We start from the raw sequence: 144,179 nt of genomic DNA on the forward strand, positions 1-144,179 counted from the left end.
CCACTGCTTGGTGACGACTCTGCTCAGGAGGTGGAGGAGTCCGTGCCACCTGGCCCCAGTGGTAGGCCTGTGCAGCAGCAGCCATCGGCCCAAGCCGATTTGGCCAGGTTGGCCCAGATGCTTGGGGACATAAACCAGCAGGGAGAGTTGGCATCAGAATGGATGTATAGGACCGAGGAGATCATGGCGAGCTTGGTCAGCACCCAGCAGGCCATCGCTGGGAGCCTGCAGGCCATGGCTGAGGCGCATCAGGCCATGGCTGCAAGTGCTCAGGTGCTGGCCGAGCAAGCCACCCGCCAAAATGATCTCCTCCTCCACCATAATGAGCTTATGGTGGAGCTAGTTACCAGCAACAGGGTCCTAATGTCATCCGTTTCTGGTGCATTACCACCAGCAACACTCCCTGCTGGCAGGAGGGGTAGACCAGCCAACCCCTCACCAGCATCTGCTCCACCTGCCCCAGCATCTGGCCGTGCCCGAAGAGCTGCTGCACAGGCCAAGGAGCCTACCAAGGCCAAACGTGGTCGAAAATGAACTTGTGGCTGCATTAATCTCCACCGTTATCTCATCCCAAATCTTCCATTGTACTGTGTGTGTCAGCTTCTTGTGTCCAATCACGTGCTGAGGGTAACCAGATGAGCCCTTGCTTCAAATGTCCTTTTTGGTTCCCCTGTTGCCCTCTTTTGCCTGCCATTACTGTCAGCTGCACTTGATGTGATGTTGCTAAGTCCCTGGTTGTGTTCAAAATGATTCTGCTGATGGTGCATATGAGCCAGCTGCAGGTTGGCCTGCTGCAGAAGGGCCAGGTGTAGGTTGCCCTGCTGTAGAATGGTCAGGTGCAGGTTGCCCTGCTGTAGAAGGGCCAGCAGCCTCCTCATTTCCCACTGGCTGCATGTGCAGTGGCACATAGGAGGTGCTGGAGTCCATCTGTGTGCAATTATATTTGTTTTGTATTATAATTTATTTTTGTACATTCCTGCCATGGTTTTTTTTTTTTGGTATTTATATTTTTTTGTCATTGCATCACAGTGGCATTGACTGTGAAATGTCTATAAATAAATTTCTTTACTTTACAACAATTGTGTGGTTTAATTAGTACATGTCGCATACACATGTGTATTGATAGTATTAATATTCAGTCATGTCCATTGTTAGCAGGTTTAAAGTGTGTCCGAAGTACAGCATATGTGGGTGATTAGTAAGGTTTCCTTGAAGCAGCAATGGTTTCAATTAAAGCACTGACAAGCGTCCTATTAGTGAGTAATGAGTAAAGGAGACGATTTTATTGGGTTCAGGTGTTAATGCTTGTAGTCATTAGGCGGTCCGTTCGCCTCCCGCAGGAACGAGTGGTGTCCGCAAAGCAATAGTGGCCTTTTGGACACCGCACATTTCTTCCCTTTTTGTTCGCGTGCATTCGGAGTGGTATCCGAATGCACGCCCCCCAACATAAGTGTACTCCCCCGTGTCCGCCCATGTTTCCGCCCCGTTTTGCCCACTTTGAAACTACGCCCATGTGTCATTCCGCATGACGCCCATAATACGCCCATATTTCCCGAATGATTGCGGTGACCAGTTTTGTACGGGATTTGGCCGAACAGGTACGGAGTCAAGGCGTGGCACATGCGCGTAGCGTTCTCCACGCATGCGCAGACGCCGTAAAGACGCGATCCGAAAGTATGCGGTAAAGTACGCGTCAATCAGAATAAGGGCCATGGATCTGATTTGCTATATTCAGCCCTATTTTGAACCAATTTACCTTTGGCGATTGCCTTCAATCATTACTGACCACTTGGGACCGTTATTGCAAGATTACAGCTCATATGAGACTGTTTCTTTATGACAATATATGCACAAATCTGTTCTGTAACAAACGGCTTCCTTCGTCCCTGATTAAGTCATTCTGGTGATGAAACGCGTTGGACCCGCTACACTCTCTGGAAGTCTAAACTACTGAAAATTCTATATTATCAAATGTATTGATTGTTTGTTATTAAATACCATTATTTTATCAATCCTGTGTATTTGCTGTTAGCGCACTCTGAAACTCTTTTTCTTTCATTATATATATATATATATATATATATATATATATATATAAAGGCTAACTACTCCTCACCTATGAGGTGCAGTACCGCCAGTGACCACTAGAGGCCATTCAATGGACTTATTTTCTCCTTTATGTGCTCAAAGATGTTGGAGTGTAATGGCGCCCGAGTTCAGTGGCTGTGCTGGAAGCTGGATGAACTATGACTCTTTTTAACAGGACAATCTCAAGGGGAATGGTTTTACCTTGTAAGTGATTGCCCCATTAAAAAAACCATCCGTTTACTGACGCCATCCTGCACGACCGCCGAACTCGGGCGTCATGCCGCTCAGGGAGAGAGAAGGTGTCAGGAAGAGGGGAGATAGTGTCAGGTTGACAAACAACAGGTGCTAGGGGAAAAGATATAAAAAAGGAAAGAGAGGAAAGAGATACAGGAAAGGTAGGGAGGAGAGAGATTCGGAGAAAGAGACTATGGGCAGAGAGATGGAGGGGGAGTGAGAGAGAGGATTGAGAGAAAGAGGGGGAGCAAGTGAAAAAAGAGTGCAGAAGACTGAGAAAAAAAGAGAAGAGGTAAAGATACAGGGGAGAGAGGTGGGAAGAGAGAGAGATTGGGGGAGAGAGAGGGAGTGAGGGGAGAGAGGGGGGGGGGGCAATGGGAGACAGAGAGAGGGAAAGGAGCAAGGGGTTTGTAAGGGTTGTGACAGTGGAAACAATTGTATTCTCAGAATCCCATATCCCTGTCCTAGTAGAAGTGGCACTCATACCTCTGCTCCCTCCCCCCCCCCCTTTCTACTTGCCCATTATTTCAGATACCTCCAATGCCGGGTCTCCTGGTCACATCGCAGGGTCTCCCAACCAGCTGACTCAGGGCCGGGTCTCTCGCTGACTCAGGGCAGGGACTCCCGCAACGGAGGGTCTCCCTTGGATGTAGCTGTGGGTCTTTGACATACACAGTGCTGGGTCTCCTCATTAAAGTGATGTCAGCAGGTAAGGGTATGTTTTGTTTTGCACGCCGGGGCTGGTCAATAGATCATGATGTAAGTCAGTGGGACTATTGGTGTCGTACCTCACTCACCAAGCTATGGATAATGGCAAATACGTAGCGTTTTCTTTACAGTTTTTTCTCCTATTCTGATACCGTTTGTGCTCTGGAATAAGGTATAGGCGTACCTCACTCACTATTTTGTGTAGAGGTCTTCCACATATATCAGTTTATTTTGAACCCCAGTGTGGTTTGAGGAGGACCCTTTTCTCTTATTGTCCAGATATACAAATTTTCACATAAAAGTAAAAAAAAAGTATTGGGTATAAAACAAAACAGCAGCAGGGTAATTAAAAATTTCAATAGTACTGTATCACAGTACAGCACCCCCCACCCCCCCCCCCCCCCAAAAGAAAAAAAAGAAACAACAACAATTTTTTTAAAACAAAACCAAAAGGTTAAAATACATACATCAAGTCCAATGAGCAAGTGGCTTTTCACCCTCCTCAAATGATCTTCAATGCGTTTCGGTCTGTGGACCTTTCTCAAGATGTGTTTGAGGAGAGTGAGGAGCCGGTATTTATATAGTGAAAAACCAATGCAATAATCCAGGAAATGACATAAATACAGGAAGTGACATTTGGGATAAACTACAGTATACATGATTTCTATACATTAATTTTACAATCTTCTATAAGGTAGTATAGTTCAGTATGATGTCATAAACAGAACTGTTCGGATGTCTCTAAAATTCAACATATATAGATATACAGTATTTCCATTGCCAATGCAACTAGAATCAACATCTGATCCCGGGAAAATTATAGTTTTAATCTGAGGCATTGTATGAAGGAACAGTCTTCCCAGGGCTGTATTTTAGTAGCGGGTCCTCTGCGGGCATTAAAGTACATAAATGCCGATAGCTAACTCTAAAGAATCAGACGATTTAGCCCAGGTGGAGCGCATATAGCGGTGGAACGCACCACTTCCACTATTACCTCCAGGTTGCCGGACCCGGAGTTAAGACATTCGTCCACGGATGGATTGCTGTAGGGCGCGGAAGTAGTGTAGTGCGTTCCACTGATGCGTCTCAGATGAAAGTCCGGGATTCTTGATTAGATCCATTGGAACGCGGAAGTCTTCTCTGCGTTCCACTTGTAATAGGGACCGGAGGTTGGTTCAGATATTGCATCTGGTTGCCATGACAAAGGATTTAATCCTATAGTGCAGGGGTTCCCAATCTTTTTTGAATCACGGCACCCTAGAGTATCCGATTTTTTTCACGGCACCCCTAGGCCCCCCAAAAATTAATTAGATTGCATTTATATGTGATTTTTAGGGTCAGTTATGTGGTAACGGGCAGGATTTGCTTCTGTTTGTACATATTTTATGATTGGCAGCTGCCAGCACTGGTCTTGCTCATAAATAATTAACCATAAATAATTTGAGTTGGTCCTTAACCACCAACCCAGGGCACCCCTGCAAGTGTCCCGAGGCACCCCAGGGAGCCACGGCACACAGTTTGGGAACCACTGCTATAGTGGTTTAATCATAGGAAGTAAATATCCAAAACATGTGGAAAACAAGGGAAGGAGGAGCATGACTAGATCAAATTACGACACTACACATTGCTGTCTTCTATTTAATTTTTCATATCACTGGAGCACACCCCCAAGGAATAACTTCAAGATAACCAGAACTTGAAGAAACACCACATCACTGGGAGGAAAAAGAAACCGTTACAGGTTTGAAAATAGGTCACTTTAGAGTGAGTCGGGTACGCCCACCACCTTATGGTACTTTAAGCTTATATTATAACTTTCCATACATTCACCTTATCACCTGTTTATCCTCTCCCATTCTATGTGCATCATTGGGGACATAACCATCGGGAACCACCATAACACGGAACATCTGCTTTATTGAAAGAAAGGACACGATATACACAAGAATCACACAATAATTTCTTTATTTTCTTTATTATAATCACTTTGCATTGAAATTGTTCACTGATATTGATTTCATTATTAACCCATGCGCCTCCTGAAGTTCCTCTTCCAAACCCTTTTTTGGAAGAGTTTATGGCCAAAAACAGGCTCTCGAGAGACATAAGCAGGTATTTATAGATGGCGACATAGAACAGGAAATATGGATAATGAATGGTAGGAGAGGTTGGAGGTCAACCAAAAAAAGGACAGCGTAATGAAAACTGAATGAGTGGAGGGTTTGAAAGAGCACAAAGGTATTAGGTTTGAATCCTAAATGTCTGTGTCTAATAAGTGTGTTCTTCACATACAAAAGACATTCTGGAAGGTTTACTGGTGACCTGCTTCCATGGGGGGGGGGGGGGGGGGGGGAATCAAAATGTTGTTGTCCAGGGCCTCCCAGACCTTAATCCGGCACTGACTAGGGGACACTAGCACTGTACGCATGCATGCACATGTCTCAGGGGAAACGGCATGTTGCCAATTTTCCCTGTGATTTTCCCACTGTGCATTCACGAAATACCAGGAAAATGTATACCACTCATGTTCCCAGTGATTTGTGCAGCCGCTGACTTGGGACTAAGCAACCATGTCTTACAGATGGGGCCATTCTCTCCCTTGCCATCAGTGCACCAGATTTCAGTATCTGGCGGCTGCTGGTGGAGGGAGGGCCAGTGCATGTGTCCGTGCGAGCGTCACAAGCGCTCGTGCATCCATTCCTTGAAAATGGGGGATCTGAGCGTCTCCAATGCACACTCACCACGTCCACCGACTAGGTGCATGGTGTGCAGTTTGGCCTTACCACCAAGAGTATAACTACCATAGGTGCAGGGAGTGCAGCTGCTATGGGGCCCACAGCTGAATAGGGTCCACCTTAATTGTAAACTTAACGTGTTATATAGAATTTTCCCCATTGGGTGGTACATAGGGGCCTACACATATCTAGTAAGGCCACTGCTTCCGACCACACACCTTGCCCCGATTAAAATATGCCATTGCTGGGCACACATTCAGAAAAAATATTAGGATGTAGGGAGAAGAGAATTACAATGGCACGCTGTGATAATTCTGGTCACATTTCTTCTTTCTATTGCAGCCAATAATAATCAAGTGGATGTACTGTACAATAGCGCATCTCAGGAATGCTCCCACCATTCTCTGTACTATAGCTATAGAACTGGAGGCTATTGGGTTAAAAGCTTCTATATCATTCCCATCATAACTATTTGCTTGGTTTTTCTTACTGTCAGTAGATTATTCCCGTCCTTGGGAGGGAAGTGATTTTCATTATTAAGTTCATTACCAGCAGCATGGGGAAGCTGTGATCACACATTTTATGTTCTGACTTATTTCCGTTTCTCGTATATGAATGACTGAAGACTATGCAGCTTAACCAATGTGCATTACAGCTGTAAGTGTTTCGCAGCTCGTCTCTAAAAGTTGGCGCTTGCTGGCTGGTTTCTTTACATTCCATACACATTGAATGACAACATTTTTTAGTGGTTATTATTTATTCTGCAAATCTTTGGTGAACTACTGTAGGATTGATTTGTACATGAGTTACCCAGCAGTGAATGTCTGAAATCATTTGTCTATATTCTACATATGACATTGTGACAACACACCACAAAATAGAATAAATAAATAAAAGGGGACAAGGATGTTTTGTAAACATAAAGGCGCCCATACACTAGGATGACTTCTCAGAATGGAGAAGTTGCCCACGGCCCCCCTTGTACCACCTGGGAACCACCTGGGCAGCAGGACTGTATACAATAACAATGGGCACCGCCATCTTGCATCTGCCCACATGCTCCTTCCAAACCAATCCCCAGTCATCCATCTCTGATGTCATCCCACTGTAGCCTATCACCGGCATGCTCTGCCTATATAGGGACAGAAGCTGGGCTCAGAAGTCAGTCAGTGCAATGTCGTCCTTAGAGAAGCAGCATTCCTAGTTCCTGAGTACTATGCTATTTACTGCACCTGCGGCTTTACCACCTTGTTCGGGCGCCTGAACACATAAATGCCTGAGCACGCCCAAGCCCCGCCCCCACCCGAGCCGCCCAGAACCTCCCCGAGTGGCTGCAAACAGCTGAACCTGCCCTGGTAGGTTTGTCCTGCCCCAGCAAAACCCACCACTCCAGGGGTTAATAAGCGCCTGAGTATTTTTGTTCTAGTTTTTATGACTTTTTGTTTTTGACATTACCATGTTGACATCTGACTGTGGCGACCTTTTCTACTTGATGACTTTTTCACCTCTCTACCTTTTCCATGTTGACTTCATGACCCTGTGCCAGTATGAAACTGCCCCTCTGGCACTACGTTCTGACATATTTAATGCAACAGATTAGGAAATGTTCACAAACTGAACAGTCACAATTTGGAAATTGCTCACTTCCATTTCTGATGAACTAAAATCCATCAAAGGATATTCTTTTAGGCAAAGCGCAGCGAGAGCATCTGCAGATATTTGAAAGTATTAAATTAATGCAGCATCATTTTTGTACTTATGGTACTTTGTAAGACAATCACGTAAATTGTAGCTGGAAAAAAAAATGCCTTTCACGTTTATTAAATAATACGGGTGAGTGCACTTTTCTATGAATTGGTTGTTATACCGTTCACTGTAGACTTTCTTGCACGTATTTTCCATACACAACAACTGGAATGTCTATGGAGATCTGGTTATGTGACTGGAATATAGTTGTGTGCAGTATTGGTCCTCCTCTATGGCTCAGGGTGTATATTAATGTTACCAGTAAATATGGATGTCTTTATACAGTGGCATAGACAGCTTGAGGGCTAGAAAACATGGGTTACACAAGCCAAGGTGTTATAGATGTTCTCATTATGAGGCCCATTGCAACCCCCAACCCCACCCGATAAGATCCTCCATCGTTATATCCTGTTAACCCCCCCCCACAGTGTGCGTACAATATTGTGCCACTCTATCTTTATATTCTGTATTGTGCTTGCCCCCTGCCTGTTTGATCTGTGTTATGTTCTTATAGCCTTGCTGGTACTTGTGTATTTTGGCGGCGCCCACGATGTCCATCGTACGATGAACGTATTGCATCGCATCGCATGCCATGTACCCGATGGCATGCGATGCGATGCAACGCGATTTTGACCCCCTATACGATAAAAAATCGTATAAGCACCCTAAAGGGTGCTTTTGAGCACCCTAATGGGTGCTTACAATGTTAAATGCACCCCCACGCCACCCCCCCCACCATAAACGTGAACCCGAAGCGTGGTGAGCGCAGCGAGCCCGCGAGGGGCGGCGGTACGCGTCCTACGACCTTTTCATACCCCCACTATCCACGTCGGCGTGGAGTTGAGAATAGAATAGTGTGGCGAGCGCAGCGAGCCACCGAGCCCGAAGCCTGGCGAGCGCAGCGAGCCCCGCGAGGGGACGCGGATACCTTCACAGGTAAACGCGTCCCTTCGCGGGCTTCACAGGTATCCGCGTCCCCTCGCGGGGCTCGCTGCGCTCGCCACGCTTCAGGTTCACGTTTATAGTGGGGGGGTGGCGTGGGGGTGCATTTAACATTGTAAGCACCCATTAGGGTGCTTAACATTGTATAAGCACCCATTAGGGTGCTTATACAATGTTTAATCGCATCGCATCGCATCGTATGGCATTGTATGCCATGTACAATGGCATACAATTTGGAAATTGTATGCCATCGTGCACTATCGTACGATATCGCGTCGCATCGCATACCATCGTATGCGTTATAGTATGCGATGCAATGGGCGCCGCCAAAATACACAAGTACCACCTTGCTCTTCATTTCTGCAATCTTGCTGCTCGTGCTTGTTTGTCGTACCATCTCTATGTCATACCTTCCAACCTTCCTGATTTTAGCTGATGGGCTGTTCTGCTGCCCATCGTTAGACCACAGTGTTCCGTGGGCATTCAGGAGGTTGAGGTCCTTAAGCAATGGCGCTGGCAGTGATGGTTGTATGTGCACAGGTTCATTTATTGCAGAGCGGAGGCTGGAGGCTGCTGCCAGAGTGCTGGGATTACCCCCAGCATGACACGAAACAGGTGGGAGTCAGACAAGCATGCCACCAAAATATTATCACTTGGGGTGTGGCATGCAGAGGTTAAAGCCGCAACCCCTTGGGGTCATGACTCTGCAATGAAAAATGTTGGGGGGTATGTAATGTCATCGTACACTCGATAATATTGTTTGTCCCGTATTGTGCCTTTCCTCTCCCATTGTCATTCAGACAAATTGATTAAACCCATTTCATTTCATTTATCCAAGCAACCGTTTTTATCCATTTGACACCATTTAGTAGCAAATGGTTGACACCAGACAGATTGGACAGATAAATCTTTCTGTGTGTGTACCCAGCGTAACCCTTTGAGTGCCAGGTTAATTTTTCAAAACAGGTGTGAAAATAGCCAAGCAAACATTTTTATTCATCATAATGATCTGTAATGTTTACCTTATATTGGAAATTGTAACTTTTATTACACAACATTTTTTAATTTGAATTTATATAACAAATGTGAGCGACGCCAGCAATTTTTAACGGATATTTGAAACATCTCTCACAGAGACGATGGCACTCAAAGGGTTAATTGTCCACTGGGCAGACGCCACTCAACAGCTTTCACCGCCAACACCCATGGTGGTCCCTAAATCAAAATATTGGGAGCACATGTAGGACCCACATAGCATCATTTGAACTCTTGAGCCTATCGCTGTAGGATAGCAAACACAATGCTAACCATTGTGCATCCATGCTGACCCCACCCTAAGCACGGTCTACTTTCTGGATCATTTAAACAAAGTCACATAATTCCCACATGAAGATGTAGTTCTTGAAACCGTAAGAAACCTCCTCCCTATTTCTCTCCGTCATTTTTTGCTTACTCATAATAAAAAATGCCTTTCACGTTTATTAAATAATTCGGGTGAGTGCACTTTTCTATGAATTGGTTGTTATACCGTTCACTGTAGACCTTCTTGCACGTATTTTCCATACACAGAACAACTGGAATGTCTATGGAGATCTGGTTATGTGACTGGAATATAGTTGTGTGCAGTATTGGTCCTCCTCTATGGCTCAGGGTGTATATTAATGTTACCAGTAAATATGGCTGTTATACAATGGTATAGACAGCTTGAGGGCTAGAAAACATGGGTTACACAAGCCAAGGTGTTATACATGTTCTCATTATAAGGCCCTTTGCAACCCCCAACCCCACCCAATAAGATCCTCCATCGTTATGTCCTGTTTACCCCCCCACAGTGTGCGTACAATATTGTGCCACTCTATCTTTTTATTCTGTATTGTGCTTGCCCCCCCTGCCTGTTTGATCTGTGTTATGTTCTAATAGCCTTGCTCTTCATTTCTGCAATCTTGCTGCTCGTGCTTGTTTGTCGTACCGTCTCTATGTCATACCTTCCAACCTTCCTGATTTTAGCTGGTGGGCTGTTCTGCTGCCCATCGTCAGACCACAGTGTTCCGTGGGCATTCAGGAGGTTGAGGTCCTTAAGCAATGGCGCTGGCAGTGATGGTTGTATGTGCACAGGTCCATTTATTGCAGAGCGGAGGCTGGGGGCTGCTGCCAGAGTGCTGGGCTTACCCCCAGCATGACACGAAACAGGTGGGAGTCAGACAAGCATGCCACCAAAATATTATCACTTGGGGTGTGGCATGCAGAGGTTAAAGCCGCAACCCCTTGGGGTCATGACTCTGCAATGAAAAATGTTGGGGGGTATGTAATGTCATCGTACACCCGATAATATTGTTTGTCCCGTATTGTGCCTTTCCTCTCCCATTGTCATTCAGACAAATTGATTAAACCCATTTCATTACATTTATCCAAGCAACCGTTTTTATCCATTTGACAACATTTAGTAGCAAATGGTCGACACCAGACAGATTGGACAGATAAATCTTTCTGTGTGTGTACCCAGCTTAACCCTTTTGAAAGCCTGGTAAATTTTTCAAAATAGGCATGAAAATAGCCAAGCAAACATTTTTATTCATCATAATGATCTGTAATGTTTACCTTATATTGGAAATTGTAACTTTTATTACACAACATTTTTTTATTTGAATTTATATAACAAATGTGAGCGACGCCGGCATTTTTTAACGGATATTTAAAAACATCTCTCACAGAGACGATGGCACTCAAAGGGTTAATTGTCCACTGGGCAGATGCCACTCAACAGCTTTCACCGCCAACACCCATGGTGGTCCCTAAACCAAAATATTGGGAGAACATGTAGGACCCACATAGCATCATTTGAACTCATGAGCCCATCGCTGTAGGATAGCAAATGCAATGCTAACCATTGTGCATCCATGCTGACCCCACCCAAGGCACTGTCTAGCTTCTGGATCATTTCCAATCCTTCTTAGATGGACAAAACCATGTGCACTGCAGGGGGGCAGATGTAAAATGTGCAGAGAGAATTAGATTTGGGTGAGTTATTTTGTTTCTGTGCAGGGTAAATACTGGCTGCTTTATTTTAACACTGCAATATAGATCTCACTTTAAAGTAAAACCCCACCCAAATCTACTTCTCTCTGTACAAGTTACATCTGCCCCCCTGCAGTGCACATGGTTTTGTCCATCTAAGAAGGATTTTGTCAGAAAGAGTGAACTAGAATAAGGCCCATAATTCCCACATGAAGATGTAGTTCTGTGACCAACCGTAAGAAACCTCCGCCCTCTTTATCTCCGTAATTTTTTGCTTACTCATAATTTTTAATCATGGAATTTGTTAAATATGCTAATTTAACCTGCAGTAAATGCCGGCTCACATTATATTATCACTGGTGTCTTCCAGTGATACAGTAGCGAGGATCAACACGTGGCTGGCATAGAGAAAGAGAGGGAAAGATAAAATGAAGGCACAGTGCATAATTATAATGTCTGTACAATGTGGTTATACATAGCGAACATTCCCCTTAATTACCTGCGCGTTAAGCTTTTGAATAACACCTTTCATTATGGATTCTATTTATTCCGTAATTGCTACAATATGTAAATTGGATTCCAAAGCACGTCAGGTAATTTCATGCTGCTACATTTGCAAACGGTTAATTATACATTTGATCTTACATTTCCTGTTGCAAAATGATCAAAATATATACCCCCAGATATAACAACATAAAACTTGCTGCATTCATAATTCCAGCTCCGCCGAGAGGACTGAATTTACATTTCTGCAAAACGCCATTGTAATTTAGGCAAGGTCATTACATATAGACACAATGGAAACAGGACCTTTTAGCATAATCCATAACAGCCTGCAATTTTCTTTTAATCACGACAGTCATTTATTCTTCTTAATTTGCCATAATTTTAGGGAAGGCCGCTACATGATAACAGATTTCAGCTGCATGTTTGAAGGAAATCTTTTAAATAGCAAAATTGAGAACCACCTCATAAACTGTCTTTCAGCAAAGGTTAGAAATGTGGCCGCTAGTTACACAGAGGTCTGTACAATATGATTACTGTGGGCATGAAATTATTTTAGTGGTTAGCTGTTTTTTTTCCTGTTATGCTTTATTTGGTATAATAGAATAAATAGAATGAAAGTACATTAAAGTACAACTCCAAAAAAAAAGAAACCTATAGCACAAAACAACTTTATTGGTAGTAATTATATAGTGTGTACCTAGTAAAGTCGTTCAGTAGTTAACATTTGGGCATTGAAAGGGAACAAGGGGCCAACCGTGTGGTTTGGACAGTGTCGGTTCAAGGCCAAGTTTTATGGTAAGTGAATATATACTTCAGTGCCCGAGCACATTTTCAAGCATGTGTATTGAAAAAATTAAGGTGGCGTGGTCCATTTGTAGTGCCCCTTACACATTATGCCCTCCATAGCAGTGCCCCTTACATATTCTGACACAGAAACCTTACATTATGCCCGCAATTATAGTGCCCCTTATACATTATCCCATAGTTGTAGTGCCCCGTACACATTATGCCCACCACAGTAGTGCCCCTTACATATTCTGACCACAGTTGTAGTGCTCCTTACACTATGCCCACAGTTGTACTGTCTCTTACATATTATGCCCACAGTTTCAGTGCCTCATACACGTTATGCCCAATGTTGTAGTGCCCATTACATGATATTCCCATTGTTGCCATGCCCCTTACACATTCATTTATGTATTACTTAATTTGCCCCCCCTGCTCACAGACTCCCAGAGAAGGCAGTGGTGGTGAGGCTGCCATGCTGTGTCCGGAACCACTGCACACACCTAAATAAGCTATCGCTCCCAGAAGCCCTTGCCAAACAGCAAGGGCTTCTGAGAGCGGTAGGTTTTTTTTGCATGTACAGTAATGTGAAAAATGTGACATAAACTACAGCCTATATTAGCCCTTATTAGCCCATGTCTGGCAGGAAAGGCTGCTGGGAATGGTACAGTAGTACCAGTAGTATTTTATGTTTCTTTGCAGTTCTGTAATGCGGTGTGGTTATACATCCAAACATGTCCCATTCCCAGTGGGACAAAATGTTCTGTTCCTGGATGCCATTGCCAGTGGTGGATGCAGAGGGGGGGCTGCAGCGCTGTCCAAAATTAAAATAGGGGAGACACACCAACTACCCCCTCAAACACTGCCAAACATCACCAGCCAGGACTCACTGGCAGTTGGTGTGGCTCCCCTATTTGAATTTTGGACTGTGCTGCTACTAGCAAGGAAGTTCAGGAACAGAGCATTTTGTCCCTCCTGGAATGGGTCATGTTGGGATGTATGGGTGTGGTGTAGTCCCAACACCACTGCCTGCTCTACAATATCTGATTGGGCTAGTTGTAGGCATGTCACTTGTGCAGCTGAGCAAGGGTGTTCTCTTTTATCCAACGCCCTACCCAGTGGTGTACCCAGCATTTGTGTTAAACCAGACCTTGCTGTGGGCCAAAGATAATTTTTCTTTATGCCGCTATTCAACTTTTTATTGAATAAGACTGGGTACACACTTGGCTATCCGGAGGTCTGATTAGGTAAGCTATATACATGTACCAAATGGTATACAGACATTACAACTGGCCATGTAATTAAATTTGCCAGTCTAGTTGTAATGCCATGGTCGACGTTTCCTGTGTACCGATATATCTGCACAATGTATGGGCATCGGCTGTGCTGCAGGGCTGATCTGATATGTATGTGATCAACTGTACACACCTGCTGATGCACTAGCGCTATATCATGCTGTATGATGACTGCACAAACCAATTACCACACAGTGAGGTTTGAATGGGTTCTGCGATGTTGGAGTCAGTGATTGACACTCTGCTGCCTTCTGTGGGGTAGGGAGGGAGCAATGATGCCTTAGTTTCCCAGAATGAAGTCATGTCATCGCTGTTTATGTGGAGGGAAGAGGTCAGGGATCTCCTCGGGGATTTCTTGGCCTCTACAACGGGTGGCCTTTCATGGCACTATGGGCCTTATTCTGGTTTGTTCGGATGGCTCCGAATGCGTACGGACGGCCGATGGTTGGTGTTTGCGCATGTGCAGAGGTGTATCTGCGCATGTGTGAACGCCGCGCACATCCGAATATGGCGTGAATTCTGTACAATCTGAACAGGGGGTGGAGAGGGGCGTGAAGGGCTGTTTGGGCTCATTACCATATGCGTACTCCCCGCGTTTCATGGGCGTTCCCATGAAAATGCTGGGCGTACGTATGGTAATGCGGCCGTGACGCACGTGTTGGGGCGGACATATGACATAGCCGGATGCCAGCTGCCCGCCCATATCCCTGCTTTTGCACAGAGGAATGCCCGAGTGGTCTGGAGCACTCGGTGCTGCCTGACCACTCGGTCCAGCATTCGATGGTCGGCGACCATCGAATGAGGGGGAGGGTCCCACAGATGGAGGAGGTGTTCACATGAAAAATCCACTTGCGGTCCGTTTGGTCGGCGTCTTACCGCATTCGGACGGTGTGAGCGATCCGTACGGAAGGCGGGGCTAAGAATGCTCGGTTCCAGTCCGCAAATACGCATCCGTCCGAACCAACCAGAATAAGGCCCTATGGGTGTTGAAAGTTTCATGGTAAGTCAGTTATAAACAGCTGTTTCCAAAGGCCCGATCAGATCACTACTGAAATAGGAGGTGTGAAGGCGGGGGGTGTCGGTCGGCGGCGAGGGGCTGCTCCCATAGGAATGCCCAGTGTTTCATGGGCATCCCCATGAACATGCTGGGCATTCCCATGTAAAAGGGGCAGCTCCTTGGCCGCTTTCCGGTCAAGGTAGCCACAAATATAAGACACCAGAGAGTGTTGGTGACCATCAAATGATTTTATCCCCGCACGCAAGCTGCGAACGGATGTTTACGCTAAATCACTGGAATCCACTTCAGCTCCACCGTTTTTGAGAATTTGCTTATTGTTGACAAAAAGAGCGACAAGGATATTTTTGAATGCTATATAAAATGGTCCATCCTTTCTAGTATTTCTTGGGGTACTGGCTCAGGTACAAAGCAGAAGGCCTTAGGGTTTGTGATAAATGTCCCAGTTCTGTGAAGAATACATCTATATTGTGACCAATTTGTCTGTCAATTTTAAATATTTTTAATCAAATGCAAAGATATGCTGCATTTAGCCATTTATAAATTATTCATACATTATTCATCTTTATTAGCAAATGTCCTTTCAAAATGTTACCCTTTCCTTCATTTCACACTGGTTCTCCGACATAACTGTCCTCCCCGCTGTCAATCACCCACCATGGAATTTAACCTTCCTTCCTGGAACTCCCCAAGTAGTACATCCGCGCTGAATACTTATTCCCTTATTTTGCCTTTTGAAGAATATCTATCTATCTATCTATCTATCTATCTATCTATCTATCTATCTATCTATCTATCTATCTGATGCTTACAGACTTTATTCATTAAAAGGGCAAAAAGATAACTTTAACTTACTGTAAGCTGGGGGGACTTCACCTGATATGAATGATAAGTATGACGCATTATTAAATCAAATATAATACATGGAAATGATACCTAGGCTAAAACCACTCTGTCAAAATGGCTGTAGAGTGTAGAAGCAGATTAGATTAGACATCGATGGAGATTTTGTGATTTTTAAATCCAGGAGGTCTAATCTAATTTAATCTTTTTCAATCCAATTTTTTTAATGCGGCCTAGACATAAAAAAGTAATCTTTTGCTTTACATTTATAGGTTAAATTGTATTTGTGTAACCTATTCACGCTCAGACTCTTTGTCGAAACGCTTTTGAGTAACAACCATTTCCAATAACTGTTCTTATGAATAATAACTTGTATGAAAAAGTAAATATTCAATTAAATAATGCAATTTGACATATTTAGTTGTAAGTTGTTTTACAATCATGATTGCAGGCAATGTTCTAGGACTTCACTGGGTGAGCAATTAAAGTGCATTATACTAAGAGAGTACACCAATTTACTCTGTGTCAGGTTGGTGAGTTTTAATATGATCTTTCGACTACTAATGAACCATTGTATTCCACTTCCTCATATTCACACATGCTGATTTAAAAAAATAAAATAAAATTGATTGTATTGCCTTTCATAAAAAAAAAACCCCGGATTTGTCCTTGGGGTTTGAGAGGCAAACCTCAACCTGGATTTTCAATCTAAGGTTCGACACATAGACAAAAATGGAAGGCACCCGAGAGACCGATGGTTGGGATGCCGGCAGGTAGACACAATATTAATTTGGGTTACTTGATCCTGCAGATAAAAACTTTGCAATTTCTAACTATGGGCCTTATTCTGATCGGTGCGGCCCGATCAGAATATGCGGCCGCGACCGTGCAGGCGAATCCCCGCCTTCCATACGGATCGCCACCTGCCGTCCGTACGCGGATATGTGGCGATCCGCATGAAATTGGATGGGGATACGCCTCCTCCGTCTTGGGAGCAGCCCCTGCATTCGATGGTCGTCGAACATCGATTCAGGGCCGCACGCTCCACCAGTTCCCGCAACACAAGACCACACGGACACTTGTCCGTGTGAAATCATGTATGGGGGCGGGCAGCTGACATCCGGCGATGTCAGATGCCCGCCCCGTACCCACGCGTCACGGCCTCATTACCATGCATACGCCCCACGTTTGCATGGGAACGCCCATGAAACGCGGGGCGTATGCATAGGGTAATGAGGCTAAGTAGCCTCTCACGCCCCTCTACGCCCCCTGTGCGGCGTATAAAGAATCCGTGCGGCGAAATCGCCTGCACATGCGCAGAGTGACCTCTGCACATGCGCAGACGATCAACATCGGCGGTCCGTCCGCATGCGGAAATATCCGCACCGATCAGAATAAGGGCCTATATGAAGCTACTTGGACATTGTAAAAAAAATATCAGCAATTCAACTGAGCAGATCTATGTAGTGTGCAGCTACACACCAAATCCACTGCAGCCACACACTACATAGATCTGCTCTGCTGCAATTCTGATCATTTTTTTTGAAGTACAAGGTGAGCTTAAATATTATTTAGCTTTCTATGCAGGGTAAGAGAATTCATGAATAGAGGGTCTGCCTGCAATGACACAGGCGATGGGTTCAAATCCCAGGTATCTCAGCATCTTTAAGTGTAATACTGTAAATAGGGATGGGGGAAGGAGACAGAGACAGGCTTTTAAGAGGTGGGAAGCTACAGGTGAAATTGATTAAAACAGATAATGAATAAGTGCCATCAACAGTATTCCTTACCATACAGCGCTTTCTGCAGTGGCACACTCCGCAGCACTCTAGTTACAGCCCCGGTTGGGCGGTGATTGACTGGAGCACCATTTGTCAATGATTTCTATAATTTATAATAAGTTTTAGCACTCGTTGATAAATGGGCCCCTAATTTTCCGTTGCAGTTCCTTTTGTACATAATCTTTGTTATACTTATCATAACCCTAATGTACCTCTATTTATTCACAGGTTCTTATACTGTATGTAGCAGCAAATTCCACTGCGCTTTACAATTGAAGACAGTAATAGAACAAACTGGGTAAAAACAGACAGATGCGGAGGTAGGAGGGCCCTGCTGCAAGCTTACAATCTATTGGGGAACTTTGAAATGTTTACCAAATTTTTGCCTTAAAAATATGATTGTAAGTGTACAGCGATTTTACTAAATGTGATAAAAAAATAGTTGCCATTAAATAAAAGCATGTTATTCTTTATTTTCCATTTATTATGTTGCACACACTGAGTATTGATTTAAATGTCAGTTTTAAGAGTTCTCTCTTACATCACTGTGTGTATGGGAACTGGGACTGTGTTAGATTGTATCTGGTGTGATCTTGTCAGCCTCATTCATGCAAAAATACCTTGAATTATTAATCATCTAATCAATGAAAGTGCCTAACACCTTCGTAAAATTTTACAACAGAAGTAACATAGTTTCAAGTAGCAGTCATTTTGTATTTAATTGGAAAGCTGTTTTCATAAACTAGTCAGCCAAAATGAATCAATCGTCTGTTGTACTTTTTTCGTATAAGCAGCTTTCCCGAAACACTTAGAAAACTATAATCACAATTTTAGGTTTCCGTTGGCTAAGGAATCAGATCATTTACAATAGGAAAACTAGCCCAACATTTCCTTTTTATTATTATTATTAAACATATTATTATTATTAATATTACTTTTTAGTTTTATAGTACTGATCTATAGCATACGCTGTACAATGGATGAATGTAAACTCAATTTGTATGCAGTTGAGCAATTTTCGTCCAAATACTCATGTGTCTAAAGGTCCATACACACTGGGCGACTATGCCCAACATGTATGGACATTGATTATCGCTATCATCACTGGGGGGGAAAGCCGCTCAGTGCATACACACTGAGCGACTTTCCTCCTGCCCAGCCAAAGCCATCCTCAAAGCCGCTCATCTGCTGGTAATACCAGCAGATGAACGGCTTTCCCGGCGATGATGCGGGAGCGCACAGCAGTGCTCAGCGCTCATCACTGGGGCATCGCTTTGAGCTGAAAGCCACTCAAACCTGCTGTTTTAAGCGACTTTCAGCTCAAAGTTGCCCAGTGTGTATGGGCCTAAGGATGCACTGCATGGTAGTCTTGCATTCGCAGTCTCATGTAAGATTTTTCCATAAAGTGTTTAAGAGGGACCATTTAGGGACTGTATCAGTACACTTTACTGTAAACTTTTTAAAACTTTAATTATTACCTTTTACCTACAGTACTCACACAATGCATATTACTAAACTGTGATGCCTTAGGGCAGTTGGCATGTGCTAGCCTGGGGGGTCCTATACTCTGGACTTGAAACTTAAGGTGGCCATACACTATTGTGAGAAGTCACGAAGTGTATGCCCTGCCAATTCCCGCTTGAGCGATATATCGGTCTTTCTGCTTGTAATCCCGTTCCTCGCCGCCAGAGGGGAGAGCTGAACAGGAGGTTGGACGCGTAGAAGGTCCGACCACCTCCAATCCAATGTGCACGGGACCGTGCATCAGATTGGTTGTCAAACAAATCTGATTTGGCCACTTTGCACCCGATTTCTTAGCCCAATCTGTTTAAATTGGGTAAAAAGTGGCCAATCAGACTAGTTTATGTCCCACCAGATAAGGTCACCTGGTCTCCGTTGGTGGGCCCACATTTTTGGCCAAAATTTGGCTGAGCTCTCAAACATACTATATCTGATATAGCAGAGTTTATTCTAATTATTCTAATTAACAGTTTAAAGTTTGCACCTTCATTTTCTCTTTTTATTTTTGTAGAACTACAGTATAAGTTTCAGCACCTCTTTTTATGGGTGTGCAGTCCAAGGTCCCCGACCATAGACACTTTACAAAGGCCATGGTCTTCAAAGAGATGTGCAGGAGATACAGTATGTACTGTAGCAATTCCTCTGTATCATACACTCAATTATATGCACTGCAAGTGGTGTATGGGTCATAGGGTCAACAGCCATTAGAACGACCACTATAGGTGCAACAGGCACTAGGTCAACATGTGAAATAGGTCGGCATAAGCATTAGGTTGGCATGCACAAGGTTGCAATGGGTTTGTATAATTTTTTATTTCTATGTCGACATACGTCAACATGGACACCCTATAAGTGTACTCGCCTTGCTTCTGCACGGTGCCTTGCTACACCTGACTCTATTATATTCTCACTATATACCCACTTGGATAGTAATGACCATGTCCTGGTGACCGTCCCCCCCCCTGCAGCTGTGCGGGGTGCACCATAGCTATGTTTACAATGAGGACTCTGTAGACGTGGGTGGCCAAGCCTGCAACATTCTGAACCAGTTAAAGTCTTGGTGGCTCTGCCCAAATGAGGAGTCAGTCTCCTAGGTGTGGGGAACACTGTATAGGCCTGATACAGACCTGTTCGCTAGGCTGTGTATGTTCGCAGCCTAGTGAACAGGTATATGGTGGCCGCCACCGCCGTCGCCCACCCGCTGGCCGAACAAAATCCCAACCCCCTGCCACCCGAATCCCTTCGCTAGCATGCGAGTTAATGTGTACGCGAACACATGCCCAGACTAAAAATCATTGAATGATTTTTCCTCCTTTTCTACATAAAAGTAGGTCTATATATACTTTTATCCTGGATGGAGTTGGCCAAAATTGGAGCGGGCGCTGACGTAATGTGACATCAGCCACCTGCTCCACGCAGACAGTGACACACTTGCATTCCCAGAGTAATGCCAACTGTTTTTTTATGGGGACGAGTGTGAACAGGGGGTTTGCACATGCGCGTATTCGCACAATGCTATCGCACATGGATTTGCATGGTACTATAATGTCCAACACAAGACATTGGGCCAGATGCACTAAGCTTCAAAATGATAAAAGGAAGAGTAATAAACCACCAGCCAATCAGCAGGAGCTGATTGGCTGGCTGTTTATCACTCTCCATTTAATCACTATGAATCTCAGTGCAGCTGGTCCCATTATCTTTTGATGAACAGTCCAGACTATGATTATGGGGATGAGTCTCATTACTGTATATGATTGCCAACATTGTGTTTCATTTGTGCAGATCGCACATAGGGCCTTATTCTAGTTCACTCTTTCTGACAAAATCCACGTCTGGAAGGGGGAGTTAAGCCCGCCCTAACTCCGGTACAGCCAGGTGTTAGGTACGGACAAGGAGCCGGGGACCCCCCAGGGTACAGTGAACAGGACAAACTAACTAAGGAACCTAACTGAAGTTTAACCAAACGGCAACTTGACGGACCCTGGCTAACGCCACTAAGCGCCAGCGACCTAGTCGCTACGACTCGCGACACCTGTCGCAGACACCATAAAACCAAACAACAAAAACAATACACAATAAAGGAGAACCAAGGAATGGGATGCCCCGTGGGAACGGGAGGCAGGAAGAAAATGCCTGCTAGGCCCCACAATAAACAGAGAATAGCCTGACCGGCTGTAAATGAATAAACAAGGCAGGAAATGAATAAAGGAACAAAATATAACCCCCTGCTGGGGCAACTCACGGAAGCAGGAAAACCGAGGGAACAGCGTTTCACTGGGAAGAACCACAGGGAGCACAGGAATGAGCTCAGGCAGGTGGATAGAGTCAGCAGAAGCTATCACCGGCAGGGGATACTGGGCTGGCTCCCTTAAAAGGAATGCTGTGGCCAATCCCTCAGACTGCATCTGTGTCCAGTTTTCTTGTCACTTTTGGCCCCCGAACAGGGACAGGGGTATTACTTTGCCAATCATTCCTTAGTGCGATCGCAAGTCACTTGCTACAAGTGCACAGTAAGAAAACATTGACCAATGTGTGTACGATAGCCCCTTAATGAGCCTCCTAATGTTCAGCCATGTTTTCCTGCCATCCGCATTCCACTGTAATGTAATGCGTTCTGTTAATGACCCTTTACAATAACGCCTACGGAAGCCTACGATAACAGTAATTAATTGTATTACTGATTCCATTTATGTAGTTTATAGTAATTAACATGGATACTTTTTGTTCTTGGAACAGTTTAAGAAGCTTCATGGATTTGTGGCAAGGGCTAAAACTTTTTCTAAATGATGTATTGTATCTTAACATTAAAAAGCGCTCATGATTAATGATTATCTTGCAGTAGCAGACATTGATTGAGATATTGGATTTAGTTTGCAATCTGAGTCTGTCTTCCACATGCAGCACAAAATTAGTACAGCACATTGATTGGAAGTACTGGAAATTTTACGGATGGCTTCTATCATTAATCTTGTTTACAGAAATCCAACTGCAAGATTCAATTACTGGTCCGGATATAGGAATTACAGGTTGTGAAGCTGTGAAACATTCTCTTAAAGTGTCTGTGGACTTACCCTGTAAAACAAAGTAAGAAGATGTTCTGGGGGCCGTATGCAACTATAATTCTAGTTTGTGGCCCTTCTTTATGAATTGGAATTAAATATAACTGCCTCATAATTAATTGTATATTCCCATTGTTTCGGGGATGTCCTGCTGTGTAAGAGTTATCTGAAAAGTTGTTTAGCGTTTTCACTTTTTTTTTTTTATAATCTTTTTATTGAAATTTTCAAAAATGACAGCAACAAAATACAATGTGATCAGAAATCCCTGGATTTCCATGTAAGAAGATTTACCTAAGTAAAGAACAGAAGTCCCTTAAATCACTGTGGGGCGATGTGTTCGATTTTCTCCAAGGCCATGATTTGCCCAGGTTCCTTCTGGATGTTCCATCTTCCCCTAGAGCAGGGGGATGGGGAACCTTCGGCTCTCCTGTTGTTGTTGAAATACACATCCCAGCATGCCTTGCTACAGTTTTGCTATTTGGCAATCCTAAAACTGTTGCAGGGCATGTAAAAGTAAAAAAAAATCCAATCAAATACATAAACAACAATTTGCATATAAACTATTTATTACTCAAAATAAAAATAACAAATAAGTAATAAAGAATATACAAATCTCAACCTCCCGTGGATATTAATCAAATCGACATTACTGTACATATTTAAATTTAGTAATTCATATAATAAACAGTAGCTAAAATGTAGAAAATAAGAGCTCTATACTGTATGCAAATGTGCTCAATATTATGGGCTCACTACACATGAATGTTCTCCTTTATTTTATTTATTTATTTATTAACAGTTTCTTATATAGCGCAGCATATTCCGTTGCGCTTTACATAGGGGACAGTGATACAACAAAACAGGGTATTTACAGACAGTCAAAATGTAGGAGGGCCCTGCTCACAAGCTTACAATCTATAGGGAAATACATACACTCTCATACACTCCCAACTCAAACTGAGAGCAGGGGAACTTTGGAGAGTATTCTTGTAAAAAGTCAACATGTTCACAATATAGACATCTTACAACACCTTACAACACCACGACCCCCAAGGCACCTATGCGAGAGTCCTATTCGTGGACTTCAGCTCAGCGTTTAATACTATTGTTCCCGGCATCCTGCAGCCAAAACTCCTCTCCTTAGGAGTCCCAGGATCAACATGCTCATGGATAGTGGACTTTCTAACGGCAAGGGAACAGGTGGTCAAAGCCGGAACCTTCTCGTCCAGCACACGAACAATCAGTACTGGAGCCCCCCAAGGATGCGTCCTCTCCCCTCTGCTCTTCTCTCTCTACACGAATGACTGCACCTCAGCTGAGCAGTCAGTGAAAATCATCAAGTTCGCAGATGACACCACTATCATCGGCCTAATCAAGGATGGTGACGAGACCGCGTACAGGCATGCAGTGGAGAAGCTGACACAGTGGTGCAGCAGCAACAACCTCGATCTAAACCCCACCAAAACAGTTGAGATGGTGGTCGACTACAGGAAAAAAACTAATGCACTAGTCCCGCTAACAATAGCCAACGCAGTGGTGTCGCGGGTTGATTCCTTCAAATTCCTAGGGACAACCATGTCCAGCGACCTAAAATGGGGATTAACCATAACCACAAACATCAAAAAGGCCCAATAGCGCCTGTACTTCCTGAGGCAACTCAGGAAATTCAACATCCCACAGGAGCTGCTGTACGTATTCTACACCGCCATCATGAAGTATGTCTTATGTTCCTCGATCACAATCTGGTACGGTGGCGCAAGCGAGAACGATAAACAAAAACTACAGAGGGTAGTGAAGACTGCGGAAAGGATCATAGGGACCGACCTCCCCCCCATAAGGGATCTGTTCTCATCCAGGGTAAGGAAACGCGCTGAGAAGGTCGTGAAGGACAAGCTGCATCCCGGTCACAACCTGTTTGACAAGCTACCATCCGGAAGACGGATCAGGTCCATCCCCGTCAAAACGTCCAGATCCGCAAGAAGCTTCTTTCCGTTAGTCATCCATCACCTGAACAATTCAATCAAAGCGAATGCAATCCCAATATCAACAGCCAAACAACGTGTCCTTACTTGACGACCTGACCACCATAGTCGTAGCTAGAAATGAAATGCTTGTAATGTCTTTATGTAATATATGTAATGTCCCCCCTCTTTTCATCCCTGATTGATGCTGCCCTGTAATCCACAAAAAATTCCTAGTGTGCGCAAGCGTACATGGCCAATAAAGTTGATTCTATTCTATTCTATATGAAATACTGACATACTGCATGGTCTGGAGAGGTAGGGTTAGTGTTAGACCTAGGCTACAAGAGGGGAAGTTAGGGTTAGGCACTAAGGGTATTGAAGGATTAGATTAGGGGAGATTTAGCGATTAGACACTAGGGGTAAGGTTAAGGGTTAGCTATACTCACTGCAGGATGACCTGGAAGTCATCACAACGTCAATAGATAGCCTCTCCCTGTCACACTGCCTCCCCCTGCCTCTCCCTGTCACCCACTGCCATGGTGAATATGTGGAACTCAGTTTGGGATGGAAAAGGGTCCCAAATTATATTTTTGCGCCTGGCCTCACTGCCCACAAGGTCTGCCACTGCTAGTAGAAGATATGGCCATTACACCAGGAAAGTCACCAATAGGCCACCAGTCTACATTTCTATAGTGTCAACATGATGAATGTCAATGTCTTAAATGTCCATATGCCAGGCATGTGGACATGCTGCATGTCGACAGTACAACCATGTCGACATTCTCATGGCAACATTGCGAGTGTTGACAAAATATACCACACCCATTGGAAAGATCTGGCCTGTCATTTTAATCACAACAGGGTTGCACAATTTGTAGTTTCTTCCTGCATTTTTGTTGCTATCACTGGCCTACATTAGATACTCCTAAATTGGATACATATTGATGATCCTCTCAGTTGATCCATTTCTAATTAGTTGTAGATTTTACCCTTTGAGGTGACTAATGCAGTCTAAGTGGTCTAATCAGATTATTATCAGGGATCACAGTGATTTCTCCTGTATTCTACTTACTGATCGCACTGATGTTGTTGCAGCAGCCTGAACACATCCCCAGCAACACACAGTACATCTGATATTACAAGGAATAAAACAATGGAATATTTGTGGAGTCTCATGTTCAGATGGATATTCCACAGGGCTGGTGCAATATCCATGGGTGGGACTGATGGTGCATCTTTATGCTTTACGATTAGTGCTGCAACCAGTTATAGTCTCTGTAGGAATGCCATTAGCTACAGCACTAACATAAAACAGGGTTGCTGACTTCATGGCCATTCCGGGAGGGTAGGCAAACCCAGGGCCGTAACTAGGGGGGGCTGGGGGGTCACGCGCACCGGGCGCTGGAGGTGAGGGGCGCTGTGAGGTCCGGTGACAGGTGTAGACGCTGTAGCGGCATGTTACTTTGACTCCGTCCATCTCCTACTAGCGCGGCTGCAGGAAGCGCTGATGACTTCGAAAAGACTTGCCGGACGCTGATTGGCTGAATTCAGCCAATCAGCATCCGGCAAGTCTTTTTGAAGTCATCAGCGCTTCCTGCTGCAGCGCTAGTAGGAGACGGACGAAGTCAAAGTAAGATGCGGCTACACCATTCTTGCCTCACATGCTGCGGCTTCAACGGAGGAGAGGAGGCTGAGTTAGGAAGCCCGGAGAGCCACACCCAGCTGTCCGCCGCCGCCCCACGTGACCCAGCCCGGACAGCAGCAGCATGGGATGAGGAGGAGAAGGGCAGCAGCCGTGGCGGTGAGAGGACTGTGCGGGGAGGGGGGGGTCTCCGGCGCCAGGGACAAGGCGTCATTTGGTCCGGTCCCCCCTGTCAGCTGCTAAGCAGCGGGGATAAACGCTGTGCGCATGCGCACAGCGTCTATTCCCGCAGCCAGGGGGCTGGGGGCATGGCTAGAGGCTCACAGAGCCTCTGGGTCATGCCCCCATAGCGGCAAAATGGGGGCGTGGCCTCGCGGGAGAGCCGCGATTATAGGCCATGCCCCCAAATTAGGCCACGCCCCCCGAAAATTTCAGCGCGCCGCAGCATCACTACTACGAAGCTTCGAAAGTTGGGAGGTATGCTTTCACAAAAGGGGGGGGGGGGCACCAAATGACTGCCTTGCCCCGGGCGCCGGAAACCCTAGTTTCGGCCCTGGCAAACCTTACATAAAGGCACAGTAGCGGCTGAAGCAAATGATTTAGTCAACTCTATCACCTCTATATCAGGCACACTATGGGACAATTACAACTTCAATGCATCACAATAAGTTTAAGATACATACAACAGAAACCAATGCGTAATAAGGTATAGTTCAATTGAGAGAATCAATCTCAGATGTGGGTGTGCTCAGAGCTGGCTTATCCAATCTTATGCCCTAGGCAAGATTTTTGTTGGCGCCCACTAGCACATGATACCACCCCCAAGTATTGAACTGACCCCCCCCCCCCCCCGCACTAGCCGTTTCCACCATTTTTTCCAGCAAGGTGAAAATAACAAGTGGGGCCGTGAAAACGTCGACTCGCCGCTATATACAGCGGGCTCGCTGCATTTTTGACAAGCCTCGCCGCACCTCTGACAGGCAAAAGTTACAGCAGCGGCTACAGTGCCAGGGCCCCAGGCATAGGCAAATCTAGAAATATGGTAATGGGTGGTCTCAGATCCAAATACTCAAGCAGGTTGTGTCATGGAAAGAAAGGGGTTGGAGACAGTGAGAGAGAGAGGGTGTCAGAAAGAGTTAGAGAGACAGTGCCAGGTAGAGAGGGGGCGGTGAGAGAGATTGTCAGAGAGGGTGAAGGAGGAGGAGATGGGGGGCTGGGTATGGGCAGGAGGAGATGGGAGGCTGGGTATGGGCAGGAGGAGATGGGAGGCTGGGTATGGGCAGGAGGAGGTGGCAGGCTGGGTATGGGCAGGAGGAGGTGGCAGGCTGGGTATGGGCAGGAGGAGATGGGAGGCTGGTTATGGGCAGGAGGAGATGGGAGGCTGGGTATGGGCAGAAGGAGATGGGCAGCCTCAGGCCACCCGGTATGAGCAGGAGGAGAGATGAGAGGCTGGGTATGGACAGGGGTTGTGCGGGACAGGAAGAGTGACATCACAGCACCGCCCCCACCACTATCTAGCTGAAGCTTCCTACAATAAATCAGGTAGGCGGCGCCCGCACAGCACTGATACTCTGGGCGCTAGTTCGGAGCAGCCCTGTCTTACACAGGACGGACTGTGACAGGAGCAGGAGGCAGAGCTACATGCAGCACAGCAGCAGCGCCAACATCAACATCTGGTTCTCACCCATTTCAAATATGGCGCGGACTCGTGAGCCAATCAGAGCCAATCGCCGTGGCTGCTGGAACACAAGCTCTGATTGCTTTAGGTCGGAGCCATGCCATATTTGAACTGGCCGCCAGCCGCCAGATGGAAGGTGGAGGAGAAAGCCTGCGGAAACTCGTCTCTCAGCGGCGGCGGGCAACGGAGGTGACGATGCCGATGCCCTTACTTGCACCACTGGGCAGCCCATGGCACTAATCGATGAAGCGGCCAGGGGGGCACATGGCACCCAGCCCCCCAGCCCAGCCCACCACTGGCTGCCACCCATAGGCATAGGCTGCCTCCCTAGGCAATTGCTTAGAATGCCTATGCCTAGGGCCGGCTCTAAGTGTGCTACTTCTTCTCCATGGATTCCCACCCAGGATTCCAGAATGTGAAATTTGCTTGTAAAAAAGAAATCAGTAAATCATAAAAGCACTTTTACTGCAATATTTAGCTCATTTACATGTAAGTTGGCAGCAGTAAGAGTCACCGGGTCACAGCCTGGGTGCGTCCAGGGTTCAGCCCAGCAGCCGGGTTTCCAGAAACATGGAAACAGAAACAGGTCTCTCTGACATGGATTTTGCAAGTCAGCATACAGCAGCGATGAGGCCACGCCCAATGCGATTAATTGGACTTCATCAGCGGATGCGATCTGTCATTTGCAATGTGAAAGTAGTATTATGGGGCCTACACAGAGAGCGATATTCAGGCATTTTCTGAGCGATTTTACTTCATTTCAGAAAAATGCTCAGAAAATGCTATGTGTGTAGTGTACACAGGGATGTAAATGCGCGGCCCCACGGGTCTGTATATGGCGCCGATTAATAACAGGAATGCAGGTTGTTAATTGGTCAAGGCCAGTGGTCTCACCAGACAACACTGGCCCTAACAGATCGCTCAGCACATATCGCTGGCACATTGCTGGCACATCCGAGTGATCATGCTGAGCGTTCTGAGTAAATTAACATCGCTCAGAACGCTCAGCGGGTCGCTACGTGTGTAGGGCCCATTAAACTCACATACCTGAACATTGCCTGCCTGATCTACTGTATCAGCTCCTCTTTTTCAGCTCCTACTGCCACAGCTCATTCATCCCGTCATGGGGTGACTTGCCCACTGTGCTCACTCCTGCAGTCTCCACTGCGCCCACTTCCCACTGCCTCCCGGTGCTCACTCGCACTATGGACACTAAATTATACATGCGGCTGCCTCTATGAACACTGGCCACAGCACCCATGTCACAGTGCTGCAGAACCCCAGGTCGCATAGTTTGGGAACTGTCTGGTCTAGTATGTCTAGTGTGTACATCAATATCATTAACTATGTGTGCTCCCATGCATTGGTAACGATGATTGATGTCTTCTGCGCATGCAGGTCAATTTGGCTATATAGCCAAATGACCTGCCTGTTCAGCGGCTCCCGGTGATATCACTGAACGATATCAGCGGCCGATATCGCTCAGTGTGTAAAAACAATATTGGGAGTGGACCTGTGGACGATATTTTTAATTATATTGGCAATGGCCCCCATCATTTAGTGTTTATATGGGGCTTTAGATAATCATAAAAAAGATAGATCAGGGATTCTCATGCCTGAGATAGACAGACAGACAGATAGATAGATGTTAGATTAGATACTGTGGATCATACAAACATAGATGGAAGATCGATAGAAGTTAAGGTCCATACACACTGGCCGACTTTGAGCTGAAAGCCGTTCAAAACAGCATGCGCGCTCCCGCATCATTGCCGGGAAAGCCGTTCATTTGCTGGTATTACCAGCAGATGAGCGGCATTGTGGGCGGCTTCGCATAACACTGTGCTTTGCAAAGACATCCTCTCCCTGCTGACGGTGCCGGGCAGGGGGGAAGCCGCTCAGTGTGTATGCACTGAGCTGCTTTCCCCCAAGCGATGATAGGGATGATCGCTGTCCATACATGATGGGCATAGTCGCCCAGCGTGTACGGAACGTTAGATAAACATATTATTGATAGATGGATACATTTTAGTTGAAGTTTGTCTTTTCTTTAATAAGTTGACATATAATACAAAAAAGTCTATAGAATGCATTAGAGACATAAAATAGAGTCATGTTAATCACCCGTGAAAGTGCCGCATGTCTCTCTTATTTCAGAGAGTGGTGAAGATGGAATGTAAACACTTTCAGTTTTCAGCTGAATTCCGCAGACATCGGAACACCTGTTTTGCCGGCCTCAGTTGTACTTAAAACTGTTATTGATATTTGCAGAAGGTTTTGTGTTTGTTTGTCCCTGTAAAACCCTTTGTTGATGTGTTTGCTTTTGCTAATGTGCGGTAAATGTAGCTTGACAAAGCATGAAATGTCCACACTGCTCACTTCCCCCCCTAACAGGCCGGCGCTGGGCGACATGGAAGCCGCCTCTCACTGAACACAAACTTGAGTACACAGCCGAGATTTTACTACTAGTTACCCATTAACCAAAATTCTTATGATCCTGGACACCAAAACGCGTGCATTACATACACCGGTCCTGGCCCTATACCCAACGGAAGTGAGGGAGGATTATAAATCATCCCTAATAAACAATCTTTCTCCCCAAAATGTGCATGTAAAACACATGAAGTGTAGACAGATGGCAGGATTAGGCTGCAGTTGTTTAGACAAGCTGTTTGCCCAGGGACAACATTCGTGTGCTACAGATTACCATATACTGAATCAATATTTGCAGGTGAGTTACCAGCTGTTTTTTTTTTTTAGGATGCCATTAAGTGACCGTAGTAAAATCAGCTGGAGAATCAGTCATAAGACCGCATGCAATATAGAGAAATTCTTGTGTCTCACAGCAGCAAAAAAGTCCATTGATTTTAAACGTTACTTCAATCAGACTTCTACTTCCTAGTCTTTCTCTTGTTTTGTTTAATTGTAGTTAATGATTTGGATGTTTGCCTTCCCTTTTATGAATTGACTTTACATTGGGACCAGCTAGACCAGGTCAACCTAACAACTAATGCTTTGTTATATATTGAAGCATTAGTAGGGTTACACAAATAGGCCCTATAATGTAAGTGGTTGGGGTTGTATAAAACTAACAACACACTCTTTGTGGGTTATGTTTTATTATAGTTGACTCATGAGAATTTAATTCTTATTATTATGCTATCAGGGCCCAGCGGTAGTTCACCCTATGCTGGTGCCAAAGCCAACACCAGCTCTACCGCCCTCCCCTTCAACGGGCCATTCTTCTCGTTCTGTCAGCCCATGTTTTACAGTGATCCCATGTGTCAGGTGCTGAGTTTGTATTGTACTGGAGCTGCAGCGCAGGACTGGTTTATAGTGGAGTGACTGAAAATAACATACTTCCTATATGGAATTTGGTGTGACAGACATGGTAGGAGTACCCACTGCTGCACTGCATAGCAGGTAAGCAGTGGGGGAATAGATGCCAGTGGGTGAAAAGTAGTTAAAGTTGATAGATCTATAGGGTGAAATTTAATAGGATGAGAGATTCAGAAAGTGAGAGATTTGGTAAGAAATCTCCGTGTTTTTTTTTAAAGCGGCAATCATTTACACTGCAAAATCAAACTGGGTTTGCAGTGTAAATGATTGCCGCTTTAAAAAAAACTGGAGATTTCTTACCAATTTTCTGAATCTCTCATCCTATTAAATTTCACCCATAGTGTTTAGATAGACAGTCAATAGGTCTACCCCAAAAGTTTGACATGGACTATAGTGTCAAAAGGTCAATATATCAGTGTGCCAAGCATAGTGAGGCACTGAACCTGAAGCATGGTCAGAGAAGCCAGCCACGCATTACACAAGTTGGAGGTACATGTCGATGGCAATGTCAATTACTAACAATTTTTTTTTTTAAACGCATGTCTTTCTTTTTATGTTGACCTTTTGACCATGTCACCTTTTTCATATCAACCTTTTGACCCTGTCAACCTATTGTATGTTGATATTTTGGGATCAGCCTATTAACTATCTATCTAGACACGGGACCTTATTCTTGTCCCGAATTCTCAGCCTTGCGAGTCCACCAGACACCGCCCTGCAAATGCCGGATCGCCTTCCACCCCTCACACACCGCATGGGCTTGCACAGGCTGCAAATGGATGTTTTACATAAACATCCAATCGCAGGCTGTGGGGGAACACCCACATCATTGGATGGTCGCCAACCATCGAATGATCTGGAAGGCACACGCACATCTAAGGTTACTCTGAGTTAACCTTAGATGTTCTTGGGCATTCAGAAGGAAGTGGGCGGGCAGCTGACATCCGTTGATGTCACTGTGCCCACATCACTAATTTCCATGGGAACGCCCAGCGTTCCAACTGGGTGTTCCCATGGGCGTGATTATCTGCTGTCACCCAACGCGCACGCCCACAATGTTTGGTGCATGCACCAAGTGAACAGTCTGTTTGCCATGGCCGCACGCCCCCAGCATATGCACATGCATAGAAATGCAGCTGCGCATGTGCATACGCCAATCTTCGGTCCCCGTGCGAATGTATGGTCCAGAATTAACCCCCACTATCTAATAATCCAAACCAGGTGAATAGATGACATCACGATTGGAATATTTATAAGATATGTGATTATAATAAGAATTTGTGACGTGTATTCAATGATTATAGAAATAGATCAATAAAAAGATAATAAAAAAAATTCCCAAAAGGATGCGATGTATCAATGGAAAATTTGGATAATCTCCAATAACTACAGTTTTCAGACATTTGACCACATTCCCCATGTTTCACATTTTGGAGCCGGTTCCTGATAGGCAACACTGACTAATAGAAACCTATGGTCCTCTTTCTGTATTATTTCTTAAGAGAATCCCTCCCAGTGTCTTAATGGCTCACTCATGAGCGGCCAATGGTGCTCGTACTTAGAAAGACATCCAGGTTTACCATTAAAATTAATAACAGATCTTATTGGAAAAGTTGTGCAATTTCAATCAAAATTGTACACAGGGCCGTTTCTAGAGGCGGACAAGCCGTGCAGCTGCCCCGGGCGCCGCACGGCTTGTCCGCCTCTATTAAATAGCAGGGGCGCCTGGCAGCTCCCCCCTTCCTCCTCTTATAATTGTGCCGTGCCCCGCCCCCGCCACAGCATATATCGTTCGGAGGGGAGGGGAGCGCATCACGCGTCTCACTCTCTCCTTCCCCTGACTTCACTCACTGACAGAACTCGCGGGCTGGCAGCCAATCAGGAGCCAGCCCGCGAGATATGATTGTCTGTCGGCACAATCACAGAGTCTGGGACGTCCGACATAGTGAAGTGAAGGGGAAGGAGAGACGCGCTGCGTGATGCGCTCCCCTCCCCTTTCCTCCCCTGGGAAGCAGCAGCGGCGATGGAGGCGGCGGGGGACCCGGAGACCTGAACTGTGCTCTCCCCGGCGGCAGCAGCAACAACAACAACAACAACAACAACAACGGTGAGTTGTGCTGCTGCTGGGATAATATGTTCTGGCACTGGGGGCACATATATGTCTGGCACTGGGGGCGCATATATGTCTGGTACTGTGGGGGCATGTCTGTCACTGGGCATATATGTGGCACTGTGGGGGCATATATGTGGCACTGTGGGGGCATATATGTGGCACTGTGGGCATATGTGGCACTGTTGGGGTATATATGTGTGGCACTGTGGGGGCATATCTGGCACTGGGGGGCATATATGTCTGACACTGTTGGGGTATATATGTCTGGCACTGTGGGGGCATGTTTGTCACTTGGCATATATGTGGCACTGTGGGGGCATATGTAGCACTGTTGGGGTATATATGTGTGGCACTGGGGGGGGCATATATCTCTGGCACTGTTGGGGCATATATGTCTGGCACTGTGGCGGCATGTTTATCACTGCGCATATATGTGGCACTGTGGGGGCATGTGTGTGGCACTGTGGGGGCATATATGTGGCACTGTGGGCATATATGTGGCACTGTGGGGGCATATATGTGGCACTGTGGGGGCATATATGTGTGGCACTGTGGCGGCATGTTTGTCACTGCGCATATATGTGGCACTGTGGGGGCATATGTGTGGCACTGTGGGGGCATATATGTGGCACTGTGGGGGCATATATGTCTGGCACTGTTGGGGCATATATGTCTGGCACTGTGGCGGCATGTTTGTCACTGCCCATATATGCGGCACTGTGGGGGCATATATGCGGCACTGTGGGGGCATATATGTGGCACTGTGGGGGTATATATGTGTGGCACTGTGGGGGCATATATGTGGCACTGTGGGGGTATATATGTGTGTCACTGTGGGAGCATATCTGGCACTGGGGGGCATACCTTGCACTATAGAGGCATATATGTGTGGCATATCTGAGACTGTGGGGGCATATCTGGCACTAGTAATCGGCATCAGTTGTGGGGCATAATGTGTAATGGGCATTACGGTGTGTGGGGAGTATTGTGTAATTGCCATCACGGTGTGGGGTCTAATGGGCATCATGGTGTGCGGTATAATGCGTAATTGTCATCACGGTGTGCAGCGTAATATGTAATTGTCATCACGGTGTGCAGCGTAATATGTAATTGTCATCACGGTGTGCAGCGTAATATGTAATTGTCATCATGGTGTGCGACGTAATATGTAATTGTCATCATGGTGTGCGGCGTAATATGTAATTGTCATCATGGTGTGTGGCGTAATGTGTAATTGGCATCATGGATAAACAGTGTATAATGATTTAAGTAGTCTGTCATTGTTTGGCCTTGATCTGTGAGTTGTACTAGGTCACTGTGTGGGCCTTTATATTTTTAGCCCGCCAACTTAAGTGCGGAAGGACAATGACAATTCCTGCAGTAACCAATGTCTGGTCATGCAGGTTGCAAAAGTGAGATGTAAGGTGATTGTTTTCCTGCTAGACCACACCCCTTTTTAACATTAAGCCACGCCTGTTTTGTTAAGCCCCACCCCTATTTCGCCGCGCGCGCCTTTGGCGCGCGCAATTTATTCGCTAACATTTTCTGGGGAGGGGGGGGGGGGCGCATTTTTTTCTTCTTCGCCCTGGAAGCAAAATTGTCTAGAAACGGCCCTGATTGTACATGCATAAGGCTTTACTAATGCATGCGGTTAGTGGCGGGTTGTATCACATTCAAAATACTATGCGTAATACAGGTTGAGTATCCCCTATCCGAAATGCTCGGGACCACGAGCATTCCGGATAGGGGAATATTCCGGTTTTTGGAATAAATTGTTTTAGCCATACTTACCTGTCCGGTGGTCCCTCGGCGTCCGCGCAGTCCCCGGGCGTCCACAGCAGGCCTCCGGCATCTTCTCCTGGTCTCCAGCGGTCCCAGGAATGCATTGCGCAAGTGTGCGCGCGCACCGGTGACGTCACTGGCGCGCGCGCACACTCGCGCAATGCATTCCTAGGACCGCTGGAGACCCTGGAGAAGATGCCGGAGGCCTGCTGTGGACGCCCTGGGACTTGGGAAGTATGAAAAGAGGGTTAGGGGGGGTAAAATAAAAAACAAAAAAATTTTTGAATAATTCCAAAAACCACGGTTTTTGGAATAATTCGGATAAGAGATATACGGATACCGGATACTCAACCTGTACTGTACATCCTGCCCAAAAAGGTTTTTTAACTAACAGTTTTCACGTAGAGATAAACAATTTCTCACTGGTACTGTGAAATAATTTAAATGAATGAATTAATTGTATGGAGTCATTTTGAAAAAAATATTTACTGTATGGTTCATGTGCAGCTGTATAAGAATTATTATTAAATAATTGAAATTTTTTTTTTAGTCTTTTAAAAATTCTAATGATCTCCCTCATGTTTCTTCCTCCAATTCACAATCCATGAAAAACAGAAAAAAATGATTAAAACCGAAACAATGAAGGAGTCAAATGAGCAAGCAAGTCAAACAAAATGTTAAAAATCCCAGTCTAATCACAAGAGCTATTTAGAAAATTATATATATATATTTTTTAATTAATTAGAACTTACAGTACATTTTAATTATCTTTGGTATTAACATTACCAACTTTAATTATGAAAAAAAAAAAAAATAAGAAGGAGGTGTAAAGTTAAGTAAAAACAAATTACTATGCAGGCATTATAATTAAATTATAGGTTTTTTTTGTACAAATCTCATTCATATGTAGACTAGGCAAGTAGTTTATGCACAAATGTTAAACATATTTGATAAAAAATCAAAAGAATATAAAACAAAAAGAAAATAAATACAAGAAAAAACACTTAAAGGAAAATCTATTCAGGATATGATGTACATGTATGTGTAGAAGTAGATACTTGAAATTTTCCTCACAAAAGAAATATGACAAGCTTTGAATAAAATTGGGCAAAAATAAATAGACAGGCAAAAGCAAAAGTTTTTTTTAATGTATGTGTTTTGAACATTTCTGTCAAGATCTCAAAGTATTTCTAAAGCAACGTGTAGCTTAAAACATAATTTTTCTTTTGAGCTCTTTCAATGCCATAAAGGGATCTACTCATTTGAAAATTAGCTCAGCAGGAGGGAAAATACTTGATGCTCAAGCAGCCTTTTCTTTTGAAAAATGTGCAAGACTCTCATTGATACACAGAGACGTATTTAAAGATCATTCCATAATTGCTGTGCATACCAGCTGGAAATATGCAGCGGTCACAAGATACCAGGGGTAATGCTTAGTACAAACCTATTCTCAGTTTCTCAAATGGTAATAGAAATTTTGTACCTACTATTTAGATGTTCACTTGAAAAATAATGCCACAATTTCAATTTCAAAAACGAAAAGAAAAGCTAAACAGATTGAAATGATATATTTTTAAAAATAAATATTGAAAAGCATATTTGCATTGTAAAAAATAGTTTTAATAGCAAACAATTTATCTATTGTTTATTTTTCACATTTATTATTCTGCTTTTTTCCCTATTTTATAGTATAATTTTTTAAAAATATTATAGGTTATTTATTTGATATTTAATATCCCAGATCCGAATATCCCTTATCCGAATTATTCCGAAAACCATACATTCCAGAAAGTGAAAAATTTTTTTTGTTAAAAACTCACTGGGGACATTTGTAACAGCATTACTGAGGACATGATATGTAACTGGCACTATATATGTACAAGAACATGGTTGCTTGGCATTCAAATTTAATATCTGAGATAGTACACAAACTTTTTTCATGTTCTTGAAACCTTGTTTTTTGAACAAATAAAATATATTTGTGTGCATTTCATGTGTTTGATGTGTTTATACAACATAAATGCAAGATACTTCAAAATACATCATTGAAATATTAAAATATTCTGAAATACGGAATAATCCGTTATCCAAAATTCTCCTGGTCCCGAGCATTTTGGATACGGGATACTCAACCTGTATTATTTTTTATTATTAATTAGTTCATATTTTTCTTGTATTGTGCTGTGTAATTGGTTTTAATTTTCCTTAGTGTTCCTCATTGTAATTTTTGTTTTGGTTTTCTATTGTACACTTTTTAAAATGCATATACTGTACTGTATGGACACATAAAACACAGCAAGTTAACATGGAGTATTTTTGTGAATTTTAAAGGGAGGGAAATTTACAAATCCAAGGCTGGCCTGAGTTAAAAAAAAATTGATAAGCAAATAAACATTTTGGTACCTGTAAAAAAGAGATTTGACCTCACAAAAAAAGGGCATGACCACACATTAGTACATCCAAGGGAACAAAGAGATAGCAGGTCACCGGGAAATAGTACAGTAGGTGACTGAGGAGGCAGGATTGACATGGAAATAGCGGGTGACAAGAGAGGCAGGCGTGACAGGGAGAAAGTGGGTGACTGGAGAGTCAAGGGTTACAGGGTGATAGTGGGTGACTACTGAGGCAAGGTTTACAGGGAGATAGCAAGCAAGATGGTACCTGCAGCATGCGGCCCTGTCCCGAGGGCCGGCGCTGCCCACTCAGCAGAGCCTGCAAAGCAGGGAGGTGCTGGGCTGTAAAGGCGCTCTCTCCCTGCCCTGCAGCTCTGCCACTGTGTGCTTTGATGTAAGGTGCTGGCTGCCAGCTGCTGCTGCGCCTGTCAGTGACAGTGTAGCGCAAGCAGCAGCACCGGCAGCAAAGGGGAGAGAGAACTTACGTTGTGATATACAGTAGTAGCAGCAGCAGCAGCAGGGGATGTCCCTGCACCTTACTCACTGGTGACTGTGGTGCCGAGCCCCTCCCACCTCATGTCATCATCAGAGCCAGGACAGCATGTGCCAAGCTGTGATTGGAGGAGCTTGGCACATGCTGAATAGAAGAGAACCTGATTGGACTGGAGGAGTTCCTCTGATCCATGAAACACGGAGGATCTGACTGTCAGCATGGACCTGAGGCTGTCTGTGAGTGTTGTGCCCTGCCTCCACTGTCTCTGCAGCTCTTCTCTCTCTCTCTACCTCTACCACCCCCTCCCTGTCCAGCATCTGCCCCCAACTCTCTGCCCATCATCTGCCCCCCCTCTCCCTGCCCACCATCTGTCCCCCCTCCCTGCTCAGCATCTGTCCCCCTTCTCCCTGACCACCATCTGTCCGCTTCTCCCTGCCCACCATTTGTCCCCCCCACTCCATGCCCACCATCTGTCCCCCCTACCCTGCCCACCATCTGTCCCCCCTACCCTGCCCACCATCTGTCCCCCCTCTCCCTGCCCACCATCTATCCCCCCTACCCTGCCCACCATCTGTCCCCCCTCTCCCTGCCCACCATCTATCCCCCCTACCCTGCCCACCATCTGTCCCCCCTTTACCTGCCCACCATTTATCCCCCTCTACCCTGCCCACCATCTGTCCCCCCTTTCCCTGCCCACCATTTATCCCCCCTACCCTGCCCACCATCTGTCCCCCCTTTCCCTGCCCACCGTCTGTCCCCCCTTTCCCTGCCCACCGTCTGTCCCCCCTTTCCCTGCCCACCAACTGTTCCCCTTTCCATGCTCAGTACCTGCCACCTCTCCCTGCCCAGTATCTGCCCCTCTATCTCTGCCCAGAATATCTCAACCTCTCTCTCTGCCCAGCATATCTCCCCCTCTCTCTCTGCCCAGTGATTGCCCCTCTCTCCCTGCCCAGTATCTGCCCCTCACTCCATGCCAAGTATTTGCCCCCCACTCCCAGCCAAGTATCTGCCCTCCACTCCCTGCCAAGTATCTGCACCTCCTTTCTCTGCCCAGCATATCTCCCCCTCTCTCTGCCCAGCATATCTCCCCCTCCCTCTCTGCCCAGCATATCTCCACCTCTCTGCCCATCATTTGTACCCCCTCTCCATCATCTGGCCCCAATCCCTCTCTGCCCAGCATTTGCCCCCTCTCCCCACATCTGCACCCCAAATTTGCTTCTTTCCGGCATCTGCCCCCCTCTCCCCAGCATCTGTCCCCCATCCCTTTCTGCCCATCTGTACCCCATCTTGCTGCCCATAATCTTTCCCCCCTATCAGTATCTCCCCAGCACCTGTCTACATCTCCCCACCATCTGCCCCCTCTGCCAAGTATCTGCCCCCTCTCCCTGCACATCATCTCTTCCCCTCTCGCCACCCATCACATTTCCCTCCATCCCTCTCTGCCCAGCAACTGCCCCCCTCTACCCAGCATCTATCCCCCCACTTTCTCCCCAGCATCTCTCCCCATATCTGTCCCACATCTCTCTGCCCAGCATATGGCTGCCCCTCTCCCTCACTCTGCCAAGTATATGGCCCTCCTACCCTCTCTCTGCCCAGTATCTTTTATCATTTCTATTCTTTATCCATTTTCCAACAGCAGCCACTTTTCCCTTGTTCCCCTGACAACTCACTGTTCCACTTATATTTCCCCTTCTCATGGATCCCTTTCTTATTCCTCTTATGCTCTCTTCACACCTTACATCACTACTATTGTGGGCATTATGTGTATAAGGTGCATTACTACTGTGGATTTTATGTGTAATGGGTGCTACTGTGGGCATTATGTATAAGGGGCATTATTGTAAGTGTTTTTAGTGGCACCACTGTGGGCATTGTGTTTAATGGGCACTACTTCTGTGGGCTTTGTGTACAAGGGATGCTACTATGTGGTGTATTATGAATCATGGGCACCATCTGCAGTGTAATGTAAATAAGATTGTGCTACTGTAAGGTGTAATTAAAGTGGGCTGTGATCATTCCTTATGATACCAAACCATTTATTTGTGTGCGCTGTCCCTTTAGGAGAGGGAGGGCGCAAATATAGATTTTGCAGGAGGGCGCCGGACACCCTAGCACCGGCCCTGCCTGTCCCAGTGCCTTCCCTTCCCACTCACCTCACCTGCTGTCTGTGCTTTCTGTATGGGCTGTGCTGAAGGGGTGCAAGCAAATCTTGGGAGATAGCATCTCTCAGCTAGCAGTCAGGATGGAGCAACTGTTCCCTCCAAAGTGTGATGCTCTTCATAACAGCCTATCCAGCATAGCTGGCCCTGGCATAGGCGAATCTAGAATTATGGTAATGGGTGGTCCCAGATCTAAATATAAAAACAGGGGGACGTTTGCGCGGCGTAGCCGCGCGGCAAAAAGGGGGTGTGGCCTCATGGGAAGGAGGCGTGGCCTCATGGGAAGGAGGCGTGGTATCACAAAAAGGGGTGTGGAATTACACTTTACACCATACACAGTAATGCCCATTACACATTTTAGCAAACTCCGTAATACCCATTACACATAAAGCCACACGCCGTAATGCCAATTACACATAAGGCCACACACTATAATGCCCATTACATACTATATAACAAACCGTAATGCCCATTACATATTTGCCACATAAGTGCTGCTTACCTACGTGCTCATTGCTAGGGGGTTCTTGCTTGATGGCACCATAGTACCCATTACACATGATGCCGCACACCATATTACCCATTACACATGATGCCGCACACCATAGTACCCATTAGACATGATGCCGCACACCATAGTACCCATTAGACATGATGCCGCACACCATAGTACCCATTAGACATGATGCCGCGCACCATAGTATCCATTACACATTACATAGTACCCATTACACATGATGCCGCACACCATAGTACCCATTACACATGATGCCGCGCACCATAGTACCCATTACACATGATGCCGCGCACCATAGTACCCATTACACATGATGCTGCACACATAATGTCCCTTACACATAATGCTGCACACATAATGCCGCTTACACATGATGCTGCACACCGTAATGCCCCTTACACATTAAGCCACACATTATGCGTAATGCCCCCACATACCGCCACTTGTAGCGTCCCTTAATGCCCCCAAAAGTGCCACTTACTGTAAATTTTAAATGAGCCTTCGCTGCTGCTGCAGAGAGAGATGGAGAGCGGTGCAGCTGCTTCTATGGGGAGAGGAGCAGAGCACAGCGCAGAGCACAGCGCAGAGCACGCTCCCACTCCCCTCCTGGTGTCCCCTCTAGCCGAGTGGACATTTGAAATATTGTGCGCGCTGTTGTTGTGCGTGACGTCGGGGGAGCACGCCGGGCGCCGGCACCACATGATTAAAGGGGGGGGGGGCGGGCTGAGGTGAAAGCGGGGAGAAGAATTGGAGCGGAAGCTGCAGGGGTGACAGTCATTGACAGCTGGGCAGAGAGCAGGGGGCTGCCCGGCTGTATTCAGAGCACTGCAGGTCACGGCTGTTTAAAATAATACCCCTTTCACAACAGAAAATGCAATATGGTCCCAGGATCATACAGGGACATTCCCAGGCTGACCCCTTACACACCTGCATTTTCTGGTGTGAGGGGGAGAGACAACCACTACCCTCTCCCTACCCCCCTTTAACCAACCAGCTATATCTTCGGAACCAACTGACCCATTTACATGAGACCAGTATCATATTGAAGAACTTTTGAGTTGGCTTCGAATGATTTTGGTCCAGTGAAACTGGGCTGTTTGGTTCCAGAGAAATCTGCCCTCAAAGAACATAAACAGTCATGAAATTACATTTAAGAAATGAAAATAAAAAAAAACGGTTTAACCTCAATATCCCTATAAACAATTAACCCATATGGATCCAGCCTGGTACCAGATTGAAGGCCCAGCGATTTGTGTTAGACTGAGATCAACCTCGAGCTTCAGTGATGCCGAAGGGGGAACTGGCAGCCATTGAACTGGGTGGGGGTCGGAATTAGCGGGTCCCATGTTATCCTATAGGGAAAACGTTCAAGCTTTGCCTGTCCGTATCTCCGGTTCCTAGGGGGCTAGAGACACGGGGCTGGGCTCGTTGGAAAGCCCTATCCCTCAGCTACAAAATGGGCTAATGGGTGGTCCTGTGCACCCCCGAACCACCCCCTAGATTCGCCTATGGGCCCTGGTTATAGATTTGATTAACAGTTGTGGTGAGTAATGTCAACATTTCACATATTAACATATTAAACATGTTAACATTCTACAAATGCTGGAATGTTCAATGTCAACATTATATCTGTTGATTTTGTAAACTTCAACATTATTACTATGTCCCCTTACAGGACATAGCATTTCCTCTTTATAGCTCTCTGATAGGATCACATGTATGGTATACCAGTTCATAGTTACTTATAGCCAGTCTGGTATACTGGAAATTGTGAGAATGAATAAAATGTATTAATGTATTGATTATTTCTTATGTAATTTATAACAGCACCAATACAAAAAAGACCCCTCTGTTTAATTTGCATGTATTGATTTTTTTTTTATAATAAGTTATTAATGTCTCTTTTACATATGTGTCCTCATCCACTGTGGCTTCCTCTGCGCCAAACATCCCCTCTGGTGCGTCAGATCGAAGGTGACACGGCAGTGACTAGAGTGTATGCATCTTATTTGCACAAATAAAACAACTGAGTGACAAAAATACTTTGTTAGATTACATGAATAATTTTGATGCGCATTGTTGGTGTGCGTAATATATATATACTGTATGCATGTGACTATAGGAAGTATGCAATGTAGCAGCTGGGACTTTTCCTCACACCAAGTTCTGTTGTGCTTCATCTGCAAATTTGCGCTAATTCCTATGTGGTTATTGTAAGCTTTCAGCAGGGCCCTCTAACCTCCAAGTCTGTCTGTTGTTACCCAGTTTGTTTTATCACTGTCTACTATTGGAAAGCGCAACAGAATCTGCTGCGCTATATAAGAAACTGTAAATAAATAAATAAATGTGGTTACAATAGCAGCCCAGCGTCTTTAGTACACAGTAAGTGGAGTTTTGCTGTGTCTGTAATCCGAATAAGACACAAACTTTACATAATAACTTGTAGCGCTATAGCTCTTAGAATGGCCCAGTCATGCCAGATACTGTATCTTGCGCCAAATAGCGTAAAAAAGGCTAAGTGTTTAAGAACTAACCTGTATACAGTATAAAAAATATTGGAAAAAAAGGGGGGGACTGGACCGCACACTTATTTTAAGCATAATAAGAGGTGCTATCATGTAGTACAAAACAAGAAAAATATAAATACTGATGCACACTCTAAGTGCTAAGAACACTGACAGTAAAAATTATTTTGATATACTCTTACAATTAACATGAAATGGAATTGAAGTTCTTAGCACACATTTGTGCAAATATGTGGGCCCATCCACCGCGTCCAGGTGAACTTCATTAGATCGGTCCCTAACATCTATAATACTAACACATTATATACATTTATCTAGGAGTTACCTTCAAATAGAGCCCAAATTAACATTTAGTCATTAATGCAGGAACCTGTGCTAATAAAAACACCTGACCTTTAAGTGTACAGTGTATACACAAATATAGAGAAAAAAGGGGGGACTGGACTGCACACCCTATATTTAAATATAATAAGAGGGGCTACCATGTTAAGGCTACCATACAGGAGAAAGACAAATATAATTATTGACTGTGCAAAAGAAGCATTGAGGTTAACCCCTTGAGTGGTATGCCCGGAAATTTTCCAGGCTCAGCTGCACTGCCGCAACGGGCTGTCCTGGAAAATTTCCGGGCATACCACTTTTTGAATTAGGTGCCTGCCAGTGGTGCTCCACTGGAGCACCACTGGCGCAATACCTTTAGGGGTCCCCCCGTCACCCCCCCTCCCTCCTGTCACCCCCACCCCCTCCACTCCAGCGATCGTACGCCGCCGGAGCTCCCCTGCCGCCAGTCGCCAATCACTATTTGTATCAGTGACGTAGGTGGCAGGCTCGGGGATGATCGGAGCGGCTCAGGGGGACTCGGGAGAGTTCAGGCACCCAAGTCCTCCCGAGCTGCTGCAAAACATCCCCGAGCCTGCCGCCTGTGTCATGACTGACAGGCGGCAGGGGGAAGCATCGGCAGGGGAGCTAGCTCCGGCGTACTAACACCGGAGCAGAGGGGAGGGGGGGAGCGGCGGCTTCCCACCATCTGTGGTGGGTTTTGCTGGGGCAGGACAAACCTGCCCCAGTAGGTTTGTCCTGCCCCAGCAAAACCCACCACTCAAAGGGTTAAATATGCAATATTTAAGGTGGTTGACATGTATGTTGGTTGTACTGTGATTGGCTTGACAACATCATTAATAAGCTGGGCACACACAAATAGATACATAAATTACAGTGTCTTCAGTGAGAGACATCATAACCCATCAGAGATCATTGATCTCTTCTAACCCACAAATGGTGGCGACATGCCAAAGTTTTCACAAATGGAGTTTGTTGCCACCCCTTAAGGCTCAGTCACTGACAGTCTACTTCCATCCTGCTTCTGACGACATAGAACATGTTTGCTCATGTGCAGAAGGGCCCTGAGCATTGGTAGAGGAGACCAAGCCAGGATGACTTTTCCCTTGATATGGTTACATCTGATGTGGTCAATCAGAAATGGCCACATGGTGACTGCTGGAAAATATTTTTCCAAGAGCCTCCAGTCTCAGAGACTCCTTCAAGCTCTCAAACAGTTAATGACTTTGTTTCAACCTACATATGAAAATGATGATCATTATTATCTGTTTGATATGGTTGGTTAATCATACCCTATAAACTCACTGACTTTGTACCTAAACGACTTGATGGTGTTTTGAAGGCAAAGGCGATCACACCAAATATTTATTTAATTTAGATTTCTCTTCTGTTCGTTCACTTTGCATTTTGTTAATTGGTAGAAAATAAACAATTATTAATTTTATTTTTGAGAGCACTCTTAGCAGCAGTTTCCAACCTTTGTTCTCTCCTATACCTCTTAATTATGCTTTTCATTTATAAGTACCCCATCCATTTGAAATATTCACAGTACTTACAAGTGGAGTAGAAGTGAGTGGTATACGCATCCTTATGTGTGTCCTTATATTAAAGAGTCTGAGGAGCCACCTCTGGCAGGTCTGTGTAACTGCAGCCTGATTCCTGTATGTGTTCTATGTGCAGTTCAGCTGCTACATAATTAGTGCATTACCTCGATGTGTCTGGCTGTCCAGCTGCAGTTAATCTGGGTATTTGCAGGCTTGTCCTTTCAAAGCCATCCTGATTGGGACTTGCTTCCTATATATTCCAGCCTGCCCATTACTTGATGCTGGTTATAGGTTCTTGTCCTTTAGGTTCTAGTTCCTGGTTTACCTGGTTCTTGCTTGAATCCTGAATCTGTTGATTTTTACAGCTTCCAAGCTCCCTGTCTGAGTCCCAGTTCCAGCTTCTGCAGACTGTTATGCTAAAGCAGTCATACTAATTAGTGTCAGCACCTGTTTTTTGCTGTGCTCTATCAGTGTCCTTCCCAGCTTATACAGCACCTTAGTGCTTGGACACCAATAGTTAACAGTGCTGCTTTTCAGATTAGCACTCTGCTGTTTGTCTGTATCAGTTTACTTGTGTTTGTTTTGTGTTTGTTTTGCCTGTGTTTTTTGCGGAGATTCGGCAGGGCTGCACCACAACTGCTTCGCAGCTCACCAAGCTATCAGAATCAGGCCTTATGTACAGTATAGTCGCAATGGTCTGGTAGCAAATGATGCGGTTAGTCAGATACACAGACTGGCTGCCTCCCGGAAAATAATCTTCTAGATAGACCTCCTGGCTCTTTGCTTCCCTGCACCCTCCCTTAGTGTCTGCTGTGCTGCTAATCACTGCTGATCAGTCAGCACAGCAGGACCCTCTACCCAGTGGCTGCTCAGAGGAGCAGCTGGCTGAGAAAAGCAAATTAACCACACACCCTCCCCCCCCCCCCCCCTGCCGTGTGTACCTAGAGAGCCAATGGATAATAATAGCTACAATGTTTTCCGCAGTTCAGATGGTGTTGATCCAATGTTCCAATTGAAAAAAGATTATAATTGAAAACATTTTCTTTTTATTTTTAGTACATTGTTTTGGATAAGTTTAAATACATTTTCTTTACCTAATTCACCCTAAAAACCCACAACAATTTTCTGAGAAGTTTTTAAAAGAAAACAATAAGCCAGCTAAGTGGTCAATATACAAATTTCAATCATAACATCCTTCGTGGATGGTTGTGTGTGTGTGTGTGTGTGTGGGGGGGGGGGGGGTGCACAGAGCATGAAGGCCCCCATCCAGTAGTGGGATTGTGACACTTTTCTACGATGGATTGCACGAAAACTGGCACATCGCAGGTGCTTTTTGTGCGACTGCGATGCCAGGCACGCTTCCGTGCGCCTCACACCCCAGTCGCAGATCTCACTGGCTGCCACGAATATCTATCGCAGCCTGTTAAGCCCTGCTAGGATCGCATGAGATACTTTGCATGCAGTCTATTTGCATACAATTTATCTCAAGCGATCCTGTCCCTCGGAAAGGTCCCACCCACATTGCAACCAAAACGCATCCAACTAATTTCTGAGAGAAGTCTCACCAGTGGAAGGGGGCCTTTAGGCTACAGTATATTGAAATTGTTTCTTACCTACTTGTGAAGCAAAGCTTTCTATAAACCACTATTAGTACATCATTGAGGCAAAAGTAGCCTGAGTCCTGGCATCAGCCCTGGCTTCCCCTCCCTATTAGCTACCTTTAGGCCTGGCAGGCAGCCATATTTAGTGGAAGTTTATTTTATAGTTTTGCAAAACAGTTAACCCTAAGTCTGCTGAGAATGGGACAGTTCTAAATCTTTATATCAGCCACAGCAGAAAATAAGTGCATAAAATATTTGCAGATTTTATTATTATCAAACATAGTGTAAAGCAAGACACAATAGCTTTGGGTGCGGGGTTTGACTTATGGGCCTGAGTCAAACGGCAATGCACATCCGTGGCCACTTAAACTCACATCGCAGTTTAAGTAGCGAGATGACAGGGAGCAGTGGCAGGGTGCCCGTTTGGGAACGGCAACAGACCATTTTGTGGGAGCGGTCTGGACAACATAGGGGTCCTTTTGGAGGGAGGGCAGCAGCTGTGTGACATCACATGCAGCTGCCGTGACCTTAAACATGGCCGGCCTGCGTCTGGCTTCGGATTTTGACTATGGCCGATTTTCACCATACTAGAACTGTATACAATATAGTTGCTACAGATGTTGCTACAGATTAGAGATGACTGAAGTGGTTCCCAAACACAGTCCTCAAGGCACCCTAAAAGTCCAGTGTTTAAGGCTATTAATGGCAGAGCACAGATGCTTAAGCATAGATATCCTTAAAACCTTGACTGAGTTTAAGAAACTCTGAACTTGTAATTCCTTATGCATTGCATGGAGGGGAAGTAGCTAACTCCCTTTGTTTCATACTGCGATCAGGTATACACCACCCAGTCAGAGTGAAATCCCACCCCGTGCGAGCCGGCAAATCGCTTAGCCCGGCTTGCGAAAATTAGCTGGATCGGCGATTCCCTACAAATCCATTCGCAAGCTGCTCCATCGAATGATTTTTCCAGTGTGTACTCAGCCCAGGACTTACTCGGCGGATGCGATAGAAGCATTCAGATCAGGGCTGGAGCTGCATTTAATATGACACTCCCAGAGAATGGCCGGTTACCACCCCCAAACACCAGATTTCTCTCATCCAACTTGATCAAAAAAGTAGCAGTATTTTAGCTCAGGACGGCGTCATGCATGTGTACCATGGGCCATACACATGCGGAGTCTACCGATTATCACCCGGTACAGATGTGCATAAAAATCTGTGTTGCTGTTAGATGTTAATATGTTGTGATATGTGCAGCCTATTGAATGGCCGATATCATAATCTATAGCTAGATACTCATAGGGGCCGATTCAGACCCATTCGTTATGGGCCGAATTCATCCCTGTCCCCTGTTAGGGGTTTGTGCATGAGCAAAACCCGTGAGCGAATGGCTTCGATGAGTTTCACACTTGCCGAGCCGTTCCCTCCGGGAAAGGAGGGTAGGAGGTGGCAGCAGGGGAACACTCAGCGTTTTATGGACGTCCCCATAAAGATGCTGGGAGTTCCCCTGAGAACGCAACCGTGGCAATGCCTGCGCAGGGAGGGCGGCTGACATCACATGACTTCAGCAGACAGCGGCTGGAACAAAATTCAGTGTAGACGGACTTTTATTACCGATGGGGAGAAAAATCATTAGATGGTCAGCGACCATCAATGATTTCTGTCCCGTTCGCCGGCATGCAAGTGGATGTGTTTGCCTACACATTGGTTTGCCGGGGGGAGGCGGGCGTTGGGCCAGGCGGTGTGTGGCATTTATCTGATCGCTATGCTGCGATTACACGCAGGTCTGAATCAGGCCCATTGTATCATATGTAACATTACTTTCTTGTTATAGTTTGCTAAAATGGAAAAAAAAAAAGAAAAATATATATTTTTTTTATTTTTCTTATATTCTTCAATTAGAATGTCAATGTTGTAGAAATACTCAATAAAATGTATGATAAGCCCGGCAGAAGCAGAAATGCATATCTCCCTGCAGAATACATTGTAAGAAGAGTACGTTAACAGCCAGCATTTTCTATTGGAGCAGACCTGTATTATTTTCATTTGTAGCCTTGTGATTTTTGTTCTGTTACAATTACTTCTTATTTGATATGGCAGTTCCTTCCAAGTGAAAATTTTCTATTATTAAAGACAATGCATGACTGAAAAATAGGTCAGCGCCCATTTCACTTCTCCTTGGAAGGTTACATCAAGAAGTACGATTAGAGCGGCTAAATGGGTGTAATCAGGCTGCCAGTAAGTATGAAGGTATGCATTGTACAAGACTCTCCACAACCAACCCACTCCTTCCTTTTCAGCAACATCTTCATTGTTTATGCATATACTCAATAAAAGCCATTGTTGGTTTGGTCAGTCACAAGGCACATTAATGTTATGTAAGCCTGCACTTCCCTTTCAATATGGTATTCATTAACCTACATGAAAACATATACAAATAATGAGTGCTTGAAATACTGTAACTGAGACGGCAAGCTGGGAAATATATAACGGTTATGGCTTGCCAAGCTGGCAAAAAGAAAACAGTTATGAAAAATTGCTTTTAATTTATGTTATTTCAGGAGAAATGGGCTCAGACTATAACAAAATATCTAGAGGTAAACATGGATCATATAAATGAGACTATCTATCTATATACTGTATATACAGTGGCATAACCAGTGGCGTCAAGACACTAAGTGGGGGGAGAGATAACAGGCTGGCACTGCAGCACAGCCTCTCTCCCCAGCTGAGCACACACTGCTCAGTGCCGTGTCTGAGCAGTGTGTGCGAAATAGCAGCAGGGGCAGCCTGACATCTCTCTCCCCTTTGTATGTGCAAGGAGGGACCCGCCTACCACTTCGGACAAATTACTGTTTTTTTCCCCACTGGACATGGCCACTCCCCGCCAAGAAACCATGCCCTGTCCGGTGGCAATGCCCCCTTTTACCGGGGCTTGCAGGCCTTTCGACGCATCTGGTTGTAACAATGGCACTGTTGCCCATGCGGTGGCATGGGGGAGCCGTGATGTGTGGGCGTATGGTCTCTGCAGATTCTAATTGGTCTGGCCGTCCATATGGATTTGGCTATAAATTTCCATCAAAAAATGGCTGCCACCTTGGAGGAGACAGATGCTAGGGGTCCTACTGGACAGATGGTTAGATTCTAGAGGGCCTATTGTGTAGGGTATATCGCTACCCAGAAGTTGCAGATTCCAGTTAGCAATATATGGGGTAATACAGGTGATCAATACATAAAATCAATAAACATTAATCATATAGCTAACATATACTAGAAACATTTCATTTATTGGTAACTTAGTGCTTTACCATAACCAATTTAATGCGACCAGAACCTCCAGATTCCTAAATGTTGATGTATATTGTTAGATAGGCAACAAAATTATAGTTGATGCTGCTCACTAAAATAGACATTAAAAGTTCTCTAGACTCCGCTGTACCCTTAACCTTTTCAGGCCCAACGTCTAGTCAGGCTCAACAGCCCTTGTGTTATTAGCAGATCCAATGGTGACCCAATAAGAACATTAATATCATTCAAAATTCAATGCGGGGAGGTGGGGGGCGGCCGCTACCAACGGGGACCGGCAGTGAGGCAGCGGGGACCGATGGGGTGCTCCGTCAGAACGGGGCGTGTAAGTTATGTGATTGTGCATATGTTCTGATTGTTCCCACGTGTTATAACTGACCACCACTAGCACTGGTTATCACAATGGCCATAAATAATTTCACTTGGTTCTGGTGCTCCAAACTGAAGCACCCCTGCAAGAGCCTTGCAGCACCCCAGGATGTCTAGGCACACCGTTTTGGGAACCACTGCTTTAGACCCATATTTCCAAAGTCTATTGGCACATATAGCAACAAGCAGATGCAGATTTAGCCCCAGAGGTAAATTGGGATGGAAAAGAAGCCCGGGAAATGTATGGAAGCAGCCCTAATGGGGGCGGGGTCCACTGAGGGGGTGGGGTCTGTTGAGGGGGCGGTTTTACTCCACAAAGGCATGTTTCTGTTCTTTGACACAGGTGCATCAGGGGCAGGGTACATAGGCTACAGACAGACAGAAGGGGGGAACATAAGCTACAGAGAGACAGATGGGGGAGAGGCAGGTTAGAGAGACAGAAGGGTGGAGATGCAGACTACAGTGACAGAGGGAGGGAGATGCAGACTACAGAGACAGAAGTGGGTAGAAACTAGCTAGAGATATAGAAGGGGGGATGACGCAGACTACAGAGAGACAGAAGGGGGTGAGATGCAGGCTGTACGGAGATAGAAGGGCAGGAGACGCAGACTACAGAGAGACCAAATGGGGGAAATGCAGGCTACCGAGACAGAAGGATATATATTTATATAAAAACACCCCTCAAATACAGAAACCTCCTCCCTCCCTGTAAATCCTGCAGAACCACTGCTCCCCTCCTCCAGTTCCAAACGCAGGATTTACATGGGGGGGTGGGGGGGGGGGGATTTTTGTATGTGAGGTGTGTGTTTATATAATTAAATATATATCCTATAAATTAAAAGTCAAATGCATCTCCTTGCCTCTATGGGGGGAATTCAAGTGTTTTTATGTTTTATACGCATAGGGGTTTATTTGGATAGCTGGTGGTCAGAATGACGGCGGTCAGAATACCGACGTGGGCATCCCAATGATGGGAATCCTGACAGGGGTGTGTTAACCCTATATGCAGGCTCTCTGTCCAAACACACCAGCGGGGGGCCTGGGCAGGGCTGGCAACAGAAATCTTGGGACCCTGTACACTGATATTTCTGGGGCCCCCCGCCCTTCAACTCCCCCCCATGGTGGGGATAGAACACATGACCTCAGCACTGTGAGGCAGTAATACTAACCATTACACCGTCTGTGCTGCCCCGTATATATAACACATGGTGGGGATAGAACCCATGACCTCAGCGCTGTGAAGCAGTATAACCAATACACCGTCCGTACTGCCCTGTATATATAACACATGGTGGGGATAGAACCCATGACCTCACCGCTGTGAGGCAGTATAACCAATACACCGTCTGTGCTGCCCCGTATATACAGTATAACACATGGTGGGGATAGTACCCATGACCTCAGCGCTGTGAGGCAGTATAACCAATACACCGTCCGTACTGCCCCGTATATATAACACATGGTGGGGATAGTACCCATGACCTCAGTGCTGTGAGGCAGTATAACCAATACACCATCCGTACTGCCCTGTATATATAACACATGGTGGGAATAGAACCCATGACATCAGCGCTGTTAGGCAGTAATGTACCCATTACACCATCCGTACTGCCCCGTATATATAACACATGGTGGGGATAGAACCCATGACCTGAGTGCTGTGAGGCAGTATAACCAATACACCGTCCGTACTGCCCCGTATATATAACACATGGTGGGGATAGAACCCATGACCTGAGTGCTGTGAGGCAGTATAACCAATACTAAAAATGAAATTTTGAAGTATAATAGTAATACTGTACAAAATACATTATTCTGGATTTAAAAGGTAGGACTGAGATACATTGTTATATTCATACAGTCATGCTGGAGTATCATGCAGTCATATTCTAATTCTAAACATACAGTAATAGGAGGTGCTAATTTGCTGAGAGCCTGAGACTTGTAGTTCCACATAGCATAGGCATAGCAAAAAAGAGAGAAATTCCTTCCCTCCTAGTCAGTACCTACTGTATACCATAGAGGATCCGGGGGTGGGGGGGTTGGCAGGCTTTCACACTAATTTTCTGGAATCTCACACATGGGCACAGTCAACAGGCACCAGACGACTCCACAATGCCAATGCGCAGCGGAACACAGATAACAGATAATGCACATGCGCAGTAAGATCTTTACTTGCGCAGTGCAGCCCGGAGACAGCCCACTCAGGCTCAGCCTCCGAGCGCTGAGCGGCTGTCTGTGACATAGACGGCGCGGCGCGGACACACACAGTGTCAATCACCGGCGCAGGCGAGTCGGGCAACGTCACAGCCAGCCGGAGGAGACGGAGAGAGACCCGGGGACGGAGCCGGCTGAGGCGGAGGGCGTCTGTTACTCTGTGTGTGAGTGTCAATCACCGCCAGCTGCCCGCATGCCTGACAGGGAGCTGAGGGGGCCGGCCGGCACAGAGCTTCACAAACACCACGCCACCAACGGGGATAATAGCAAACAGATGGGCCCCGGCCGGGCTCTGGGGCCCTTCAGATCGCCGGGGCCCATCACACATGTCCCCTTTGACCCCCCTGTCGCCAGGCCTGGGCCTGGGGATACTTTAGAGATATAGTCAAGGCAGCCACAGTCCATTAGTACCATCCCTCACTCACTCCTGCCGCTGGCTGGAGATTGTCTAGACAGCTGCTGCATTCTGCTCCCAGCGAGCAGAACAGAGAAGTGCAGGAGCAGCACAGGACCACAATCAGTATGAGCCGGCCCGTGGGACTACGGGACCAGCCTGCCGAGTGGGGCTATAGGACCGGTTCACCAGGAAATGTCCCGGCATCCCGGTGGGCCAATCTGCCGCTGTTTAGCCCTAGGCAAGATACCAGTTTGGGGTCTTCCTTCCTCAAACAATCCATAGCATTATATTTTTGGCACTGATTGCAGGCGCCATCAATAGAGTAACTTGGCGCATGCACAGTCTACCGATAAAGGTTCAGTTGTGTAAACATCAACATTGCATACAAATCTGAATCAGGCTCCAGGTGTTTTGCGAGTATTTTGTATCACATTTAAAGTAAACTGACTGCCCACGAACAGTAGATGAAACAATTTTGTGTGTCCAAACATTTTTTATCCTATCAAAGTACATTGAAGGGTTTTTGGAAGTGTGGGAAAGTCTATGTGATGTCATGACATCACATGGTAGCTGCACAATGCTACCATGTGGATTAGGATCTGCTGGGCCCTAGGCGGTTGCCTGGTGGTGAGTTGCACCCGAGGACAAGTTTGTTCCACCTTGCGCGAAATACTATACTACTTTCCTCAATTCTTCCATCCCCACCTGCCAGGAACAACATACCCAGAGATCTGAAAAATGTATTTCACCGACTCCGGCTTAATGTAAACAGTCCTCTTGTTTCCTGCAGGTTTGTCTATTTGTATGCAGCAACTGTCAGCATGTCGCCAGTGGACGGTGATAAAGTGCATTTTTCTGCTTGGGTGGGTAGCCCTTTCATTTTTACAAGTGACAAAATAAAATTCTGCTGAAGAGTGAACATGCTGCTTTCACTGTGTCATCCTACCTCCATAGGTCATTTTATTATAAAAATGTAAAAATCCAGTCAATTTTATTTAATCAGCTGAAAAGGAAAAGTGCTTCCAGGTCATTAATCAAATGCTCCTTCTCCGTGGGGCTTGTCTCTTCAAAAACTGCCATGTGAATCATTAATAAGCTGAAAAGATTCTGCCAGCATGTTTCAGAAACCTAGATGGTATCGATATAACTGAAACTACAGCAATTTAAGGTCAGCAAAACATCTTTATGGACTGGATCCAGCTTTTCAGCTGCACATTTTTTCATTAATAAATGTAGATATATTTTTTTAAAGCATACATTTCATTTTCTGTATAGCTATACAGTATTTGGCTTTTATTTAATTTTTTATTTTGTTCGCTACAATAAAAAAATTATGGACTGGATCCAGCTTTTCAGCAGCACATTTTTTTTTCATTATTACATTTATTTATTTTTAAAAAATCATACATTTAGTTTTCTGTATAGCTACAGTATATTTGGCTTTAATTTTATTATTATTTTATTTAATATATAAATAATAAAAAAAAAATAAAAAACAATAAAAAAATTATGGACTGGATCCAGCTTTTCAGCTGCACTTTTTTTCATCAATAAATTTAAAGAAAAAAAAATCATACATTTCATTTTCTGTATAGCTATATTTGGCTTTCATTTTATTATTATTTTTTTCATTATAATAAAAATCCATATATTGCATAAGAGTTCCACGATTAACCTATTTTCAGTGCTAAATAAATAATAAATATAGAATTGTTTCCTGTAAGTACTAATTAGTGCTATAATTGCTGTTTTGCATCAAGTTCTTCCACCGCCTTTGAATGAGCAGTATCTTTATATTCTACTGTACAGTATCTAACACTTTTTCAATATAATGCTTTGCTCACAATATGGTAAAGTCATTAATAATAATTAAAATACATTTTTCTCACCACCCTTAAGACCACCCACAATTTTAGGACCTCATATCGGGCCGGATGTACTGAAACAACGTTTGAGTTCAACCGCCGTGTGGGACGCTGACTAAACTTGGACTTTTTTTTAAAGGGGCAGTCATTGCAAGGCAAAACAATGCCTTAGGAATGTTTGCGACTTTTAAAAAATGGCTGATTTCGGCCGGCATCCCACACGGCTGCTGAATGCAACTAAATCCAGCCCATAGTATTTGGAAATGTGAGTGTATGTGATTATTAATGTTCAATTTATAAGGACTGCCATGACCATTTTTCTCAAACAAAAAAAGCTAAGAAAATTATATTATTATTATTATTATTATTATTATTATTATTATTATTATTATTACTATGATTATTGCTATCATCATTTATTTATAAAGCAACATCACTGTTCAGAGAGAATATTTGTCATTCACATTAGTCTCTGATCCCACTGGAGCTTATACCCACAATTGGATGACATTGAGGTTTAACGTTTGCCTTTTAAACCTCACTACAGTATATGTTAACTATTTAAATTTAAAAGCCAGCTTCATTGATTTCACTGATTTGTTTAAATCTATAACAATTGTATTACAGTATCAGTGATGTGCAGTGGTGGCTTTGTACAGAAAGTACCTGTCACAGGCACCATCGCTACCCCCCCATCCCAACTCCCGGCTGCTGCTGAAACCTGACCTCCCCTGGCGGCCGCCGCTGCCACAACCGAACCCCCCCTCCCCCTCCGATCACCGACATCAAGGCCCCTGGACACAGGGACAGGGAACGGGACCCAGAGACGGAGGAGCCAGGGTACAGGTAACAGGGGAGGGGAGCGGCACTTCCAGAAGCTTAATTGACAGGGGCTGCTCTGATTGGACAGCAGATCCACTTCCACTTCTAGAAATGACACTTTTTGTCATTACATTTAATGGGATTTTTAGCCCAAGGCTTAGATCACTAGACTTTGCAAGTTGGTTGACAGGAAACTGGCGTTTGTGGGTGGTAACCGGCTGTTTTCTGGGAGTGTCAGGAAAAACACAGGGATCCCAAGAAATTTAAGGGAGGGATTGTAATGTCAGGTCTGACCCTAATCAGTTCACACTGGCTGAGTAGGCCATGGGTAACGCCCAGACTGCACTGAAAATAGAAGTCGATGTTCAATGTATTTGCAGCTAATTTCCCAATCAAGATCATGTTCCCAAGCATGGGTAGAACACAGAGGGCCTAGATCAATAGTGATCGGAAAGGGGCAAATTTGGCCCCATTACGATGGTGGGGGGTCTGCGCATGCGTGTATTTCTGCATGTGCAGACCCTAGTAGCAAACCGCTTCAGAGAACTGAAACCCGAGGCCAGGCCAGGGGAATGTCCAACATTTTATGGGCATCACATGAAGTCAGCACATGAAGTCAGCAACCGCCCCTTCTTCGGCAGACACCAAATGAAATAAAGTCAGTTTTAGGCCGACTTTTATTTCCAATAGGAAGAGAAATCATTCAATAGTCAATGACCCTTGGTGATACTGTGGTTGAGCAGAAATAGCCCACCCTACTGTAAAACCCATGCACGTTGTTGGGTACATTTTTAGTCAGTAGACATATAGGGGGGAATTCAATGCCTTCCACTATTTCCGACGGGGGAAATGGCAGCAGACGCCTATACAATGCAGTCTTGTCCGACAGCATTGAAGAGGCAGATCGACAAAACGGGCCCAACTTTAAAAGCTATTGGACCCATTTTGTCGATAACAGCTGTGAATTGTCGCAATCACGGCCCAATATATACAATCCACAGTCATTGATGAGGACACGCCCCCTTTTACCGATTGGCAGGCTGGACATTGAATCCCACCTGGCGATATGTGGTTGAGCAAAACTAAACGGGCCAGGGTCACGGTTGTCAGGAAGGATCAACAGTCATGACCCGGGACTGAATACCCCTCTTAAATCACCAGATGTTTATAAGGTGTGGAGTGAACCTGATCACCTAGAGTAATACACACAATCATGGGAACATTATACAAATTCCACACAGGAACTGTATATACAGAATATACAAGGTTGCCATAATGGAACCTATTATTTAACTTATTAATTAAATCACTATTCATAGTCATCTGTAGGTTGGTGAAACAACCAAATGTCTCCAGATTTGGTAGGGACTAGTACATTAGAATCAGAATTTATCAAAACATTTTTAGTAATCTTTAGGGGAATACGACGCTGTACAATGTAAAACCACCATAAAAATAGACAGACAAATATTGTAATGTTTAATTACAGTATGTGTTATCATTAGTGTAACACAATAAAGGTAATCATGTATTACAGTATAGTATTGTTATGCCTCTCTCTATAATTATAGATCACTTTCTTCAGTTTACTACAATAGCAAGACAGTTTTACTGGAGGTGTAATATAGATTTTCATTTAAAAGACAGTTTTTCTGTGAATGCTTCTGTTGAGAACAGATGACAGCCATCAATCAAACAATCAGCCTCAATGCTTCCTATTTCTTCTGTAATCTGTGCTGAAGGCATATATTTTATGTTATTTTTTTATATTATTTTATCTAAATACAGCACGGATGGTGTAATGGTTAGCATTACTGCCTCACAGCGCTAAGATCATGGGTTCAATTTCCACCATGGCCTTAACTGTTTGGAGTTTGCTTGCATGGGTTTACTTCCACAATCCAAAAATATACTGGTAGGTTAAATGTCTGCCAACAACATTAACCCAAGAGTGAATGTGTGTGCGTGTACATGTGGCAGGGAATATAGATTGTAAGCTCCACTGGGGCAGTGCCCCGACGGGAGATGTTTTCCTACCTTCTAATTAGAGATGTGCGTGTTTTAATCAGATTTACTTGGATCTCAAAGCGGGATATTATTGGCTATCCAAAGCATGTGACAGCCGATAGACAATAAAAAAAAATCCTACTAAAATCCTACAAATTTTGGTGATAAATCTGAACTGCACATCTTTACTTCTAATCCCAGGTCCAGCAGTTGGGTTGTGTATTCTTTTTCAATACCAAGTACAGTAGGTATGGCACAAGACACGGCAGATCTTCAAAAAGGGCATATATATATGATGGAAGTGCACCACCTGTAACCATTAATGCTCGTATTTGCACTGTCAGTCTTGAAAATGCCCAGCTGTACCTTTAATGCCTCCACCTGTCCTACACTTCCACTGTCAGTAGGTGTCTCCCAAGGTTTTGTTCTTGGTCCTCTTCTCCCTCTCTATACGCCTTCTTTGGGTGAGATCACTTTTACGCTGATAATTCTCCACTCTACCTCTCCTTTCCTGATCTCTCTCCCTCTATCCTCACTCATTTCCAATCGTCTCTCTGCTGTCTATTCTTGGATGATACAGCGCTTTCTTAGACTTAAAATGTCTAGGACTGAACTGATCATATTCCCACCCTCCCGCATAAAATCCAACCATCTTTCATCCTAACTGTCTATGCTCACTGCTACCCCTTCTGTGTCACTCCTGTCTGTCTAACCCTTACCTTTAGAATGTAAGCTCTCACGAGCAGGGCCCTCTCTCCTCATGTACTTTTTTTAGAATATATTCATCTCTGCCACCCTGATAATAGCTTCAGTGTCCTGTCCCTTGATGTAACTATCCTTATTTACCATGTACTTGTCATAAATTGTCTTGTACTGTCATTCGTTATTTGTTTTTTGGTAATTTATGTATTGTTGGACGCTGCGGAAACCTTGTGGCGCCATATAAATAAACGATAATAATAATCTGTTTACCTGCTGCCCGTGATCCTGGCAGTACTTGGGCCTTTCATATACTATAAGGTAGGATTTTACTGCCCATATCACTGTATATGCTGTTTGCCTGACAAACGGGACTTGTGCCCCAAAACTGTTGCACAATAAACCTGTTTTTTTCCCCAGAAATTCCTGGAATGCCATGCAGTGTTTCACCCAACGCGGGATCCACCATCCAAGTTCTATCTACAATTTCGGCAAAGGCACCTAAGTCATTGCACTCTGTACAAGGGAGTGCCGGGTCGCTGTCTATCTATTGTCGAAGTCGTGTTGCATCCACGCCACACTAGCATGGTATGGCCGCCATTTTTGTTTGCAGAGTTACGTAAATAGAGTATAGAAACAAGTAGGAATAATTGTGTGTACCCTGAGCGCAGCCATACTAGCACACATAAACTCATACTCCCCACTCACAAATAATAAAATATAGTTATATGGTTTAAAATCGCTATACATATAGGCCCTTATTCTGATCGGTGCGGATATTCCCGCATACGGACGGACCGCCGATGTTGATCGTCTGCGCATGTGCAGAGGTCACTCTGCGCATGTGCAGGCGATTTCGCCGCACGGATTCTTTATACGCCGCACAGGGGGCGTAGAGGGGCGTAAGGGGCTACTTAGCCTCATTACCCTATGCATACGTCCCGCGTTTCATGGGCGTTCCCATGCAAACGCGGGGCGTATGCATGGTAATGAGGCCGTGACGCGTGGGTACAGGGCGGGCATCTGACATCGCCGGATGTCAGCTGCCCGCCCCCATACATGATTTCACACGGACAAGTGTCCGTGTGGTCTTGTGTTGCGGGACCTGGTGGAGCGTGCGGCCCTGCATTCGATGTTCGGCGACCATCGAATGCAGGGGCTGCTCCCAAGACGGAGGAGGCGTATCCCCGTCCAATTTCATGCGGATCGCCACATATCCGCGTACGGACGGCAGGTGGCGATCCGTATGGAAGGCGGGGATTCGCCTGCACGGTTGCGGCCGCATATTCTGATCGGGCCGCACCGATCAGAATAAGGCCCATAGTATTAATGGTAATACACAATTTAGTATCTATATGATCAGCCTCTCACAGGCAGCTCTCTGGTTCTTGTTTGAAATGTGCAGCATTTACCATTCAAAAGTTATGGACATTATATCTATTAAACTATACATTGCCACGAGGAAGGACTCACAAGGAAAATCCAGTTGAAACCAGATGCAACGCAGGAACCCCTAGACCACAGGTTCTCAAACTCGGTCCTCAGGACCCCACACAGTGCATGTTTTGCCGGTCTCCTCACAGAATCACAAGTGAAATTATTAGCTCCACCTGTAGATCTTTTCAAATGAGTCAGTAATCAGTGCACCTGTTGGGTGACCTGGAAAACGTGGACTCTGTGGGGTCCTGAGGACCGAGTTTGAGAACCACTGCCCTAGACGATGATGAAGCCCCTGAACAAAGAACCCGCTGTGCATCTTTACTGTCCCAATCAGGAGAAGCGAAACCTGACCTCTTGACCAATAAAGAACTTTATTGTATCTCTTTGTCTGGACCCTATATAATGATGTGCACGGAGTCAGGACAGTCTATTTGCTTTTTCTATCCCACTGTGCTCAGGATTCTGAATATAGTGCCGCGGTCCGGGGGGAGGGGCGTGTGAGAGACGGTAACTGTGCCTTTTGTATTGTTTGTAGTTGTATTTGAGCTGATTTGTACTTGCATCTGTTTTTCCCCTTATTCGTTAATAATTGTTAAGTGTTGTATAGAGATTCGTATATTCTGTTATTGTTTCTTATTTCTGTTACCCCCTTTGTCCATTAGGGACTCAATACATACGGTGAAGGACTTTGTACCCTTACTCCGGAATTTATACCAAGTCTCGTGTAATTATTCGCATTAAGCGGAAGGGTTTACAGGAAATTATACCTGATGTATTTAAGTGTGTTTAAGTACTTAGTACTGGGAAAGGATTCCGCCATAAGGGTATTGGTTTAGCATGAGAGATACGCTGATAAGGTTTACTATGTGGCGCTAAGCATTGGTTCACCCCTAGTTAGGTATAAAGGTTATAAGTTTAAGAGGACACATTGTGTAAACTGCGCAACTCACTTATTATCCATTGGTTTGGGATTTAATAGACTATAATACTATCTATCTATCTCCAGGAGATCAGCCACTCAGCTGCATTCTACAACTCACCGTACCTCACTGAACACTGAACATTTGTTCACTCACTTCCCCACAACATCTTCCCATGCCTTTTTTGCTTATGCCATTTTAAACCACGTTTGTGTCTCTTGTTACTCAGAGCAGTTCACAGCACCAGTCTATCCAGCCCTACTACCATCTATACTACAGGCCTGGTGCTTTCAAAATGCTTATTGTTATTGCTATCACTGTCATTATGTTCACGTGCACTGTTTGATATGGATTTTAAATGGTTCCTATCCTCCCCAGCACGCCCGATCCCCGGTCGCCATGGCAGCCCGGACGCGTAGCACTGTTGCTGGGCAACAGACGTCACAAGCCGGCAGACTGACACCCTCCAGTGACGCAACCGGAAGCCGCGTCAGACGCCGCCGGGTCGGGTGCACAGCAGGTGGGACCTCCTCTTACACACGAGCTACGATATAAAGGTATGCCATTTATAACTTGCTTTTGTTATTGTACACTTGAAGAAGGGGTGTCTGTATCCCCGAAACGTCGTAATATCACAGTAAACTCTGTTGTTTTTCACAAGACCGCTGGAGTGCCTCTGCTTGTTTCCGTACCACCATCTATATATATATATATATATATCTATATATCTATATATATATTCATATATATATATATATATATATATATATATATATATATATATATATAGATATATATATATATATATATATATATATATCTATATATATATATATATATATATATATGGGTAGATACTCTCAGGACTCAGCACTCTCAGGACTTCACATGAACAAAAGTCAGACCACTCTGGGGTTCAAGTTCAATGTTTCGGTCCGGCGGACCTTTATCAAGAACTTATTGCATAAGTTAAGTATGCAGTATGCAATAAGTTAAGTATAAGTTAAGTATAAGTATGCAATAAGTTCTTGATAAAGGTCCGCCGGACCGAAACGTTGAACGTGAACCCCAGAGTGGTCTGACTTTTGTTCATGTGAGAGTGCCGTCGTATCTACCCATATGTATCAGGACAGACCTCTGTACCTTCGATGGCATCTGGGCAAGTAACCTCCCCCACAAGAAGCGGAGATTCCCAGCCTTTTCCCTGTATAATAAGTATACAATATATGGTACTTATGTAGTATCTGGACGCCCGATTATCGCATCGCATCCGACCAAATCGCATGCGATGCGATGGACCCGATTTTCCATAGGATTCTATGGGGAAAAGGGTCCTTTTCATTTCCCCACTATCCAACTACGCATGGAGTTGGATATAAACCTGTGGCGAGTGCAGCGAGCCACCGAGCCCGAAGCGTGGCGAGCGCAGGGAGCCCCGCAAGGGGACGCGGATTTGTTAAAAAGTATTCCGCATCCGCTCGCCACGTTTCGGGCTCGGTGGCTCGCTACGCTCGCCACAGGTTTATATCCAACTCTATGCGTAGTTGGATAGTGGGGAAATGAAAAGGACCCTTTTCCCCATAGAATCCTATGTTAAAATGGACTCAGTCCATTTTAACATTGAATCCTATGGAAAAATCGGGTCCATCGTATCGCGTCGCATGCGATGGACCCGATTTTTTAATCGGGCGTCCAGATACTACATAATATATATATAGTAAGCCCACTTGAAGCAAATGCTTCGAAAGATAGTCTGCTATCTTGTGATTGCCTTGTATTTGTGCATTTGTGAGAGAGAAAGAGATGTAGTTTCACTCGCCGCCAACAGATGGCAGTGTTTCGGAGACACACAAACAGACACTGGACATATATATTGAAGATATATGTATATGTATATATTTATATATAGATATAGATAGCAATAAAAGTGGATATGCTGCTAATTTTAGGTTTATATTCTATTCTTTTCCTTGCTTTCACAGCATACCATATGTCTGTGTTAATTTGCGTGTACTCTAATTAGCTCTTCTGGAGTAGAGTGCTACATATTATTATTGTAATTAGAGAGCTAATTACAGTCTGAATTCTACTTGTCTTTAATATGCTAAACAGTGTAATAGCTAACACAAAGTATTAGGGAGAATGTGCCTTACACAAACAAATAAATATGTTTTAGAATTTTCAATCTGAAGTTAAAGACATATCACTCAGACATTGGGACATACTTTATATACAGTACATTAATTACAGTAGTTCAGTCATTCATTTCAGACAAATACAAATTAAACTGAACTCCATGGAGGGTATTCAATCCCAGACTATGACTGTCGGGATGAACCGTCATTCGAAATCCCAGCTGTGTCGGATGGCTTCCGACAGTACATCGACAGCTGGTATTCAATGTACCAACTGTCGAGTGTCTGGAAGTCCGTAAATTGACGGAAATTGGCGCAGATTGTTGGTAAACGGCCATGAATTCAACAATCCGCAGCCGTGTCCGACAAAACAGATCTGACTTTAAAAAAAATCTGATCTGACAGATTTTAATGCTACTTGTTTAGAGGTTTAAAAACAAATGCATATTAATTAATATGGCTATAATTAACTGCAATAACTTATTTTAAGTATCATTTAGTACACCATTACCTGCTTAGGGGGAAATTTACTAAGATGGGATTTGTACTTCACATAAGATAAGGCAACCAATCAGAGTCTACTAATTTAGCACCTTCTAGAACAGTGGTTCTCAACAGTGGTTCTCAAAAATGCACAGCTGACTTGGAAAACATGAACTGTGTGGGGGCCCTGAGGACTGAGGTTAAGAACCACTGTTCTAGAAGATAATAGATAGTATCTAAGTGGTTGCCCATAGCAAGATCACCCATCGATCAGGTGTGAATCAGGGCTGTAAAATCAGCAGTGTGTACCATGATTTTACATTATGGAAGAAGGATAACTCCACAGAAGGAGTGTAAACATTAACAAGTTTATTTCACAGTTGTTCACTCATTAACTTTTTCACTTTCTTTTCTTAAACTTTATTTATTTTTCTATTTGCATTTATATAGTGTCTTATACCATAATTTTCATAGCGCTTTTATGAAGCTAATCCCTGACAACTCCCCTCCTGATCTCCCCAATTCTACTGCTTCTTAGCCACCATCTCTTGGTGCGTTTAAGCCCAGGGAAGGTTTATGGTTAGGCACTTGAGAAGGCTTAGTGGTAGGGATTAGAATTAGGCATAGCACTGATAGCAGTCATATACTATCTATCACTTTGGAGGATCGATGGACCCACTGGAGCCACCAGGAGCAGGCCATCAATACAAAACTTAAACATTCTGATATGTCATTTGATTACTGTCTACATGATATAGAGTATGTGGACATGGTCAACCTTGACATTATATCCCTGTTGACATTCTCATGTTGAGATAGGAACTTCCTTTATGTTTCTCAGCTTACTCTCCTTTCTGATCCCAGTTGCTGTTATCTACTCAATCATGATTCCATGTTTTTGGAGTCCCAGTTGTGAAGGGACTAAATGGACAAAGGATCTCCCCCCATTGTAGCTATAGAGATCTGCTGTAATTGTTTGTACACCAGGTGCATAATTCTGTGATAACCTTGGTGTGGTGCATGTCGTCAGTCAGCAGTGAGCTTTATTATTGCAGGTAGTGTGGTGGCTTTCTCAGATCATGTACAACTTCTTGTAGTTGTTAACGTTGTCTTTAGGGCTCATAATGTGCTGGGAGTTGAGAATATCAGTGCTGTGTTTCGATTTAGGTGGGATAGGTTTAGATTTGTCATCGCAGGCTAGCCTAATTGCTGAGCTTTATCCTTCTGTTTTTTGGCATGTGATCCAGCCAGCAAGGAGGGCTTAGCCGATTGCTCCCTCTTGCCAATTTAGACTTCATGGGCCAAATGGCAAGAGTTTGTGTATTGTTTGGCTGATGTTGTCTTTTAATTGGGACTCTTTTTGCTGAAAAAAAAATCATCTATTGACGTTCCTCATTTTGTCACTTATACCCCTTTTCCACTAGTAGTAGTAGTACGTTTATTTATAAGGCGCCGCAAAGTGTCCGCAGCGCTGTACATAGCAAACAAAAAAAACAAATTACAAGGTAACGTACAGGGTGTGTTGAAAAATACAGTATAAATAGGGGTATAGCTGGTAGAACTAAAATCAGCATCAGTTCAGAAGTAGGTGTGGAAATTGTCGAGGAGACTGAAGATGAAGTAGAGGAAGGGAAGAACAGGACAGGAACACAGGTGAGGTAAAGAGGTAGGGTGAGTACGTGAGGAAGGAGGACCCTACTCATAAGAGTTAACATACTAAAAATAGGTGGGTGGACGAACGAAATACAATAGGATAAGTAGGAACGGAGGGGAACGGAGGCAGGATAGGAGGATCAAAAAGAGGTTAGGAGGAGGGATAGGCTAGTCGAAAAAAGTGGGTTTTGAGGGAGCGCTTGAAGGAGGTAAGGGAATCAGATAGCCTGATGGGTGGCGGGAGGTTGTTCCAGTGCAGGGGGGCAGCGCGAGAGAAGTCTTGGACACGGGAGTGGGAGGAGGTGATTAGGTGAAAGGTCAGTCGGCGGTCAGCGATGGAGCGAAGAGGATGGGAGGGAGTGTGGATAGAGATCAGTGAAGAGAGGCAAGCAAATTCTACCCGTTTTTTTGCACGGGGATGTGCACTGACCCGAGTTTTTTGGTAGTGTGAATGGGTCCTTGAAAAAAAAACATGGGTAGAGAGACCAGGGAATTTTACCCTGGTAGCTACCAGGGTCAGACACAGGAATGACACGTGTCTGAGTGCAGTGTAGACGCACATTACCCGTGTTTTCATATCCGGATAATGCTCAGAGGCTGTTTATTGGTTCTTCAGGGGCACCCGATGGAAAAAAAATATTTCTTGTTGACATTCATAGGTTTTTACAAAGCTTACCCGGGTTTAGTGGAAATGGCTCTGACATGGGTATAACACAGGTCTATATGTAGTGGAAAAAGGTGTTTAAACCCGTGTCTGACACGGGTAAGATCCATGTTCAAAAACCCGTTTTCAACAGGGGATTCAGATGGAAAAGGGGTATCACTAGCAGCAATTTCAGATATCACAGTTTCATATGACAAAACATTGTTGTTCCAGGATTATCATATGGGTAAGGCCATTGTGTTCCCCTGGTGGTATTTTAGGATGTTTGGTTCTTCCTGGTGTCCTTAGCTTAGACTTGTTTGGTTTGCAGGCCACCTATTGATGGCACACGCTTAATGAAGGCGGAAGGCATGCAATTAACAAATTATCAATTTTGTTGGGTCTTTAAATCTTGTGTTTAATGCTTCAACAGTTTTTGGTAATATGAAATATGTGCGTATATGATGTGTATGCAAATACAAATTGTAAAAATTTCACATGTTGTAAATTTTCACATGTGAATGTATTCACATATTAGCTCTCAGCTACTCACATGCACTTGTAAAAGGCCGTTAAGCACACACATACAAACAACTTGCACAACAAAAATCCACTCAGAAAACTGTAACTACAACCAGCAAAACTCCATACAAACTCCACCTACTCACCACAGTCTCCTCTCCAAGACTAGCTAAGCCCACAAGGAGGTTGGGGCGTGTAGGGGGATTACCATATAAACTCGAGTATAAGCCTACTTTTTCAGAACATTTTTTATGCTGAAAAAGCCCCCCTCGGCTTATACTCTAGTGAGGGTCCCACTTGAGTCAATAAGTTTTCCCAGTTTTTTTGTTGTAAAATTAGGTGCCTCGGCTTATATTCGGGTCGACTTATACTCGAGTATATACGGTATATATGGCTGGGAGAACACCCATAAAACAGGCTAAAATATGTACGGTAACAGAAATATGGACACGCATGGGAAAAATAAGAAACCATACCACACCATACGCCATCAAAAAATACAAATTTCTAAAATATGACAGCTTTGTAAATTTGTGCAACAAAGAAAAGGTATGGATCCGCACAGACTTAATACATATTTGATCTATTATACTAGAACCATTAGTTTAACCAATATACTGGACTACTCAATTATATGGTGGTAGTCTTGGATTGGTGGTGCGCCAACACATCAGTATTTGTAACTGTGTAAAGGGGAGGTTGTATGCAAAGAAGCATACAGAAAAGGACAAATGTGTCTTTTTGGGCGCACTCTTTATTCAATAAATTGATATGATTAATACATTAAAACATAGCTTTTATTGGCTTCTTATTCTAAAAAGTTGGGAGCATTATTTATTTCTTGGTCATTTGATACATTGTCATTGACCGTCAATCAGAAAAAAAGAGGGGGGGGGGGTCACATACAACATTTTGACAAGACATCAACAGACATTTGAAGACATGCTAGGCTTTCTAGCTAGTCCTCATATGTAACCGTCTAATTTATACAACCTTTCACAATAATCAGGTTATCAATTTTCTGTTTGTAGTTTATTATTAGAAACTTTTTTTAAAAAGTTTTTTAAATCAAATTGCCTCAGCAAAAAATAACAGCGGTTCGCTCAGCCACACACGCTCAGTCAAACTCTCGTGCTCTTCAGTTGTGGTATCCTGGGGCTATTATCACTCTTACTTAGAAGAGGAAGGTAACTCTGTCCAGTGGATGGACCTGAGAGAGGTATATATAATCACCCGTGAGAAGTACTCCAACAACCGGTGGCTCCTAAGCATCTGCTGTTCAATCGCCCGTCTACGTTACCACCCAGTTTGTTCGCCAGGAGTCTCCGCTCTGGCTACTAGACCGGCCCCTTGTGGGTGCTGCTGATATCAGGCCTAAAATGGGGTATATAGGTAACCTCTTGGACTTAGTGTTGAATGAGAGTGCCTGGTTGGTTGTACCATGGGAGTTATGATAAAGGACACTTCTGCTTTCCAATGCAGCTCCGTGAGTCACCCTGGTGCTTTTCAGTATTGCAGGGAGACACAACGGGCTGGATGGATGAGAGAGTGTTATGGAATGGGTGAATGAGTGACAGTTTGTCAGTTTAACCATAAATTGGCACTTCTGCTTTCAGAGATCTGCACGCATCGAATCTCTGATGAGAGAGTCCCAATTAGATGGACATCCTACCGACATGAAAATAGAAAGCTTTAAGTAAGGTAGAAAAAGAGCCGAAAGATGAAAGGGTTACACATACACCCAGCATGGAATACTGAGCTGTAATTACGCTTAGATTTTAAATAGAATATGGGGTCACATCTCCTGGATATCCAGGTGTATGCCTACTCGCGTCTAAACCTCTCAGTGGCCTATATACGTGAGGACCTCACCCCAATAAGCGCCTAAGGGTTAAATCTTATGTAGGCAGAATAGGGGGTTGTATAACAATATATTGCAGTTCCTGGATTTTATCTAAAATGGGTACAGTGAATCTTTATGCACAATTACTCTGTTATACAGACATTAACACACGGTATAGTAGAAATGGTGCTGGCCACTCCTACTAAGGCCTATAGGTGCACCCTGTGGACTTATCCCGTGATTATGCACACATATGTATCATGCACTGATATCCACTGTAACCACACAAAATTAAATCTTTAAAGAGCCAATTACTCTATTTGTCTGCAGATGATTACAGTGAATCTTTGAAAAAAATTTTTAACCCTTAGGCGCTTATTGGGGTGAGGTCCTCACGTATATAGGCCACTGAGAGGTTTAGACGCGAGTAGGCATACACCTGGATATCCAGGAGATGTGACCCCATATTCTATTTAAAATCTAAGCGTAATTACAGCTCAGTATTCCATGCTGGGTGTATGTGTAACCCTTTCATCTTCCGGCTCTTTTTCTACCTTACTTAAAGCTTTCTATTTTCATGTCGGTAGGATGTCCATCTAATTGGGACTCTCTCATCAGAGATTCGATGCGTGCAGATCTCTGAAAGCAGAAGTGCCAATTTATGGTTAAACTGACAAACTGTCACTCATTCACCCATTCCATAACACTCTCTCATCCATCCAGCCCGTTGTGTCTCCCTGCAATACTGAAAAGCACCAGGGTGACTCACGGAGCTGCATTGGAAAGCAGAAGTGTCCTTTATCATAACTCCCATGGTACAACCAACCAGGCACTCTCATTCAACACTAAGTCCAAGAGGTTACCTATATACCCCATTTTAGGCCTGATATCAGCAGCACCCACAAGGGGCCGGTCTAGTAGCCAGAGAGGAGTCTCCTGGCGAACAAACTGGGTGGTAACGTAGACGGGTGATTGAACAGCAGATGCTTAGGAGCCACCGGTTGTTGGAGTACTTCTCACGGGTGATTATATATACCTCTCTCAGGTCCATCCACTGGACAGAGTTACCTTCCTCTTCTAAGTAAGAGTGATAATAGCCCCAGGATACCACAACTGAAGAGCACGAGAGTTTGACTGAGCGTGTGTGGCTGAGCGAACCGCTGTTATTTTTTGCTGAGGCAATTTGATTTAAAAAAACTTTTTAAAAAAAGTTTCTAATAATAAACTACAAACAGAAAATTGATAACTTGATTATTGTGAAAGGTTGTATAAATTAGACGGTTACATATGAGGACTAGCTAGAAAGCCTAGCATGTCTTCAAATGTCTGTTGATGTCTTGTCAAAATGTTGTATGTGACCCCCCCCCCTTTTTTTCTGATTGACGGTCAATGACAATGTATCAAATGACCAAGAAATAAATAATGCTCCCAACTTTTTAGAATAAGAAGCCAATAAAAGCTATGTTTTAATGTATTAATCATATCAATTTATTGAATAAAGAGTGCGCCCAAAAAGACACATTTGTCCTTTTCTGTATGCTTCTTTGCATACAACCTCCCCTTTACACAGCTTTGTAAATTTGTAAAGAAATATATGCATACGTATTACAAACACACACCCGATGCCAGTCGTAGACAGGTGTACCCAGAATACGAATACGAATGGAACCTAGTCGTATTCTTCGTAAATTTATATATGAGTCCTTCTGATTCACAAGAAATCCAATCTCGAAATTGTACTCTTTAAGGGTATGATTAGACTTGAAGTTTGTTGTTGGTCGTTGTTGGTCTTCTTTCTTTTTTTTAGATGTTTTTTACAAGCCATACAGTCCAGACAATTGTAATAACCTGGCCTTTTTGATACTCTTTTTTTCTTCTAATGGTTGAAAGTTTTTCAATAAATCTTGTTCTAGAGTCTTGTTTTTTTTGTAAATAACTTTTGGTTTCCAGCGGATTATATTTTTTAATTCTTAGTCCAATTTGAGAACATGGCAATGCCTTTCTAGCATTTCTGTTATTTTGTGATAATTGCTGCTAAATTGTGTAATGAATGTTAATTGGTAGTAATTTTCTTGTTTTTTCCTTTATAATTGATTAGTTCTGAACTGTTGATAGTTTCTAATTTTCTGATCTGTGTTTATAATTCTTGTTCACAGTATCCTCCTACTGCTCATTTATTTTTCATTTAATTTTTCTTTCTATTTGGAAGGTTCCTTTTGTTGAACAATTCCCATAGATTCTTCTGAATTTGACTGTATCAGTTTAAAGCAGGCATGTCCAACATTGGCCCTCCAGATGTTGTGAAACTACACATCCCAGCATGCTTTACAATAGTTTTAGCATTCTCTAATGGCAAAACTGTGGCAAAGCATGCTGGCATGTGTAGTTTCACAACATCTGGAGGGCCAACGTTGGACATGCCTGGATTAAAGCATTACCGATCCCAGCCTGGTTTCCCAGAACTCAGTATTGAGTTCCACTGGTATCAATCTAGTCTCCATTATCCACCAGTTGCAGTCCGTACTACCAGTATCATCAACATATTAAGCCAAACTTTATATTAATCATGGCACCCTAGAGTATCAGGGTTCCTTTAACAGCACCCCTAGGCCAAAAGTTTGTTAGGGATAAATTAGACAATTACATAAGTTGTGCTTATAGTGATCCTAAAAGTTACCATACACTAGGGATATTTATTTGCGATATGGTCACTTTTTATGTGATTGCGGTGATAAATCACATTAAAAGCATCCGGTACTTGTGTACTTTCACGGCTCCCATCGCATGCCATCGCATGCCATCGCATGCCATCGCATGCCATATGTAGTGGCATGCGATTGCATGCGATGGGATGCGATTTTTGCAGTTTTTAAGCATTTTTTAATCGCATGCGATCGCATGTGATTTTTAACAGAAATGCATCCAAATTTGTATCAAACATGTTCAATGGCCCCCAACTGTCATTTTTCAGTCTGTACCACCCCCAATATTAACGTGAACCTGAAGCGTGGTGAGCGCAGCGAGCCCACGAGGGGCGGCGGTACGCGTCCTATGACCTTTTCATACCCCCACTATCCACGTCAGCGTGGAGATGAGAATAGAAAGTGTGGTGAGCGCAGCGAGCCACCGAGCCCGAAGCGTGGCGAGCGCAGCGAGCCCCGTGAGGGGACGCGGACACCTGTGAAGCCCGCGAGGGGACGCGGATACCTGTGAAGGTATCCGTGTCCCCTCGCGGGGCTCGCTGCGCTCGCCACGCTTTGGGCTCGGTGGCTCGTTGCGCTCACCACACTTTCTATTCTCAACTCCACACAGACGTGAATAGTGGGGGTATGAAAAGGTCGTAGGGCGCATACCGCCGCCCCTCGCGGGCTCGCTGCGCTCGACACGCTTCGTGTTCGCGTTGATGGTGGGGGTGGTACAGCCTCAAAAATGACATTTGGGGGCCATTGAACATGTTTGATACTAATTTCAATGCATTTGGATGCATTTCTGTTAAAAATCGCATGCGATTTTTTGCTATGCGATTCGCATGCGATTTTTTTGCTATGCGATGGACATCGTGGGAGCCGTGATTGTACACAAGTACCAAGCATCCAAACTGCATGTTGTAGACACCAGGTATGATGAGATGCATGGTCCTTTGTGAATCACATATTATCCTGGAGATCGCACCTTCTGCAATATAGATTTATCCCATGTTAGCAGGCACTGTATGACTATATACAGTATGGTGCATTGTATGCAGTCCTGACTAAACCTAAAGGCCTTCATACACTCTGGTGATTGCTCCAAGGGGAGAAGTCACAAAAGGGGGAACACAGATGACTTCTCGTCTCAGAGAAGTCACCCTAGTATATGGGGGGCTTTAGGTTCAGTTATGAGGTGAGGGACAGGATTTGCTTCTCTTTGTCCACATAGTTTATGATCAGCAGCCACCAGCACTGGTTTTACCTCTTACATTGACCATAAATAATTTTAATTGGTCCTGAACCATCAACCCAGAGCATCCTAGCAAGTACCCCGATGGCACCCCAGGGTGCCACGGCACACAGTTTGGGAGCCAGTGACCTAGTGGTTCAGACATCTTTGGATTTCCATTCTTGTAGACCTTAGTACAGTGGTTCCCAAACTATGTGCCTAGGCTCCCTGGGGTGCCTCGGAGCACTTGCAGGGATGCCTCGGGTTGGTGGTCAAGAACCAATTCAAATTATTTATGGCCAATGAAAAAGACAGAATCAGTGCTTGTGGCTTCCAATTATAAAATATGTGGGGAAATATGTGGGGAAACAGAAGTGAATCATGTTCCTCAACACATATCTGGACCTAAGGATCAAATTAAATTCTCAGTACGGGTGCTGAGAAAAATATTACGATACTGTAGGGTGCCGTGATTCAAAAAGTTTGGTACCACTGCCTTAGTATCGTTCGTCATTTTTTCTCCATACTGTAATCTTGTTTGGTCTTGCATTCCAGCCATAATGTTTTGCCATAGCAGAACTAATTTGGTAGCTTTGGCTGAAGCTAGTACAAAAATCATCTCTGTTATTTGTAAATCTAATCCGTCCAATAGTGGTACTGGGGCTATTTGCAGCTATTCAATTGTTCTGTCACACTGATGCTAGTGCAGCCAATGACAAAATTTCTGCATGAAACCTACCAAGGTGGCAAGCAAAACTGTGCTAAAAGTGGCCAGGAAGTTTAGCTGCTTAATGCGGCTAATCTTGGTGCTTTTGGGATCATCAAAAGTATCCGGCACCCAATTGGGGCAACATTTGAGGATGCTTCTGAGTAAACTGAGTGCCATTGGCTCAGTGAATTGCTTGAAGCCTGTAGCATTACACCACCAGAGGAAGGTATATGTAACAGTACAATACAAGAATATGTACAATAACAAACAGGAGTCATGCAATCCTTGTCTAACTGCTATATGAAGCATGGAGGTAATGTGAGAAGCTATCAACCCATAGCTTTAAGTTAAAGGGACAGGTGTATCCTAAGTGGCCACTTTAGTGTGTTTGTGTGTGTGTGTGTGTGTGTGTGTGTGTGGGGGGGGGGGGGGGGTGGTATATATCTAGTCCTGAATAATTGGCTTCTTGCCTGCTGCACTAAGGGCCATTAGCAGTTTTTTGCTTTCTCTTGCCAGTCTGAGGTTAGGATCAAAAGCACCCAATATCGCCCACCCTGGGGTAAGAGGTACAAAAGTAACTAATTTTGCTCCGCATAGCGCCTAATGAGGTGCATACCTCCCAACATGACCCTCTCCAGTAGGGACACAATGCTCTGTTCCTGGACTTCCCTCTTCATTTATGATAAAACAGGTGATGGCAATCATACATTAAAAGGGAGGTCCAGAAATATTGTATGATGGGACAAGCCCATAGACAGTTGTAAGGGGTCTGCTTCTGTCTGTCTACATTTTGGGCATATATATGTGTATATATTAGAGTCGCCCAATTGGAGACGCCGAAGAGGAGACATGTACGTGTTGGGATAAGTAAAGAAAAAGTTTGGTGTACATACTACAGTAGCTTTAAGATCCTTTCGAGAAAATAAAAGAGCTATGTCTAAAATTGGTAAAGTTAATGTAGAAAAAATTTATTGGAACCAATTTTATTTTATTTATTTATCAGTTTTGGGTGTTTGGGAGCAATCACTTTGATTTGAAGACAGTTCTGCCCACACACCCTGTGTAGTTGGTTAACTATGTGTGAAGGTTGAGTTGGATACCATGAGTTGTGGTAAAGGTAGAGTTATGGAAATCTCCACTGACAATGTACAGTGGACCTTATTCAGGTCTGTTCGGTAGTCCATATGCGTTCGTACGGGGGCGATGTTTAGCAAATACGTATGCACAGATGCAGTTCTACGCATGTGCAGACACTGGGTGCGTGCGCCCATGGCGAACAAACCCAACATTGTGGGTGGCGGGCGTGGGGCAGCGGGCAGGGGTACTCGCCTTTGGGAACGCCCAGCATTTCATGGACGCTCCAATGAAAACACTGGGCATTCGCATGGTAATCGCCAAGTGACATGGTGCTGGGGGGAGGGCAGGTGACATCACCAGATGTCAGCTGTCTGCCCAATTCCGCAAGAACATACACACATGTGCACACCACAACTTTCAATGGTCGACGACCATCGAAAGATGTGGGAGGTTCCCAATGGCACGCGTATGGATGTGTATGTAAAACATCCATTCGCATGCCATTCGAACATACGCGCCATGCGAACGGTGGGCCGGTGTACCACCAATCACAGGGTGAGTTCTGGTTGACTCACAAATCACAAATCAACCAGAATAACCCCGTGTATGTGTTGTGTTGTTGGTTAGTGCGTTGAAGGGCTGTGCTGATTTTCTATGCCACCATACATGTTTCTCAATCTCATAGAAAATGTTAATGCCAAAAGTTGCCTCCATATTGTTATGGTAGTTTTAAGTTAGTTTATGGTAGCATGTGGCAACACACAGGACACACTTCATCATGTAACAGGTTTAAATGATCTAATTTCCCACTAATGAAAGCATTCAACATGTGCAAGTGGAATGTTCTGTTCAATTCATGTACTGTATCTTTAACAGGTCCCTAATGCAGGGCTGGATTAAGGGGGTGTTAGTATACCTGGGCCCCCTCTATCTAGGGGCCCCCTGTGGTTGCCATGTATTTTAAAAAAATTTTTTTAGTTTAGCTAAAGGTTTTGTGCATGGGAGTGAGGTAGTGCTGCAGCTTCACCTATTTGCAAATGTGACAATGATTAATGGTGCTGAGCATCAGGTGCCAAGGCACACTGACCGCACAACTGTGCAGTGCATTGCTGGGAGTTGACCAAGTCCCATGAGACTTTGCACAAGAGGTCAGAGGCTGAGACACTTGTGCTGAGCTCTGCTTGGTGGAGCTCATCATACAGTATGCTTCTCGGGCCCATGAAGTACAGCAGCAGTGGCCTATATATATATACAGTAGGAGCAAGTTTCATCTTTGCTCCTTTGGCCATGGCTAGCCATGGCTATTCTATTGTTCTCAGCTGCAATACGTATTGTATTGCAGCTGAGAACAATAGAATAGCCATGGCTAGCCATGACCAAAGGAGCAAAGATGAAACTTGCTCCTACTGTATATATATATATATATATATATATATATATATATATATATATATGCGAAAAAAGGTGAGAAAGAGATCGCAGATCCATTCAAAAGTGTTTACGGACAGTGACACATTGGAGAACAGCAGCCACCCCTGAGGAGAGGGACAGTGTCTATAAAAACATTTTGGGGCCTAGTAGTCTCCCCATTTGGACGTCACATTAAGGTAAGACCAAGTTTATACTGCCTCTACTCTGTGTTTTGACAGTGTAACATTCTCCTGTGCAGTTTGCAGCCAGTATTGACAAATGGGAGGGGGCCTCCCTATCTAAAGTGACCTGGGCCCCCGAAGGCTAATCCGGCCCTGCCCTAGTGTGCAGTGCACAAAGGCCTGTTAAGCAAGGGGGCCCCTGAACCAGAAAAATATGCATGCGGGAGTGGGCGTTAACACTGTTGTGGTATGCCCAGTGCATTAGCAAAAATATGGTAACGATTTAGCCTCTGCCTTATGCACAGACAATCTCACTGCTAGTACCTTATATCAGGAGCTCATTTACATAAAGGAAACATTGGATGCAGGTCGCTCAAACCATTGGGCCTCTGAGCATCCCCATGCTGCCTCATACAGAGCGGACCTCTCCAGCTACGAATTTACAGTGGCAGCACTTACAAAATGGTCACAACCAGTGGTGCAGTGCAATGCAGTAAAAAATTAAAATAGGGGTCACATGAACTGCCAGTGTGTCCCGTCAGTGATGTTTAGCAGTGTTTGGGCTGGCAGTGGGTATGGTTTGAATTTTGAACTGTGCTGCCACCCCACCTCTGCAACTGCCACTGATTTTTTTTAGACCCTTAAGTTATCCAGAATCACACCTCACTTCAACACTGCTGGCTACTTCTCAGTGAAAGAAGTCAAGTGCTGCCGAATAATGTCACACTGCTACACCTGGCTCTTATCACTGCGGAGGAGTCAGTAGTTTGGTGTCTTTTGACGCCTCTCGTTTGATCAAACCACAGTCTACTGGAATTTCTTTTAAAAAGGTTTCATATAAAAGTCATAAAAAAATGGTAACAAAGACTTGTGATTTATTTTAGTATAATGTTTATTTTACATATGATATTATTCTGTGACAACATGTAATTTCCTTGCATTGTTATTAAACAAAACGAATGAGGAATGGCGTAGGTCTTTCATTTACAAAACTTAGTGAAGCCATTTCTATTAAAAACCAAAAACACTAAATTGCTATCTGCGATGTGATAATTACGCCCAAAATAATAATTAGTCCATTTTTATGCAAGGCAATTACTTTTAATATTTTAAATGAAACAAATATTTAAAGTATAACACTACTTTATTCTTATAAACGGTGAATTGAATATTTTTGTTTTTATAATGATTACTATTTTGCTTGACAAAATTCATGACAGATAGATTTATAATTTCCTATAATTAAATCAGCAATTTTATTGTAGACACCGGAACAATGGAAAACTTCTTGTACTTAAGTTTGAAAGTCTAGTCAATCATTATTATAATATATCAAGACAAGCACAAGTGATTGCTCAGCAGTTAGCAGTTATTATACTGTCAGGTTGTATGTTGCGCTCCTTAGGCAGCCCGATCAGAAAGTCAGATTATATACTGTACTTATTTGTATTATACACTTTTTTTATGTTTTGATAAAGCGCAATAACAATAAGAACTATAAAATATCATATCCTGAGCCATAACTACAGTATACTTCTAGAATTAGAGAGATGATATGATAGATAGATAGATAGATAGATAGATAGATAGATAGATAGATAGATAGATAGATTGAAAAATAATCACATACACTGAATCAGAAGTCTTATACACCTTTTACACCAAAACGCCGGGTCGCACCCGGCTTTTTGGACCCAGGATAAAGCAAGGTGTGACCCAGCGTTTTGTCCCTTTTACACCTGCGCCCCCACTCCCGGTGCAGGCGGTTCCTGCGCCGCCACCGCTTTTAGATGACGCCCTTGCCACGCCACCACAGAAGTTTAAATTTCATGGGACTGTAGCCACACTCTTGACCCCAAGTAGAATCTTAACCCCCAGATTAAACAGAAGATGAAATCCAAGGTTAAGGCATGTCATTGCCGCCCCTTGCCACGCCACCACAGGGATGCCAAGCGCATATGTACTAACATATGTGACTAGCATCGCAATGCGGTGACGGAAGCCCCCTGAGATGTGGTGTGCAAGTGTCTCCGTCACATCCCTGGCTTCAGTGGCTGTCCCTGGCACCTCCTCCTCCCCCCTACAGCCAGAAGGACATCCGGCTGTGACATGTTGCTAGGGGGAAGAGGAGTTTGACGGAGGACAGGACTGGGTCGGCATCTGCGGTCTGCGGCGGGCAGCGATAGAAGCCTATAGGCTTCTATAGGGTATCGCCACCCAAAGGTGGTGATACCCTGCACGGTATCACCACCTTAGTACATTTTTGCCTTAGTACATCCTGCTAAAAGTCTGGAGGATTCCATTTTTGATAAAACATAAATCCAAAACCCAAATTGAAATTCTTTAAAATGCACATTGACACAACGCTCCTGGGAGATATTCCTTTGGGCAGGTGTATCAGAACTGGAGCAGGTCACATCAACTCTATGTTCACCAATAAAAAAAAATGAAATTGTAGATGAAAAGAACACCATACTGTGGCAAATGCAGGAGGCTCAGACATTTTTTGTCTGCGTCTGGCATGGGGTGCGTTGAATCTGTGCATCATACAATGAAATATCAAGACTATCAACACATATTAGAGGGAAACATACACTACTGTCCAGTGTCCGAAAGCTCTGACCAACAGGATAAGGACCCAAAAACACACTGCTAAAAACACCCAATGGTTGATAAAAACAGAACATTGGATTTTTCTAAAGTGGCTAAATGTTGCTATCGGCATCCAATGAGATTTTATCTATTATCTTCTAGAAGTTGCTAAATAAATAAGAAGTAGATTCTGATTGGTTGCTATGGGCAACATCACTTCTTCAATAGAACTCCCATCTTAATAAATAAACCGCACAGTGGGCCTTATTCAGATCTAGGCTCAGTACAAATGTGTTCGGAAAATGGGCAAAACCATGCACACTGCAGGTGGGGCAGATGTAACCTGTGCAAAGAGAGTTAAATTTGGGTGGGGTGTGCTTAAACTAAAATCTAAAGTGCAGTGTAAAAAAAAAGCAGCCAGTATTTACCCTGCACAGAAACAAAATAACTCACACAAATCTAACTCTCTCTGCACATGTTACATTTTCCCCACCTGCCGTGAACATGGTTTTGCCCACTTTCCGAACAAATTTGTACTGAGTTCAGATCAGAATAAGGCCCAGTGTGGAGAATGCACCCATCAATCCTGAGACAGATGGAGAAAGACTACCTGCAAGACTACAAGTGGACCAATCTACCTGCTGACAAGTGCAGAAGTCTTAGGGGGGTATGCAATCCTCCGCCACTAGGAGGCGGGTGCCTATTCAATGTTGTCATTACCAACAGCATTGAAGAGGCATCATGGCAGAACAATCCCAAATTAAAAAGCTGTCTGGCCCGTTCTTCCGATAACAGCCATGGATTGTTGTGATCCTGGCCGTGGCTCAACAATCCACGGCCATTTACGCAGACATGCCCACTTTTTGCTATCAGGCAAACCGAAAACGGGCCAGAAACGCAGCTGATGGGACGGACCGACAGTCGTGATCCGGGATTACATACCCCCCATAACGAGAGCTATAGTAATATTGTGCAACCAAATATTAGGTTAATATTAGGTAAGTCCCATTACATTTGTCCATGTCATTTCACTTGTTTATTTATTTAAAATAGTTTGTGGAATCAACAAGCTAACATTTTACCATGTGCACAGATACACATAATTATATCGCAAGGGTTGTAAAATTTGCCAAGTTGCAGCTGAATCTTTACTTAACCATATAATCAAACAATGAAAAGACCCAGAATTTTCTTTCTATACTTTTTAAAGGGACCTCAGAAAAGTCATGTTACACTTGATGTAGAGCCAGTAGCTATAAAATAGATGTGGTCCCAGAGGCAGAACTCTGGGAGGCAATGGAGACATCTGCCGCCGGGCTCCTGCTCCCAAGGGGGCACCTCTCCTCCGTATCAAGTTTGAATCAGTTAATTGAAAGCAGTTGATATTGCTAATGTGGCTGACTCCTCCTTCTAACATAATTTTTGCAAGTATCACACCCTGTATTAGATCCAATAACCTTACTGGAGACAGATACCTTACTGATTGAGCTATTTGGGGGGCACCAATACTTATCTTGCCTCCAGGCAACTTGGATGAACTTACGCCACTGTGTGGTCCCAAATTAAATGCTAATATTATGTTCTATATAGCACCATCGCTATAACATCTCATTTGGCCCGTGTTAGTTGATATAATACACAAAGAACAGTGTAATAACATTAATAATAGTAAACATAATAATTTTTTTGTATTATAATTATTGTTGATTTTTTTTAATTATTGTTATTATGATGATTACTATTATTGTTACTATTATGATTATTTATTAATAATAAGCATATTAATAATAACAATAACAACAACAATACATAGAAAATAACTTTTTTTATGGTATGGCAAGATTAGCGTTACATGTGGAGTTTTTGAGTATATTTCTAAAGAAAAAAAATTCAAGTTACTTTATTAAAATCCCAATGCATTTCCTATTTTTGTTTCTGCATGTTTGAGTAATTCTTTATTCTAGTGAATTGTCCTATGAAGATTGACAGAGTCAAATAATAATAAAAAATAAAAAAATATTAAAATTAGCTTTAAATTACTATTCAGATTATCACATTTGGCTAAGTGGGCCTTGGTTGGAATTGTGAAAGATGCTATTTGGGGAAAAGCTTTACAGGTCTCACAAGAAGGTCAGAAGCACTGAGTGTGTAATAAGCAGGAGACTATAAGGCAGCCATTATCTTCCCGGTGACAACAGAGCAATTCAATGACCTGCCATGCTGGCAAATGGAGAGGAAAATTCTGTAGTGAGATGTAAATTCCTCCTGCGGGTCCCTCATGAATATCTTGTCTCTGGGATACAATCTGGTGACCTGGAAGACGAGGTTCCTCCCCAATCAGGATGACAGGCAGAGCTGGTTTCCTGTTAGGGAGACTACTAGTTGTGTAAAAAATTACTATTCCTGAGGTAAAAAAAAAATGAGATGTCACACACAGGAAAATATTACTTTTAAATGGTCTTCGGTAGGGCCTTTGAGTGGCAGCTGTTAAAAATTCAATTGTGTATATGTCACACTGTACACCAGACAGGGATTTCACAGGGAACGGCTTTTTCTCTTCCATCTCAATTACTTTAGTTAAAAAAAAAAATGATTTGATTTTTTTTTTTTAAATCCCACCACATTTACATATTGATAGAATTTCTTATTGACCCTTTAACACCACAAAATCGCGTGCAAGCCTTCCCAATGACTATAAAAAAATGTGTGACTGCTAATAATACACCCGTGGCAGGTAACAATGATTAAACATTAAACTGGAAGTGTGTGTGCTAGGGAAAACAGTAGGTCCTACATGGGTTGTAGTGCACAGGACTGAGGAGCAGACTTTCTTAGTTCACAAACTCACAGGTGGAGTAGACTATATTGCAGTGGAAAGTCACTTTGAATAAGCTTTCTTTAATTTCTTTAGTACTAAAAAATAATGTATTTTATATCCACTGTGTGAAGTACTCACTTTTTATTTGACTCTTTATAGAAAAAGAGAGCGAAAATGCAGGTGCGCTCTCTGCGGCGTTAGACTGAAGGAAACCAGAGGGCAAACAACAAACCAACTTCTGAAGGACGGCATTATAACTACAAAACTCAGGAACATCATGTGGCCTCAACTCACCTTTGCCATGAGAACACCTGGATTAGGCCCACCACCCCTATGACTGAGAACACCAGGCCTACCCCTCATGGTGAGCAAGGAGCTGTGAGGGGAAAGCACCAGGGCCAGCCTACGTAGCAATACTTCCCCCATGCTTGAATGTGCCTCCTCCTTCTAATAACCATCTCATGATTCCTGGACATTGATGATTCTTTGCACAGTCCCGGCAAAGGTGTGTTCATGTCTTTCCCCACCATGTGCTTTTCCTGTAATGTGTACCTCCGCAGATTGCACACCCTGCTAGCTCTGACCTATGCAGTGCACCAAGCTGGTTGCCTCAGCTTTTTTCGGTACTTGTTTCCTAGCACGGCCACAATCTTATGGATCGTGTACCTTTAAGTTAAGGTACACGATCCACACGATGGACCCGATTTCCTTTGAAATCAGGTCCATTTTGCCGGCTAGGACACAATATCGGGGGCATCGCGTCGGTCGGGACCATTAACAATGGTCCCGACGCGACCGACGCGATGCCCCTGATTTTTCCATAGGCTTCAATGTTAAAAAATATTTTAACATTGAAATCGTGTCGGGAAAGGTAAAATATCGGGGGCATCGCGTCGGTCGGGACCATTAACATTGGTCCCGACGCGATGCCCCCGATTTTTCCATAGGCTTCAATGTTAAAATATTTTATAACATTGAAATCGTGAGAAAATGTGAAAAATGTGAAATGGGCCAATATGACCCATTTCACATTATAGATGTCCCCGTCGTCACCCCACGATAGACGCGAACCCGAAGTGTGGCGAGCGCAGCGAGCCCGCGAGGGGCGGCGGTGCGCGTCCTCCGACCTTTTCATTCCCCTACTATCCACTAGGGCGTGGAGTGAGAATAGAATAGTGTGGCGAGCGCAGCGAGCCACCGAGCCCGAAGCGTGGCGAGCGCAGCGAGCCCCGCGAGGGGACACGGATACCTTCACAGGTAAACGCGTCCCTTCGCGGGCTTCACAGGTATCCGCGTCCCCTCGCGGGGCTCACTGCGCTCGCCACGCTTCGGGCTTGGTGGCTCGCTGCGCTCGCCACACTATTCTATTCTCACTCCACGCCCTAGTGGATAGTAGGGGAATGAAAAGGTCGGAGGACGCGCACCGCCGCTCCTCGCGGGCTCGCTGCGCTCGCCACGCTTCGGGTTCGCGTCTATCGTGGGGTGGGGTTTACGTCGTTAAATTTGGGGGTCTAGGGAATATTTTACATTGAATCCAATGTAAAATCGGGTCCCAGGGACCCAATTTACGTTTTATTCAATCAAAAAATCGGGTCTAAAATCGGGTCGGTCGCGATGCGATCGACCCGATTTTTCCGACACGACCACCCCGATGTAAATCGGTGTGGCCGTGCTAGGAAACAAGTACCCTTTTTTCTCTACGGGCAGGATGTTGGTCACGTGGATGTCTCTGTGCAGGGTTTATCATACTACTACACAAGTATTCTAATGTATGCATTGGGTCCTTGTATGGCTTGCCTCCTACAGTGTAACCTTCATAGTGTGCCCATCATGGCTGCCTCATCTGGTGCACCTGTGGATGGGATGAAAAATACATGGACCTGAGTATACATTGAAATCACCAATTTTGGGAAACTTCTTTTAGGGGTAATCTATTCCACCCAGGGTAATCCTACACAGAGCGCCTAAAATGGCTGCCGCACCTGGTACCTTATTAGGGTGGAGTACACAACCCATGGAAGTTATTATCCAAACTGCTGCACCATGCATTATACACACTGTGTGCTCAAGGGTTTCTTTTGTCTGTGACTTGTCTGTTACTGTACTACCTACATCCTCTGTATTATGTGCATTGTTATAATGTCTGTAAAGCGCCTTGAGTCCTGTTGGAGAAAGTGCGCTATATAAATTAAACTTACTTACTTACATACTACACACTGCTTATCAGTTTTATTATAATTAACTCTGCAATATAATATTTTTTTTGAGTTTAGCATAATTTAGGCCGAAATATGGTACCACCAATTGCGAATAGATGACCTTATCTGGTGGGTCCGTAAAACTAACTCCCCATAAACAATAGACAATATCGATAACAGTATTGTCAGTGCTCCAGGTGAACAATCAAGTGCATACACACTGAACAATATAGTTACCGATATCATTCAGTGATATCACCCGCCCCTGCTACTAGCATGTCTCATTGATGATATAGTCAACATTGAGCATGCAGCACAGACAATGGGATGGGGGGGGGGGGGGGTGTCATTAACAATGCGTAGGAGCACACATCATTAACGATATTGAGTGTACACATTTGACGACATGAATGATTTATCATTCATGATATCATTACTGTTCATATAGTTAACAATATATCGGCTAGTGTGTATGGGGCTTAAAGTTCAAGTTTAGGACACAAGAGCCCCAGAACAGCTATTTATAAAACGGTAAACAAATATTTTGTGAAAAAAATGGTGTAAACTATACTTTATATTCTTTTTTTCTCTGAAAAAAGTGCCAGTACTGACCTAAAATTATATGTTGAGATTTATATTAGTTTCTGTAGTCTGGAAAACTAGTGTATGCAGATAAAGGTTAAGGAGGGTATTCAATCACCGGCGACCATCTCCTCAGGAGAAGATGGCCGCCAGGCCGTATTCAATGCTGTCTTCCCTGACAGCATTGAGCAGGGTTTCTCGGCAGAACGAGCTTTACAAGCAGTCAAGCTCATTCTGCCGTAAACAGCCGGGAAGTGACAAGCTCCCGGTTGCAGCTCGCCTCTTCCCGGCTGCAACTCGCGACCACGCCCCCTTCTCGCCTTGCTGCAGGCGGGACATTGAATCCTGCCTGCGTGTTCTCGGTCGAGCAGATCGAGAACGGGTGAGAGCAAGCTCGACAGCCGTGACCCCCAGATTGAATACCCCCCTAAATCTCCCATATTGGAAAATCCAATACCTGAAATATTCCGACATCCCAAAAATTTGGAGCACAGCTGAGATTGTGCCACCTTTACTTTCTGATGGCTTAATGTACACAAATTTTGTTTCATGTGCAAAACTTATAAACATATTGGGTGACGTTTAATGGGATGCGATTTTTAGTAAGGTTCTGAAATTGCTCATTATGGCATTTTCCAAATTAAAAATTTTTTTTAATGGAATGCAAATTTGCAGGTAAAAAGTGCGATATGGTGTGATTTTTAGTCATGAAAATATGCATATTTTAGTAATGAAAATGTGCAAATTAGTTGACATGTGCGATTTTGGATTTGGTATTGTGCGTTTTTATTTTAAAGGCGTGGGTCCCCCCTCATGAGCATAACCAGCCCTGGGTTCAAAAAGCCAGTCCTGGTTTAAAAAACTCAAGGGGCCCCCTTGATTTTTTTAACCAGCACCAGCACAAGTAGGGGTTCCTCGTATTTCAAGATCCAGCACCGGGCCCAACCAGCCATCAGTGTAATGTCACAGCTGGGGGGAGACTTTCTATACACGTCCCCCTGGACAAAGTATTACCCCCTGACCAATCAGGGATCCTGGGACCCTACCAATGAAGGGGTCCTCCACTCTCCAGGATTAACCTGCCCAGGCTGAAGCCTGGGGCTGTCCCCGGTGCCCCTGTGCGGTGGGCAACGGGCTGATGTTTGTGTAAAAAATAGAACAAACTATTGTTTATTGTAGTGGAACTATGAGTCCCAGTGTGCCTTTTAATGCCCCGCATGCTGAGACTTTTGGTTCTCCAAGTCCCTGCATGCGGGGCAGGCTTGCTGGGACTCATAGTTGCCCCTTGATTTTTTAAAACCAGGATCGGCTCTTTGAGCCCGGGGCTGGTTTTGCTCAGGAGGGGGGACCCCATGCCATATTTTGATTAAATTTTTTACTTTGAGACATTTTTATGGACAGAGCCATGCACAGATCTCACTGGTCTGTGCATGGTTCTGTCAATCTCCTCTGCCAGAACCTGGTCTATTTGTGTTTCAATTTTATGGTAATATTTTCACAAAATAGCATCCTTTTAAATTTGTTAGTTGTATACTTTTTAATTGGAAAAACATCTGGATGTGAGCTGAAGTGTGCCGAAAAATCGACAGATCAGAATGTGCGATTTGCGCGGCAAAAAGTGTGATTTTTTTATCACAATTCGCATCCTTTTAAGATGGCAATTTCGGAAGTTTTTTGACCAAAAATTTCCAAAAGTTGGGATATCTCATCCCATTAAATGACACCCATTGTGTAATATTAATCTTCAGGTTATGTGTATCGGGTGTATATCAAGCATAAATGAATCTCATATTTAGAGTTGGTTCCCATCTCCAACATACAGTATCTTAGGCCCTTATTCTGATCGGTGCGGATATTCCCGAATTCTTACGGTGCGGTCCGCACGCCACGGTGTGCTGCCGCGTGCGGCCATCGTCCGTAGAAACGCCCACGTGTCCTCCGCATTCGGACGGAGTCACTCTTTAAGAACAGGGCGTGTTTACGGACGACATACAAACCATGCGTGTGCGGGAGAAACACTCCGATTCTGCACGGTATTACAGAGTATTACAGAGTATGCACGGGAATACCGCATCCGAACGGGAGTCAAGCGGTGCTTCCGCACGTAAGCGGAGTATTTTCGCCAAACAACCCACTATTATGTATATTCTGCAATACATCACATGACCCACTTATTCAATTACCTCACCTCATACAAAAATGCTTATTTGGAATTGGAATCAATTAGATGCCAATATATCCTTACAAGCATGCCTAACACATGCATTGCACACATTAACCCTTACAGCAATTGAAGTGCAATGGTTTGTATTAGACCCTGTGTAAAATATTATAAACAATCTACACATATACTGTTTAATGTGCAAATAAAACCAACAACTGTGAACTTGCATAAACCATTTATTTGCAGGAAAAATTAACATTTAAATATAAAACTATAAAATAATAAATTACATTAGTAAATCTCGCAGGTCCTGGAGATCGGCTATTAATAGGCGCAAATGGTGGCCCATCCGCAGGAGGGCCCCACGAACCCCCTCATCTGCCGGTGTTGTGGCATCTGTGGGCATGTCAAAGGGGCAAAAATTAGTCATGATATTCATGCATACATTTCACATACTGCTACATAAATTTCAGAAATGCTAGGTGACATGTGTATATATATATATATATATATATATATATGTAGAGAGATAGAGACACACATAGATAAATAGATATGACACATACATATATACATACATGCAAATTTCTTTACTACATACTGTGTTTTTTTCCCTCTACCCTTTACTCTGCAGAAGACATAACAGTCATAGTGTTTCTTCTCATTCACAACCCACCCATGACTAACCAATGACAAGCATGTCATGGCCTCCGTCAATAAGAACTTGTCACAATCTCCTCAGTCTAAGTTCAGTGATGGTTCGTGGCATGGGAGTTCTGCAAATGTCAGGAATGCACAGTACACATCCTCAAAATCATAATTCAGTCTAAACCAACCTACAATTCTGTGAGGGCCAAAAAACAATCTGAACTACAGGGGGTGTTTAGGTAGAGGAGGCTCCAGGGACACTGGCAACTTGTGACTCCATTCCAAGGTAGGCCGGCCCATACTCCATTTATAGCATACATCATAGTTTAAAAATAACATTCAACAAAAAGATAGATTCCACTATATGATGGGTCAGAATCGAGGCTTGCAGCAGGTGAATTTAATCCACAAATGATCCACTCATCCCTTTACTCCAGGATCCTGTTTAACTACAACGGTTATGTGGCAGTCAAACTGGTGCTCCAAGCCATCCCACAAACCTGTGTAATTCAGAGGTGTCCTGGATGAAAGGGATGCCTTGGACACCCCATCTAACCCGTACCTGTATCTGTAGCTACCCACTTTGGGTTCTGTATTAATAGTATTGTAACAAAATTTATCATCACCAGTGCTACATAACAAATACCAGTACAACTACTTCATGAATGATGCATTATGTATACATACCGATCTGTTGGGCCTCCGGCGCCTGACACGCCTCCTCCCCCTCGGATTCAGACAACTCCGGGGCAACCGTGGCCTCCTCAGCCACCTCCTCTGCCAGCTCCTCCGCCACCTCCTCCGCCACCATTACCTCCTCCACCTCCTCATCCGCCACCACCACCTCCTCCACCACCACCACCTCCTCCACCTCCTCCTCCTCCGCCACCAACACCTCCTCCTCCGCCACCAACTCCTCTTCCACCTCCTCCACCACCACCTCCTCAGGCACCTCCTCCTCCTCCACCACCTCCTCCACCACATACTCCTCCTCCACCATATCCTCCACCTCCTCCACCATCTCCTCCACCATTTCCTCCTCCTCCTCCACTTGCTCCTCCTCCACCCTCGCCGGCACCTCCTCATCAGGCTCTTGGACCTCCTCCTCGGCCTGGGCTGCCTCGGCCTGTTCCCGTGCCTGTTGTGCTCGGGCTCGTGCTGTGTGGTAGAAAACAAAATCATGGTCAATGTAGGGTCATTGGGGCACATGTATTAATCCATAACAAGACATACATGGAAGGGTGATAATGTTGGCAAACGATGCTTGAAAGTAGCTCCTTAGTGTTAATGGACTCCAAAATGTGACATTTAAGTTATGATGTGATTGTTAGTAATTTGTTCAATCATTACAACCCTGGCATTTATCAATGTTTAACACATATTAGATCTGGCACATTGTATGCATCAGAATCATGAATGCTATGTAATTACATAGAAAAGCCACATGACTGCATGTTAACCAGGAAGAAGCACACATAACAGTCTATGGACTTTTAAACCCATGGACACCCACTTATCATGAGACACATTTTATTGTTTATATATGCTATGATGTAAGTGCGAAATTTCATAGCTAAAATACTCACAATCAGCTATCTCGCTCCTAATCTGCTGTAGAAGCTGGGGCTGGCGCCTGCGGAGGTCCGACCACCGCCTCTCTAGCTGGCCGATGGTCCTCCGCACCCGAGTGCGGGCGAAAATCCGGCGCCCTGCCGCAGCATAGGCCCGGCGCTTCTGGCCATTAGTGATAAAGGGCCCCGCACGGCCCAGCCTTGTCTCCATGACGGAGACCAGAGCCCTCAGTTCCGCAGGCGAAAACGGCTCTGCCCTGCGTGTCTCCGCCATGTTAACAATGGCATCAATCAACCAATCATGTGGTGGCATTGGTTTATCACAGTTATTTGTGTTAATAACTTTATTGTTCATCTTTACATGAACAGCGTCTCTGCGCCAACACAAATGGTGACAAATTCGCATGCCTTCAAAACAGTAGTGCTGATGTATGGCAATGAACAAATCTGATATATATAAAACACAGTGTGTATGCACTTAGCAAATCCAATAACGCCTCGCTCCGCCAACCAACGCGTGCTATAGCTTAGCAACGCATAGCTGTACTTAGCATTACTTACTCTATGCATCTATGTGTATGCGTACATTTATGTTTAAAAGACACATACACATACTTGCAGGTATCCTGAGTCCAGCATTATACACCAGCGCTGCCTGGCTGCCTGCCTGGCTGCCTGCCTGCCTGCCTGCCTGCCTGCCTGGCTGCCTGCCTGCCTGCTCCTTGAAATGTTTAAACATGTTAATAAATCCCAATATCATATATATATATATATCTATATATCTGCAAACAAATCATACATAAACACAGAAAAAAGTCCCCACCACATTAGAGAATAAATCAATGTACTCACCAGACATCAGGGATAGTATCAACTACAATAATGAAGATATAACAAACAAATAAGATCCCTTGTACAAAGTATAATAATGAGCACCTATATTGTACTTCCCCCAAAACTAAGCACATATGATAAATATCTACTATTTCTTTGCCATTAGGAGGGCAGGCTGGCTAATTGTCGTTTTGTAACACTGACAACTACCACACTGTACTTATTTGAAGGGGTGATTTTTACCACAATTGGTGTGTTCTGGTCAACTAGATAAAATGTACCTGAAGAATCTTAGCGCCACAGAGTCCCGCAGCTGGTATCCCCTCCGGCATTCAGGGGCGCGGGATGGGCGCATGGGCGGATCTTGCGGCTCAGATGGAACCTCCCACTCATCAAAGGGTATCTCACGCCGCACAGCAATGTTATGGAAAAATATACACAGGCCCACGATCCTCGACACCATTTGAGGCGCATACTGTAAGTCACCACCAGTGCGGTGGAGCACTCTAAATCAACCCTTTAAAAGGCCAATTGAGCGCTCCACCACTTGCCTGGTGGCAACATGCGCCCGATTGAATGCCTCCTGTGGGCCCGGTTCTGGGTAGCTGTACGGCGTAAGTAGCCAGGGCGTACATGGGTAACCGGAGTCACCCAGAACCCACGCATCACGGCCTTCCAGCTCTTGTAGTCTTTGCCATATCCCGGTTTGTCGGATGACATGAGAGTCATGGGCACTTCCGGGAAACTTCGAGTTGAAGGCGAGAATTTCCATGGATGGGCCACATACCACCATCACGTTCAGTGAGTGGAACAATTTGCGGTTCCTATATATCTTCTCACTTCGAGATGGAGGCACAAATGGTACATGGGTGCCATCCACAGCCCCTATCACATTAGGGAAGCCAGCAATTTGATGGAAGGCCTGCTGGCTTCTGCGCAGGGTCTCGGTGGCAAATGTCATGGCCATGAAGTGCCCCTTGCGCCTGAACATGGCCGACGTCACACGCCTCAGGATTCGGCAGAAGGCCGGCTGAGATATTCCAGCAAGTACTGCCACTACTTGTTGGAATGATCCTGAGGCGCAGAAATGCAACACCGCCAGCAGCTGTGTGTGAGGCGGAATTGCTGTCGTGATCCCGTGTAGAGGTTCCAGATCACTCTCAATTAACGAGAGCAGATCCAGAATTACATGTGGCGGTAACCGGTACCTAGTAAGTACCTCATCATCGGGCATAGCAAACAGAGTCACCCGTGTGCGATAGATTCTAGCACGTCCTGGCCTCCTTGGGCGACGAGTGGGGAGAGCCGCAAGTGCCCTTAGCCTCCTTTCCATGTACGCCATCATTGCTTCAGCAACCTATAAAGAAATGAACATAAATACTGATGCACCTATGCACATAATGGCCATATCCGACTACAAATAGATTTGTAGCCTTCAATACGTACAATAGATGGCCGCCCCGTCAAATCGCGAAGATCCATTTGACTCTATAATGATGTAACAATAATATGAACTCAATACACACCGTCCTAAACACACAGATGCTTACAACATCGAACTACTAAACACTACTTGAGTATCAAAGGTGTCTGCATTTGTTGCCGACATCATGTACTATGAGACATTTCAGCTATTGCTGGGACATGTTGTCCTGCAATAGATGAACACACACAGGTTTAAGACCTGTGAGTGAAATAGTGAACATGTGACATGTTGCAATAATGCTACAAAGACTTTGCTGGCCCAACAATCTGTAGTCAGTGAGGCAATGGTGCATACATTCATACACTTACATTGTTAATGGATATCATATCTACAAGGACCATGGAAGAGCTTACCTTAGACCCTGACAAGTCCAGATCTGGAGACAAATGATTCTAGCAGCAACTCACTATTTATAGGCCTCTCACATGTGTGGTCTATAACAGTAGTGATGAGTATTGCATGACTTGTGGCCTGGATTTTCTAAGGGATTGGGCTACTTTTAGCTTGCAATCAAACTCCACAATACCACAGTAGTCATGAACCAAATGTCATGTCATGCTAGCAAATAGCATGTGTATTGTGCGATAGTCACAGGTGTATCAGAAGATTCTATGCAATGTTAGAATTGGTGACCAGTATTTTATGTCGAAGTTTCGCCAGGTTTTACACAATGGAATTTCCGCCACGTATGCGGCGCGAAAAAACAGCAACGTACGCTCGCGCACGGAACGCAGCTGCCGCTGATGTCCGCCAAACAGGATACACAAACAGTATATAAAGGTGTATTAGAATGTGACAATGTTGTTGCTAACATGTCTGGATCACAATCAGAGGTGGACCAGGAGCTGCAGCAACTATTTGACCACATGGACTCCAGCACCTCCTATGTGCCACTGCACATGCGGCCAGTGGGAAATGAGGAGGCTGCTGGCCCTTCTACAGCAGGGCAACCTGCACCTGACCATTCTACAGCAGGGCAACCTGCACCTGGCCCTTCTGCAGCAGGGCAACCTGCAGCTGGCTCATATGCACCATCAGCAGAATCATTTGGAACACAACCGGGGACTTCACAAGATAGTACCATGGCCAGCACTTCAAATACAGCGACACGTGCCAGTAGGCGTGGGCGTGGCAAGGGGAGAACGAGGGCAACAGAGGAACCAAGTACAAGAAATAAGGCATATGAAGCACAGGAGCTTGCCATCCTGGTTCCCCGAGCACGTGATTGGATTGAGTGTCCATCGGAGAGGCTGACACACACACGCAGATGGAAGATTTGGGAAGACATAACGGCAGAGATTAATGAAGTTGCGCCACAAGTTCGTGAGGCGGACCATGTCAAGAAGAGGCAAGTTGTTTTGTGATACATGTGCCCAGTAATAGACAAGTAATGATTGAATTCATGCTTAGATGGATTTTGCAAATGGCCGGTGAGGTTGTTACGATACACAGACATTATTGACATGTTATTTAGTTGTGAGTTAGAGTAGGGTGATTGTGAATGTGTATTGTAACGGTTGATATCATAGTTGCATGTAATGTTATCTTTTTGACATTAAGCACATGTCGTAATATGGAGCACAGAGCAATGGCTGCAACAGCAAACATCTGGAGTGACATGTATTAATATGTCAACTTACATTGCAGGTGGCAGGACTTCAAAACCAACCTGAAGAGGAAGATGACCAAGCGGTGGGAACACAGCCAGAGATCTGGGGCCGGGCCCATGCCATCAGGGCTAGAGTTCACCCCCCTGGAGTTGATGGCCGAGAGCTGTGTATCAGTTGAGGAGGTCAGGGGGGTGAGCACGATGGATAGCGAGGCCCCAGCTGAAGTGTTTGCGTCTTTTATTGAAGGTAAATATTTGTCATGCCATAAGCTTGTGCAAGTAATTATCGTAGAATGTGTCCTAATTGTGTTTATCATTTTCCACAGACACCCCACTGCTTGGTGACGACTCTGCTCAGGAGGTGGAGGAGTCCGTGCCACCTGGCCCCAGTGGTAGGCCTGTGCAGCAGCAGCCATCGGCCCAAGCCGATTTTGCCACCTTGGCCCAGATGCTTGGGGACATAAACCAGCAGGGAGAGTTGGCATCAGAACGGATGCGTAGGACCGAGGAGATCATAGCGAGCTTGGTCAGCACCCAGCAGGCCATCGCTGGGAGCATGCAGGCCATGGCTGAGGCGCATCAGGCCATGGCTGCAAGTGCTCAGGTGCTGGCCGAGCAAGCCACCCGCCAAAATGATCTCCTCCTCCACCATAATGAGCTTATGGTGGAGCTAGTTAACAGCAACAGGGTCCTAATGTCATCCGTTTCTGGTGCATTACCACCAGCAACACTCCCTGCTGGCAGGAGGGGTAGACCAGCCAACCCCTCACCAGCATCTGCTCCACCTGCCCCAGCATCTGTCCGTGGCCGAAGAGCTGCTGCACAGGCCAAGGAGCCTACCAAGGCCAAACGTGGTCGCAAATGAACTTGTGGCTGCATTAATCTCCACCGTTATGTCATCCCAACTCTTCCATTGTGCTGTGTGTGTCAGCTTCTTGTGTCCAATCACGTGCTGAGGGTAACCAGATGAGCCCTTGCTTCAAATGTCCTTTTTGGTTCCCCTGTTGCCCTCTTTTGCCTGCCATTACTGTCAGCTGTACTTGAAGTGATGTTGCTAAGTCCCCGGTTGTGTTCCAAATGATTCTGCTGATGGTGCATATGAGGCAGCTGCAGGTTGCCCTGCTGCAGAAGGGCCAGGTGCAGGTTGGCCTGCTGTAGAATGGTCAGGTGCAGGTTGCCCTGCTGTAGAAGGGCCAGCAGCCTCCTCATTTCCCACTGGCTGCATGTGCAGTGGCACATAGGAGGTGCTGGAGTCCATCTGTGTGCAATTATATTTGTTTTGTATTATAATTTATTTTGGTACATTCCTGCCATGGTTTTTTTTTTTGGGTTATTTTATTTTTTTGTCATTGCATCACAGTGGCATTGACTGTGAAATGTATATAAATAAATTTATTTACTTTACTAAAAATTGTGTGGTTTCATTAGTACATGTCGAATACACATGTGTATTGCTAGTATTAATATTCAGTCATGTCCATTGTTAGCAGGTTGAAAGTGTGTGACAAGTACAGCATATGTGGGTGATTAGTAAGGTTTCCTTGAAGCAGCAATGTTTTCAATTAAAGCACTGACAAGCGTCCTATTAGTGAGTAATGAGTAAAGGAGTCGATTCTATTGGGTTCAGGTGTTAATGCTTGTAGTCATTAGGCGTTCCGTTCGCCTACCGCAGGAACGAGTGGTGTCCGCAAAGCAATAGTAGCCTTTTGGACACCGCACATTTCTTCACTTTTTGTTCGCGTGCATTCGGAGTGGTATCCGAATGCACGCCCCCCAACATAAGTGTACTCCCCCGTGTCCGCCCATGTTTCCGCCCCGTTTTGCCCACTTTGAAACTACGCCCATGTGTCATTCCGCATGACGCCCATAATACGCCCATATTTCCCGACTGATTGCGGTGAACAGTTTTGTACGGGATTTGCCCGAACAGGTACGGAGTCAAGGCGTGGCACATGCGCGTTGCGTTCTCCACGCATGCGCAGACGCCGTAAAGACGCGATCCGAAAGTATGCGGAAAAGTATGCGTCAATCAGAATAAGGGCCTAAGTAGGGTATGCAAATATACTTCTGCTCAGAGGCTCTTTTTGCAATTCAAACAGTCTGGTTTAAATGTTTAAATTTATTGTAATTTTTTTTTAATTCAGTGGAGTTCAAGAACATTCATTTGCACTCACTTCCAGTTTATCCGGAACACCTCACAGCTTACAATATTGTTTTTAGGCCAAAAATTTGCACCAAGGTAGCAGGATGAATAAGCTAAGCGAAACAAATGGGCAGCAAAAACAATGGACTGATACAGCACACTTAGCAGCACCCCTGGACTGATATGGCACAATTGGCCGCACCCCTGGATTGATATGACACACTGGGCAGCACCCCTGGACAGATACGGCACACATGGCATAACATTTAGAAGCACTGTTGATTTATGGGATATTTCCTGCGCACTGAGGTTTGTGTAGCGACTAGCTGCTGCACCTATCGGCTGACCAACCCGTGGATAATCTTTACACTTAGAAGAACCCCTGGATTGATGCAGCACTCATGGAATTATAAGACACACTTAGCAGCACCCCTGGATAATAAGCCACACATGGCAGCACCCTTGGACTGATACGGCTCACATGGCAGCACCCCTGGACTGATACGGCACACATGGCAGCACCGCTGGAATTATACGGCACACAGGGCAATCTATCTTGGACAGTGTTCTCAATTGAGAGAACACTGGTGATGACTAGATTTATACTGCACGCAATAAAAATTGAGTCAGACAATAGCAACGCGTGGGACTGCACATCACCATCGCCGGGGGCCATACACACAGAGCAATTGGTGCTTCACTTCTAATTATGTGTATGGCCCATTACAGTTCAAGACTGTATAGGACAAGTACAGGGCATATAAACATTTCTGCATCAGCAGACAATACTAAAATAAATAATAGGGTGGCATAAACCGGAGGGACTAGATGCCATCGAAGGAAGTATGGAGATGGTTTAGTGTAATAAACACTCACCAGCTGAAACCCCTCTCCACTCATGCTCCATCACCAATGTACAGTCGTACCTGCTATCTATATAAACCAATACCAGTAAGTGAAAGGGACAGTGACCCCAAGTGCACCACCAGTGAGCAGCTACTCTATAAGTCACCCCTGTTATCCTCCACCTAATTGGTGTGCAGTGTTTCAAAGTATAATCATATTTGATACAACAATATATCATAAAACAAATATTTTTTTTATTAATTAAAAGATTTTTCTTTAAAATTTCTTTAGTTGTATTCAATGATTTCTTTCAAGTTGCCGTGTTAACCCAACGCGTTTCGCCCTTTTGCAAAGGCTTCCTCAGGGTTTTTTTTAATATACACAGAAAGAATAATCAGAGATCAGACACTTGTGTACAATGGCGGTCTTAATCAGACATCCCACAATCTCGAACAGTAGAAAATCCAAACACCATGAAACAGGGAGTGGATCCTCTCAATTCCCAACTAATAGCAATTAAAATAGTTGGAGGGCCAAGTGCCGGACGGAAAACCACCTCACGATGTTCCACCCTCAAGATGGAATTTCTTTATGACAATGGGGACTCAAGTTTCCCAGTGATAAAAGGCCAACTCCTGGCGTAATGCAATCTCTGTGTGACTTCCATCAGACAGGAAGTATCTGGTCTCTTCATAGTGTAAATCATCCATTGGTATGTGCCTATATAACCAGCATTATCAACATGCACACATCATTTCCAACATATTTGCCTTGCGTTTCAGATATTTTGGTTATATCATGATAGCAATACTGGAAACAGAGCCAGCTGATTTAGGGCTGTACCAGAGCTGAGAGAGACCTAATAAAGCTGGTCTGTCTTAGTGCTTCCGGTGCAGTGTCTGCGAGGTTCAGTTCTGTATGGTTGAATCCTTGCCTGCCAGACCAAAATGTTTGCTATGATGCCCAACCAGGAGTAAGAGTGAAGTCTCCAATCAGGCCCCGCATCTCACCAGCGCATATAGATGCTGATACTAAAACCAGAGTCAATTCCACATGCTCATATTTCCCTTTAAACTGTGCTGTGCCATAGTTCCACTGACTTCTCTACTGAGCCTCAGAGCATCTGAAATGTCACTTACTGTACTTGTAGAATAAACCCAGATTGCCTAACGGCAATAAATAAAATGATTTTCTACTTTATTTAATATACAGGAAGCTTATTTTTAATAGCTATCCCGCAACGCAAGAAAAAAAAAACATCATGAGGCGAAAAACCAAACCTTATCATTTGAAACTATAATTAATTATTCCTTAATGTAACTCACATTCAAATTTTCAGATAGTTTACATATTATAACAGAATACCCCAAAACGATTTTTATGGGAAGTCATACAAAGCCAGTATAATTAATTATAATGTTTTAATAGTGTTTTTAACCAAATTGAATATATTATTACTGATATTAATTTAATTGCAAGTCTCAAACTAGCATGTTCAAAATCTAACTGGGTGACATTCAAGTGATTATTTTGCTATTTGTTCAGAATAATATAGATAAGTAAATATGAATAGACCCAAAAGTAGAGTTTTTCCATTGAAAAACATTTTAATGTTCCCAATATAACTGTTAGCTGTAAGTTAGTTTACTTGTTTTATTTTAAACAAAAAAAGCAAACAGTATACAAAAGGAAAGCGCGTTCTAATGAATGCAGACACGCAGAGGCGCCCGTACATTGAGGGTAATAATATTACGCACAGCTTGACGAAAAAAATCATAAAGGAGCAAATGTATTGTACGGTTCCTTAACTAGACATAGATAATATGCTGTTTCAGTCTTTCACAATGTATTGAAAGAATGTTAGACGGAGACGTCAGAATTGTTCTTTTGTATATATTAATTTTAGTATCTTGACTCAAACGGTGGCAGAGCAGTATGGGGTGAGCGATAAAGTTTATTTTGAATGGTAACAATTTAAATAACAAAAGAACAGTTTTAACAATAACTATTGTTCAGTTGCAACTGTTTTTCAAAGTCTTTGCTGTATATTGTATGTGTACTGCTGCTATACACTTTCCGACCAACAAAAGCACACACTTTCCCAATTTTCTAAATGATTTCCACTGACACCTCTGTTGGACAGGTTAGGCTGTGCAGTAAATGCCGTCATGCTAAACAACCTGTTGCACAATATAATACTGCAGCTACCTTAAGTTACCTGACCGCTGAGCATGATCATTACACAATATTTTAAAACTAGTAATTTGGACACATCATTCACCAGGTTGGTATTGTGCAGAGACATTTTTTGCTTTCCCTTTCCCTAGAGAGTAAACAGATCCAGGGCCAGATGCACATGATAATGCCTGAAGCATTGCGAGCACGGTGAGCCATGCAAGAGGACGCGGTACCCTTAGACAGTGTCCATACCGACCTTTGTCAACATAGACACCAAAAAAACATGAAAAATTCATGTTTACATTTTCCATGATGACCAATAGTGGACGACCTTTTGACTGTAGACCTAGACATTGTAGACCTAATGTACCGTAACCGCTGCTAAGCTAGGTGCTGGGCCGCCATGTTTTGGGTCACGTACTGTACATACGTGGCCCACCCCACAAACGGTCCGTGCGCACCTGCATTGTGCAGACTGCACCGCCAATGCCATGTCAACACTCCCAAAATGCTGCAATGATACATATTCAGTTATGTACTATGTATGTATGTATTTATAACTAAGTTGAACATGAATGTGTGAACGGTCGAACGGCATGAATAAAAATGGGTTTAAAAACGCATGTTCAAATATTTATTATTTCACCACACACCAATGATTTTTTCGATTATGCGCACGTGCAGGGCTTCTGTGCGGGCACCTACGCCAACATGCCCAGTCGGCTTGGCGCTCATACAGAGGGGGCAGGTCAGGGGCGGTGGCGGCGCTGGGACATAAGAACGCACATTGTTTCACAGGCATTCCATGCAAACGCTGGTCATACCCATTTAACTGTGGCACTCTGGGGGTAAGCTCTGATCTTTCCAGCTTACCAAGTCAAACAGAATAAGGCCCTATGAGTGGTGTAAAGTAAAATACCGGCATCTGCCCAATATGTAATGTTGCAATGAGCAGCCAGACTCCACCAAGTGGCCAGTCATAGTATTGCAAGCCAAACTATTGATTTGTGGCATGTTACACTCTGCTTCTGACACTGGTCTATGTGCACATAATGTGCACATTATGATGAATACACCCCAAAATCATGATGAAATTACTTTATTGTAAAGTGTTTATGATTTGTTTCCATCCATTCCAAATTGTTTCAAATTGATCTAAATCGATGGTGCACATTCATTTACTAACATCTAAAAATAATTGAGTAAAATCTATCTCTAGTAAATGATCCTCTAAGACAGGGGTGGGGAACCTCAGGCCCGGGGGCCATATGCGGCCCCCGTAGCTGGTCTGAGTGGCCCTCCCACCTGCCCGGCGGCTTTGCCGGGAGTCAAATACATGGGAATTCTCGCGAGAGGTCGGTAGTTCTCGTGAGATTCCTCTTAATCAACAGCAGCCGGAGTGAGGGACGGATGAAGCAGGACAATTTGAAAGATATATTTTTACATATGGCCCCCGAAGGATTTTTTCCCCATACAAAATGGCCCTTGGCACAAAAAAGGTTCCCCACAACTACTCCAACAGATTTCCAACAAAGTGGAGATGTGTCAAATAAACAAAACCTGCTCCTATGGGAACCTGCCTCAAATAACTAATCCTAGGTGCAACGGGTCAACAGTTGGGATTCTGATGATCGTTTCTACTGTACAGTTTGTCATCGGAATCCTGACTGTCAGGAGCCCGACAGGAGCCCGATCGCATGAAAGCCATGCTGTGGGATCGGTTCGGACGTAATCTATTCTCCCTCTATGGAGGTCTTGGACCCCCATAAGGGAAAATAGTCCGTGTTAGTTTTGATTCTGATGCGACCTCCGCCACCCCTGCTGACCCCCATGGACCCCCCCTCATCTTCGTCCAAGAAGCACAGCACTGTGACCTCCCTGCACTATACATCCTCTTCCGGGTGCAGGGAGGAGGAGGAGAGCCAGCCCCAGCGACCAGCATAATCATCAGCAGCTGGGTAAGGGAGGGAGAGGGAGCCGCCGGGGACCCGCTGCACATCACTGGCGCAACGCAAAGGACAGCTCTTAACGCAAGAGCTGTCCTTTGCAATAATTATCGCATATGCTAGTGCATATGCGATAATTATCTTTGAGGAAGCCGGTGATGTGCGGCAAAGTCGGGGCACAGATGTTAGCGCATCCCGTCCCCAGAGAGGACATACAGAGAGAGAGAAGAATAGGACAAAGAACAGAATCTTGAGAGACACCTACTGGAAGTGCAGGAATAAGATAGTGTGCCGAGTGCAGCAAGCCATGCGAGGGGACGCGGTGCTACGTTTCAGTGTCCATGTCGACTGTGTCGAAATTTGGGGCTAAAAAAAATATATGGGAAAAACCCCATGTCGACATTTTGACTGTCGACCTACCCCCATGTTGACCTAATGATTGTGTCGACCTAATGATCCTGTTGACCTAACCCATGTCGATCTACAGTCATGTCAACCTTAATGCATGTTGACCTAAATGCATGTTGACCTAATGGTGTCGACCTAACATGCTGGTGACCTAATAATCCATACCCATCCAGATTAAGCAGCCCGGAGTTGTATGGTGTGAGGTTAAAGGGAATTCACTCAAAGTAGTCCTTTGGTTTTCATAGCTGTGGTTGTTCATTGTCCTTCTGTTTCACTTTGGTGTAACTCCGGTATAACGCTGCAGTTATGTTTAAATTACTTATGTTGCACTTCGAAAATAATATGCATACAAATCTATGCACTCAGCCTATAATGGCCACAGTCTATGTAATGATCCTTAAATGCAGAAATAATGCATGTGCTCTCCTTAATTAGCATTGCTGATTCAAATTACATGTGTTTTATTTCAAACAAGGGCCATATCTATTTGGAGTTTGTATATCCCCCAACAGTGTGTGCGCGTGTTAGGGAAACTATAGTGTAAGCTCTACTGGGACAAGGGATTCCAATTGTTGGGACATTCCGACAGTTGTCGTTGAATTCCAGATTGAATACCCCACATATTCTCTATACAGCACTGAGTAATTGGTAATGCTGTATACGTAGTTAAGCAATAAGACACACCATTCTTAACAGGGCCGCCGACAGGGGGGTGCCCTGGGTACAGCTGTCCTGGGACCCAGGCTCTGGAGGGGCCCGGGCAGCTGCCCACAGCCTCCCCCCACCGTTGGCCAGGCATGTACAATACATTGTGCAGCCTGCAGGGCGCCGAGCCTAGGACACAGAGGGGCTCGGCGCTCTGCAGGCTGCACTGTGCAATGTGCGCTCGGGACCTGTCAGGGTAAACTGAAGGAGCTGGAGGACGTTGCTGCGACATGATGGTAAGTAATGGGGATGGGGTAGGGGTAGGCGGGGTGCTGGCAGGCGGAGGTGGGGGCGGCCGCGCGCGCAGGGGGGGGGAGGCGGAGGTATGGCGCTGTGCCGCTGGGGGCCCGGACTGTAGGTCAGTCCCGGGCACCAATATTTATAGTATGAACAAACTGATGGTGTGTACACACGGTCAGATGTGCCTTAAGATACTATCCACGATCCGATCAGATCGGATCGTGGATAGTACTTGAAGGTACATCCGATTTGCATACAAGTCTGACTATATAGTGCAGATCTGCACTATATAGTCAAGGCAGACAAGACTTTCTGCCTTGCGATACATGAACGCGCATCAGAATCGGATCGGGATCGCAAGGGTTAAAACCCTTGCGATCTGCATCCGATTCCGATCCGATGTTGACTATATCGTCAACATCGGAAGGCAAAAAGTACCGTGTGTACTAGAGATGAGCGGGTCCGGATCTCCGGGATCCGACAGATCCGAATATCACGACCCTAGCCGGCTCGGGAGTTCCTGCCTAAATTCCGGACTGAAAACGAGGCAAAACGTTATCATCGCGCTGTCGGATTCTCGCGGGATCTGGATTCTATATGAGACGCACGCGCGCCCCGCCATCTTTACTCCAGCATAGGAGAGGGAAGAGGGTGGTTGTGCTCTGTGCTGTGTGCTGTGCTATAATAATAATACATTATTTTGCTGCTGCTCACTCGATTAGGGTCTGCAGGGGCTGCTGTACACAAGTCCAGTGTACAGGAGCTGCAGTGGCCAGTGTACAAGGGGCTGTACAGGGGCTGTGTTCAGTGTGACAGGGCTTGTGTCCAGTGTGACAGGGCCTGTGTACAGTGTGACAGGGTCTGTGTCCAGTGTGACAGGGTCTGTGTCCAGTGTACAGGGTTTGTGTCCAGTGTACAGGGGTTGTGTCCAGTGTACAGGGGCTGTGTCCAGTGTACAGGGGCTGTGTCCAGTGTACAGGGGTTGTTTCAAGTGTACAGGAGCTGTGTCCAGTGTCCAGGGGCTGTGTCCAGGGGCAGTGTCCAGTGTACAGGGGCTGTGTACAGGGCCTGTGTCCAGTGTGACAGGGGCTGTGTCCAGTGTACAGGGGCGGTGTACAGGGGCTGTGTCCAGTGTACAGGGGCTGTGTACAGGGGTTGTGTCCAGTGTGACGGCTGTGTCCAGTGTACAGGAGCTGTGTCCCGGGGTGGTGTCCAGAGGCTGTGTCCATTGTCCAGGGGCTGTGTCCAGGGGCTGTGTCCACGGTAACAGGCTGTGTCCATTGTCCAGGGGCTGTGTCCAGGGTGACGGGCTGTGTCCAGTGTCCAGGGGCAGTGTCCAGTGTGACGGCTGTGTCCAGGGGCGGTGTCCAGAGGCTGTGCCCAGTGTGACGGCTGTGTCCAGTGTACAGGAGCTGTGTCCAGAGGCTGTGTCCATTGTCCAGGGGCTGTGTCCAGTGTGACGGCTGTGTCCAGTGTACAGGAGCTGTGTCCAGAGGCTGTGTCCATTGTCCAGGGGCTGTGTCCAGGGTGACGGGCTGTGTCCAGTGTCCAGGGGCAGTGTCCAGGGTCCAAGGGGCTGTGTCCAGTGTGACAGGCTGTGTCCAGTGTAAAGTAAGAAAAATAAATAAAAGTAATAAATAAAATAAAAACACATTTTTGGAGGATGATGGAGGAGGAAATAGTGGGAGATCAGCAACCTGATAGAAGTGCTGAAGCTGCTACCACCAGTCATGACATGGCCGATACCTCTATTTTTTGCTCTTTGGAGCATTTCTCTTTTTTTGGGATAGTTTATTAAACTGCCACCCTGTCTGCCCCTGCAGTGCCGCTCTGCTTCCAAGATGTGCCAGGTTGGAAGTGTAAGGTCCACATGTATGTGATGCCCACTGCTGTCGCTTAGCTTAGTCATCCAGCTACCTCGGTATACCCTTTTGGCCCAACTACAGTAAATGAAAACAATTTTGTAAGCTGTGAAGTGATCAAAATTGACTAGAAATGAGTAAAAACTAATGTTATTGAGGTTAATAATACTTTAGGGGCAAAAACAGGCCCAAATTCTGTTATTTTTGCCATTTTTAGCCTTTTTTTTTATAAAAATCCAGATCCAAAACCCACAAGGGTGGTTTTGCCAAAACCAATCCAGATCCAAATCACGAAGGGAGATCCAGATCCAAAACCAAAACCCGAAAAAGTGGCCACCGCACATCTCTAGTGTGTACACACCATAAAAGATGATTATGATACATATCTATAACATTGTTACAAGTGAAACAGAAACTTATGGACAAATGTATCAATTGACTTTGAAGAAATCATAGAAGAGGGAGACTTTGTAAAAGAACCACCTACAGTGATAGCAATTATAAAACAAAGCCCCACGTTCTATAATTAAAAACATAAGGATGATAATTGAGCACACAGGGACACATTTAACCCTGCGAATACAGAACTGTATGAGACAGTGGCCCGTTCTGTTTTAATTCACTTATTTTTCATATCTCTTTGATATCTATGTGCTATGTTTTAAATATTTCACCAATTTTATCTAGACTCAAATAATAATTAATTTTTAAATAAATATATTGAAAAAGGATACATAAAGGATACATAATTGCACCCATATATTACTTTCTTTTTTCTGTGGAGTAGTGTATTTCTAGTGGCGGCCCTGATTGTTAATGGATGATTAGTTTACTAAACACAGAGCACTACATAAATAAAAGTATTATTATTATTATTATTATTATTATTAATATTTTATTATTATTATTATTATTATTACTAATATTATTATTATTATTATTATTTTTTTTTTTCTGTCACTGACTTTTTCATTTGGGGGGGGGGGGGGGTTGCATCTTGAGTATTCATTTACAGTATATTTACCCTATTCAACTATGGGGCGAGCTGTAAAATATATGTTTCTATTGCATCTGCATTTCATGCAATATACTGTGTTATCTATATAATAAGTTGAAGAGTGTGTGTGTGTGCGTATGTGTGTGCGTGTCCGTTGCTCGCCCCATGCGGACACACCGTGGCACTCAGAGCCATCAAATGCAGCAACAAGATACCTCTGGACCCGGTGGTGTGCACCTCGAAGCCGTTTTGGGGAAATTTCACTTAGAAATTTAAAAAACACCAAGTTTTAATTTGCCTTCATTGATGATCTGGGGAAAAGATCAACGAAACCGTTGACGAAGGAACAACTCCACACCTGATTTCATTGCTGTCACTAACATTATGGTGAAGGCTTTAAACAATTAGGAATAATTGAGGATATACATAGACCACACATCACACACACACGTACACATTGTACACGCACACACACAGTACACCACATACGCACACATAGCACACAAGACACACATATATACGTAGCGCACCTACGTACAACACAAACCCATATACACTACAACACACACCCAAAAACAGTACAACAAACACTTAAACATTGTGCAGATACAGAAACACACAGAACACACACAAACATTGCCAGTATACACACAGCACACTACACACACATATATATATATATATATACGTAGCGCACCTCACAAACTTGCACATTCGGCAGATACACACAACACACACACATAACACACCACTCACAGTACAACACACACCCACATTCACTACAACACACACCCAAAAACAGTACAATACACAGAACACACACACTTAACCATTGCACAGATACACACAGCACACTACACACACACACACATTTATACATAGCACACCTTACGCACTGACACATAGGGCAGATACACACAACACACACCCACACACATATGATATCTCTAACAGCACAACACACACCCACATTCACCATACACACCCAAAAAACAGTACAACACACACAAAACACACACTTAAACATTGCACAGATACACAAAGACACAACACACACATACACATACTATATATACATAGCACACCTCACACACCCATTGAACAGATACATACAACACACACAACCACATACAGTACACTACAACACACACACACACACAAAACCAGTACAACACACACAAACACACAGAACACATAATAAAAGAATTTGCCGTTTATTTAACCGTCTGTACCGGCAAATAAAAACTGTACCTAATGTACCGTTTTTTCTTTTTCCCCCATATCCGTCTCTCCAGTACTCCAGCCTGTCTCTGCGCTCCCCGGCCATTTGCACTGAGAAATCTTTGTCCTGGCCAATGCACCCGTTGATCAATACAAAGTGGGTACACTGCACTCACCCTGTTAGTCAGTTGGATGTTAGGCACTGCTCTGCCTTAAGGGTTTCCCAAACTCTTTTGGTTCATAGATAATGTTTGGTTGATGGGCATGAGCTCTGCATGTATTTGTTTGTATGCTATGAGTGTAAGAAGTTGAAGAATAAGACTGAGATGAAGATTTGTCACGTTAAAGTGTACAATTTACTCAATAAATCGTGCAAAAAAATATGTGTACATAGAAGTACAATCAAGAAATGAAAGTAGGATTAAAAAGTAAATTCTGATTGAAACTGATAATTGTTTGGATGGGGGTGGGTTCCGAAACAAATCTATAGGTGGAGGGGGGTATGGATATTGTGGGCATTATTGGTGTTTGTTACACCTACAGGGGGTCCCCGGTTGATGATAAATTTTCACTACAGTGTCACCATAGGGGGATATACAATTGGGGTTCACGTGGTCTTTTAGGGACCCCTTTACAATCCTGTTGGTCTCTTCTCCTGTAGCCTACGGTCTCCCTCAGTGGTTGACTATCATTAAGGGAGACTGTAGGCTCAAGGAGAAGAGACCTACGGGATTGTAAAGGGTTCCCAAAAAGACCACCTGGACCCCAATTGGGAATCCCCCCTATGGTGACACTGTAGTAAAAATCCCATCAATTGAGGACCACCTGTAGGTGTACCAAACACCAATTATGCCACTATATCCATACCCCCACCTATAGATTTGTTTCGCAACCCACCACCATCCAAACAATTATCAGTTTGAATCAGAACTTATTTCTTAATCCTACTTTCATTTCTTGATTGTACTTCTATGTACACTTAGATTTTTTTTTCATGATTTATTGAGTAAATTGTACACTTTAACATGGCAAATCTTTATCTCAGTCTTATTCTTCAACTTCTTATACTCCAAACCTTATCAATGCACCCATTGATGATTGCGATGGCTGGATCAGTGGATTGGCCTGGCGGGTGTAAGGAAGTATTTGGCCCATTGCACACGTTCCCAGTGGTGCATTGCAGTGGTGCGGGTAGCGTGCGTCACTATTGACGCTAACCCAAAGCGTGGCTAGCGCAGTGAGCCCGCGAGGGGCGGCGGTATGCGTCCTCCGACCTTTTCATACCCCCACTATCCACGTCGGCGTGGAGTTGATTTTAAATAGTGTGGCGAGCGCAGCGAGCCACCGAGCCCGAAGCGTGGCGAGTGGACGCAGAATACATGTAAAGTAGTCCGCGTCCCCTCGCGGGGCTCGCTGCGCTCGCCACGCTTCAGGCTCCGGGGCTCGCTGCGCTCGCCACACTATATATAATCAACTCCACGCTGACGTGGATAGTGGGGGTATGAAAAAGTCAGAGGACGCGCACCGCCGCCCCTTCGCGGGCTCGCTGCGCTCGCCACGCTTCGGGTTGGCGTTGATAGTGCTGGTGGCGTTAACAATGGTTATTGGGGGCTCACGATTTTTTATCTCATGGATCTCATGCATCTTATGGATGCATAAGATCCATGAGATAAAAAAATCGGGTCCATCGCGTTGATTGTACATCAATACAATCAATGAGACGAGCGCCGTGCTAGGAAAGCAGTACTCATTTTTTCAGCAATTTTGGAAATAAAAAAAACCCAAGGTTTTCCCGGGCAATGCCGGGCGGGTCAGCTAGTACAATATATACTACATATTCTCAGCCCAGTTCATTATGCAGTTTTGGCTTTGATCCTATAGAGGCTTCAGTTGGTTGCTAAGGAATCCTGAGTTTTGTTAAAATACCTTTTTTTTATTACAAGGGACAATTACAGCAGCTTCAAATAATGAACAAACTATTGATCTTATGGTTTATATGAATTACTAGGACTGTGCATATATATTAATTTATCATAGTCTGCTTTTCTGTGTATTGATTACTTTCCTGGTCACACATTTAGATCATTAGGCTCGTTCAGTGATCCGCTAAATCCATGCCCAATTTGGCACAAAAGAGAGACAAATTGGATCCATCTGGATGCTCACTGTGTTCTGGCTGAACATTATTTGGGGCTCATTCGATCAGTCGGTGGCTATAATTTATGATGCATGATGGACCACACACAAATATTTATAGTTTGATCTAAACTGAGCAACTATAATAGACAAAACCCATAACAGTGGCCAGCAAAAGGCTCTAACCCGGAAAATAAGGTACTTTTAAATACATTGCATGATTATCATAGAACAAAACTAGAAAGTTGGTAATCAGTGGTCCAGTTCCAGATTTCTGATTTTTAAAATAAATTAACATAGACACGCACGCAAAATTGGGCATGGCCTAACTGCTTGGGGAGTGGCCTTGCTGCAAGGGGCGTGGTCTTGTAGGAAAATGTTATACTCCATACATAACACATAATATACATTACACCAACACATAAAGAGCAATGTACTATTTTTTCCCAAATTCTTTAAAATTGTAAATTTTTAATCCCCTGACATTAACACAGCAATATCAAAGTCACACACTGGACTATGGAGTTGGCGATATATTGGAGTGGAAGGCGATATCCGGGAATGGTGGGCGGTACCGCTTCCAGAAAGGGCGGGTGTCCGGAAAGGCGGGTTTTGATGGACGCGCGTGAGGTTCTAGTCATGCTACAATGCAGTGTGTAATCATTGCAGTGCCAACTGCCACCAACTGCCATTCCAAACTGACTCACTGGCCATTGGTGTTTCTCCCATAATTGAATTTTGAACTTTGCTGTAGTCCCACCTCTGGAGTCATGACTGGTCACTACTGACCAATATTTTCGGAAACCAAAGGGTGGTTCAGGGGTCCAATACTGTGACTGATGATCATGAGGTTGATCTGAAGACTCTTCTTCTTTGAATATGAATATATATATATATATATATATATTATATATATATATATACTGTATATTGTGCTTAAAGTATTTCACAATTTTATGAGTTTGGGATTTGAAGATGAATTGTTTTTAGCACCTGTCCCCGATGGTGGGGTTATGTGCATGGGCAGACCCCCTTAGCAAGCACCTTCAGAGAATTTTTCCTTCGCCAGGGCGCTGGCTGTCTCATTGACAGGCAGGGGGCGTTCCGGGGTGGGCACCCAGCACGGTGGGTGCGCCCATAGAAACAGCCAGCGGGCCCATTGGAATGCAAGCATTCCACTGCCTACTTGGGGTGGATGGGCACTCGCCCCGAATTGTCCACCAGAAAAATAAGTGTAGGCTTATTTTTCTTTACGAACCGAGGAGAAATGAGGGTACACATCCGCTCTCATCACAGTGCGGGGATTCGGGCAGGTGTTCAGTGCTCGCTAGTCAGCGAATGTACGCAGCTTATCGACCAGGTCTGAATTACCCCTTTGTGAAGACAACACATTTATTTATTATTTATTTATTAACAGTTTCTTATGTAGCGCATACATATCCTGCACTCACCCAGCAGCAGCGTGCTGCCAGCCGCTAGGAGGAGAGCACCATAGTGCCGGCAGTAGTGACAGGGCCCCCGCCCGGCAGCAGCGCCAACCACCCAGCTGGCCAGCAGCTTGTAAGACTGGAGCTGGCAGTAGCATCAGCAGCACCAGGTCAGCACTTAGACAGCCAGTGGTAAGCAGTTCTGAATGTGATCAGTATTCCCTTGCACAAAGTGTGTGTGTGTGGGGGGGGGGGGGGGGGGGATTTGTGGTATATATGTATTCAGTCAGTATGTTGATGTACTGTATTTATGGATAGATGGATGTGGGAATCAGTGTATGTATGGACGTATATACAGTGTGTATGTATAGATGTATGAGGAAGGCAGTGTATATATGTGTGAATTAGAGATGTGCACCGGCCACTTTTCGGGTTTTGGGTTTTGGGTTCTGATTACATTGAGGTTTTGGGTTCTAATGGGTTTTGGCAAAACACCTCCTAAGTGTTTTGTGTTTGGATTTTTTGGGTTTTGGGTTCTGATTTTTTGCTAAAAAAGCATAAAAACTGCTAAAATCGCAGAATTTTGGTTTTTATTTTTTGCTCCTACGCTATATTAAACCTCAATAACATTTATTTCCACTCATTTCCAGTCTATTCTGAACACCTCACATCTCACAATATTGTTTTTAGGGCAAAAGGTTGCACCGAGGTAGCTGGATAACTATGATAAGCCACACAAGTGTGCGGCACAAACACTAGACTGATATGGCACACTTAGCATACCCTCTAGGCTGATACTGCACACCTAGAATTACCCCTGGACTGATATGGCACAGGTAGCATCACCCCTGGACTGATACGGCACATTTAGCATCACCCCTGGACTGATACGGCACATTTAGCATCACCCCTGGACTGATATGGCACACTTGACAGCACCCCATGAATTGGCAGACTTGGCTTACCCCAGGAATTATACGGCACAGATGGTGGCACCCCTGACCTGATACAGCACACATAGAATTATACGGCACAGATGGCGGCACCCCTGGACTGATACAGCACACATGGCGGCAGACATAGTATTATACGGCAGACATGGCAACATTCCTGCAGTGAAAAAAAAGAAAAACTTTTATTCTTTTAATTAAAAAAAGAGCAGCACACCTGGAATAATATGGCAGACTTGAATTATATGGCATTCTTGGCTCACCCCTGGACTGATACAGCACATTTAACAGCCCTTTCAGTAAAAAAAAACAAAAAAAAACACCTTTTTATTATTTTCATTAAAAAAATGCAGCTCCCCTGGTTTGATACAGGACACATGGGGGCACCCCTGGACTGATACGGGACACTGGGCACCCTTGGAATTATACGGCACAAATGCAGGCACCCCTGGACTGATACGGCACACTGGGCAGCACAGCTGGACTGATACGGCACACTGGGCAGCACAGCTGGACTGATACGACACACTTAGCATCCCTTGCAGGTTAAGAAAAAAAAAAACTTTTTTTATTTCAATTAAAAAATGGGGGTAGCTCCCCTGCACTGATACGGGACACTGGGCAGCACAGCTGGACTAATTCGGGGCAGCCCTGTAATAATAAAAAAAAAAACCTTTTTATTAAGAGAGCCCCTTAGATGTCCCCCACAGTAGTCCCATATAACAGTAGTAGCATATACTGTAACAGCCCCCCTTAGTAGTAGCCTTAGTAATGCCAACTTAGTAGTTGTAACCTGAATAGTTTCCACTTAGTATAGTTTCTCCCTCAGTAGTTCCCCCTTAGTAGATGTGCAAAAGTTCCTGCACCATTAGTTCCCCCTTAGTAAATGTACCTTTAGATTCCGACATTGTCCCCCTTGAGCAGCCCCAATTAATTGTTCCCCCATTAATTGCCCCTCCTTAGTATATCCCCCCCCCCCCCCCCCCACAGTGTTTTTTTGTCCCCATAGGTTTTTTCCTGTGCAGACAGCATGGACACATTCGTGCTGTCTGACTTCCACTTGCAGAATAAAGATGGCGCTGGAGCCGGATCTTATATAGAGATCCGATTCCGACGCAGGGTGATGACGTTTCACCCTAGTTTTGGACCCGGGAAGATGGCGGGAACCGGCGAACTCCCTGGATCCGGCATCGGATCAGGTAAGTTCGGGGGGGGGTTTGTTTCGGATCTCTAGGATCCGAACCCGCTCATCTCTAGTATGAATGTATGTATGTATGAGGCAGGCAGTGTATGTATGCATGTATGTATTTATGTATGTATGTATGTATGTGGAAGGCAGTGTATGTACAGTATGTATGTATGTATGTACATACGTATGTATGTATATATGTATGCATGAAGAAGGCAGTGTATGTATGTATGTATGTATGTATGCATGTGGAAGGCAATGTATGTATGTATGTATGTATGAGGTAGGCAGTATATGTATGAGGAAGGCAGTCTATGTATGTGGCAAGCAGTGTTTGTATGTATGTATGTATGTATGTATGTATGTATGAGGTAGGCAGTGTATGTATGTGGAAGGCAGTGTATGTATGTATGTATGTATGTATGTATGTACATATGTATGTATGTATGTATGTATGTATGTATGTATGTATGTATGCATGAGGAAGGCAGTGTATGTATGTATGTATGTGGAAGGCAATGTATGTACAGTATGTATGTATGTATGAGGTAGGCAGTGTATGTATGAGAGAGACGGTGTATGTATGTGGCAAGCAGTGTATGTATGTATGTATGTATGTATGAGGTAGGCAGTGTATGTATGAGAAAGGCAGTGCATGTATGTGGCAAGCAGTGTATGTATGTATGTATGTATGTATGTATGTATGTATGTATGAGGTAGGCAGTGTATGTATGGGGAAGGCAGTGTATGTATGTATGTGGTAGGCAGTGTATGTATGTGGAAGGCAGTGTATGTATGTGGAAGGCAGTGTATGAATGGGATACCTACAATATCCTAGATATTAGAATGCCATCTTTTAAAAGACTGCCCTCTGCATCCCGAATCTGAGAATCATGACAGGAGTTCTGTAGCACCCTTCCCCTCTTCCCCTACCCTCCTAACCCTCCCTTGCATCAGTCTCCCCTCCCCACTAGTGCATAAACCTAACCCATGCACTCTGTTTCCTAACCCTAATCCCCCCTTTTCCCAGCCTCCCACACTTACCATTCGGGATGCTGTCTGTCGGCATTCCAGTCTCTATGCAGTTCCAGCGTCGGTCTTCTGAAGGCAGTCCTGATGCCAACATCGATATACTGAATGCTGGCATCAGGACCGCCGGGATGCTGACTGTCGGTATGTATGTCTGTATGTATGTATGTGAGAGGCAGTGTATAGATATATAGATGGATTCATATATAAGAAAAGAGGTGGATGAATGTATGTATGTATGTTTGTATGTATGTATGTATGTATGTATGTATGTATGTATGTGAGAAGCAGTGTATGTATGACTGTATATATGAGAGCGGCAGTGTATGGACTTACAGTATATATAAGAGACAATGAAATACAAAAGAGAGAATGTGTGTAAAGGGGGAGAAATAAAGATAGAAATGCAAATATGAGAGATGAGATAAATACATATTCCTACCCCTCTGCAACACATGGAAGCACAGTAAGTAACCAATACAGTCCTGGTGACCCAATCACACACACTGCCAGTGCCCGGCACACACAGAGTTTTAATAAAGGATAACTATATAAAAAAAAAATCTTTACGAAGGAGTGGGTTGCTTACCAGACTTCTTGTGCATCAATAGACATGCTGACTTTAGTGGAGACCTGAGTTGGGGGCAGTTAAGAAAATATGATATGGGGTCCACAAAGTTCTAGTTACGTCCCTGCTAACCATTACACCGTCCGTGCTGCCGCAATGAACATAGATGTCATTAAACCCATTGCTCAGCTTTTCAGAGAAAATTGGGTACTTGTTTCCTAGCACGGCGTCACCGATTTTAATTGTATGAAATCGGGTCGCAAAAATCGGGTCGATCGCATCGCATGTAACCAAATCGCATGCGGTGCGATTGAACAGACCGACCCGATTTTTACATTGGAACCAATGTTAAATGGTCCCTGAGATCCGATTTTACATTTGCCCCAATTTTAAATGCCCCCCAGACCCCATTTTTCATGGCATGCCCCCCCCCATTGTTAACGCCACGCCACGATCAGCGTCAACCCGAAGCATGGCGAGTGCAGCGAGCCCGCGAGGGGGCGGGGGTACGCGTCCTCCGACCTTTTCATACCCCCACTATCCACGTCGGCGTGGAGTTGACTTTCTATAGTGTGGCGAGTGCAGTGAGCCACCGACCCCAAAGCGTGGCGAGCGCAGCGAGCCCTGCTAGGGGACGCGCATTACTTCAGATGTATTAGGCGTCCCCTCGCGGGGCTCCCTGCGCTCGCCATGCTTCGGGCTCGGTGGCTCGCTGCGCTTGCCACACTATATAATATCAACTCCACGCCGACGTGGATAGTGGGGGTATGAAAAGGTCAGAGGACGCGTACCGCCACCCCATGTTTAGCAGGACAGTTGGGAGGAATGTTGGTGCATACCAGTCTAACCTAACTTGGGCTATTAGTCACAGGCCAAGTTGCGATGCCAAGGAAACTGTGCCTTGCGGGGCAGTCCTTGGCCTGGCCACTCCCCGAAAATGCAGTCTTCCCTTTCCATCCCCCAATAGTCACAGGCCAGGACACCTAATTTGTGGCAAATTGATTTGTCTGCCATAGATACAGTATGACTTTACCATGTATGTTCTGCGATTAGTAAAACAGATCCCAACTGTAAAGAAGCCTCATTGCATTTATTACACAGATGATAAGGTTCTTATACAAGATTTCAAATTTCTTTCAATGGTGAACTTGAATAGCCTAAATATTGTCTGATTTTACTCTAAGCAAACAGTAGAGGGCGCTATTACACTAGCTTGCAGTCCAGCTATACAAACTGGTAACAAGCAATATGCGTATGGTATAATTATAACAGAGTAATGGCAATTGTGGTCCTAATAATTTAATAGATACAATTTCTAAAGATAAGGAAATCAAATTGATATTTATAGATATGACACGCCCCTTCAATCTTTTTCAATATTTTTTATGCATATTCGTATTTTCAGGATTTACTATCCTGAAAATACGGTGATGTGTATTTGTATTCATGGTGTATACATGGTGTATTCGTATTTTTGTATACGAATACGAATGAATACGACATTGATAGAATACGCCTATTTTTAACATGAAACCAACATGCTTTAGTCATTTACTAACAATTCGTATTTGTAAAAAATACGAATACGAATCGAAAAAACTCATACGAATCGTTATAAAAAATACGCCAAAAAAATACACCTTGATTTGGAAGTGTATTTCACATCTAAGAATTTTACACATGAGGAAAAAAAAATCTGAAAATAACCCCCAGCTGATCAAAGTCACAAATGTGTGACTTATAAAAGGCCACTAAGCACACATACACACTTCTCAGCTTCACACATGGCACAAGGTTTGCATTCACAGACCATTTCAGTGTAGGCTATGAGATACCTGGGCCAAAATTTAATGGAATGTGAAAAAAATTGCATTTTCCGAAATCGCACCACATCGCACTTTTTTTAAATTAAAATCCCCCCCCCCTAATTTGCATATTTCATGAAATGTGATTTTGTGGCAAAATAGTGCAATATGGTGTGTTCTTTTATGAAATTGTGTAATTTTTAGTCCTGAAAATGTGCAAATTTTAGGACATGTGGGATGTTGTGTAAAAAAAAGGTTATAAAGAAAATGGCGTAGGGTTCCCCCTGCTGAGCACAACCAGCCCCAGGTTCATTGAGCTGGACCTGGTTCCAAAAATACAGGGGACAAAGGGCCAGATTCTCTAAGCTTCAAAAGTGATAAAATGGAGAGTGATAAACAGCCAGCAAATCATCTCCTGTCTGACATTTTTCAAACACAGTCTGTGACATGGCAGGTAGGAGCTGATTGGCTGGCTGTTTATCACTCTACATTTTATCACTTTTGAAGCTTAGAGAATCTGGCCCAAAATGTGTAGGGGTTCCCCCTATTTTGCGAGCCATGCCAAAATCAGCGGAGCCCTATTTAAATGGCTTCCTGATTTTTTAAAACCAGGCCTGGCTCTTTGAGCCTGGGGCTGGTTATGCCCGTAGGGGGGGGGGACCCCACGCTATTTTTTTAAATTATTACTAAAAAAAAAAATAATTACACTGCAGCCTGCACGGATCTGTCTGATCCATGCAGGCCAAAACCAATACGAATTTGTATTTTAAAATGCGAATTTGTATTTAAAATACAAATTTGTATCAGAAAAAATACGAATCAATACGCCATCGGATAATACAAATCAGTCAAATACGACTGATTAGTAAATTATTCTCCAGAATACAAATGAAAATACGACTACACCAGTCGTATTTATTCTTATTCATTCTTATTAAGAATACGAATACGATTTTTTGTATTAGTATTCTTAGTAAATTTCCCCCTTTGATTTATCATATGCAGTCAGCAACCTATCCTATAACAATCGCTCACACACACCCATACCATTCATTTGGCTCATATGTTAAATCAGGTTTATGCAGGGCTGGCGCTACCTTTAGGCAGCTGCCTCGGTCATCTGGCGCTGGAGGGTGCCCTTGAGCTCTATTCTCCTAGCAGGTTTTTTTTTAAAATATATACATTACAGCAGTTTGCGGGAGGTAGATGGCGGGGCAGAAATTGAGACTCAGCGAGTATCAGGCATCAGCCGGCCGCCTGCCCGCCCACCCCGCTTGCTGCGCTGCAGGGGGAGCTCTTTGGGCTCTAGTGGTTTGTGCATGTCTGCCCCCGCTCCCGCCTCCGCCCGGCGCATGGAGGCGGACAAGCCGGACACCCGCAAGATGGCGGGTGATTGATTGAACAGCTCAAGCGGAGAGCGGGGGGGGGGGGGGGGGGTGAGAACTGGAGTGGAGAGCCAGGGACGAGGAGAGTTTGGGGGAAGGGGCATGGAGTGGAGAGGGTGTGGAGGCATGGACATGGCAGATGGGGTTATTCTCTTATGCTGCCCATACACTTGTGAGATATTGGAATGGGCAGACACCTAGGTTAGGGGCGCCTGTATGAGCGGTTCGGCCTGCAGCAATCAAGGTAAGGGATTGTCAGTCCCTACAAGTGACAAGAAAAAGATAAGTGGAGGAGATTGCGCAAAGTTGATGACAGAAACAAAAATAAATTAAAAAAGTACAATATTAGTTTATTAAAACATACATGTAATATATTATATGCAAATGCACGGGGGAAGGGGTTAAGAATAGTAAAAAATGGGATATTGAAAACACTACCTTAAAAGGTGGCGTTCCTTTAGACGTGGGTACTCCTAGGTAGGGCAGGTGGATGAAGGTCCCGGTCAGATTTTTCCTCTGGAAAAGAGATTGCAATGGTATCTTCTCCTATGCCAAGGTGATGTCTGGATAAGCAGCGGATGAAAGGGGTGGGTGGCTGGGTAGCCTGGCCAACGCGTTTCACTGCTTAGGAGCAGCTTTTTCAAGGTACCATTGCAATCTCTTTTCCAGAGGAAAAATCTGACCGGGACCTTCATCCACCTGCCCTACCTAGGAGTACCCACGTCTAAAGGAACGCCACCTTTTAAGGTACCCACACTTGGTTCAAAGCAGAACCCACACCACAGAGAATCCATACCAAGGACTTTTTTCATCTCAAAGTTCCTTATTGGAGGACACTCTGCACAAAGGCTTAAGTCCCAGGGCCAAAGAGGACACAATCTATGCCCACCCACCTCATTTCTACTTGCCAACTGATAAGGTGACACTACTCAGCTCTGGACGCAGTGTTTTCAATATCCCATTTTTTACTATTCTTAACCCCTTCCCCCGTGCATTTGCATATAATATATTACATGTATGTTTTAATAAACTAATATTGTACTTTTTTAATTTATTTTTGTTTCTGTCATCAACTTTGCGCAATCTCCTCCACTTATCTTTTACTTGTGAGATATTGCATGCAATCATTCGATTTTGACCACATTTGGCCAATAAATCGAATGATTGTATGCATTTTTAAGGGGGCATTCGACGCAATGCACCAGTCAAATGTCGGGTCTCAAGTTCTTATGTGTTGCATATAATATTTATTGAATTGCCGGAACAATCGCATGTGGTTTTTAACCACATGCGATGCTCGAAAGCAATTCGCTGGTAGGGGGTGGAGGGAACTTATTTTCAGCAGTGTGGGGATGGGGAGAGGGGGCTGGAGGGACCACTGGCGGCATGGGAGACCGCTGGCAGAAGGCGGCATTATGTAGCGCAAGAAGTAGCACTAGCGGGCAACAGTGGCGGGCTGGGCAGGGGGGCAGGGTGCCAGTTGCCCCCCAGGCCAGTACACTGTTACTGTTTGGGGCCGCAGGTGCATGCTGTGCTTGCAGATACATGTGGCTGGGAGGGCTTGCAGCGTGTGCTCCTCGCTGCACTACTGTATCTCTGACAGCAGCCGTTCAGGGCTGGTGAAGGTGAAGTCGGGTCAGGGACACTCACTCACACAGCGCAGCCAGGACGGACGGACGGAGCCTAAACAGCTGCAAAACTTGATTACACTGGGCCAGCCCCTCTCCTGGGACCACCCACCAATGAGCTCAGCTCACATACAGGCTGGCCCCTCCCCTCATGTGTCACGACCTCCTACTCTTCTCTCCTCCCGGGCAGCACGAATCCTGCTCCCTCCCTTCTCCACCCTGTACAGAAGCTGCCCCCCTTGGTGAGTTCTTTGGTGGATAGAGTCATGTGTAGGGATAATGTGGGTGGGAGCTGTTGTTTTCTTAGTTAAATGTGTTTGTCTCTGTGTAGAAAAATGTGTGTAATTGTTTCATACATGGGGGGGGGGGATGTTATCTTATTAAGTGTGTGTGTGTGTGTGTGTTCTATGTGTCTGCATGTGAGTGTAAAAATATGTGTAACTTGCATACATAATGTGTGTGTGTGTGTGTTATCTTGTTTAGTGTGTGTGTACTATGTGTTTGCATGTTAGTGTAAAAATATGTGTAACTGTTGCATACATAATGTGTGTGGGGGAAGGGGGAGTTTGCTGGTATTTTCTTCATTATATGTGTGTGGGAAAAATACATCTGTTGTTGTTGTTGGAAGGGGGGGGGGGCTTGTTGTTTTTGTGTGTGTAACTAATTGTGGAGGGCGGGCGGGGCCGTAGCCCAGACCGCCAAACCGCGGAGGGTGCCATAATCGCCATACCATCCTTCTGTAACATGGTATTAGCAGCGACCCGCTAGCCCCAACCTCTGTTCCTCATCTCAGACTGCTGCTCTGTCCCCTGCCATCCTGGGAATCCAAGCTGCGGTGCAAAAATATAATTTTTGGGTCCCCCTCCTCCACTCCAACCCAGGCTCACAGTATGCCACAAAGCAGTGGGTGGCAGCAGTGGCCCCTTTAGTCCTCAGGGGCCCCAGTGCATTCCTCCTGCATCAATGGTTGTTCTGCCTCTGTACAGATGGGTATGTATTTTAGTGGTGAGTTTAGATGGATCAGTTGTGTACAAGGGTGTACACAGTTAATTAGTTTAGCTTATAGAGGGGGTCAGTAATGTATTGGGTATAGAGGGGTCAGTGATGTAGTGTAGGGTATAGAGGGGTCAGTAATGTAATGGTAGGTATAGTGGGGTCAGTAACATAGTGTGGTGGCAGGTATAGTGGGGTCAGTAGTGTAGGGTAGCATATAGATGGGTCAGTAGTGTAGAGTATAGAGGGGTCAGTGATGTAGTGTAGAGTATAGAGGGGTCAGTAATGTAGTAGTGGATACAGAGGGGTCAATAATGTAGTAGTGGGTATAGAGGGGTCAGTAGTGTAGTGGCGGGTATAGAGGGGTCAGTAGGGTATAGATGGATTAGTACTGTATAGAGGGGTCAGTGATGTAGCGGAGGGTATTGAGGGGTCAGTACTGTAGCGGCGGGTATAGAGGGCTCAGTTACAGTTGTAGCCCCTGCCATCCTTGGCCGGGGCTCGCCAGACCCTCCCCGCTGGCGAACGCCGGCAGACAGGGGCTACACTAAACTGAGACGCGCATGCATCTCACGGGGACGCTGCTTCAGAAAGACGGGCAGGGTTAGAGGGCACTCGGGGCGGCGAGGGGTACCTGCGGGGACCGGAGGCAGGCTCCATTGCCAGGGGGCGCGCAAGCGGCTTGTGTGCACATGCCCCTTGGTGGGATGGCGGGGGCTGGCGATAGAATAGCCAGCCCCTGCAAAGATGGGCTAAGCTCCTTCTGTATAATTGGGACTTATGAATAGGACTCCATTATTGATTCTAGTAACAAGTGACTTTGAAAATTATTTTTCATTTATTTTGTAATATATTGTTTCCAACTGCAGGGTGCACCAAAGGTAAAAATGTGGCCAAACCTCTGAAAATCCATAACCAGCGGTCTAAACACATTTCTTGTATACCAAGCTCCTGAATGGGATACATTCTAGAGCATGGACTTGGTGCGCATTGTCATCTGTAAATGGCATTGCCTTATAGAAGCCTATGGGCTTCTTTTTGCAATATGTACTGAGATGGATTTAATCGGTCTCCTCCCAGTGCCCATGCAGTGCGTTTATCTGACACATGTGCAGAAAGATGCAGATGTTTTGTGTGTTTTGTGTTCTACTTGCTGGTTTCTGACAGGCGGCATTCTAAGCCCATTCCTGCTGATTAAGCAAACTGTGAATCACATTTCATGCGCTGGTAGAAAAAGCGGGGCCACTGTCTTGTGTTTGCCCCCCAGGCTGAAAGTTGCCAGCCAGCCCCTGGCGGGCGGCGGGTGTCAGTCAGCTGTTGCGGCAGAAATGTTTAAACACTGTGCAGCCTTCTGATCGGCTGAGATAGCTCAGCCAATCAGAGGGCTGCCCAGTGTTTAAACAATTCTGCCGCCACTGCTGACTGACCCCCGCCGCCCGCTAGCGCTTTTTGCGCTATATAACGCCGCCCTCTTCCAGCACCCGATGTGCCATCTCAAGATGGCATGCAACATCGGGTGCTGCAAAGGGGGCAATTTAGCACCACAAGATGCGATCGGGTTCGATGGACATCGCACTGCGATGTCGCATCGAATCGGATCACACAAGTGTATGGGCAGCATTAGTCGGAGGGGGATTTAGTTATCTTAACTCCTTCTCTTTTTCACCCATAATTTTTTTTTTTTAGTGTGTAGACACACTGATTATTCTAAAGTACATGTTTATGTATTGTACATACACTTCCTAAATGTATCTATTCAAAGCCTACCCATAACCCTCTCCTGTGCCATTATAATCTTCTGCAGCCTAACCTCCCCCACAGTTTAACCCTCTCCCCGTGCCTAATCCTCCCCTCCCCTCCCACAGCCTAACCCTCTCCCCTGTGCCTAATCCTAACCTCCCCTCCTACAGCCCAACCTTCCCTGTGCCTAATCCTAACCTCCCCTCCCACAGCCTAACCCTCTCCCCTGTGCCTAATCCTAACCTCCCCTCCTACAACCTAACCTTCCCTGTGCCTAATCCTAACCTCCCCTCCCACAGCCCAACCCTCTCCACCTGTGCCTAACCATAACCTCCCCAACCGCAGCTTAACCCTCTCCCCTGTGCCTAATCCTAACCTCCCCTCCTACAACCTAACCTTCCCTGTGCCTAATCCTAACCTCCCCTCCCACAGCCCAACCCTCTCCCCTGTGCCTAATCCTAACCTCCCCTCCCGCAGCCTAACCTTCTGCCCTGTGCCTAATCCTAACCTCCGCTCCCGCAGCCTAACCCTCTCCCATGTGCCTAATCCTAACCTCCCCTCCCGAAGCCTAACCCTCTCCCCTGTGCCTAATCCTAACCTCCCCTCCCACAGCCTAACCCTCTCCTCTGTGCCTAATCCTATCCTCCCCTCCCGCAGCCTAACCCTCTCCCCTGTGCCTAATCCTAATCTCCCCAACCGCAGCCTAACCCTCTCCCCTGTGCCTAATCCTAATCTCCCCAACCGCAGCCTAACCCTCTCCCCTGTGCCTAATCCTAACCTCCTGTCCCGCAGTCTAACCTCCCCTGTGCCTAATCCTAACCTCCCCTCCCGCAGCCTAACCCTCTCCCATGTGCCTAATCATAACCTCCTCTCCCCCTGTGCCTAATCCTAACCTCCCCTCCCACAGTCTAACCCTCTCCCCTGTGCCTAATCCTAACCTCTCCTCCCGCAGCCTAACCCTCTCCCCTGTGCCTAATCCTAACCTCCCCTCCTGCAGCCTAACCCTCTCCCCTGTGCCTAATCCTAATCTCCCCAACCGCAGCCTAACCCTCTCCCCTGTGCCTAATCCTAATCTCCCCAACCACAGCCTAACCCTCTCCCCTGTGCCTAATCCTAACCTCCCCTCCCGCAGCCTAACCTCCCCTGTGCCTAATCCTAACCTCCCCTCCCACAGCCTTACCCTCTCCCCTGTGTCTAATTCTAACCTCCCCTACCACAGCCTAACTTTCTCCCCTGTGCCTAATTTCTACCTCCCGCATCCTAATGCTCTGTCCAGTGCCTAACCTCCTCTACAGCGAAGAGGCATGGAGGTCATGCAATGGTAGAGACACGGAGGGGGCAAAGTTAGAGAAATGCAGGATAAGAATAACACTTTCTTTTTTTGTGAATTATGAAACAAGGTTTACTGTGGAAATTGCACTTGTGACAGCGAGATGATGACTGATTGCTCCCTGGATTTGCATTCTTCAAAAGTAAGAGACCATTTTTTTTCTGTTTTAAAAAAAAATGAAAGTAGTGGCAGCTGCACACTTAAATCAGACCTGCTCGCAAGGCTGCACATATTCTCATCCCAGTGAGCAGGTGAACACTGTCTCTTCACCTGACTGACTGGGAAAGTGGATAATGGGGCGTTGTTTGGGGGGGGGAGTAGGCAGAAGTTTTGCCTAGGGTGCCAAGAACCCTTGGGTTTATGCCCCTATAGGTTGTAAGCTTGCAGCAGGGCCCTCTAACCTCCAAGTCTGTCTGTTGTTACCCAGTTTGTTTTAACTCTATAAAGACTGAAAGATATGGCGCGCTGGCCAGATAGATAAAATTGGCATGTCGGCTCTTTGTCTTACAAGATCAGATTTTTCTGCTCTTTGGCGCTGATTGGTTGGCCACCCCTGTTCTAGAGGGAGGGGGCGACAGAAAGGTGACATTAGGCGCGGGCAAGGCTGTCTGATGTCAGGAAGTAAGCAAGGTGGGGATGGCCAAGGTATGAGTCCGGCAATAGGGAGAGTGCCCCAAGTTTGGGGAGAGTCTAAAGCCCTATAAACACTATGGGATACTATTGTTAACAATATCGCTCAGCAGGGGCTTTCTAGTGTGTACATTTCATGTTGTTAATGATGCGCATTCCCGCTTGTCGTTAATGACCCCCTCTCTCGTCCAAACATGTTCGGACAAGGGTGTCCAATGCCGGCACTTAACGATGCTGACACCCTACCGGGTCCCTGCCAACGCCAATATTGGTGTCGGCGGGGACAAGTTTAATGTGTTTGGGACTTAGTAAAGTGAAAGAACTCTATTAGACTCCCTCGCTCTATGATATTTAATTTATATCATTTATATATTTGTAAAACATTTTCAAACAGGCTCTAATGCAAGAGGCTACACAGGCTTGTCATTTGTAAGTGCATAGTTTAATACTTTAATCGTACTTTTACAATTCGTAAACTTGCTGCGTTCTATTCCAATAAGTGATTTGAGTAATTTAGTCAAAAGTATTTTTATTTAAACATTTACTCAGGCTAAATGGTTTTAACATACGGGAGCTCTTTTATTAAATGTGCTAAACCAGACACTTCAATATCATCGCTGTCATTTTGTCACCAAAAAATTATGTGTATATACCGTATCAAAGCTAAAAGGGATCATTAGCTATGGGGAGATTTACGCAACAATATATGAGGAAATGACAGTACATCTATGAAACCTTATATACAAATCAGACATAGGGCGAGATATATTAAGCTGAAAATGCGGTAAAACCCCTGTTTAACTACATTTTCCTATGTATTAAAACTAGAGATGTGCGGGCTCGGGTTCCTCAGATCCGAGCCAGCACGGACGTCATCAATCCGGGCCCGGATACGAGCAGCGCTCGGCGCTTCCCGCCTTACTAGAATACGGGCGCACGGGCAAAACGTCATCGCCCGGCGTCGGATTCTCGCGAGATCACGGAACCCTTAAATTCCGCAACCTCGCGCCGCCATCTTCACTCTAATCTCAGAGAAGGGTAGGGAAGGGTGTGCTGCTGCTGTGTGTGGTCTCTGCTGGGGCCCGTGCTGCTGTGTACTGTGTCTCTGCTCAGTGATCAAGACATCACCATTGCAAGGATGACTGGTGCTGTGTTCTGTCTCTCCTTTGTGCTGGGGCCTGCCTCTGCTGAGTCTGCTCCTGTATAGTCAGTCACAGTGTGATAGTCCACTGGTGCTGCTAGTGCCACTGCCTGCCCTGCACTGCCTAGTGTCTGCTGCAGTCTGCTCTCTGCTGTTGCCACTGGCTAGTGCCTACCAGTACCTATTGCAGTATATAATTCCAGTGTGCTGTTGCCCCTGGCTATCAGTACCTATCACAGTATATAATTCCAGTTTGCTGTTGCCACTGGCAGTGTCTACCAGTATTATATTTATTGCAGTATATAATTCTAGTCTGCTGTTGCCACTGGCTACCAGTATTTATCGCAGTATATAATTCCAGTCTGCTGTTGCCGCTGGCTACCAGTATTATATATCACAGTATATAAAAATCCAGTCTGCTGTTTCCACTGGCTACCAGTATTTATCGCAGTATATAATTCCAGTCTGTTGCCACTGGCTACCAGTATTTATTGCAGTATATAATTCCAATCTGCTGTTTCCACTGGCTACCAGTACTATCAGTCCAGGGGTGCCCACATGTGTGCTGTATCATCCAGGGGTGCCCACATGTGTGCTGTATTTGTCCAGGGGTGCCCCCATGTGTCCTGTATCAGTCCTGGGGTGCCCGCATGTGTGCCGTATAATTCCAGGGGTGCCCCATGTGTCCCATATCAGACCAGGGGAGCTGCCCTTTTTTTTAATGAAAATAAAATTAAGGTGTTTTTTTTTTTTTTTTTACTGCAACGGCTGTTAAATGCGCTGTAGTCCAGGGGTGAGCCAAGAGTGCTGTATAATTCATGGGGTGTTGCTAAGTAAGGTGTGCTGCTCTTTTTTATAATTAAAAGAATACACATTTTTATTTTTACTGCAGGAATTTGTCTGCTGTATAATTCCATGCCTGCCGCCATGTGTGCCGTAACAGTCCAGGGGTGCCACCATCTGTGCCGTATAATTCCATGTGTGCTGTATCAGGTCAGGGGTGCCACCATCTGTGCCGTATAATTCCTGGGGTAAGCCAAGTCTGCCGTATAATTCATGGGGTGCTGCCAAGTGTGCTGTATTAGTCCAGGGGTGATGCTAAGCGTGCCATATCAGTCCAGGGGTGATGCTAGGTCTGCCGTATCAGACAAGAGGGGATGCTAAGTGTGCCATATCAGTCCAGGGGTGATGCTAAATGTGCCGTATCAGTCCAGGGGTGATGCTACCTGTGCCATATCAGTCCAGGGGTGATGCTAGGTGTGCCGTATCAGACTAGGGGGGATGCTAAGTGTGCCATATCAGTCCAGGGGTGCTATTAAGTGTGCCATATCAGTCCAGGGGTGATGCTAAATGTGCCGTATCAGTCCAGGGGTGATGCTACCTGTGCCATATCAGTCCAGGGGTAATTCTAGGTGTGCAGTATCAGCCTAGCGGGGATGCTAAGTGTGCCATATCAGTCTAGTGTTTGTGCCGCACACTTGTGTGGCTTATCATAGTTATCCAGCTACCTCGGTGCAACCTTTTGCCCTAAAAACAATATTGTAAGGTGTGAGCTGTTCAGAATAGACTGTAAGTGAGTGGAAATGAATGTTATTGAGGTTAATATAGCGTAGGAGCAAAAAAAAAAAAAAGTTTTTATGATTTTTTAACAAAAAAATCAGAACCCAAAACCCAAGAAATCCAAACACAAAACACTTAGGAGGTGTTTTGGCAAAACCCATTAGAACCCAAAACCTCAAGGTAATCAGAACCCAAAACCCAAAACCCAAAACCCGAAAAGTGGCCGGTGCACATCTCTAATTAAAACCCGGCCGCACCGATACCACATAGTAGGGTATCACCACCTTTGGCTGGCAATACCCTATAGAAGCCTATGGGCTTCTTTTGGCCGCCCGCCGCCTCCACCGCAACCCCGCCACCTCGCCGACCCCCCTCCCTCCAGTTAACCTTCTTGCAGGTCCTCCTCCCCCTAGCAAGGCATCTGGACGTCCTTCCGGCTGCAGGGGGGAGGAGGAGGTGCCAGGGACAGCCTGCTTAGTTGTCCCCGGCGTGAGGGGAGAAGCAGGCAGCAGGGAGATGACGGAGACCCCCCCGCACACCACAGTACAGGTATCACGGGGGGACTCTGTCACCGCGATGCCAGACGCATATTTTGGTACATATGCGCTGGCATCGCGGTGGGCGACGAAGGGCGGCGATGTATTTTAATGCATCCCGCCCATAACAAGGTACATAATCCTGACCTCAGTAGAGCTGGGATAAGTATTGTGAGAAAAAAAGTCAATCATTTAAAAGAAAATGTTCCCCCTTATCCCTAAAAATGCTTAAACCAGCCAAAATGCTACAAGCTGGCTGCATCTCACTGTAAAACGGCCATAGGGGTGTGCACATTGAGTGTTAGGGGTGCACAGGCACCCCCAAATGCTGTACCGACTCTTATGAACACTTCCCAGCCTCTAGCACAGGGTTGCCTACCCTCCCGGAATGGCCGGGAGTTTCTCGGAAATCGGGTCCCTCTCCCGGCCCCCCGGAAAGGGTGGCAATCCTCCCGCTTATCCCCCCTAGCTCCCGTGATGTGTCCCTCGGCAGGGGGTCCGCAAGTAAAATACCGGCATTTCACGCGGGGCAGAGCTAAAATGACGCGACGCTGTAGGCACGCCCCCCAACAGGGTAGCATCTGTGTGGCCATGCCCCCGAACCGCCTCTTTTTCACTCCCAGATATGGCCCCGCCCCCCTTCCTAACAGTGCTGGCTGCCTTCTCCTGGAGGGCAGCTCAAAAGTCGGCAAGTATGCTCTAGCAATACCAGCAATACCTTTTACCAAAGACTTTTGCTTTTTAGAACTGTATTCCATTAAAAGAAGCGCCCATCAATTCAAAATGTGTGTTTGCATTGTTACTTGTACTAGACTATTGTCATATCATTACATACCTCCGTCATCCATATATTTATTTTTACTTGATTTGCATCTACTGTTACATAAAGTAATTAGTAATACTGAACTAGGCAGGAGATTATGGTGTGGCCTAGAGACATTTTATATTGTAGCGAGTGCCAATAGATGATGGTAGAAAAGCCTGATTGGCAGTGTTAAACACTCCCAATGGGTGGTGTTAGACATACTTAATAGGTGGTGCTAGGCACACCCCTTTGATGGTGTTTCAATTTTGCCAGATAACATGAACCGCAAATACCGGATCAAGATATCTAAAGACAAGGGGACTTCAGATTTCCTTGATCTGTGAAACCAGCTGCTACTGCTGCCAACAGTACTGAGTGATAATGAGGAATTTGAGAAGACTCTGATGCAAACCATTTCTTAGGAATGAACTTCAGTCCTGAAATATTTTACATAGTATACATATACTGTACATACATCATTGATGTATTGGTTTTACAAAGAAACACTTAAATTTTAGGGGTGTATTCAATATGGGATTACGAATGTCAGAACATCTGAACAATGTTCCGCCTGTCGAGTGGTGAAAAGCAGGCATGTCGGCGAAAACGCCCATGAATTGTCGAGAAACGGCCGTGAATTCGACAATACACAGCCATTTCCTACAAAACAGATCCGACTTGTTTTGTCCAAATCTGCATTCAATGCTTTCAGAAACGGCAGCATTAAATAAGCGGCGGCATCTATTTCCACTTTTGGAAATAGCAGCTGACATTGAATACCGCTCTTAGTGAACACCCTCGGAAAATAGTTTATGTTATAAAGATGTAAAAAAAAAAATGCAACCACAAACATTCATTGGTTTTAGGGCAGAGGAAGAGCTTATTGCTTGATATGTTTTGACCTGTTAGAGGTGGATCTCTAAGCTGACGGCCTTTCAGGTTTAAGATTCTTGAACACATTAACATCTACTGTACATGATCCCATCTTTATGGTATCTTTCGTACCATTGCAATTGATAATTTTGTGCACTTGAAAATTTGTACATTTTTTGTTCTTTTTAGTTCTCAGCTGCTATAATTAATTACAGCCTATTCTATGTTTTTTATGCCCAAATAGCACCGGGTTCCAAAGGTGGACATTGGTAATGTTGTCTATTGTAGTGTCATTAAGAGGAAGATTTAGCAAAACCAAATGACAATATATGGATGTACAGAAATACTTACCACCACTTAGCAGGTATATACCATTACAGATGGAACAGCTCACATTTGCCAGTCGCCGCTACCCTCCGAAACACCAGAAAGTATCACATTCCTGAGCTTGGGCCCAGTGGGCAACACCGCTTTGGTTTTTTTTGCCTATGGGCTGTAACATAACAGGAGCTAATAGGTTGGCACTTTATCTCTCTTCCTTTTATCTCTCGCCAAGCTTTGATAAATCTTAACCTAATAATTGTAGGTAACATACATAATTTGGCAGAGTTCTCTGTCACTGGAGAGTGTTGTAGTAAGAGAGGGTCATCCTAGGATAGCAAACTGAAAAATAAGGAATGCCATCTATCACTACAGGCACTTTAGTCAGACTTTACTTTTATTTTCAAACCACAAAGCAATATGCAATAATATAATCCTTTCAGGAAATCATGCAAAATGTTATGTCATTAGAGATACTTCTTCACCCATTTCTCTCAGTCTGCCTTTTATACAGACTCCAGCCCCGAGGGTCCCCTAGGCTGAAAGCTGAGGGTCCCCTCTTTCCAGGGGTAGAAGAATTTTAAAAACCGGTCCTTGGGAACCGGAGATATCTGACTTCGAAGCAGTGGTCCCTATCCAAGCCTGTTAATTGCTGTTCCCAGTCAGATATTTCATTATTATAGTTTTGTCTGACTTAGAGTTTTTCTGAGGGTATATTCCAAAAGCTGGGACTCTCCCCCTTTGAAGGACACTAGCAGCTTGTCTCTACTGTTCCCAGAACCAGAGATATCGGCCTTCCAGCAGCTGGTTACTGCTCCAGCTCCACACACCTGGTATGTAGTTTTATATACTCGTTGGCAGATTGCCTCCTGAACTCTGATCCCCTAGTCCCCAATACCATTTGGTAGGTAGGACTCTCTAGCTTTTAATTTCATTAAGATCTAAGAAATCTATTTCCGGGAACTGGAGATATCTGCAGTCAAGCAAGCTGTCCTCCCACCAGAAAATGATGAATAATTAGCCCACTCCACTATACACCCCTCCTCTGCATATTAAAAATCCTGTACAACCCTGGAAGTTATGTATCAGGGGCCCTTAATTCAGCCCAATGCCCCCTTCTCCCATATCCTGACCTCTGAGCTGTGTGGACTTCAAATGCTGTGGTGTTTTGAGAAAGACCCTCTTGTGGCTGAAACGTAGACCTACATAACCTAACTGGTAATGGATTACCAATAAAGAAATTGTCATTACGTGAATCCTGGTGAGTGCCCTTATTGGGATTTTTACCATCCTATATATTATTGGGACACATTGTGTTGCCTTAAAGGAGCACCCCCTCAATTTTCAAAAGCTGGCCGTGAGTGCAGAAACTACAAAGATTTATATATATATATATATATATATATATATATATATATAAACAGGCAAAAAAGCACGTCACTCCGGGTCTGGTGTCAACAAACAGAATTTTACTGCGCAATGTCTACGCCGTTTCGGGCTGGGCCCGTCTTCAGGACATTAACAGTAGTGTATAACAAAAGTGCATTAAATACCTTACCAGTATCCCAGGTTACTCCCCGCTGCCCGACGCTCACCGTCCGTGTCCCGCTGTCACTTCCGGTCTCCTAGGCGGAAATGACATGGTGCCGGCTACAGGAGCCGTCAGGAGAAGGGCAACACTGTGGGCAAAACATTTACATGAATTAAAACAGTGCAAAACATGGAATCTCGCTGTTTCGCGAGCAAACGTGCATACAGTGCAAGCAGCAGTGTACAAATAATATTAAAACAACTCATAACATACAATGTTAAAAACAATATCTGTGCAGAGCTGTTCATTTCTATGTGAACAATAAAGTGCTTCGTGAATCGATTTTCAGGCCACTAGATGGCAGTGTCAACTGCTATTATGATATGATGTTATAATAGTGTATATAATATCCATAAGGTCCCTAAGGACTGTTCTAAATAAAGTGCTAGTGCCTTATATGAAAAGTGCTAAGTGAGAATTAGTTTAAAACAGAAAACCACCTTCTGTGATGGTCTCTTGGCAGTATAATTTTTGGTGTGCTGGGCATAATTCAACCCCCCACCACATCGGACCCTATTACTTTATGAGGAGCATGATATTATATCAAAAATATATATCTCCCCATGACCTCTGTCTAGGATCTCCCCTCCAAAGGTTCTACACCACCCGCTGATGTTTGGTATTTATAAGAAACAGTTAAAGTTGATGGCCTCATTTAATCCCCCAGGGTTGACAGAGTTAAGGGTGTATATCCATCTGCTCTCTAAACGGAGCAGTTGTCTGTCCCTGTCACCTCCACGGGGGGATGGGGGCACATGATCGATGATGCGGTAACGCAACTGCGCCATGCTATGTCGAGCCTGGGCGTAGTGTCTGGCCACCGCCTGGTCACTGTTTCCTGATAACAACGCTGACCTGATGGCCATCCTGTGTTGGGCCATGCGTTCTTTGAACTGTCTGGCTGTCTTGCCCACGTAGTTTAACCCACATGGACAAGACAGCAAATAGACCACATATCTTGAACTACATGTGAGGGGATATTTAATTTTATAACTTTTCCCTGTAACCGGGTGCTTAAAGTTATCCCCCGTCTCCATGTGGTTGCATGTTGCACATCCCGTACATTTAAAACAGCCAGCTTTTCTGCTGAGAAAGTGCTGTGTGCTGGGTTTCGGGATCCTGCTAAGGTCAGTTTTGACCACTAGGTCACGAATATTGGGGCCTCTCTTATAACTGGGCATTAGTTTAGTTTTATGCAGGCTTTTAAGGTCTGGGTCTGTGCTGATCATGGGCCACAGTGTCCTCACATCCGACACAATGTTTGGCGTTTGTGTGGAGTACTGCGTCACCCATGTCAACATATCCGAGGTGTTATCATTGGGTTTGTCATTTGACTTTAGTAATTGTTCCCTAGTTTTTTGGCATGCACGGTCTCTAGCCCTGGACAGATCTTTTAATGGGTATCCCCTTTGTACAAATTTATCTGTCATTTCATTGAGCTGTTGGTCACGCATTTGGATGTTGCTGTTAATGCGGCATACTCGTAGATATTGGGAGTATGGAAGACCTGACTTTGTGTGTGCCGGGTGAAAGCTGCCATGATGAAGTAAGTTATTGCGATCAGTAGTTTTTGTAAAGAGTTGGGTGTTGATGATTCCTCCCTCAATGGTGATCTGGACATCAAGAAATTGTATCATATGTCTATCCAGTTTGTAAGTAACTTTCACCGGGCTGTTCGAGGCATTTTGGGTCTCCAGGCAGTCAATCAACACTTCCTGGGGTCCTGTCCAGAACACCAGGATGTCGTCAATATAACGACAATATAATGCAACATATTGTTGCATAGCCGGTGTGAAGAAGATTTTTTTCTCTACACTGTACATATATGCATTTGCATATACCGGAGCTGCCGCGGAACCCATTGCACAACCCCTGTTCTGATTAAAAAACTTTCCATCATGCGTAAAACAGTTATGAGTGAGGGTAAACTTTAAAATGTCAAGAAAGAACTCAATGTCTGGTCCTGCATATTGCACATTGCCCGTGATGAGTGATTTAACAGCCTCCACACCCTCCACATGGGGAATGCATGTGTAGAGGCTGCATACATCTATACATGCCATGGTTAGGTTTTCTGCTACCTGTGCAAAGTTATCCAACTTTGCACAGGTAGCAGAAAACCTAACCATGGCATGTATAGATGTATGCAGCCTCTACACATGCATTCCCCATGTGGAGGGTGTGGAGGCTGTTAAATCACTCATCACGGGCAATGTGCAATATGCAGGACCAGACATTGAGTTCTTTCTTGACATTTTAAAGTTTACCCTCACTCATAACTGTTTTACGCATGATGGAAAGTTTTTTAATCAGAACAGGGGTTGTGCAATGGGTTCCGCGGCAGCTCCGGTATATGCAAATGCATATATGTACAGTGTAGAGAAAAAAATCTTCTTCATGTTAGATTGCAGCGCTCAGCGCCTGTCTCCGTATACACTGTTTAGTGTAAGACTTACAGTCTTCCTTTTCCCCTTGCAGCCAACGTAGTTAAGCGTCACCCTGAGTGACAGCTCGCTTAAGCGAATAGCAGGGCAGAGACCCCTGACCCTGCTGGCAGCGTTCCTCTTTCCTGTGAGGAAGTCCCCGCGTTGGTGTGTGCCTCAGAGCGTATGTGACTCCGTCCATGCTGTTTTGTAGCTCCACGTGCACCGGAGCGCATAGGAGCAAGTCCCCGCTGTAATCCCGTTACCAGCGTGACCCTTTTGCACAGGGAGATCAGTCATCATTGGCAGCAGCGAGACTGGGAGAGATACCGCAGCGTAAACCAGCAGACTGTCATTTACCCTGCACGCGCCAAAACGCTACAGCTAAGTAACAACCAGAGACTGTCGTTACCAAATGTACAAGTTGTATTACTGCTTGAAGTTAACTACTAAAGTACTGTTGTAACCTACAAGCCTGCCACTTGAATAAACCCTTCAAACTGGTTATATCTTCTAAGTGTGAGGTCTAACAACCACACTGCACGTACTTATATACACTCTGCCAATAGGTTATGGGCCCAGCACGTCACGTGCGCGAAGATTAACCCCCTGAAGACAAAGTGCTAGCGCAGTACATAAAAGAACACAAAGGAATTATTTCTAAATTGCCATTTGTGGAAGAGTTAACGAGAATGCACAGTACAGGGCATAGCATGAACTTTCCAAAGCTCAAAGGCTCAGAGAATTATACTACATGGAAGTTCGCTATGGAAATGCAGCTTAAGAGGGAGAAGCTATGGAAAGTCACAATAGCCCCAGGAGATAGTCCAAACCCAGAAGAGGTAGACAAGGCCATTGGCACAATAGGCCTGGCTGTGGAGCAGCATGTTTATTCTACTATCTGTGGGAAGGAGTCCGCTAAGGACATGTGGACAACTCTACAAGGTGCTTATGAAAATAAAGGCTTAATGAGAAGGATAAGTCTGAGACGCACACTGTATGGAACAAAGCTGAATGCATGCAAGGACATGAACGACTATATTGATAAGATACTATCGATAGCTCAGCAATTGGCATGTGTAGGAGCAAAAGTGGATGAGGAAGAAGTGGCGATGGTAATGCTGCAGAACTTGACAGAAGAATTTGACTTTCTGGTTGTCGCACTAGAGTCAAATGAAACCAAGCTTACAACTGAAGTTGTGAGAGCCAAGCTACTACAGTTCCAAGAGAGAATCCACAAGGATGCCATAGCTGAGGGTTCTGCCTTAGTAGCAAAGGGTGCAAAACCCAAGAAATGCACATTCAAATGTTATGTGTGCCACAAAGTAGGGCACAAGGCTTCAGAATGCAGGCTGAAGAACACTAGTGGCATGCACAAGCGGCATGACAAGAAGAACGAGTCAGCACTGAATGTAACAGACAAGCCAAGGAGGGATCTCTGGTACATGGACTCGGGAGCCTCTAGGCACTTCAGCTGCAACAAGGAGTGGTTCAATTCTTTAACACAGTGTACACCCACAACAGTTACCGGGATTGGTGAAAAGGTCCTTACTGCTTCAAATGTTGGGACAATCACAGTGAGACTAAGAATTGAGGGACAGACAGTAGTCACAGATATCCAAGACGTCCTGTATGTACCAGAATTGGGAAGTAACCTCATCGCTATCAGCGTACTCGAGGCAAAAGGCTACAGAGTCCAGTTTGCAAAGGGCAAGTGTATGGTGCATAATGAAAAAGGGACTGTAATTGCTTCAGCAACCCGATGCAACCAACTATACGTCCTAGATACAGATGAATGTGTAGCTTTGGCAGCCTCTGCTGAAAATGAGTCAATGGAGCTCTGGCACAGACGTTTGGGACACTTAGGATATGATAATGTCCAGAAATTAGCTGATGGGATGGCAACAGGGATCACAGTGAAAGACACCGGAAGACCTGTGTGCGAGAGTTGCATAAAAGGCAAGCAGACCCGCAACCCATTTCCCAAGTCAGCAGGCAGAGCAGAAACACAATTAGCTCTGGTGCACACAGATGTGTGCGGACCAATGGAAGAGGAGTCAACCAGTGGTTACAAGTACTTCATAACTCTCATCGATGACGCCACAAGAATGACACACGTATACTTCATAAGGAAGAAAAGTGAGGTGGTCAAGAAAATTGTGGAGTACAAGAACCTAGTGGAAACTCAGACGGGCCTAAAACTAAAGGTCCTGAGATCCGACAATGGGGGAGAGTACGAAAATGAAGTACTAACCGACTTCCTAAAAGGACATGGCATAAAGCATCAGCTGACGATGGCCTACACGCCTGAACAGAATGGCGTAAGTGAAAGGGCGAACAGAACAATCGTTGAAAGAGCACGAGCGATGGTGAACGATGCTGGCCTGGAGAAGAGTTTTTGGGCAGAAGCTGTATCTACTGCAGTATACCTGAAAAACAGAACACCTACAGTGGCCGTGAAGGGAAAAACCCCCTTAGAGGCCTGGTCTGGGAAGAAGCCAGACATCAGTCATCTTCGTGTCTTTGGGAGCAGAGCTTATGCGCATATACCAAAAGAGAGAAGGAAGAAACTTGACCCAAAATCAAGACAGTGCATATTGCTAGGCTATTGTGAGGAGAGCAAAGGGTACAGGCTCTGGGATGCAGAGAACAGACGTCTTCTGAAATCAAGAGATGTGATATTTCAAGAAACAGCATCACCCACAAAAGCAAAAGAGCAAGAAAAGCAAGCACTAGTAGAGGTGTGTGAAATAGAAAGCATACCTGAAACAGAAAATAGTGAAGAAGGAAGCGAACCAACAAACAGAGCTTCTGTAAGAAGGAACAAGGGCATACCAGCCAGAAGATATGAGGAAGAATATGCGAATATTGCTTTCAGTGAACCTCAGAGTATTCAAGAAGCGAAAGCGTGCAGTGATTGGGCGAAATGGAAATCTGCAATAGACACAGAGTTATCAGCACTGAGAGAGAACGATACTTGGACCATAGTAAATAGGCCAAGCAACCGCAAGACAGTCAAGAACAAATGGGTCTTCTGCAAGAAGTTAAATTCAGACGGAGAAGTTGCCCGTTACAAAGCCCGTCTTGTTGCTAAGGGATACACACAGAGATCCGGAATTGACTATGGGGAGATATACTCACCTGTTGCGAGGTATAACACTCTCAGATTAGTAATTGCAGTCGCCACCTTACAAGACTTACTGCTATACCAACTAGACTTCGATTCAGCATTCCTAAATGGAGAACTACTTGAAGAGATCTATATGGAATCACCAGATCATTATGATGAGAATGAACTTCAGACAGAAAAGGTGTGTCTTCTGAAGAAATCCATATATGGCCTAAAGCAGAGTGGTCGTTGCTGGTACATAAAATTGGACACAGTACTACTTGAAATGAATTTTATTAGATCAGAGACTGACCACTGCCTTTATCACAAAACTCTGGGAGAAAAGTTGTTCATCATAGCAGTCTATGTGGATGATATACTTATAGCAGGTCACGAAGATCACATCACAAGTGTGAGAGATCAACTGAAACAGAGATTCAAGTTGAAAGACTTAGGTCCAGCCAATCATCTGTTGGGCATGAGAATTGTTCAAGACTTGCAAAAGGGAACAGTCACAGTCGACCAACAAATGTACATCGAGGCAACAATCTTGAAGTATGGGATGGCAGACTCCAAGTCAGTGAATACACCAATTGACAAAAGCATCAAGATTACAAAAGGTATGTCACCAACCACACAAGAAGAAGCAGAGGAAATGCAAGATGTTCCTTACAAGAACGTGGTTGGAAGTCTTATGTATGCAAGTATTGGAACCCGTCCAGACATCACTCATGCAGTCAGTCGGGTGAGCCAATTTGCAATAAATCCTGGAAGACAACATTGGATTGCGGTGAAGAGGATTCTGAGATACCTAAAAGGTACAAGTTCCTTGAAATTAAAATTCGCCAAGACAAGCAATTCAAATTTGAAAGTCTTCTGCGATGCCGACTGGGGAGCAGATGAAGATGATCGTCGTTCCCACACCGGTTACCTGTTCACACTGGCCGGAGCAGCAGTTAGTTGGGCGAGTAGAAAACAACCAACAGTTGCTCTCTCAACAACCGAGGCCGAATACATGGCTCTTACAGAGACATCGAAAGAAGCACTCTGGATCAAAGAGACTTTGTGTGAGTTAGGTCTACTTTATGAAGAAGAGACTATCAGTATCGCATGTGACAACAGGGGAGCAATAGATCTTTCCTGTACTACCAAGCACCATGGAAGGTCGAAGCACATCGCGATAAGACACCACTTCATCAGAGAACTAGTGGAGAGCAAGTCCATCGATGTTGAACACATTGCAAGTGAACAGAATGTCGCTGACATGCTTACTAAAGGACTGTCGAGAAACTTGCTTATTAAGTTCGTGAAGGACTGTGGACTTGTCTAAGTTCAAAATGTTGATTTGAAGTTTTTGATGTTCTAAATGTCTCTTCTCTCTAACCATGTTTTCGGTTACAGGTATCACAAAAGGACAAAGCACTGTATTGAGTTCTTTTATGTAGCCGAAGACAGCCTTGAGCGAGGGGGAGTGTTAGATTGCAGCGCTCAGCGCCTGTCTCCGTATACACTGTTTAGTGTAAGACTTACAGTCTTCCTTTTCCCCTTGCAGCCAACGTAGTTAAGCGTCACCCTGAGTGACAGCTCGCTTAAGCGAATAGCAGGGCAGAGACCCCTGACCCTGCTGGCAGCGTTCCTCTTTCCTGTGAGGAAGTCCCCGCGTTGGTGTGTGCCTCAGAGCGTATGTGACTCCGTCCATGCTGTTTTGTAGCTCCACGTGCACCGGAGCGCATAGGAGCAAGTCCCCGCTGTAATCCCGTTACCAGCGTGACCCTTTTGCACAGGGAGATCAGTCATCATTGGCAGCAGCGAGACTGGGAGAGATACCGCAGCGTAAACCAGCAGACTGTCATTTACCCTGCACGCGCCAAAACGCTACAGCTAAGTAACAACCAGAGACTGTCGTTACCAAATGTACAAGTTGTATTACTGCTTGAAGTTAACTACTAAAGTACTGTTGTAACCTACAAGCCTGCCACTTGAATAAACCCTTCAAACTGGTTATATCTTCTAAGTGTGAGGTCTAACAACCACACTGCACGTACTTATATACACTCTGCCAATACTTCACACCGGCTATGCAACAATATGTTGCATTATATTGTCGTTATATTGACGACATCCTGGTGTTCTGGACAGGACCCCAGGAAGTGTTGATTGACTGCCTGGAGACCCAAAATGCCTCGAACAGCCCGGTGAAATTTACTTACAAACTGGATAGACATATGATACAATTTCTTGATGTCCAGATCACCATTGAGGGAGGAATCATCAACACCCAACTCTTTACAAAAACTACTGATCGCAATAACTTACTTCATCATGGCAGCTTTCACCCGGCACACACAAAGTCAGGTCTTCCATACTCCCAATATCTACGAGTATGCCGCATTAACAGCAACATCCAAATGTGTGACCAACAGCTCAATGAAATGACAGATAAATTTGTACAAAGGGGATACCCATTAAAAGATCTGTCCAGGGCTAGAGACCGTGCATGCCAAAAAACTAGGGAACAATTACTAAAGTCAAATGACAAACCCAATGATAACACCTCGGATATGTTGACATGGGTGACGCAGTACTCCACACAAACGCCAAACATCGTGTCGGATGTGAGGACACTGTGGCCCATGATCAGCACAGACCCAGACCTTAAAAGCCTGCATAAAACTAAACTAATGCCCAGTTATAAGAGAGGCCCCAATATTCGTGACCTAGTGGTCAAAACTGACCTTAGCAGGATCCCGAAACCCAGCACACAGCACTTTCTCAGCAGAAAAGCTGGCTGTTTTAAATGTACGGGATGTGCAACATGCAACCACATGGAGACGGGGGATAACTTTAAGCACCCGGTTACAGGGAAAAGTTATAAAATTAAATATCCCCTCACATGTAGTTCAAGATATGTGGTCTATTTGCTGTCTTGTCCATGTGGGTTAAACTACGTGGGCAAGACAGCCAGACAGTTCAAAGAACGCATGGCCCAACACAGGATGGCCATCAGGTCAGCGTTGTTATCAGGAAACAGTGACCAGGCGGTGGCCAGACACTACGCCCAGACTCGACATAGCATGGCGCAGTTGCGTTACCGCATCATCGATCATGTGCCCCCATCCCCCCGTGGAGGTGACAGGGACAGACAACTGCTCCGTTTAGAGAGCAGATGGATATACACCCTTAACTCTGTCAACCCTGGGGGATTAAATGAGGCCATCAACTTTAACTGTTTCTTATAAATACCAAACATCAGCGGGTGGTGTAGAACCTTTGGAGGGGAGATCCTAGACAGAGGTCACGGGGAGATATATATTTTTGATATAATATCATGCTCCTCATAAAGTAATAGGGTCCGATGTGGTGGGGGGTTGAATTATGCCCAGCACACCAAAAATTATACTGCCAAGAGACCATCACAGAAGGTGGTTTTCTGTTTTAAACTAATTCTCACTTAGCACTTTTCATGTAAGGCACTAGCACTTTATTTAGATCAGTCCTTAGGGACCTTATGGATATTATATACACTATTATAACATCATATCATAATAGCAGTTGACACTGCCATCTAGTGGCCTGAAAATCGATTCACGAAGCACTTTATTGTTCACATAGAAATGAACAGCTCTGCACAGATATTGTTTTTAACATTGTATGTTATGAGTTGTTTTAATATTATTTGTACACTGCTGCTTGCACTGTATGCACGTTTGCTCGCGAAACAGCGAGATTCCATGTTTTGCACTGTTTTAATTCATGTAAATGTTTTGCCCACAGTGTTGCCCTTCTCCTGACGGCTCCTGTAGCCGGCACCATGTCATTTCCGCCTAGGAGACCGGAAGTGACAGCGGGACACGGACGGTGAGCGTCGGGCAGCGGGGAGTAACCTGGGATACTGGTAAGGTATTTAATGCACTTTTGTTATACACTACTGTTAATGTCCTGAAGACGGGCCCAGCCCGAAACGGCGTAGACATTGCGCAGTAAAATTCTGTTTGTTGACACCAGACCCGGAGTGACGTGCTTTTTTGCCTGTTTGTATTTGTGGGTGAGAATTCGCCCTCAGCACGGGCACCTGGGCAAGTACCATAGCTGACCCTGTCAGCGGAGGAGTTGCCGGACACCAACCTGTATATATATATATATATATATATATATATATATATATTTTTTTTTTTTTATTATTATTATTATTATTATTTATATACATTTGGTCTATCTATAATATTTTAACTGACCCGGCATATAATGGGTCACCTAAGTGTCCATCTCCGTGCTTTGCTCCACCCCTCTGGAAACCCCCTTCTGAAAATCCTGCGTTTGACCCTGATGTGAGTTACATTTGCGTACGTAGGGGGATTCCGAGTATATGGAAACCCCCCTGCCCACAGATCTATTGATTCTGCTGACCAACAAACACAGACCAATAAAGACTAATTAAAAACCTTGCCTTAGGTAACCATAATTCATGCATGAAAGGTTTAAGGGAAATTTGCCCCTTGAGGGGTATTACATGCACTGAAGTTGGTTCCTTATTCAAGAAGCTGTGCAAAAGTTGGGCAAGTCACTCCCACAATAAGCAGGCCAATCCTGGGATCCCAGGATTGAGCATTTGTCTATCACGAATCCCGGGATTAAAAAAAATTCCCGGGATTGACATCCCTAAGTATTATGTATGTCCCCCCCTATGTGTGCAGTTGCTATATAACTGCACCTACAGATGGAGCAGCTGTTAGCCAGCCTGCATAACATCACCAGATCTCCTGTGCTGGCGCAGGCTGGTGGATGGCAGCTCCATCTGACGGTGATGTGCGAGTATCTCAGTCACTTGTCCCGTCAGCAAGGCAGTGTGGAGCAGCTTCCCTGGGGGGAGCTGGGGGCAGAGCTGGCAGAGGGGCAGAGCAAGTTGGAGCACTGCTACAGGCGCCGACAGAACAGGTCTCGTGTGCGTGCGCCCCCTACTGTCGGCTGTTGGCTAATGGCAAAACCACCTGGAGCAGCTCAAATGAGAGCTGCTCCATCTGTATGAAATGAGTTTTTAGATTGTAGAAGGATGAGTTGTGTCTACACCTACCCCACATTTGCTACGCCTCCTCCCCTGTACTAGAGCCCCTGTAACGGCGCTCTCTGCACCCCTCCTGGAGGGAAGTGTCAGTGCCATAGGGAATGTGAAGGCAAGATTTGGAAGCACTGTTCCTTCCGGGTGCCGGACGTGGTCCCGACAGTCGGGATCCCGACAGTCATTTACCCAACGTCGGGATTCCGACTGTCAAAATGCCAACAGACAGGTGCACGACAGCCACCCGCTATTTTCCCTCGTGGGGGTCCATGACCCCATAGAGGGTGAATAGAATAGGTGGCGAGCGTAGCGAGCCACCGTGCCCACAGTGCGACGAGCGCAGCGCACACGCAAGGGGCTTTGTTGTGCTCACCATGCTGTCCAGGCTGTTGGGATCCCGACGTCGGGCTAATGACCGCCGGGATCCCAACTGTCGGAACCCTATACCACACCTGTTCCTTCCCATGATGTTTGCATTGCAAATGTAGGTGATTTTTCACATTCCATCCACATCTAAGTAAAGATAGATAGATAGATAGATAGATAGATAGATAGATAGATAGATCTAAAGGGTTTTGAACTTTTTGCAGATTAGTTTAGGGTTTTGAAGATTAGATTTTAATTTTATTTTATACCCATCACTTTGGAATTCATAGTGCTGTCTGTTTTACAAAATCCTTTATTTATAAAAATCTAATATATATATACACACACACACTATATATATATATATATATATATATATATATATATATATACACACACATACACACACACACACACACACACACATACACACGTAACACCATTAATACTAGTTACGATGCTAAAATAAAATTACAGATCAAGACAAGCAGTAATACCATTTTAATGCCTCTACTTTGTGTGACTTTATCATGTTCCATTTGCAACTAAATCTACGGCTCTAACATTTTGTCAATTTCATGTTGTTTTGTCTATTTTTCCAAATCTGTGGTTAATTTTAGAAACCCCCGATACCTTTATTCATTTGTGAAATCAGTCTGCAAACTAGGATAGCTCTGTTGCTGTTTGTGTTTATTACATGCACGCCTTGAAATGACTAAATTACAGGTATTTTACATGTGTTTTGTGAGAGAAGATAGAGTCCGCTCGTATAATTTCTCTTGAAGCACCCTGTTTTATAAAATTATAGAAAAGCACTGCAATTTGCACAATTTTTTTATTTATTTATAAGACTACAGAAACATCTTCAAAGCTCCCAAGATGCCTTCTAGACAGGAACTTAACCATGCAATAAACAATTTTCTTCAAAGCCTCGGAACGAAAAAAGTGAAGTACAATTTTGAATTTAAATTTTTTTAATAATGTTCCTTTTTTTTTTATTAGTCATTCTCTCTTTTGTGTTTTGACCTAATTTATCAGCCGTCAACCCTTACATAAAATTAGATATCCACACAAATATATAAAGCGGTCAAAATCAGATTATGCTCAATCAAGATAATTGTATGGAACAAAATTGTTCCTTCAGTTGTACAGCTGCCTTTTGGAACCACTGATTGATCCCAAGTGATATTAAAAATGAAGCAATTTTTTTTTTTTTTACCTACAGCTTTTAAATGTCTATATGTGAAGCTGGGGTGGTATGCGGGTTAGGTTTGTAGTACAATTTGTGATATTGGCCAATTACACATAATTTGAGCAAATCGACTTTCAAATCCTTTATTACGCACATATCAAACATTGGGGGGGTATTCAATAGCTCAAAGAAACTTACCACAGACTAATTTATCCCCTGACTATCCAAGGTCCTGAAGGCAACTTACTGGCAGCATTTATTTTTGTATCAGCTATGGTTCCGAAAGAAATCTACCATGAGTACCCTTTGTTTTTTTACGGCCGCAGTTGCAAAAATAAATAGGTCCATAAACTTTGAACTGTGAAATTCGCAGCTTTGCGAGTCAACCAAACACCGCCCGCCGCCCGCACGGATGCAAATGGATCTTTTGCATAAACATTCATTCGCAGCTTGTGTGCAGGTCACTGAGCCATCGAATGATGTCTTACATCTGCGAGCAGCCTGTGCTGGAAGCGGACGGGCAGCAGACATCCGATGCCCACCCCCCCCCGCACCATCGGCAAACCACCATGGGAACGCCCAGCGAATAATCAATTTTCCATTGCCGCTCACACCAAGTGGCTGCCCATGCACATAAATGTTTATGTGCATGCAGTCACGACACATGGATCATCGTTGCGAATTCTCAACGGCGAGTGAGAACCAGAATGACCGCCATTATGTGTTTTCCCCTGAGAACAGAATTTTTTCGGAGTGGTAAAAATTGGCACTACGCTAGGTTGATTGTCCAAAAAAAAAAAAAAAACTTTAAGGTAAAGTTTTAAAACTTGTTAAATTTCTACATAGCTTATGTTTTTTAGTTTATTATCATGTACAGTACGTATTTACTTTATACAGTGCAACATATTATTTTTTTAAAAAGAAACAAAAACATTTTGATAGAACATTTTATTCCAATTTTTTTCACTTGACCCTTCCCAGATGTGTTGGGTGGGAAGCCCTGGGATTCATAACAATAAAAGGGGCAGATGTATTAAGCCTTAACAAGGAATAAAAAGAGAGATAACCATCCAGCAAATCAGCTTCTTACTGACTTTTTTCAAACACAGCCTGTAACATGGAAGTTAGGATGTGATTGGCTGGACGTTTATCTCTCTTTATTCCCCTTGCATTTATCTCTTGTTAAGGCTTAATACATCTGCCCCATTATCTGCTGACTTTTTTTTTGATCTTTTATTCTTAGGTCTTTAAGGTCTATTTATTGGATGGTACAATACCAATACAAATACATTTTCTGTCTTTAAAATACATTATCATGAGGACAGAAAGCAAGCCATTTAATTCACCCTATAGCAGGGGCGGATCCAGGATAAAATGACAGGGGGGCACCATGATAAAAGAGGGTTTGGGTGGGGGAGGGGCGGTGTTAGTGGTGCCAGTGTAAATGTTAAGAGAGCAGCGAGAGAGAGGAAAGCAGAAAGACGGTGAGAATGGAATTAAAAATAGGCCCTGGTGTTTAAAGTACGCAGGCCCACCATGGCGACAAAAGTAAAGGATGTAGTTGTGCGTGCCCCTTTAACCAGTTATCTCATTTAACCGGCTATATCTTTGGAACCAACTGCCCATTTACATGAGACAAGTATCATATTGAAGAAATTTTGAGTGGGCTTTGATTGATTTTGGTCCCATTAAACTGGAACGTTTGGTTCCAGAGTAATCTGCCCTCAAAAAACAGCCAGTAAATTACATTTCAAAAGTAAAAAAAATCAGTTTACCCGCAATATTTCTGGAACCGATTGACCGATATGGACCAGCCTGGTATCATGTTGAAAGCCCAAGCTTCTGTGATGCCAGGGCAGGAACTGGCAGCCGTCGGAACTGGGAGGGGGTTGGAATTAACGGGTCCCATATTATCCTATGGGGAAAACGTTACAGCTTTGCCAGGCGATATCTCAGATTCCCGGGGAGCTAGAGACACGGTTTGGACTCGTTGGAAAGCCCTTGTCCTCAGCTACAAAATGAAATTACGGGGAGGCACATGCCTGGGTGCCCCCCCTGAATCCACCCATGCCTTATAGTTTCAAACAAATTATGCCTGAACAAAGACCTACAGTATGTGGCGAAATGTAATAGCCTCCCCTTCCGAGGCTGTCCATGATGCCGGACAAACTCAGAGTTTATTTTTTAAACCATTCCTTGTAAATGATTTCCCCTTAGGGCTGTTTCACAAAAAGTCAAAAGCTGTGCTGTACACAGTAGTTAACAATGGACAGGATTGTGTCCATTCACACGGGTTGGTCATGGCCCGGCTGCAACCCACTGAAAAGGACGGCTGTCCGGCTGTGGCCCCCCTGACGCAATTCGGGCAGCGCCCCCCCCCCCCCCCCCCCTCTTTAGGGCTACCAAACCCCCCTCCCCATGCAACCGGTACCTCCTGCCGCTGGCTCTTCTGTCAGGTCCCGGCTCTCAGTCTCCCGGCTCCTGCAGCATATAAAAAGTGACACTCAGAAAATGTCTGCCCCCATAATGCAGACAGTTTTTGAGGATGCTAGAGTAGGCGGCGGCCTCCTCTAGCAACCTTAAAAATGGTCTGCTGTATGGGGGCAGCCATTTTCTGATTGTCACTTTTTATTAGCTGCAGGAGCCAGGACCCGACAGAAGCGCCGGCGGCTGGAGGTACCAGCCAGCAGCATGAGTAGACAGCAGCGGGAAACTATAGCCTCACAGACCCCCCCCTGGCGCCCACACCTTCTCAGCGCCTCTCCGCCACCGCGGGGGCTGCGGGACTATAGTTGCGTCACTGACTGCATGGGAGGGGGGGGGGCAGATGCAAGATGTGCAGAAAGATGTGGATTTGGGTGAATTATTTTGTTTCTGTGCAGGGAAAATACTGACTGCTTTATTTTTACACTGAACTTTAGATCTCAATTTGAAGTAGAACCCCACCCAAATCTAATTCTAATTCTAGTTTTGGTAGCAGCGGGCAGGCAGGAGATTTGAAAATTGCCATTCAAATGAGTAGGTGGTTACTGATTGGCTGAGAGAGCTCTCAGCCAATCAGCAGCCACCCGTTCATTTAAATGGAAGTTTTGAAATCTCCTGGCTTTTCGGCGTTACCACAGCCTGTTCCTTGGAGGATGCAGGGTGAGGAGAGCACCTTTCCTGCCTGGCGCTTCCCCACTCTGCAGACTATACCACTGGCACGCACCTGATTGGATCAGATACAGTACATCTTATGGTCTGCCAGTCTGACCTCTGACCCCGATGTAAAATACATCTGATTTGGGATGATTTCACACGATTTCTCAGCCTTTTCCATCAGATATGGGGGAAATCTTCCCAAATCATACAAGTGTATGGGGGGCTTTCAGATTTGGGGGAGTTATTTTGTTTCTGTGCTGGGTAAATACTGGCTGCTTTATTCTTACACCGCAATTTAAATTTCAGTTTGAACACACCTCACCCAAATCTAACTCTCTCTGCACATGTTACATCTGCCCCACCTGCAGTGCCATTTGCAAAAAAATGCAGCCTTGCTAACAGATCTGAATTAGGCTGTTAATACACTGTGTAACCTGTCATGAAGCTAAACAGTTGTAATATATTGCAAATATATATAAATATTTCTTAATTTAAATCAAAATTGCAAATTCCATATTTCAACATTGGCAATCCTGTCTCATCCCTAACCTTAAAAAGTCAATCTAAATGAAAATCACTTATACTGTAGCTACACTGTATGTTTATCAATTTTGGCTGGAGAGAACCCTAGTGCATTTTTACCAATAAAGCGCCTTCTGCCCACTAGCTCAGTATAACAAGAGCTTTCGATAAAGCAGTTCTTAACATTTTAAAATCGTGATTGCTAATTACAAGAATTCTATTTGCTTTTCTCCCCGATCTCCCTGCTCTCGTGGTGCTGAAGCTCTTTGCTCCTGTAAATATGGCAATAAATTCCTAAATCTCCAGAGAACTGATAAATACAGGCAGATGCACTTAACTGCTGGTGACCAACAAAAGTCAGACCGCAGGAAACCCTGGCACTAATGTGACTCTTGATTAAACTCTAATTACAGTTTTGTCATCTTAGCAGGGAGACAAAACTATATCAGTTGCGAAATAGGCAGCCAGCATTTAGGCACCTAGCAACCAGCAGTTCTTTCATATTAGCTGCAGTAGGCTCTTTGTTATTACATAGAAGGTAGCTATGGATCACTGGTCTATTATTTATAAAGTAGCATTTCAGAGGCCTTCACAACAGTAGATAAATTATCAGCTTAATAGACCGATGCTGTCTAAAAATAAAGCGTGACCCAAAACTGAAAATAACATATTAAAATATATCTAGAATATCCTCTTGT

At 44.6% G+C, this 144,179-nt stretch overlaps 1 long non-coding RNA gene across 1 annotated transcript; it reads left to right on the forward strand.

Moving 5' to 3' along the window:
- Positions 1–30,225: 30,225 nt before the first annotated feature.
- On the forward strand, positions 30,226–80,944 carry LOC146032108 (uncharacterized). Its single transcript, XR_014457557.1, has 3 exons — positions 30,226–30,293; positions 60,791–60,969; positions 80,557–80,944. It is a non-coding gene; the product is annotated as an uncharacterized LOC146032108 (long non-coding RNA).
- The last annotated feature ends 63,235 nt before the right edge of the window (positions 80,945–144,179 follow it).

The sequence above is a fragment of the Crinia signifera genome, chromosome 1, assembly GCF_055691185.1.
Source record: "Crinia signifera chromosome 1, ASM5569118v1, whole genome shotgun sequence".
Classification (NCBI taxonomy): domain Eukaryota; kingdom Metazoa; phylum Chordata; class Amphibia; order Anura; family Myobatrachidae; genus Crinia; species Crinia signifera.